The 143,217-nt window shown below is 47.0% G+C and overlaps 3 protein-coding genes, 4 non-coding genes and 3 pseudogenes across 8 annotated transcripts in view; 2 read left to right on the top strand and 8 right to left on the bottom strand.

Moving 5' to 3' along the window:
* Nucleotides 1-33,495: 33,495 nt before the first annotated feature.
* Nucleotides 33,496-40,234, bottom strand: LOC119622850 (large ribosomal subunit protein uL3-like; annotated as a pseudogene). Its single transcript, XR_012093210.1, has 10 exons — nucleotides 40,211-40,234; nucleotides 39,091-39,283; nucleotides 38,130-38,298; nucleotides 37,371-37,506; nucleotides 36,022-36,209; nucleotides 35,338-35,498; nucleotides 34,754-34,855; nucleotides 34,245-34,340; nucleotides 33,799-33,918; nucleotides 33,496-33,593 (listed from the first exon to the last, which is right to left on the bottom strand). The product of XR_012093210.1 is annotated as a large ribosomal subunit protein uL3-like (transcript).
* On the bottom strand, nucleotides 34,446-34,538 carry LOC119622853 (small nucleolar RNA U83B). The gene has a single exon (XR_005239410.1). It is a non-coding gene; the product is annotated as a small nucleolar RNA U83B (small nucleolar RNA).
* On the bottom strand, nucleotides 35,866-35,960 carry LOC119622854 (small nucleolar RNA U83B). Its single transcript, XR_005239411.1, has one exon. It is a non-coding gene; the product is annotated as a small nucleolar RNA U83B (small nucleolar RNA).
* LOC119623560 (small nucleolar RNA U82P) lies at nucleotides 37,507-37,561 on the bottom strand. The gene has a single exon (XR_005239730.2). It is a non-coding gene; the product is annotated as a small nucleolar RNA U82P (small nucleolar RNA).
* On the bottom strand, nucleotides 39,667-39,730 carry LOC119623559 (small nucleolar RNA SNORD43). Its single transcript, XR_005239729.1, has one exon. It is a non-coding gene; the product is annotated as a small nucleolar RNA SNORD43 (small nucleolar RNA).
* On the bottom strand, nucleotides 40,213-70,068 carry LOC119622851 (DNA-directed RNA polymerase II subunit RPB2-like). The gene is made up of 7 exons (XM_073015746.1): nucleotides 69,948-70,068; nucleotides 62,752-62,824; nucleotides 58,289-58,439; nucleotides 54,673-54,785; nucleotides 54,323-54,542; nucleotides 53,777-53,935; nucleotides 40,213-40,401 (listed from the first exon to the last, which is right to left on the bottom strand). Exons 1-7 carry the CDS (start codon nucleotides 69,964-69,966, stop codon nucleotides 40,213-40,215), a joined length of 924 nt encoding a protein of 307 aa, XP_072871847.1. The 5' UTR covers nucleotides 69,967-70,068.
* On the bottom strand, nucleotides 55,021-55,118 carry LOC119622856 (small nucleolar RNA U13; annotated as a pseudogene).
* A 1,322-nt stretch (nucleotides 70,069-71,390) lies between the features above and the next one.
* Nucleotides 71,391-85,612, top strand: LOC103247084 (nitric oxide-associated protein 1). Its single transcript, XM_037995518.2, is given in 7 exon segments — nucleotides 71,391-72,534; nucleotides 74,192-74,356; nucleotides 74,856-75,061; nucleotides 79,689-79,820; nucleotides 81,454-81,570; nucleotides 83,695-83,815; nucleotides 84,556-85,612. Coding segments are annotated over 7 exon segments (2,097 nt in total). The 3' UTR covers nucleotides 84,768-85,612.
* A 23,711-nt stretch (nucleotides 85,613-109,323) lies between these two features.
* On the bottom strand, nucleotides 109,324-109,952 carry LOC103247025 (small ribosomal subunit protein eS24-like; annotated as a pseudogene).
* A 28,172-nt stretch (nucleotides 109,953-138,124) lies between these two features.
* The window catches only part of LOC140711772 (metallophosphoesterase domain-containing protein 1-like), a 12,714-nt gene continuing 7,621 nt past the window's right edge, over nucleotides 138,125-143,217 (top strand). The window contains exon 1 of the mRNA XM_073015745.1: nucleotides 138,125-138,361. Within this exon, the coding sequence (XP_072871846.1) occupies nucleotides 138,138-138,361 (224 nt within the window). The 5' untranslated portion in view covers nucleotides 138,125-138,137. The remainder of the gene's footprint in view (nucleotides 138,362-143,217) is intronic.

The raw sequence follows: 143,217 nt of genomic DNA, 5'->3' as shown, positions 1-143,217 counted from the left end.
AAGAATCCCCCTCTGCGTTTGCAGCTGTGTGGCTTTGGGTAAGTTACTTCGCCTCTCTGTGCTTTTGTGTCCTTGTCTATAAAACAGGGATAATAATCATCCCACAGAACAGTGTCTGAAAATTAACTGAGTTAAGCTATGTAAAGTGCTTGGAGAACATGGCTGGGCCCTTCCTAAGCACTCAAAGTGCCCATCACTGTGGCCATCATCATTAGTATTGCCTCCTTGCCTTCGGCGAGCTTCTCATTGCTGCTGTAACTAGTTACCACTCACATGGTGACTTACAACAACACAAACTTTTTATCTCACAGATCTGGAGGCCAAGGTCTCAGCAGGGCTGAGTTCCTTTTTCAGGCTCCAGGGGAGAACTGTTTCCTTGCCTTCTCCAGCTTCTAGAGGCTGTCTGCATTCCTTGGCTTGTGGCCCCTTCCTCTGTCTTCAAAGCCAGCAGCGTAGCATCTGCAAACTGTCATCTGATCTCTCCTTCTGCCACACGTCCTCTCTGACTTTGACTCTCTCCCCTCCTTCTATTTTTTCTTGTTTTGAGATGAAGTCTCGCTCTGTCACCCAGGCTGGAGTACACTGGCACAATCTCAGCTCACTGCAACTTCCACTTCCCAGTTCAAGCAATCCTCCTGCCTCAGCCTCCTGAGTAGCTGGGATTACAGGCACTCACCACCATGCCCAACTAATTTTTGTATTTTTAGTAGAGATGGGGTTTTACCGTGTTGGTCAGGCTGGTCTCGAACTCCTGACCTCAGGTGATCCACCCACCTCGGCCTCCCAAAGTGCTGGGATTACAGGTGTGAGCCACTGCGCCCAGCTACCTTCTATTTTTTTTTTTAATTTTTCGTTTTGAAATCAACTTAGATTTATAGAAGAGTTATGACGATAATTCAGAAATTTCTCATGTACCTGCGTGCCAGTTTCCCCCAATGTTAACATCTTACATAATCATGGTGCCTTTATCAAAGTGAGGGAGTTAGCATTGAGACGATCCTGTAATCTAGAGACTGTATTCAGACATCACCAGCTTCCCCACCGATGTCCTGTGCCTGTTCCGGGATTGGCCAGGATCCCACATGGCATCAGGTCAAGTCTCCTTAGTCCCCTCCCAAGTTTGATGGCTCCTCAGTCTCTCCTGATCCTGACACTTTCAGGAGTAGTGGTTGGTGGCTGGGTATTTGGCAGAAGGTCCCTCCTTTTGGATTTTTTTTTTTTTTTTTTTTTTTTTAGACAGAGTCTCACTCTGTCGCCCAAACTAGAGTGTAGTGGCACTAGTTCAGCTCACTGAAACCTCCACCTCCCAGGTTCAAGCAATTCTCATGTCTCAGCCTCCTGAATAGCTGGACAGCTGGGACTACAAGCACACGCCACCATGCCCAGCTAATTTTTGTATTTTTAGTGGAGATGGGGTTCCGCCCTGTTGGCCAGGCTGGCCTCCAACTCTTGACCTCAGGTGATCTGCCCACCTCGGCCTCCCAAAGTGCTGGGACTACAGGCATGAGCCACTACATCCAGCCCCTTTTGGATTTTTAAAAAACAGCTTTATTGAGATATAACTCATATACCACATAATTTATTCATTTAAAGTGTACAGTTCAGTGGGTTTGGTTTATTACATTATTAACCTGTTAAATTATGGTAAAGTATATGTAATGTAAACCTTATTATTTTACCTTTTTTTTTTTTTTTTTTTTTTTTGAGATGGAGTTTCATTCTTGTTGCCCAGGCTGGAGTGCAATGGTGCAATCTCGGCTCACTGCAACCTCCTCCTCCCGGGTTCAAGTGATCCTCCCGCCTCCGCCTCCCAAGTTGCTGGGATTACAGGTGCCTGCCACTACGCCTGGCTAATTTTTGTATCTTTGGGAGAGATGGGTTTCACCATGTTAGCCAGGCTGGTCAGGAACTCCTGACCTCAAGTGGTCCACCCGCCTCAGCCTCCTAAAGCGCTGGGATTACAGGCGTGAGCTACCACACCCGGCCTATTTTACCATTTTTAAGTGTACAGTTCAGTTTGCTTTCCTCTTAGAAAGATCTTGTGATCACAGCAGGCCTACCTGGATGATCCCCATCTCCAGGCTCCGCGCCTGGGTCACATCTGCAGAATTGCTTTTGCCATGTGAGATCACAAAGTCACCCATTCTGGGAATTGGAACGTGGGTGTTTTTAGGGGGCTGTTATTCCGTCTACCTTCCTTCAAGCCATCAGCCACCTCACGCCCAGAGTCACCTGTGTCCCTGTTGGATGTGGGTTCCCCAAGGGCAGAGCTAGGCCAGCCTCCATCCCTGCTATGTCCCCAGTGCCTAGAACAAGCCCTGAGACACCCGAATTCCAACATGCATTAGCACTTACTCTAACCTGGGCATGGGAAAGAGCCATTCTTGTGAAAAATGGTCAAATCTCCATTTCATCGGGTCCACCCTAAGTTGCACGGGGCACACCACGCCGAGGCTTACCCAGAGGACCTCGCTCCCCCTGAACAACAGTCTGTGCAGAACAAGCCACCCTCAAACCCCCTTTACAGACAAGAAACTAAGGCCCGGAGAGGTGAATGAAGTCCCCACAGCCACACCCACATTTGCACATAGGTGTCCCTGTCCTTAGGTGGGAGTCATCAGGAAGCCATTTCAGGATTTGCTGTATACAGGCCAGGCGCAGTGGCTCACGCCTGTAATCCCAGCACTTTGGGAGGCTGAGGCGGGTGGATCACCTGAGGTCAGGAGTTTGAGACCAGCCTGGTCAACTGGCGAAACCCCTTCTCTACTAAAAATACAAAACTTAGCCAGGCATGGTGGCGGGTGCCTGTAGTCCCAGATACTCAGGAGGCTGAGGCACGAGAATCGCTTAAACCAGGGAAACCGAGGCTGCAGTGAGACAAGATGGCGCCACTGCACTCCAGCCTGGGCAACAGAGTGAGAACCTGTCTCAAAAAAGAAAAAAGAAATCCTCAAATACACCTGAACCAACAGTAACTAGTCTCTGCTTCAGGTTTCCAAATGCCCCTCACACTGTCTGGACCCTCCAGAGCCCCCAGGCTCTGAGCCTCACGAGCCAGTGACTAGTGGTCACTGTTTGTGGCAGCAGGGGCTCCCCAGACTTCCCAACTGGTCAGCATCAGCCCCGCTGGATGGGAAGTGCTGTCCCCTGTTCTGGCCCACAGCAGGCACTCAGTGGGCACAGCAGGCTGGAAAAGTGACTCCTCAGCCTCACTCCGTGCTCCCCACTGCAGCCCCCACGAGGGAATGGCACCTCAGCACTACAGGCTGTGCCCCCCTTCCTCTGGGGCCAGTGGATGTGAGGGGACTGTAGGGACAGAACAAGAGGGCTTTGAGGCAGCCCTATCTCCGGGGGGAAGTGAAGGAGATAGCACAGCTTCTCACTTTCCCAGTCTGTCCCAGAGCAGAGATAACCTGGAGGAGACGGGGTGCCCGGAGCCCTGTGAGCAACAGGGCCACCCACCTGCCCCCCAGGTCTCCCACAGTCCCTGCTATCGCAGACTCCAGGCTGAAACTGGAGGAGCCGCTCGGAAGAGTGGCCCAAGACAGGCAGGTGATAAGCCTGGCCACTCAGCGTCCCTTGGAAGAAAAAGGCCTGCAGGCTGCAACTGTCCCTTCCCCAAGCCTGGTGCCACCCAAACCTGCCCCAGGGAGCCCACCATCACCCGCTCCATGCTCCCCAGAGCCATCCTAAGACATGGCCTTTGCCTAGCTGCCTTCAAAAGTGCCCAGTCCAGCCCTCTCGCTGACCAATGAAGAAGCTGAAAACAGAGAGGTTGGAGGTCTTGCCCAAGTCACACAGCATTTTGATGGCTGAGGGAGAACTTGAACCCACATCTTCTGGCTGCTGCAGGGAGCACACCAGACTTCCGTTCTCGAATACAGGTCAAATATTAAGAGAAGGAGGCAGGGAGCTGGAAAGCACCAGGTCTAAACTCCAGAGGGTGGGTTGGGGAGTGGAGAGAAAGAGGTAGAATCATGTCGAGGAGTCTGGAGCTGGGAACCAGACACCAGGTTTCTGCCTCCAGCTCTGCAACTAACCCACTGGGACACCTTGACCCAGTCTCTTCTCCTCTCTGAGCCTCAGTTTTCCAATATATGAAAAGAAGATAAGAACGGTTTTATCACCGGGTGCAGTGGCTCACGCCTGTAATCCCAGCACTTTGGGAGGCCAAGGCAGGCAGATCACGAGGTCAGGAGTTTGAGACCAGCCTGGCCAATATGGTGAAACCCCGTCTCTACTAAAAATACAAAAATTAGCCGGGGTGGTGGTGCACGCCTGTAATCCCAGCTACTCGGGAGGCTGAGGCAGCAGAATCACCTGAACCCGGGAGGCAGATGTTGCAGTGAACCAAGGTCACACCACTGCACTCCAGTCTGAGCGACAGAGCGAGACTCTGTCTCAAAAACAAACAAACAAACAAACAAACAAAAAACAAGAATGGTTTTACCATAAGAGCTGCATAGTGGATTAAACGACTTAATTTGACCAAGGGACTTGGGAGAGCAGCTGGTCCCTAGCAGAGACTCTAAGGTGCTACCGTTGTTACTCCATCTGTCCCTCCTCCTCTGCCGAGAATGCCGTGAAGGCAGGGGCTGGAGGTATTCGGCTCTCAACACAGGTCCCACGCTCATGCTGTCCACTCCTTCAGCAAGTTTCCTGAGGAATGGCTGCATTGCAGTGAGCGCTTCCATCCGGAAAGTACGGGGAGCCATGAGAGGCCAGCACACACGGCTGGATGAATGAATGAGTGAGTGAGCGAATGAATGAGTGAATGAATCCATCTGCCCAGTTTCTCGCCAGTGGAGGGGCTCTCTCAGCCTAGCTTCCTCCCAGCCCGCCCCCGCCTCTGCTCCTTTGATAGCTCTATGCCCTGCACCCGCCCTGGCCCCAGGTAGAAGCAGCAGGTGGCCAGGGCTGCAGGTGGCCAGTGCAGAGGAGGCTCTTGCTCAGGGACAAATGTGCTGTTTCCCACAGACTAGCAGCCGAGACACTGCCTGAGTGCTCTCTGCCCAGCCCCAGCCTGAGCAAGCCTTCCTTGCAGGCCCAGAACTCTTAGTGCTTGGTGGCCAAGAGTGCAGGCTGGCCTGAGACCCAGAGCAGAGACCTTGCCCACAGCCAGCCCTGGAGGGCCAGCGACTGGAAGGTGAGTGATTCCCAGGTCTGGAACCACCAGGACCCTGCTCTGGCCTTCAGTACATTCATGTGTAGCACCAAATCTGATTCCCATGGCAGAATGAAGGCATTTTTAGGTGAGGAAACTGAGGCTCAGGGTAAGAAGTGTCTTGCCCAAGGTCCCAGAGTGAGACAGAGGCAGAGAGTAATAGGAATCAGGGTTCAGTTCTTCCAGCCTGCAGTGCTGAGGGGGTCCTCATACCTCCTTGTTTCCCCCATCACCCACACCCCCACGCCCTGGGCGCAGTGTCCCACCACGGGGCTCCTGTCCCCACTATCTCTAAAGAGTTCCTCAGAACCCCAGTTTCCTCGTCATCAGTGTGGCTGACCACAGTTCCAGTTTCCTCCAACTGTGTGGCTGTGAGGTTTTAATAGCAAGCTGTCATTTGCATAGATATTTCTCCAAAAGAGATCTATGAATGGCTAATAAGCCCATGAAAAGATACTCAACATGACTGCTGATTACATAAATGAAAATGGAAACCTGTGCCTTCAGTGGTGGGACCACGTCACACCCACTAGCATGGCTATCATCAAAAAGACAGGAACCAGCGATGGGGAGGATGTGGCGAAACTGGAGTCCTCCCAGGTTGCTGGTGGGAATGCAAAATGATTCAGCTGCTCTGGAAACCAGTTTGGCAGTTCCTCAAAATGTTCAACATGGAGCTGCCACATGACCCAGCAATTTTCCTCTGAGATATTTTACAAAGGAGAAATGAAAACATATGTCCACACAAAGATATGTACGAGAATGCTCACAGAAATATTATTTTTAATAGTCAAAAGGTGAAAACAGCCCAAATGTACATCAACAGATAGGTGGACAAACAAATTGTGGTATGTCCTTACAATGGAATATTACTTGGCTATGAAAAGGAATGTTCCTTCTAGCTGCTCTAGCGGAAGAAAGAACAACCAACAATAAGAAATGGAAGAGTGACACATGCCACAACATGATGCTCACTGAAAGAAGCCAGTCACAAAAGGCTACACATTGTATGATTCCATTTATATGAAATGTCCAGAGCAAAGGACTTTAGAGAGAAAACAGAGGAGCGTTCCAGGGGCTGGAGGAGGGGAACAGGGAGTGGCTGCTGATGAGTGTTGGGTTTCTTTGGGGGATGATGTAAATGTTCTAAAATTAGATTGTGGTCATGGTTGTACAACTCTGTAAATATACTCAAAACCATTGACTCATATACTTTAGGTGGGTAAATTTTAGGGTATGTAAATTATCTCCCAAGAAAGGGCTGTAAAAATGGTCTTGTCCAAGTCCAGGCTGGACAGCCTGCGGTTCAAGCCCAGGAGGCAGGAGCTACTGTTGTTCTTAATCTCGCTATCCGCACTCTCTCATCTCTTTGACTCCTCACAACCACCCTGTAAGGTGGGCACTTAGCAGAGGAGGCAATTCGAGTTTTAGAGGAGGAGGAGCCCCAATGCTTCCCTGGCCTTCTGGACAGACAAGAGCAGGGTGAGGGCAGCCTTCCAGGGAGGCTGGCTGGGGGCTCAGTGAGCTTCAATTTCACATGCCGGGGCTCTGTCATAGACTTGGGGAGGGGGGACTCTAAGGTCCCCAGGCCTCTGACCCTCCTACCCCTCCCCACTCCAGGCCTCTGTTTTCCCGCCTATGTTTTCCCATCTAGCAAAAGGGCTCCATCAGTGGTTTTCAAACTGTGCTCCAAGGCACCCTGGGGCCAAGAAGAGATTGCAACCACCCTGAAAAGAGGATGTCCCCAAGGTCCTCCTGGGACCCCACCCACCTCCCTGTCTCCCCTTCAGTCCTGGTCCACCCCTGAAAGGCAGGATGTGACTGCTAAAGGTAGGTAGGGAAGAGGAAGGCGTGGGGGGCTGTGCGCAGGAATCTACATCCTGGGGACCCGGAGATGGGAGCTCCAGGTGCCTGGAGCCCGGCTTCCGGCTCCAGCCTAGGGAAGAAGCCTCCGCCTCCGCCTCCCGGGATGAAACCGCCTGGCATGCAGCCCAGAGCCCTTCCTGGACATGGTGCCGGCATCTCAGCTTCCCTTCTGGTGGAGGAGACACTCTGGAGCCGCTTGCTTAGGGCTTGGGTTTCCAGGACAGGATCGTCCATGGCTCTGGCTACTGAGTCCCAGATACCCCAAGTATCCACCAGGAGAGTGAAGCTGGGCCTGTGCCGACCGCTGGGGACCCTGCCCATTCTGTTTGCATGAATTTCACCCCAGCACACCCTTCTGCGGAGGAGGACTACCAGGTTGGGGGATGTACATGAGCAATGGGGAGTGGTGAGGCCAGAGGCCAAATGGAGCACCCCTGGGCCTTCAAAAGCGGGCAGTGGCTACTAGGCTCCAGCCTGCAATGGCCAGACTTTTTATTTTTCAAGAGAAGCCAGAAATCTGGGTTGTAATTTGAAATCTCCAGAGTTTGGAAAAGTTTTATGAGCAAAACACATCCACAAATGGGGCATAGCCCACAGGCTGCCCATGGGCAACATTATCTCCTGGATGGGTACAACCACCGCCTTTTTTATATTTATCTTTTGTTTTTTTTTTTATTTTTGGTAGAGACAGGGTCTTGCTGTGTCACCCAGGCTGGAGTATGGTGGTGTGATCATAGCTAACTGCAGCCCCGACCCCCTGGGCTCAAGGGATCCTCCTGCCTCAGCTTCCCGAGTAGCTGGGACTACAGGCACACAGAACCATGGCCAGTTACATTCGGTTTTTTGAGTGTTGGGGGGGATGGTCAGGGGTAGAGATGGGGCCTCACTATGTCTTCCAGGCTGGTCTTTTTTTTTTTTTTTTTTTTTGAGATGGAGTCACGTTCTGTCACCCAGGCTGAAGCACAGTGGTGTGATCTTGGCTCACTGCTACCTCTGGGTTCAAGCGATTCTCCTGCCTCAGCCTCCCGAGTAGCTGGGCTTACAGGTGTGTGCCAACACACCGGCTAATTTTTGTGTTTTTAGTAGAGACAAGGTTTTACCATGTTGGCCAAGGCTGGTCCCGAACTCCTGACCTCAGGTGATCCTCCAGCCTCAGCCTCCCAAAGTGCTAGGATTACAGGCGTGAGCCACTGCGCCTGGCTCCAGGCTGGTCTTGAACTCCTGGCCTCAAGCGATCCTCGTGCATCGGCAGTTCAAAGTGCTGAAATTGCAGGCATAGGCCACCATGCCCAGCCACAAGCATTATCTTGCAGATGAGAACACAGGCTCAGGGGAAGCAACACATGGAGTCCCTGAGTGGTAAGTAGCTGAGCTCAGACTCAAGCCCAAGTCTCTGAATTCCAGATTGCAGAAAGGATGCTTCCATGAAGCTATTCCTTTGCTTAAAAAAAAAAAAAAAAAACCCTTCCCTTTACAGCCTCATCAAATGACAATGGAATACCCACCCATACACCGCAGCTCCAGGAAGCTGTTTCTGTGCTGATGCCTGCCATTCTCCAAGAAAAACTCCGCCATTCACAGGGTGTGTTTAAGGCGGAGAAGAGAATACAAATGCATCTCCCCGCGTACCCGCCTAGGGCATCTCTGGAAAAATATACTCAAGAAATGGCATGAGGACGGGGTGGGAGGAGGACTTCTGTCTCACTGCATATCCTTTGAGTATTTTGATTATCAGGCATGTGAACATATTCGCTCTTCAGCAAGTAAATGGCTGTTTTGTTTGTTTTTCATTGCTCCCTCAATTCATTCTGAGCCTGGGACAGGAAGGGGCATTTGCAGGTGTCCCTGGGGCCCGGGGCCAGCTCCCTGGGAGCTGGAGAGAATGGGGGAGGGGAGTGAAGCCTGGATGGGACCCCCTGTGTACCAGCCACCCTGCAAATCCACACCCATCTCTGTGTGCACCAATACACTTGGTCCTCACAACCACCCCAGAATGGGAGACAGTTACAGTCCCCGTCTACACATGAGGAAACTGAGTCACACAACCAGAAGTTATGGAAGCCGGTTTGGAGCTTGGGGGCCAGGTCCTAGGCCCACCCCTGCTCCTCCCTAGGCCCCCCCGTTTCTCAGCTGAGGATCCACAGCCTGGGATCTATCACAGCCCAACCCAGGCCCCAGGCCCCAGGCTCATTCTCCAGTTCCCTCTGGTGAGCTAGTGGGGCAGTTCCAGCCCCAGTGGCACCACCACACTCCTGCCTACCCAGCTGGGCTCGGAGCAGCTGGATTCCTTCCCAGAATGGCCACATCCCAGATCCAAAGACCATCTGGGCTCCATCCAGAGGCATTTCCAGCCCTTAGCTGCACCACCACCCCCCCCCCCCGCCCGCCCATGGAGCTTGTGCCTGGGAATCCCTCGGTACTTCCTGCCCAAGGTGAGATTGGCAGACAGGATATCCAGAGAACTCAAGGTGTCTCCTCAGGCATCTCACAGCATCGCCAGGAGGAGTTTGGCACCCCATTGACTCCTCCTGTGAAGAGACCAGAGAGATTAGATCATTATGTTAAAGTCACACAGCCAATGGGCAGGAAGATAAACTGTGCTGTTATTCAGAACCACTTAGACTTGCTTTGGGCTATAGAAGAAATATGCAAATGGGGCCGGGCAAGGTGGCTCACAGCTGAATCCCAGCACTTTGGGAGGCCAAGATGGGCAGATCACCTGAAGTCAGGAGTTTGAGACCAGTCTGGCCAACATGGTAAAACCCCATCTCTATTAAAATTACAAAAAATTAGCTGGGCATGGTGGCTGGTACCTGTAGTCCCAGCTACTTGAAAGGTTGAGACAGGAGAATCACTTGAACTTGGGAGGCAGAGGTTGCAGTGAGCCGAGATCGTGCCACTGCACTTCAGCCTGGGCGACAGAGCACGACTCCATCTTGGAAAAAAAAATTAAAATAAATAAATAAATAGAAAATAAAAGTACAGCCAGGCACGGTGGCTTACGCCTGTAATCCCAGCACTTTGGGAGGCCAAGGCAGGCAGATCACGAGGTCAGGAGATCGAGACCATCCTGGCTAACGTGGTGAAACCCCGTCTCTACTAAAAAATACAAAAAAATTAGCCGGGCGTGGTGCAGGCACCTGTAGTCCCAGCTACTCAGGAGGCTGAGGCAGAAGAATGGCATGAACCTGGGAGGCGGAGCTTGCAGTGAGCCGAGATTGCGCCACTGCACTCCAGCCTGGGCAACAGAGCGAGACTCCGTCTCAAAAAAAAAAAAAAAAAAAAAGGAAAGAAAAATACACAAAAATTAGCTGGGCGTGGTGGCGCAGGCCTATAATCCCAGCTACTCAGGAAGTTGAGGCAGGAGAATCGCTTGAACCCAGGAGGCGGAGGTTGAAGCGAACAGAGATCGCAACACTGCACTCCAGCCCAGGTGACAAAGCGAGATCAAAAAAAAAAAAAGAAGAAGAAGAAGAAGAAATATGCAAATACGGCAAATCCATTCTCGCTGGAAAGGAGTCATACTATGCAGATGAGGCTCCCCACTGCTCTCCATCCTCCTCCCCTGCTTCACTTTGCACCCCAGCATCTACCCCACCAGATGCGTCACAGGGCTACATGTGAATTACCGTCTGTCTCCCGTGAGACAAGGACGGTGTCTGTTGTGTTACCCACTGTGTTGTGTTCCCAGCACCTTGAACATAAAATAAGGAGATCATCCTGGATGTTTGGGTGGGCCCAGCATGATCACAAGAATCCCTGGATGTGCAAGAGGGAGGCAGAAGAGCAAGTGTCAGGGTCAGAGGGAGTGGGAGCCGCTGTGCGACTGGCTTTGAGGGGAGGAAGGAACCCCAGGCCAAGGAATGCGAGCGGCCTCTAGGAGCTGCAAAGGCAAAGGAGAGCCCGTGAAGGCACAGGCCCTGCCCACATCTTGACTTTAGCCCAGGAGACCCACTTCAGATTTCCGACCTCCAAAGCTGTAAGGGCTCACATCCGTGTTATTTTAAACTGCTACATTTGTGGTCATTCCTCACAGCAGCCATAGGAAACTGATAGGAAACTAACGCAGTTACAGTGTGGGCTCAAAAACACTTTCCTCTGAATTTACGTTTGTTTTGTTTTGTTTTGAACTGAGTCTCACTCTGTCACCTGGAGTGCAGTGGCACCATCATGGCTCATTGCAGCCTCGACCTCCTGGGCTCAAGCGATCCTTCCACCCCAGCTTCCTGAGTGCTGGGACCACAGGCATGCACCATCACGCCTGGCTAATTGCTTTTTTTTTTTTTTTTTTTGAGATGCAATTTTGCTCTTGTCACCCAGGCTGGAGTGCAATGGCGTGATCTCGGCTCACTGCAACCTCCACGTCCCAGGTCTAAGCCATTCTCCTTCCTCAGCCTCCCAAGTAGCTGGGACTACAGACATGCACCACCAAGCCCAGCTAATCGTTTGTATTTTTAGTAGAGAGGGGGTGTCACCATGTTGGCCAGACTGGTCTCAAACTCCTGACCTCAGGTGATCCACCCACCTCAGCCTCCCAAAGTGCTGGGATTACAGGCATGAGCCACCACACCCAGCCACCTGGCTAATTTTTTTTTATATATAGAGAGATGGGATCTTGTTATGTTACCCAGGCTGGTCTCCAACTCCTAGGCTCAAGCAATCCTCCCACTTCAGCCTCCCAAAATGCCAGGATTACAGGCATGAGCCACAGAATCCAGCTTGAATTTACACTTAAAACAAATTACTTCCTGAGTGTGAGTTGCTGTCCTAAACGCTTACACATCTCAACTCACTGACTCCTTGCACCCACTCCACAGGAGCTGCTGTAGTGAGCTCTGCTTTCCAGACGAGGAAACTGAGATACAGAGAGGTGAAGTCCTTCCTCCCGGGTCAACCAGCCAGGATCCACAAGACTGTGACTCAAACCCAGGCCATCGGTGGCAGAGGCCAGGCTCTTTGTCAGCCACGAAGCTGCCCTGCTTCTATGTATGGACACACGTGCCATTGCTCTGTCTGTGTTGAGGTGTTTTTTCGTTGTTGTTGTTACTGTTTTTGAGATGGAGTCTCGCTCTGTCACCCAGGCTGGAGTGCAGTGGTGTGATCTCGGGTCACTGCAACCTCCACCTCCCTGGTTCAAGCGATTCTCCTGCCTCAGCCTCCCAAGTAGCTGGGACTACAGGTGTGCACCACCACACCTGGCTACTTTTTGTATTTTTAGTAGAGACGGGCTTTCACTATGTTAGCCAGGCCGATCTCAAACTCCTGACCTTAGATGATCCACCTGCCTCATCCTCCCACAGTGCTGGGATGACAGGTGTGAGCCCCCGCGCCCGGCCGTGTTGAGGTGTTGGAAAGCATGCTTCTCCATTGGTCTGGAGCCCCACGTGGTCAGCACGGATCCAGCCCCTCTTGTGTGTCCCTCTGTGTGGAGGGTGCTCACAGAGGACTGGCAAGCATCCAGGACCATTTTTCCTCTTTCACTATGACACACAGTGCCACGAGTGTGTCCATGAGCACGAGGGAGGGTTTCCTAAGACCTGCCCAGGCCGTTCCTCACTGTAGGACCTCTGGGACATCACACCCCCTCTCTGAGCCTCAGTGTCCTCATCTGTTAAATGGAGCATCTGATGATCCCTCCCTCACAACGAGTTCTCCCTATGCCAAGTTGGTGCCCTCTCCTCTCCTCTTGGCAGGGCCCTGCAGGGGGGCAGAGGATACAGCGGGAGCCTCCACCCTGACACTCAGCTGTGATCAGCGTGTCCGGCCCTGCCTGGCTTGCCCTGTGGAGCTGAGCTCCAGGGAAGGCCCAGCCCAAGCTGCACACACACCAGGTTCACAGAATGAAAAACCAGTCATGGGTGCTTGGGCTGGGTCATCAGAGCCTCTGAAGTCAGGGGCTCCAGGAGGAAGGATCACAGTGGCACAGTGATGGGGACAGCAGGACATCCAGGAACAGCCTCCACTGGCCACCCCTTGGCTGGGGACTGTGAGCCAGTCACCATCCATGCCGGGCCTCAGAGTCCTCCCCTGTAAAGGAGAACAACAATGACCCCTCCTGGGCTGTGCTGGGGACCCAGCGAGGGAGCAAGATGTAAACAGAGATGGAAATGACACACTTCCTGGCCCTCAAGAAGCTCAGGTCTGGACACAAGTAAACAGGCTTTGACTTTGCAGAGAGGGGGGCTCCAAGAGGGAGCTGGGATCTCAGAGCCCCACCCCCTCCTCCATCCAGCCTGGGGAACCAGGGACAACTTCCCGAGGAAGGGGCATATGGAACCCTTGCGGCTGTGCAGCTAAGCCCGGAAATGCCCTTCTGCAGGGGTGGCCATCAGCCCTCCTGAGGTCCGGCAATGACCAGGCCAGGGCAGGAAGCCAGCCAGGGGACTCCAGAGGGGCTTTCTGGGCGGAAGTGGAGGTGGGGTTCCTCAAGGTGGAGAATGAGGTCAGGGCTTGGCCGACCCGGCAGGTGATTCCTCCTGGCCAGCCCCTGGCCTGCTCAGGGAGGCGGTCCCATCCCCAAGCCTGCCCCATCACCAGCCAGTGGTCAGGCCCGGGCTGCCTGATGCCCCCTGTGCTGACTCATGTCCGCCTGGCTGTCCCTGGCTGGAGGGAGGAGGCGGACCCTACTCCACACTTGACCTTATCAGGCCTTGCTGGTGTCCAGCCGCCTAGACGTGGGCAGGGCCTCGGCCTAGCAGGCACGACTCTGGACCTCCCCACCCACTCTCTGCCCTGGTTGGGCAGGGTGTGCATGAGCTCATGGGAGCCCCAGGGGGGGCAGGGCAGGGCAGGACAGGCAGGGCGGCGGCCCAAGAAGGGATGAGGCCAACAGCCTGGCTGGGGTGCCCCCGTGGAGCTTGCCCGGCGGCCCCCTGCCCGGCGGGACAGGGCTGGGCATGGGCTATTTTTAGTTTCCAAGTGGGCCCCAGATGTAGCAGCTGGTACCCTACATTCCTACCATACAGCCCGGCCTGGCACACAGGGCACGCACCCAGTACGAAGGCACACACATGTGGACACACCCATGCACAGGTACACTCCTGCAACTGCACGAGCACACACACGATCGTGAACGTGCAGTGGTGTGCACACGAGCATGTACCCACATCTGTGTACAGAGACGTGCTCACTCCACCTACCTTCACGCAGACACACCAACTGCTATTCACGTATGTACAAACATATGCACACCCACCTCCCACAGGCACGCCGACGCACACAGAGGCCTGCACATAAGGCCCACCCAGGTGTACACTTCGGGAGACACCAGCTGGCTGAGGGTCACTCAGTGACATAAGCAGCCCCGGGGCCCCCGCCTGTGTGGGCACACACCGAGTGCCAGCTTTAGAGACTTCCATTCCTTGCTGGCCGTGCTAATGATGCCCTCAGGGAGGTCCCAATCTGGCAGCTGTAAACAGGCAATGAGCACAAGGGAACTCTTGTTCTTTCAGACATAGCACAGAGGGCTGGAAGTGCCCAGAGGAGTGGCAGCCCAGTGCAGGGTGGTCAGGGAAGGCTTCCTGGAGGAGGGGGTCTTCGAAGGAACAAGCAGGGAAGGATCTGCCTGTTTGGATGAACCCAGCTTAGACTGAGTAATTTTCTCTGCTTAGGAAAATAACAACCATGGTGGTAAACCCTTGTCACAGCTCCCGTTTACCACACACTTCCTCAGCACCAGGCTCCATGTGCGTCGTCTCATTTCATCCTCATGGCAACCTTATGAGGCGAGTCCTACTACAGTCACCACATGCAGATGAAGCCCCTGAGGCAAAGATGGGCCTTGACACATGGCTGGTGAGTCTGACCCCAAAGCCCGTGTTCTTAACCCAGCCTGCAGGCACTGGTGGCGACTTTGTTACACAGCAAGTGAGGGGCGGATGCAGGAGAGGGGCCCAGGCCTCCTGCCTCCTAACAGTGTTCTGTCTACCCTCCAAGTTCTGTCTTACCCAGCCAAAGGCCACTCTGCTCCCACACTGCTAGACTCGGGTGGTGGAAGAGACGGAAGATGGAAGAAGGTAGGGGCTGTGTTCAGGAGGGGACCCTGAGGCTGTGAGGATGGTCCCTGCCCCCAGAGAGTCAGGCTGGTGGAGGACAGAGGGAGCACAACTCAGAACTCATCTTCCTCCCCAACATGCTCCTCCCACAGCTCTATCTTCTCACCAGGCCCGGGAGCTGGTGCCTCAGCAATTGCTGCATTTTTAGGAATTTTGCAAACTGACTTCGAAACATAGCCATGATTAGACATCAAAGTATTTAAACTTACAATTCAGGGCCAGGCGTGGTGGCTCACACCTGTAATCCCAGCACTTTGGGAGGCCGAGACAGGTGGATCACTTGAGGTGAGGAGTTCGAGACCAGCCTGGCCAACACAGTGAAACCCAGTCTCTACTAAAAATACAAAACAAAACAAAACCAAAAACTAGCCAGGCGTGGTGGTGCACACTTGTAATCCCAGCAACTCAGGAGGCTGAGGCAGGAGAATCACTTGAACCTGGGAGGCAGAGGTTGCAGTGAGCCAATATTACACCACTGCACTCCAGCCTGGGTGACAAGGTGAGACTGTCTCAAAAAAACAAAACAACAACAACAACAAAAAAAACTTACAGTTCAATAAACATTTAAAACTCATCACCCCCCAATTATTTGACCACATTCTCCTATGTATCTATGTTTTTGAGGTTATTTACATCTGTGGATCTGTGCTGGGAGATGTGCCCCTCTCCCCAACCCCCAGTGCAGGGACTTTAGGTTTCTGACTTGAACTTACCCGTGGTGGGTATGTTTACACCACAGAAATTGGCAAATGTGGCAAGTTAGGGATCTAAGCCAGCCCCCACCCTGCCCAGAGAGCCAGTTGTTAAACATTAACTGGACAGGCGCGGTGGCTCACACCTGTAATCCTAGCACTTTGGGAGCCCAAGACGGGCAGATCACCTGAGGTCAGGCGTTCGAGACCAGCCTGGCCAACATGGCGAAACCCCGTCTCTACAAAAAATACAAAAATTAGCCGGGCAAGGTGGTGGGCACCTGTAATCCCAGCTACATGAGCGGCTGAGGCAGGAGGATCACTTGAACCCCAGGAGGCAGAGATTACAGTGAGCCAAGATCGTGCCATTGCACTCCAACCTGGGCTACACATTGAGACTCTGTCTCAAAACAAAAAACAAACAAACAAACAAAAAAACACTAACCAACATGCCTCTGCCCTTGTCCTGTCCATCCACAAAGCTCTCCCTCTGGATTATCTCCATAATCTCCCCGCTTCTATCCTGTCCTCCATCCTTTGTCACTTGGACTGTTGCAGCTGCTCCTGGCTCACCTCTCTGCCTCCCCAAGGCCCTTTCTCCATCCAGTAGCCACAGGGTCTCACTCTGTTGCCCAAGCTGGAGTGCAGTGGCATGATCACAGCTCACTGCAGCCTCAATCTCCCAAGTTCAAGCTATTCTCCCATCTCAGCCTCCTGAGTAGCTGGGACTACAGGCGCATGCCACCTTGCTCAGCTAATTTTTTATTTGTTTGTAGAGAGGGGGAGTCTCACTATTTTTCTCAGGCTGGTCTTGAACTCCTAGGCTCAAGCGATCCTCCTGCCTTGGCCCCCCAGAGTGTTAGGATTACAAGTGTGAGCCACTGCTGCCAGCCAAGAAAGACCTTTCTAAACATAAAGAATAAATGACAAGGCCGGGCATAGTGGCTCATGCCTGTAATCCCAGCACTTTGGGAGGCCGAGGTGGGCGGATCACGAGGTCAGGAGATCGAGACCGTCCTGGCTAACACGGTGAAACCCTGTCTCTACTAAAAATACAAAAAATTAGCCGGGCGTGGTGACGGCCACCTGTAATCCCAGCTATTCGGGAGGCTGAGGCAAGAGAATGGCATGAACCCAGGAGGCGGAGCTTGCAGTGAGCCAAGATTGCACCACTGCACTCCAGCCTGGGTGACAGAGCGAGATTGCCTCAAAAAAAAAAAAAATAGTAATAATAAATGACACAAAACAATAAAACAAAGATGTTGCCCCTTGCTTCAAAGTCCTGCCCTCTCCCATCCCACAGCTACAGGGGGTCCTGGCTGATCTGTCTTCCTCCAGGCCAGTTCCAGCCTCTCCCCTTCTCCCTGGCCTCTCACTACACAAGCCTCCACCAAGATGGCTCCTCCAAGAGACCCTCCAGATCCCTGCCGCCCCACATCTCCCTGTGGAAGCAGCACCAGCCACTTGCTGACCCAGCACCCACCGGTTTGTGTCTTCGCACAAACCTCTCTGCACTTATCTCCCCAATTGTGTCTGTCCTCACGCTAGACTGGAAGCCCCGTGTGGTGTGGGCAGGGCTTCTCTCTGTCCCACTCACGATGTATCTCCAGCACTTAGTGCAGTGCCTGGCACATAGTAGGTGCTCAGTAAATACTTGAGTGAATGAGTCCTCTAGGAAGGCACAGGACTCTAAACCTTTATCATCTGTGCCTATGCAAGGAAAAGAAGGGTTGGGGGCATGGTCAGAACCCATCCCCCGTTCTCCCCCAGCCCACCCCAGCCTGCTCTGCCAGCCCCAGGCCGTGGCTCCCTCCCCAACTCTCCCTCAGTCCAGACTTCCAGCCTGTGCCTGGTCCTTCCCACAGCAACCCCTTCCCTTGGGGTTGGTGGGGAACAGGCGGGAGGAATTCCTGGCCCCGAGTCAGAGGAGGTGCCCCGGCAGGCAGGCGGGAGGCAGCGCGCACACGCCAGGGACTGCTCCGAATTCCAGCTCCCACGGGCCACTGGGAGCCCGCCAGGCAGGGCTGGGGAAGGGCAGGAGCCAGGAGGGCACGGGAAGCCTACGGCAGGACGAGGGACGAAGTTAGCATGGAGACAGGGCGGGAGGGCCGGCCTGATGGCCCACCACTCCTAGCACCCAGATGGCAAGACTGAGGCCTCCTGATGGCAAACTCTGAGCTCCTGACTCTTCCCAGGCCCAAGACCTGAGGCGGCCAGTAGTGCACGGGGAGAGGGTTGGCCGTGACCAGAGACCAAACTCTCAGGGATGAAGGGGGAGCGTTTGGGGGCCAATTAACAGGAGACCCATGGAAGGAGCCCCAGACTGGCCATGGGGAGTCCTGGGCTACCCCACCTCTCAGTGGGACCAGGAGGAGGCCCTGCCCTTGGCTGTGCCTTGACGCCCCACTTGCCCAAGGGGGCCCCAGCACGCTCAGCCACTGGGAGTTCAGTGGGCAACAGGAGAGGAGTCTCAGGGGAGGGCAGAGCTCCCGGGAGGCTCTCAGCCAGGCCTCTTCTGGGTCCCCTTCCTGTCTCTGCCCCCTCCCCTTCCTGGGTCAGGGCCAGGTGCGATGGGCTCAGGCAGCGGACCCTCCCCAGCTGTCAGCACTGGAGCTGCCGCCAACACCCACACCAGCACACCTGGCCTGCCCTGTGCCACCCTGCCACCCGGCTGCCACCCCTTTCCCAGCTCCTCCCTGGGCCCCACCAGCTCCTGTGGCGCCCTCAGCCCACAGTGTGGTATCTGAACTCTGGACAGCTGGATCCAGACTTCCAGAACCACAGTGCCTTTGAACTAGAGAATCCTAGAACAACACATTCTTACAACCAGAAAATTCCAGGACCATCGACTACTGGGATATTTTCCATTCTAGTCCCAAGAACTCTTAGAACTAAATAATTTCAGGAATGCATATCTTACAAACAAAGATCAGACCATGGAAACTAGGTAATTCCCGTTAATTACCTTCTTAATTCCCAAGTAACAATCCCGTTGTCCCAGTGGATAGGAGCCCCATGTTCTTCACACCACCCAGACTAACAGACACTCAGGAGCAGAGCAAGGCACCCTGGTTGGGGGCCATTCACAAGGCCTGCACCTTGTGAGCCTGGCGCCTGGAACAGAGAAGGCGGGAAGGGGCAGGGGAAGAGAGAGGGCGCTTCTGAGCAAACTGTAGGTGCTGAGGGCCTCTCCTCCAGGACCAGGGAGGCTCCCTCCACCTTGGCCAAGAGAGAGGAGCTGAAGAGAAAAACCGCAGTTGATGCCACAGGGTTTGGGCGGCGGGTGTGTGGTCACCGGGGGTGGCAGGAGCTCTCTCCTGCCTGGCGGGAGTTTGGAATTTTCTCCTGGCAGGAAGGGCCCACCCTCCCAGGAATGGAAAACAATCCTTGGCAGCTGGCCCCTGAGGCGTGCAAGGTCTTTGACAATCAAACGCAATTGTCCTCCCTGCCCCACCCCCAGCACAGTGCAGGGGAGAAACCGAGGCAGAATCTCCTCTAAATCAAGAATCTGAATCTTTCCCTGGCGGATTCCAATCTTCCCCATCTGTGATCGTGGAATGTCAGAGCCCGAGAGAGACACAGGGGTGGGGCCAGGTGAGTCCCTGCCAGGGCAGGTGGGAGCTGAGACCAGAGATGGCAGTGGTTTGCCTGAAGTCACTCAGCAGGCTGAGGAGGTCTCTTATTGGCTCCACTGAGGCTCACTTCCAGGGCCTCTTCCAGGAAACCTTCACAGGCCACCCTTCCTCAGGCCCCTTTGTCCCTTAAGCCTTTCTCAGCCGCCGACCCAGGTGCTCTGGCTTTTTTTTTTTGAGATGGAGTTTCACTCTTGTTGCCCAGGCTAGAGTGCAGTGGCACTATCTTGGCTTACTGCAACCTCCGCCTCCCAGGTTCAGGCGATTCTTCTGCCTCAGTCTCTGGGGTAGCTGGGACTACAGGTGTGCAGCCACCACAACTGGCTACTTTTTTGGATTTTTAGTAGAGATGGGGTTTCACCATGTTGGCCAGGCTGGTCTCGAACTCCTGACCTCAGGTGATCCACCCGCCTCGGCCTCCCAGAGTGCTGGGTTTAGAGGCGTGAGCCACCACACCCGGCTTCTGGTCCTGTTTTCTAAGTGTTTGGTGTGAGTGTCTCACCTTCCTGGCCTGGGCTGTGATGGTGCCTTTCCATCAGCCTGGAACCAGATGGAAACCATAAGCTGAGGCCTCCAAGCCCCTGCTCAACCACCTCCCATGGCTCTTCGCTGCTCCAGAACAAAGTCCAGTGCAGCCTGGCACCTGGGGGAGGTGGAACCTGTGGCTGCACTCCGGTCTCATCCCTTGGTCCCACTGGGCATGGGTCTCCCGGAGTTTCTGGCAACCCTCACCCCTCCATTTCTCCCCCTGCAGGCTCGGCCCTTACTGCCCCGTCCCTGCGGCCACTTTCTCTTCTTCCTCTTTCCTGGCCTGTTCAGCCTTCCCTGAGACCGCCTTCCTCTGGACTCCCTGCCTGGGGTGGGACCCCTCCCCAGCCTGCCTCCCCAGCCCTCACACCACTGCACGGCACTGGCGGCCTCTCCCTCTGCCTGGCGCCCCCTCCCTGAGGCTGGCCTGGGTCTCACTAACACTGGATCTTAGACTGACGCCCCTGGGGAATGTGAGCTGAGGGCCGACTGTGGGTCTCAGCCGCTCAGACGCCTTCATTCATCAAATCCTGGCAACAACAGGAGGTGGCCTCTCGTCTTAGCATCTCCGTTTTTCAGATGATGAGACTGAGGCACAGTGTGTTTAAATCACTTCCTCAAGGTCACTAAGGAAGCCGTGGAGCTGGGAATGGAACCCTGAAAATCCGCTCCAGAGTTTACACGCATCCTGTCCCATTAGGTCACCCTGCCCCAGGGGAAAAGGACAGAAGCACCCAGCCCCACAGCTCTGGGGAACCCACATCCGGAACCCCTGGGCCAGACACCACCTAGCTCTGCCCCCCCGAGGCTCGGAGAGGTCCCTGGTTCCAGAATCCACTGTCCCCCACCCCACAACATCCGTGCACACAGACAGACATACAGACACACGAGTCACACACAGACCCAGACACATGCCCTGGGCCCCGGACTGGCTGCAGGAAGCATGCAGCTGCCTGAGTCTTTTTCACTTCAGCTTTTCCTAAATTTGCTTTGAGGAAGTTGCTGCCGCCTTGGAGTTCTCCCTGGTCTCTCACGTGCTCCAGACCACATCTCCCCCACCCTCCCTTTTCTGGAAGCCTGGAGAACAGAGACCCAAATAAAGGGCCCTGCCCTAGTGGGAGTGGGGGAGACACGCAGTGACCATGACACAGAAATGCATCCTGCTGCTGGTGTCAGACAACAGTGCCTGGAACAGAGCAGGCAGAGCAGGGTGCGGGGTCAGGAGCCTGGGGCAGCAATGTTGCAGCTGAGAAAGTGGCCTCTGCAAATTTCTAGGGACGAGCATTCCAAGAATCGGGGAGAGCCAGTGCAAAGGTGCCCGAGGCGGCAGCCAGCCTGCGGCGCAGGAACAGAGAGGAGACCAGTGTGGCCGTGAGGCCTGGGAGGAGCGGGTCCTGGGCACTGCGGTGGCCTGAGCTCTCACTCTGCATCCAGCCGAGCTATGGAGGGTGTGCAGCAGAGGCAGGGTGCAATCGAAGGGGGAGGATAGATGTGAGCTGCCAGGGGGAGATAGATAGATCTGGCTGCCGGGGGGAGGATAGATGTGAGCGTCAAGAACAGAAGCAGGGCTGGGCGCGGTGGTTCACACCTGTAATCCCAGCACTTTGGAAGGCCAAGGCAGGTGGATCACTTGAGGTCAGTAGTTTGAGACCAGCCTGGCCAACATGGTGAAACCCTGTCTCTACTAAAAATACTAAAAAAAAAGTAGCCAAGTGTGGTGGCAGGAGCCTATAATCCCAGCTACTCTGGAGGCTGAGGCAGGAGAATCACTTGAACCCGGGAGACTGAGGTTGCAGTGAGCCAAGATTGCACCACTGCACTCCAGCCTGGGCAACAGAGGAAGACACCATCTCAAAAAAAAAAAAAAAAAAAGAAAGAAAACAGAGGCGGGAAACCAGGCAGAACGCCAGAGGGGCTGGGGCACTGCTGTTCCACCAGGACCATGCGGCCCTGACCATCTGGGTGACCCTGGGCAAGTCACCTCATTCATTCTTAGTTTACGTGTGCCTTCAGGGAATAGATCTTTCAACAAACGTTCATTGAACTCCTACGATGTGCTCAGCACCATGCTAGGCGCAGAGGGCACAACAATAGCAAGACAGACACAACCCGGGACCCAAGGTGGTCATCGCCTGGCTGAGAAGATGGACATGGAGCACAAAGTGGGGAGGGAGAAGCAGAGAGTGCAAAAGAGCAAACCTCAGGCAACCCTGATGCAGGTGGGGGTCAGGGAAGGCTTCCAGGAGGAGGTGACATTGGAGCCAAGCCCAGAAAGGCAAGTTGGGGTGGAGGGAATGGCATTCCAGGTAGGGAGAATGGCCACACAGGAGCTCTGAGCATTGGCCTTCCGCTTCCCCAAGGGGCTTCCTCTCCTCTCCCTCCCCAGGTAGACAAGCCCAGAGGAGCCTGGCTCTGGAGCCCAGTTTCTTCTGTGAAATGGGGGTGACCTTTGTGCCTGCCGTCCCCTTCCCCAGGTGTGAGGAGCAAATGGACCATGCGTGACAAGGGCAGGTGCAATGCCTGGCTCATAGGGCACGACAAGCTATGAGATCCACTTCCCACGCCCACCCACCCATCTAGGATGGAGAAGTGAGCCCCCTGGGATGATGTCCGATGGAGAATCTCGGGGAAGGCCTCCCACAGCCCACCCACAAATCTCTCCCTAACTCACTGCCTGCTGTGCCTGAAGTCTCTCTCACAAACTCATTCCGAGGTAGGAGGTTGGACTTGACTCCAGAGGCACAGCTCAGACACTGGACCAAATTGAGGACTAGCTAAAACAGGTCGGGGGAAGCACCTCCCCCTAAGACACGCCCACCAGTGTGCCATATCAGTTTACCATTGTCATGGCAACACCCAGAAATTGCCAACCTCTTCCATAGCATTGACCTAACAACCCAGAAGTTGCCCCCTTGTCCTGTAAATTTCTGCATAACCCACCCCATCATTTGCATATCATTAAAGTCGGTATAAATATGAGGCCAACCCTGCTTCTGAGCTGCTGCTGTGGGCCCACTGCCTATGGGGTAGCCCTGCTCCAGGAGGAGTGAAACCTCTGTGGCTACTGTACCTCTGCTGCTTCAGTAAAAGGTGCTGTTTATCACCACCTGCCCGCCCTTGAATTCTTTCCTGGGAGAGGCCAAGAACCCTCCCAGGCTAAGCCCTAATTTGGCTAACCCTTTCTTGTCCTGCATCAGTCAATTCCTTGGCATCATGAATGTCCACCCTTCCTATTCGGGTTAGCCCTGGCAGGGCATTGCTCAGCCTTCACAGCTCAGCTCAAGTCCCCCTCTTTCAGGAAGCCTTCCCTGATTGCTAGAGCCCACAGCATCTCTCTGTCAGTCTTTTTGCTCTGCACTGACCTTTGGCCTTTGGAGTCCCAGCCTCAGAGCTGAAAGGGCTCTGAGAAATTGTGCAACCCTGCCCTCCCTGAGCCTGAACCCTTATGCCACAGACAAGGAAACTGAGGCCCAGACAGGCCTCACCAAGCCTGCACCATGAGTTCTCAGGGGAGCTGGGACAGGAGGCCACCCAGTACCCAGCCCGGTCACTGTCCACTATGCCACAAAGCCAGTGCAGGCTGGGTTTGCCATTTCTTTGTTTCATTTTTTATTTATTTTATTATTACTATTGTTGTTATTATTTTGAGACAGAGTCTCACTCTGTCACCCAGGCTGGAGTACAGTGACACGATCCCAGCTCACTGCACCCTCCACCTCCCGGGTTCAAGCGATTCTCCTGCCTCAGCCTCTTGAGTAGCTGGGATTATAGGCACCCGCCACCATGCCCGGCTAATTTTTGTATTTTTAGTAGAAACGGGGTTTTGCCATGTTGGCCAGGCTGGTCTCGAACTCCTGACCTCAGGTGATCACCCGCCTCGGCCTCCCAAAGTGCTGGGATTACAGGCATGAGCCACCTGGCCCTATTTGCATGTTTTTAATGAATTATAATATCCTTCACACATGCTGAAAGAAGGGAACACCTATCTCGCTGCAATGTGGGACTTTCTGCAACTTGCCCTTTTTGCTCTGCACTGAGAGGTCCCTCAGTGAGGGGCACCTGCAACTCCAGCTCCACCTGCACTGCCGCATGACGCTCCCACTTTGAGGAGACAACGCTTGCATGATGGCCTCAGGGCCAGTGGACTTTTGGATGGTTTCCAGGCTCGTGCTATTGATCAGGTTTTTAAAGATCAAAGTGTGACGTCCATCTGTAATCCCAGCATTTTGGAAGGCTGAGGCTGCAGAATTGCTTGAGCCCAGGAGTTCAAAACCAGCCTGGGTGACGTAGTGAGGCCCTGTCTCTATAAAATAATTTTTAAAAAATCAGCCAGGCATAGGGCTGGGCACAGTGGCTTATGCCTGTAATCCCAGCACTTTGGGAGGCTGAGGCGGGCCAATCACGAGGTCAGGAGTTGGAGACCAGCCTGGCCAATATAGTCAAACCCATCTCCACTAAAAATACAAAAATGTGCTGAGTGTGGTGGTGCATGCCTGTAGTCCTAGCTACTTGAGAAGCTGAGGCAGAAGAATTGCTTGAACCCAGGAGGCGGAGCTTGCAGTGAGCTGAGATTGCACCACTGCACTCCAGCCTGGGCAAGAGAGCAAGACTCTGTCTTAAAAAAAAAAAAAAAAAAAAAAATTAGCCAGGCATGGTGGTGTGTGCCTATAGTCCCAGCTACTTGGAAGGCTGGGGCAGGAGGATCACTTGTGCCAGAAGGTCGAGGCTGTGATGAGCTAGGATTGCATCACTGCACTCCAGCCTGGGCAACAGAATGAGACTCCATCTCAAAAAAAATAAAAATAAAAGAAGGTCAAAGTCTGCCAACTCCTGAATTCAAGGCCTCATGTAAGACAAGCTCACCCGAACAGGGGTTTCATAGGAGCGGCCAGTAGGTGCTTCATTCGTCCCTCTGTCCCAGTCTCTTCCACCTCCCAGTTCTTCACTGAGCACCTACTGTGTGCTGGACCCTGCTGGCTGGCAGGCCTGCCGAGGTAACCCTGAGACAGAGGAGGGGCTATGGCGGGAGGGCAGCAGCTTTGCAGCTCCAGGCTGTTGCAGATCACCCTACTGCCCAAAGAAGCTGGAAATCTGAGTTCTGTGTGAAAGCTCCTGACTTGTAAAAGTCAGCTCCCTTTAATTGTCTTTTGCAGCTCTCAGGACCAAAGCATAACTGCAAGCTGGGCTGGCCCTTGAGCTACCAATTGCCAGCCCAGACAGCTCTTTTCCATGCACCACACCAGGACTGCAGACAGGGACACCGAGGCACAGCCAGGAGGAAGGACGACTCTGTTGGTCCCGCACCGCTGTGGCACAGCAGCCTGGGATGAGCTGGCAGGCTGCAGCCGCCTAGTGAGCAGCCTTGAATGCCTGTTGGTGCTTAATAAAGGTTGCTAACGGTGACATATGAATACAATGGACCCTCGAGGCCAGGCACAGTGGCTCCCTCCTGCCATCCCAGCACTTTGGGAGGCAGAGGCGGGTGGATCACCTGAGGTCAGGAGTTCAAGACCAGCCTGGCCAACATGGCGAAACAGCAACTCTATTAAAAATACAAAAATTAGCTGGGCATGGTGGTCTGTGCCTGTAACTCCAGCTACTTGGGAGGCTAAGGCAGGAGAATCTCTTGAACCTGGGAGGCAGAGGTTGTAGTGAGCCAAGATCTCGCCACTGCACTGCAACCTGGGCAACAGAGCAAGAACCTGGATCAAGAAAAAAAATATATACAATTGACCCTCAAACAACACGGGTTTGGAATTGGAGTTTCCACTTCTTTTTTTTTTTTTTTTTTTTGAGACAGAGTCTTGCTCTGTCGCCCAGGCTGGAGTGCAGTGGCATGATCTCAGCTCACTGCAAGCTCCGCCTCCCGGGTTCACACCATTCTCCTGCCTCAGCCTCCCCAGTAGCTGGGACTACAGGTGCCCGCCACCACACCCGGCTAATTTTTTGTGTTTTTAGTAGAGACGGGGTTTCATTGTGTTAGCTGAAATGGTCTCGATCTCTTGACCTGGTGATTCGCCCTTCTCAGCCTCCCAAAGTGCTGGGATTACAGGCGTGAGCCACCACGCCTGGCCTTCTTTTTTTTTTTTTTTGAGATGGAGTCTTGCTCTTGTTCCCTAGGCTGGAGTGCAATGGTGCGATCTCAGCTCACTGCAACCTCCACCTCTTGGGTTCAAGCGATTCTCATGCCTCAGCCTCCCAAGAAGCTGGGATTACAGGTGCGCACCACCACGCCTGGCTAATTTTTATATTTTTAGTAGAGATGGGGCTTCACCATGTTGACCAGGTTGGTCTCGAACTCCTGACCTCAGGCGATCTGCCTGCCTTGGCCTCCCAAACTGTTGGGATTACAGGCGTGAGCCACTGCGCCCGGCAATTTTTTTTTTTTTTTTGGGTAGAGATAGGGTCTGTCTATGTTGCCCAGGCTTATCTTCAACTGCTGGGTTCAAGTGATCCACCTGCCTTGGCCTCCCAACGTGCTAAGATTACAGGCATAAGCCACTATGCCCAGATTATTTTAATAACGTTTTCTTTTCTCTAACTTACTTTATTGTAAGACTATAGTATATAATACACGTAACACACAAAATATGTGTTAATCAACTGTTTTCACAGTCAACAGTAAGTTATTGGTAGTTAAGGCCAGGTGCAGTGGCTCACACCTGTAATCCCAGCACTTTGGGAGGCTGAGGCAGGCGAATCACTTGGGGTGAGTTTGAGACCAGCCTGGCCAACATGGTGAAACCCCATCTCTACTAAAAATACAAAATTAGCCAGGTGTGGTGGTGGGCTTCTGTGATCCCAGCTACTCGGGAGGCTGAGGAAGGAGGATCTCTTGAACCCAGGAGGCAGAGGTTGCAGTGAGCCGAGATTGCGCCACTACACTCCAGCCTGGGTGACAGAGCAAGACTCAGTCTCAAAAAAAAAAAAAGTTATTGGTAGTTAAGTTTTAGGGGAGTCAAAAGTTATACATGGATTTTTTACTGCATGGGGGGTCACTGTCTCAATTCCCGCATTGTTCACGGGTCAGCTGTAAACAAATGTGCAATGTGGAACCAGGGAAGCTGCTGAGGCGGGAGGTCCTGCCTCTGATTAAATGTTATGTGAAATGCTGGGAATAGTGGTTCTCAGGAAGCAAGAGTGAAGCACTGGGCATTGGGCTGGATCTTGTGTCTGTCACTCCAGACCCTCTGTCACTCCAGACCCTCAAGCTGCCCTTTCACCCACTGCTCTGTGCCCCAGGATGCTGACCTCTGGGGACTATATCAACCCAACTCCCTTGCCACTTCCAGCTGGGTTCAGCCATCAGCATTAACAGCAGAACAGAAGATTGGGGTTAGTGCTGTGTTGGTAAATGTCTAACAAGCAACTCCCTGGAGGAACGGCCCTGATCTCTAGTGTCTGCCTATTTCCCTGGTGTAAATACTCCCGCTGCAGGTGGAGATGGTGTCACAGATGGACAGGGGATGACATGGTATCTTTATGGGTCCTAGTGTTGCCATGCCAGTGTGTCCATAGGCCCTGGGCCATGGGGGAAGATGGCATGGCGTGTCAATGTCCAGGTATGTTCCCAGGTGCTGGCATGGGGATGAGCTGGGGCTTTCATGCCAGCTGGTCCTCCTCTGTGCTTCGATCCCCATCTATCAAGTGGGGGTGACAGGCAGCTCCTTGCTGCCTCCTGTTGAGGGGTTTCTGTGCAATAAGGCACACAGTCCTGCCTGGCCCAGTGCCTGGGGCCAGTGAGTCTTCAGTAACAGCGGCCATGGTGGTGACCATTGCCTGGGTCCCTGCTCATGCCCCAGGCTGGCTGACCAGGCTCAAGGACGGCCTGGGGTGGAGGCCTGCTGGAGAAGCCCACTGGGGAGGAGACGGTGGTCAGTAGAATGGGGAAGTTGGCGAGGCAGCTATCTTTAGTGCCTTCCCTCACAGCCGTTTTCCTCTGCCGGGCTAAGAAGGACTCTGGTGGGGACTGGGTGGGGAGGGGTCACTTCTCCATAGTCACATGAAGCCTAGTGACCTGGAGGCCAGCTGTGCAGGCTCAGGGCCCAGCGAGGGTGGGGCTGGCTGTGGTACTGGGCTCCAGGAGACGTCATCTGTAAAGAAGCAGGAGCCCATTGTATGAGCCTGGGAGAGGGTAGGGGGCCAAGGAGCATTGGGGGCCGCAGTGGCTGCTGGGAAACATTGTCCCTCCAGTCCTTACCCAGAGCCTTCTGAGCCCTCCTCCACGAGGTGTCCCTCCAGTCCTCAGCCAGAGCCTTCTGAGCCCTCCTCCTCGAGGTGTCCCTCCAGTCCTCAGCCAGAGCCTTCGCAGCCCTCCTCCACCAGGGCAGCGTGGTGTGATGGTTGTGCACTCGTGTCTGGAGCTGGATTTTATATCCCTGCCTCGCCACTCCTGAGAATCTGACCTCAGAGACTGTGACTTAACCTTGCTGAGCCTCAATTTCCTCCCTGTGAAAACAGATGTGATACCGGGTGCCATGGCTCACACCTGTAATCCCAGGACTTTGGGAGGCCGAGGCGGGTGGATCACCTGAGGTCAGGAGTTCAAGACCAGCCTGGCCAACACGGTGAAACCCCGTCTCTACTAAAAATACAAAAATCAGCCAGGCCTAGTGGCATGCATCTGTAATCCCAGCTACTCAGGAGGCCAAGGCACAAGAATCGCTTAAACCCAAGAGGTGGAGGTTGCAGTGAGCTGAGATTGCGCCACTGTACTCTAGCCTGGGTAACAGAGTGAGACGCTGTCTCAAACATAAATAAACACATAAATAAACAAATAAGGTAACTCTGGGCTGGGCAAGGTAGCTGAAAGCCTTTAATCCCAGCACTTTCCAAGGCTGAGTGGGGAGGATTGTTTAAGCCTAGGCATTTGAGACCAACCTGGGCAACATGACAAGACCCAGTCTCTACAAAAAAATACAAATATCAGGACAGGCGCAGTGGCTCACACCTGTAATCCCAGCACTTTGGGAGGCCAAGACGGGTGGATCACAAGGTCAGGAGATCCAGACCATCCTGGCTAACACAGTGAAACCCCATCTCTACTAAAAAATACAAAAAAATTAGCCGGGCGTGGTGGCGGGTGCCTGTAGTCCCAGCTACTCAGGAGGCTGAGGCAGGAGAATGGCATGAACCCCGGAGGCGGAGCTTGCAGTGAGCTGAGATCGCGCCACCGCTCTCCAGCCTGGGCCACAGTGCGAGATTCCGTCTAAAAAAATAAAAAAACAAAAACCAAATATCAGTCAGGTATGGTGGCACACACCTGTAGTCCCAGCTACTCGGGAGGTTGAGGTGGGAGGATTGCTTGAGCCTGGGAAGTCAAGGCTGCAGTGAGCTGTGATCGCACCACTGCACTCCAGCCCTAGACGACACAGTGAGACCCTGTCTCAAAAAATAAAAATAAGGCAGCTCTTAAAGAGTTGAGTACAAACCTTGGCATACCGTAGATGCTCAACAAATTAGCCCTCTCCTTCTCCCTTGAGCCAGCATTCATTGGCTTTACCGACCCCTAGTAGCCTAGAGTGAGGGTGGAGAGATGCCTGGGCTCACGTCCCAACCCCACCAATCATACAGTGTCCCTGCGCAAGTTATTCATCCACAAGCCCCAGTTTCTTACTGTAAAATGGGATCATAACAGAACCTGCCTCAAGGAGTGAGCCGGATGACTTTTCTCTGTGTGAAATGTTCAGTGCCTAATACAGAGCAAGATGCTCACAATTATTGCCGCCTGCCGTCCTGGGCACTGCCTTGACCTGTAAGTGCTGCTGATTGTGGGTGAGCGGCTGGTGAGGTTGGGCTCTGGATGGTTCCTGGATGCTCCCTTCCTTCCTCACTCTCAGGCCTGCGGAGTTACCGCAGTGCCCCCGTATCTGTGGTTTCACTTTCCTTGGTTACAGTTTCCAGCAGCCAGCCACGGCCTGAAAATATTAAACAGAAAATTTCAGAAATAATTCATAATTTGACATTGCATGCCATTCTGAGTAGGGTGATTAAATCATGCAGCGATGAGAGTGACTCATTCCTCTGTCCAGTATTTCCACACCGCAGGCATTCCCACCCGTGAGTCACTTTGTAGCCCTCTTGGTGATGAGAGAGAAAAAGCCTAATCCACAGAGGGTTTGGTACTATCCGCGGTACCACTGCGGGTGTTGGAGGGTAGGCTCATGGATAAGGAGGGCTACTGTAATCTCCTGCCTCCTGTGAGGTTTGCATCAGGTCTGGCGTGGGCTCCTGAGACTGCTCCTGAAAGGGAAGGGGACTTTGGGCTTCTGGGAACTACCCAGGAGACAGGGCAGAGGGACCCCCAGAAGCTGCAAGTAGCTGCATTCTCAGCTACAGGGCTGAGAACGAAGGGGAGGAGGATGAGCTGCCAGTTGCATGGGGCTGCATCTGGGCAGGGGGACAGAGGCAGGGCAGCACAGCCCCCGCCAGCAAGGCTGTCAACGAGGATCTAGGCAGAGAGCAATTTGCAGTGAGCCCACAAGGTGGTGGCCAGCTGCCCACCCCTCCGCACCCTGTGATCATCCCCAGGTGAGCTGAGCGAAGTCCCTGGCTCCGTTACACCTTTTAAGGCAAAGGCAGCTCCTGCCACCACCTCCCTGTTCCCACTTGCTCAGAAATTCCCAGCAGGTATTTTTTTTTTTTCAGGAGGAATGGAATGAGACTTCTTGTTCTGTCACCACAGGATTCCGGCAAGGCCTGTCTAGGGGTTCTGGTGAGAGAAAAGCGTGACAGGAAGCGGATGCCAGCAGGCACTTGGAGATGTACCCTCGGTGACATGCACAGGCACGGCAGCCACGCCACCTACCGCAGGCCTCCGCTCGGGACAGCCAGGCACACGCACAACACAGACGAGGCCCAGAGATGTGGGGACCCAAAACAAACTGACTCCATGCTGGGGAGACAGGAGATCCAGCTGGGAATGAGCCCACATCATGAAGCGCCCCCCTCAGGAGCTCATACCCGAGCCCAGGAGCCTTGTCCCACCCCAGGGCCTTCGCACTCGCTGTTCCCTGCCGGGAGTGAGTGTTCCAGCACAGGGCTCTGCAGGCAGGATCCTCGATACTCTTCAGATCTCAGAGAGGCCTCCCTGCCCCCGCCCACATGACTCCATCCCAGTGACCTGTTTTATTTCCTCACAGCCGTCTTCACTTCTAAACTGCCTTGCTTTTTTCTTGACAGGATCTTGCTCTGTGGAGCACTCCAGGCTGGAGTGCAGTGGCACAATCATGCATGGCTCACTGCAGTCTTGACCTCCCAGGCTCAAGCAGATCCTCCCACCTCAGCCTCCCAAGTAGCTGGGAATACAGGCATGCGCCGCCACACCCAGCTAACTTTTAAATCCTTTGTAGAGACTATGGTCTCACTATGTTGTCTCAAACTCCTACGCTCAAGCAATCCTCCCAAAGTGTCCTAAAGTGCTGGGATTACAGATGTGAGCCACCACACGTGGCAGGCAAGGATGGGCTGTGTGGCTGTGTACAGCAAAGGCTCAGCCCCTAGTCAAGCCAGGCTGCCCGTGAGAAAGGCTTTCTGTGCACTTGAACACATGTGGACAGGTACAGGTGTGACGCCAGCCTCCAGTTGCAGCCTGCAGGTGTGTGTGTCCTGAGCCTGGGGGCAGACAGACTACCCCCAGGGCTCTTTGTTCTTTGCATCCCCACAACTGAGTACGGAGCCCTGCAGAGGCAGCAAGGCTCAGCCAGGACATCTCAGACCAGCAAACCCTTTCCTATCTGGGCTGGGTGGGCATCGGGGCTCCAGGCCCAGCCTAAGGGATGGGGAAGGGAAGGGACAGGCTGGGACCCCTGCCCACTCATCATCCCCACCGGGACGAGATCGAACCGGGGAGACTGACAAGAGGCAGCACCCAGGAGACCAGGCAACCAGGTCTCACACCTGGCCCTGCCACTAAGGTGCCTGGTGGCCTTGGGACAACAGGTCCTGACCCATGCGGGGCATCCGGAGACTCTGATACAGAAAGGAACCCTGCCCAATCCAAAACCCCTAGCAGGGCCCTCTTGCAAGGCACGTGCCGCACTCACCCCCTGGTGGCTCCAACCTGAAGTGCAGCTCCAGTCATCCAGGCCCAGGCTGCAGAGCCAAGGATGGGAGGGGCTGCAGGAAGGAGGGTTCTGCCTTCAGACCAACTGCCCCAAGCCAAGCTCAGAATGGGCTGGAGACATGCGGGCTGGACACACACGTGGGGAAGGTTCCTGCTGCACACAACTCAACTCTGGCCTGCCCCTGCCTCAGGACCCACATGGCACTTAACCGCTCTGCACCTGGATGACTTCAAGACATTTTAGTGCCCCACCCCGTACCCTCATGTCCACAGGGAAGCGACAACTTGGGCATCTTCCCAGCTGTTCTCCCACAGTCCCACACACACGCCTACAGGTGCACGCCGATCCTCAAATCCCAGCTATTGCCAATCCATCCAAATAAACAGACTCAGACATGCAGTTAGGGCCCGGGTGACTGGCAGGCCTGCCACTCTGCTGGGTGGACAGTCAGCTGCCACAGCTGGGGACTCTAGCCACAAATAACCCAGGGAGGGCTGGAGTACAGCAGTGCCTGCACACAGCCACAGCATCTGAAGCTGAGGGACCAGCTTTGATGGCATCAGGGCACCTGTATTCCATGCCCCATCCTGGTAGAGCCTAGGTGCAGCTTGAGCAAAGATTGGAGGTCAGCAAGTGGGTCCAATCGCCAGGGTCTGTGCTGGGCTTCACCCAGCTCACCGGGCTCCAGGCCAGGTCACAGGGGTCAGTCCAGAGCCTGGAGGCTTCCTTCAGCTTACAGCAGCAGCCACACCCCAGCATCCTGGGGTCCAGAGGCTGAGGGCAGCAGGCACTCAACATGCAAGTCAAGAAAGCAACTAAGTCCCGTGCCCGGGGGCTGGGGTAGAGGGACCATCTCCAGCGAGGACAGAGACTGAACCAGCCAAGTCCCAGAGGGCAGATCCCAGCCCAGAGGGGACACAGCCCTCTACCACACGTTCCAACTAGGCTTCCAGCTGCCAAGCCCCAGCAAGTTCCTTAACCTCTGTGCCTGTGTTCATGCTCTCCCAGTACCAGACTTGGGGTGCAGATGACAAAAGAACCTCAACAAGCCTTAACTGGAAGACACCCTTCCCTGGATTAATTTAAAACCAAATCAACTTTTTAGACAAGTAACAGACCCAGGGTCTGCCTGCACATCAGCATCAAAGGCGCCGGGGAACTTCCAGGCCTCCTGGTCTCCTTCCCCCTCTCCACAGCACTGGCATCACCCAAGCTGTGCAAACAGCAGAGACCCAGCTGCCTCGCCCCGGTGACAAACATTTGCACAATGCCCACTGCTCCAGGCTGGCTTTCCACAGCTCAGCAGCAGAACCAGGTCCAGCTTTTACCTCCCTCCAGGGACTGAGGGTGGGGTACACAGTAGGAGGCCAGAGGGCAAACCCAGTGTAGCTACAGAAAGGAGGGCAGTGGCCTTGGGGAGCACAAAGCACCTTGGGGGTCCCCATCTGCCTCCCCAGTCCCGGCCGCTCTCCTGGAGAAAGAGGCAAGATGTCAGTGGAAAATAACTTTTATTGAGACCCCACCAGCTGCAAAATCTGCTCCTGGCATTAAGCTCCTTCTTCCTTTGCAATTCGATCTTTCTTGAGTGGTCCCTGTGGGGAGAGAGGCAGTGGTCAGAGGGAGAAGATGGCAGGCGACAGCAGATGCCCACTCTAGAGGGGACCAAGACTCCAGGCCAGTCTCCACAGCCACAAGAGAGGCCCAAGGCATCAAGACCACCCCTACCCCGGGTGGAGCCAAAGGCTGGCGGGGGCCAAGTCACAGCACCCAGCGAGGGGGGCAGGCAGAGGCGCTCACCATGAATGCTTTCTTCTCTTCCATGGTCTGGAAGCGGCCATGGCCAAACTTGGAGGTGGTGTCAATGAACTTAAGGTCAATCTTCTCCAGAGCCCGCCGCTTCGTCTGCACCAGCAAGGACTGTGGGCCAAGAGGGGAAGGGATTTAGGATTACAAGGAGACAGGCTTTCCTCAGAACTTGGTTCACAGCGCCCCTGCATCTGGGAAGACACACCATCAATTTGGCGCCACCCCCCACCGGCCCATCACCCAGAAGATGAGGACACACTCAAAGAAACAAACAGCCCAGCAAGGCCAGACTGGGAATTTCCTCATTCCAGGACTTCAAAGCCAGTGTGAAAGGACTGCCAACACCCTCTCCTTCCTTTCCTCTGCCACCAGCGTCTGCGGCCTTGGATCCTCCCTCTACAGAAGCCCCCCCCATGACCAGGCAGGGCCCGCCTCACCTTGCGGAGGGTGAGCACCCGCTTCTTGGTTCCCACCACACAGCCTTTCAGCATGACAAAGTCATTGGTCACTTCACCATAGTGGACAAAGCCACCCTGGAAAACAAGACCATCGGATCAGCACAGGCCCAGCACCAGGCACAAGAGGGGACTGTTGTGCACAGATGACCCCTCCAGATTCAGGCCCTCTCTGACCACAGGGCTGTTCTCAGAAGGAAGGCAACAAGGAACGGTTCCGCAGTCTGTCTTGGGCGCTGTGCCCAGCGCACATTCCAGGCCTCATCACTGAACAGCTGAGCCTGAGACCCCACTTCTCTCCAGCCAACTCCAACGAGTGGACTAGAATGACAACATGCCACTTACAAGGAACACAGCTAGGTGCTGTGCTGGCTTCAGTTAACGATCCTGCTGACAGCCCCTAGGAAGTAGCCTATCCCCAAAGACACGAGGACCTCACCCCACAGAAGAGGCCTGGGGTGGCCTCATAGAGCAGAACACCCATTACTTACCAGAGGATTGATGCTCTTATCAGACAGGTCATAGTCAGTGGAAGCATTGTTCTTGATCAGCTTGCCATCCTTGATAAGGTAGCCCTGGCCAATCTTATAGATCTGAATGAATAAGAAGGGCATAAGGCTGGGGCATTAGGGACAAATAAGCCAGACATGCCAGTGTGCTGACCTGCAAAGCACTCTAGGAAGGCCGCTGAGGCCTCAGTCCCAGTCACAGCGTATCCCAACTTCAGAGCAAAAAGGTGGCTGGCTCTCCAGGTTCCTTTCTGTTAAGTGGCTGGGCGAAAACCAAAGATCCTGCTGTACAACATAGGAGGCCTGTCACACCACTGGTGGTGGGATCAGGGACCAATAAGGCTAGTATCCCCAGTCACACCAAGTCAGCCTCACCACAGCCACTTTACAGGCTGGCACCTTACAAACCATCAAGATGGGCCAGAACTGACCCATGAGAAGCGAGCCACTGATGTCCACAAGATGCATAAGCTACAGCCCATGAAGCAGCGCTGACAGGCACAGAAACTCCAGCCTCCATCACAAGGTCATCTTCCCACCCCCAGGGACCACTCTCAGAACCTCACCTTCTTATTGATCTCAGTGCGGTGATGGTAGCCTTTCTGCCCAGCACGTGCCACAGAGAAGGCCACACGAGCAGGATGCCATGTCCCAATACAGGCCACCTTGCGCAGACCTCGGTGGGTCTTGCGGGGCAGCTTCTTGGTGTGCCAACGACTGGTGACCCCTGGAATGGATACACATTACTGCACCTCAGTGCCAGCACCTCCCACTCACCCCCCTTCCTCCTACTCAACAATTACCAACCATGGTTGGGTCATCTGAGGGGTGATGAGATTATTTCATGTGCATTACCCACAGATCTCCCCTGTCAAGGTGGATAGGTTCTGGGGGTGTAACCCTGAACTCAACTGTGAATGGGCGCTTTTTAAGGCATCCATTAGTTTAAGCTCCCCCATCCGCAGGGACTGACAGACATAATTCCAAGCTCCCCTTTGCAGTTATCTACTGAGCTACAAAGAGCAAAGGGTCCAGGAACATGGTAAGAAGTTGTCCCCTGGCCCTCCGCTATCCCAGCCACTTTTGACCACAAGGCTGTTCTCAGAAGGAAGGCAGTAGAGAATGGTTCCACAGTGTCTGATTCAGGCGCTGTGCCCAGCGCTCACTCTTAGCCTCATCACTGAACAGCTGGGCCTAAAATCACTTCTCCCCCAGGTTTGCACAGCAACGCAAGCTGCTGCAAAGCTCACCTTTGTAGCCTTTGCCCTTGGTCACCCCGATGACGTCGATCATCTCATCCTGCCCAAACACCTGGTTCACAGGTACCTGCTGCTCGAGCCTCTCGCAGGCCCAAGTCCAGCTTCTCGGCCACGGTGCCTCCGTTCACCTGGATCTCCATCAGGTGGGCCTTCTTCTGGCGCAGAGGAAGCAGGCGCATCTAGGAGGAGGTAGACACAACTCAGCTCCAGCTGCCAGTGCTCCTCCCACAGTAGAGGAACTGCGGCTCCATGCGGCCTGATTGATGTCAAGCACACAGCAAAAAGCCAATTAACTCTGAACAAATCACTGAACCTCACGAAGAGGAAGGAACTTTCATTTTTGCCAACAGCAACAACTTAACTTTGGATTCTGGTGCCTGAGTTACTGTCAGGATGAGCGGACAGGGCCCACACCACAGGCAAACAACCAGATCCCAGCACCTACCAGCCCAGTGTTCCTGTAGCTGTCCTTTGGGTCAGTTCCCCTGGGGTACTGCAGTAGTTTTACCTCAGCTACCTACACTTCCCCTAGTGACAAACCTGCTTTTGAGACAGCACAAGCTCTAAATAAGAAAATGCATCACCGGACGCGGTGGCTCACGCCTGTAATCCCAGCACTTTGGGAGGCCGAGGCAGGTGGATCATCTGAGGTGAGGAGTTCAAGACCAGCCTGACCAACATGGAGAAATCCCGTCTCTACTAAAAATACAAAATTAGTGGGGTGTGGTGGCGCATGCCTGTAATCCCAGCTACTCGGGAGGCTGAGGCAGGAGAATCGCTTGAACCTAGGAAGCAGAGGTTGTGGTGAGCTGAGGTAGGGCTATTGCACGCTAGCCTGGGCAACGACAGCAAAACTCTGTCTTAAAAAAAAAAAAAAAAAAATGCATTTAAGCATAAAGCGTTCACTCAGGAACAGCCCAGCAATGTCCTGACAAAATTTCAATGGTGGACATGCACTCTAATCTGTGGTGGCCCTCACCACATGGGGTTGTGCTCAGCACTTGAAAGGATAACCCGTAACAGGACAGCAAGAGACACCCACTCTAACCAAGTCAATAAAGGGCCTGCTCAGCTCACAAACTAGGTTTCCAGGAAAGCAGCCAGTACCTCACAACCGACTTTCAGGCAGGCATTTCAGTGTCACTGGTGAGTCACCAGTTGGGTCAGCCAGTTGAATTTTAAAGGGGCATGGTTCCCTTGCTAAGGGCCAGTAAGGACACAGTGCCCTCTGCTGGCAAGGGAGGAGCCTACTCACAAACATGGGGGCACGGTACCCCTATGATCACTTAGGTCACTTTTACTAAGTGGCAGGCCAAGCCACCTTGGGGAACTGCACTCACCTGGGTGTGGGCAATGACACGGATGACTTGGCAGTACTTTTTCATGCTGCTGAAGTCCTTCTCCAGCTGCTTCTTGCCATCCTCATCCTGCCATTTCTTGCAGTACTTGGTAAAGGCCTTCTTCTTAGATTTATGCCTTCAGGAGCAGAGCAGAGTTGGGGAGGGGGCCGGGTACAGGCCTTCATCACCCCTCCGAGGGGTGAGCGGAAGACACACTGGCACCGTGTGGGGATGGGGCTCATTGCTGGCTTCTAAGGAGCCTTTTCCACCGGCAAGCGGAGCCTGGATGGAGCTCATCGGGCAGAGCCGAGCGGAGCTGAGCAGAGGTCCACAAGGTTAACTTAAGTTACAAACATTCAAACAAAATTCTTGCTCCGGGGTGCTAGAAAGCAAGCGCTCTGCCTTGGGGGAGCACCCATTCAGTGATGGAGGAAATGGGACATTCCAGCCAGGGCCAGAGGCCCTTGCCAGCCCTATAGGGGTTGAATTATCCTGCTACCTCTCATGGTTTCTAGTTGGACTCCTTAACCAACTGGGTCCTCAGCCACCACCCACTAGCCTGGACTCAGAATGAGGGTGTCAGCTCCCAGCTGAAGCCCAATGGCTGGCCAAAGTCTGATCGCAGGTATTTTTCTGTTCAAGAGACAAACTAAACCTGAAACAGCAGCTCCCTGCCTGCTACAGAGCTGAGAAACCATGCACACACTGTTCCCTGCTCTCCAGCTCCCAAGCTAGGGACTGCAGGGCCTCCTCCCTCACCAGTTCTTATAGAAACGCCTCTTGCATTCATCACTGATGTGCTCAGCGAAGACAGTCTTGAAGGTCCGGAGGCCTCGAGGGGTTTCCACGTAGCCCACAATGCCCACAACCACCATGGGTGGCGTCTCCACAATGGTTACAGCCTCCACCACCTCCTTCTTGTTCACCTCTGCAAAGAAAGCAGTAGTCAGACTTGGCAGGAGCCCAAGCAAGGGGTGTTTAATGTTTTCTAGGAAAATGCAAAATGCCCATTTAGGCCGGAAGGGCAACTGGGCCCCACACCTGCAGTCTGGACACTCAGGGCTGTCCTTACTACCTATTTCTCATTCAAAGTGCATTTATGTTGTTTAACTTAAAAAATATCAGGACCCTAGATAACCAAATACCTGCCCAGCTTCAATTCTCTTCTACAGAAACCTCTGGAGGCAGACAAGATTTGCTATTTATCTGGAAAATTCAAGTGTCCTAAATATAACTGGGACACAGAAATAGCTCTGAGCTCAGTTTAGAGTCAATATCAACTGTCTAACGTTAATGTCTCCATGGCTCAGCACCCAGTGCTGTTAGACATCTCTAAGTAGAAAACACACAGGTAAGTGGCCGTTATTCAAGCTTTTAGATGAAATGCATGTGAACAAGTAAAACATGAATGAGGCACTTCTTATTCCAGCCTCAGCAGCTCCAACCCCACATACTAGTGTTACTTCTCTTTGCTAAGGCTCCTGGCAAATTTACTATGCTCTGAAAGCAATACCCCACCCCGCACCTAAAGCCAACAGTGCCGGCCATCTGTAGCCTTGGAATATTAGTCTTGAAGTTGTCCGCTGTCACAGCAGTTCTGACAACCTGTAACTCCAGCTTAAAAAAAAAAGTCTGCCCTCTGCTAACAGCTTGACTCCATCTCTCCAGTTTCCCTCCCCCTCCACTCCTATCCCCCAACTTTTAGGAGGCCTGTACATACTAGATCCTGGCCTGTCGACTTCCCGCACGATGTGGGTCATGCCAGCCTTGTATCCCAGGAAGGCTGTGAGGTGGACCGGCTTAGACGGATCATCTTTAGGGAAGCTCTTAACCTTCCCGCGATGCCTGCTGCTGCGCTTCCGAGGCAGGAAGCCGAGGGACCCATGTCTGGGAGCGGAGAACTTTCTGTGAGACTAGGGGAAAAAAAAAAATCACCGTCAGCACCAGACACCCAGGAAACCAAGTAAAAAGGTAATTATCTTTTCCAGGCTCGCACACGTCAAGAATATTTTTGTATTCGACAAAATTTAAGCTGAATCTTATTTCAAATCCTCTCAACCTGTAAGAAAACGAGCCGTTTTTTTCTCTACCACCACACAAAAATACACTAAGTAGTGACACTAAAAACTGCTTAACAGGCAGCTTTATGTGCCAATTAGCAAGGTTTTGACCACTAAAGAAAGGCACTCCAGGGACAAATGCTGGGTAGCAGCTAGCCAATACTACGCTATGGGCTGCCTCTAGCGCCCGGACACTAATTACACCGACACACGTAGGCCGGAGAACTCGGCAGAGCCAAATCAGAACATGACAATCAGCACACAGTTTCTGTCCGCCCGTCAATAAGTTCATCATCTGTGGCTTCTGGGAGCTCCAGAGGCCTTCGGAGTGCACAAGCGGTCCCAGATATTTCAGGAGGACTCCACAACATTCTCCTCCCGCAAGCTTACCTCCCAATGAGAACAGTGCCGAGAACCCCCACCCAAGGTCCTCCTATCCAGACAAGCTGCTTAAAGGCCCTAATCCCAACTAATGATGGAGTTGGTGAGATCGAAACTCAGCAATGACTCATGGCTTTAAAAATGCCGGGCCTCCAAGCCTGCTCCCACCCTTAAGGCCTGTCTCTGGCCGACCTGCAGGCCCAAAGCCAGTCCTCCAAGCGCTCTTCTACACAAGCCTCTCGACTTTCCAGAAAATAGGCCTGACTGAGGCCCCCGCTGGGTCGCCTTTCCCCTAGAGCAAGCCCCCGGCGCCGGCCAAGCTGGGATGGCGGCGATGCGTCCCGGATTCAGCCGTGCCGACGCCGGTGACAATGAATCGGACGCCATTACAATACATACCATCACGCCATCAAATCCCGCCGGTAGACGTCGACTTCTTGTCGGTGTCCGCTATAATTGTCAAATCTGGCTCCGCCCCTTCCGGCGTGCGAGCGCACCCCCGCGGCAGACGTCGGGTCGGGGGGCACGTACCGAGCGCCATTTCTACGCATGCTCTTCCGCGCCTTTCGTTCTGAGGTGGACGTCAGCTTCTGAGACCGAAATTAGACACTCTAAGGCGAGGGGTCGGGTTCAAACTTAATGAAAAGCCACGGAGGCGCGGGCTGAGGGTTTGGTGTGCCACAAGTCTACAGCGTCCGGCAGCAGCCAAACTTGATAATAATGAAGAAAAATGGCTGCGTCGCTTTTCTTCCTGTGATATGCAGCTATCTCTGGAATTGGCGAGGAAAGACTGAAACCCTTGTTTCCTGGCTCCCACGCTGGTTTTGCCGCGACACCAACTTGCCTTTAATACCTTTAATCGCGGGCATCCTTCCCTCAAGCCCTGTCTCTACCATTTCTCCCATGCTAATGCAGTGGCCTGCACTTGATTCTGAGAGTCTCAGGAGCGTCCCAAGCCTGTGGAACGGCCTCACGACCTCGGGTCATGCCGAGTCCAGCTGCCCAGCCTCCCTGAGCCCCACGCCTTCCAGACCTCTGCATCAACGAGGACTTTCGCTGATCTCCGCTTGGGCTCCAGGGTAACTCGGGTCCTGACCGATTCCCTGCCTACAGGCTCCTCCCTTACGAATCTTTTTTTTTTTTTTTTTTTTGAAACGGTGTCTCGCTCTGTCGCGCAGGCTGGAGTGCAGTGGCGCGATCTCGGTTCACTGCAACCTCCGCTTCCGGGGTCACGGTTCAAGCAGTTCTCTTGCCTCAGCCTCCCGAGTAGCTGGGATTACAGGAATGCGTCCGGCTAATTTTTTTTTTTTTTGTATTTTTAGTAGAGACGGGATTTCACCATGTTGGCCAGGCTGGTCTTGAACTCCTGACCTCGTGATCCGCCCGCCTCGGCCTCCCAAAGTGCTGGGATTACAGGCGTGAGCCACCGCGCCCGGCTTCCTACAAATCTTTCTAAGAATCAAGTATCTCGTTACTTTACAAGGACCCCTCGTCGTTTCCTCGGAATTAAGCATCAACTTCAGCGGCCGCGGAAGACGCTCTCCTAACAGTCTACTTCAGCCTCATGGCTGAACCCTAGCACATGCTCTCATATCACCTTCTGCTTCCTCCTTCCCACCCTGTCATCTTTTATTCTGGGCCTGACCTTCGCTCCCGCCGTGGTTTAAAAAACATTCGGCCATAATCCCAACAATTTGGGAGGCTGAGGTAGGCGGATCACCTGAGGTCAGGAGTTCTAAACCAGCCTGGCCAACCTGGCGAAACCCCGTCTCTATCAAAAATACAAAAATTAGCCTGGCACGATGGTATGCGTCTTTAATCCCAGCTACTTGGGAGGCTGAGGCGGGAGAATCGCTTGAACCCAGGAGGCGGAGGTTGCAGTGAGCTGAGATTGCCAGTGCATTCCAGCCTGGGCTACAGAGCGAGACTCCATCTTAAAAAAAAAAAAAAAAAAAAAAAAAAAAAATTATCTCAATCCTCACACCATCCCCAAAGGACATAACTGATAGATCTTCAATCCATTATTAGAAATCCTGGGGGCCACATATGTTTCAAAATTCAGCATTTTTTTAGTTTTAGAAAGGTACTATGGTGCACATACTGTATATTATGTAATCCAGTACTCTTTAAAGAAAAACAATATTCCGTAAGGAAACATGAATATTCACATTGAGTGGGATAAATATAAATAGACTCACATCAGTTCAAGGCTGACTTTGCTGCCCAAAAAATGCATCAGTTTACTTTTTGCTGCCAAATAATTTAAGAAGCGTTTTAAAATTTCGGGAGACAGGCCGGGCACGGTGGCTTATGCCTGTAATCCCATCACTTCAGAAGGCCGATAGGGGTGGATCACCTGAGGTCAGGAGTTTGAGACCAGCCTGACCAACACAGTGAAACTTCGTCTCTACTAAAATACAAAAATTAGCCGGTTGTGGTGGCTGCACGCCTGTAGTCCCAGCTACCCCGGAGGCTGAGGCAGGAGAATTGCTTGAATCTGGAGGCAGAGGTTGCAGTGAGCCGAGATTGCACCACTGTGCTCCAGCTTAGGTGACCAATCAGGATTCTCAAAAAATAAAAAGATAAGGTAGGCCGGGCGCGGTGGCTCACGCCTGTAATCCCAGCTCTCAGGGAGGCAGAGGCGGGAGGATAGCTTGAGCCCAGGAGTTCGAGACCTGCCTGGGTAATATAGCGAGACCCCGTTCTCCACAAAAAGGAAAAAAAAAAAAAGACAAAAAAAAAAAATAAGGCCAAGTGTAGTGGCTCATGCCTGTAATCCCCAGCACTTTGGGAGGCCAAGGTGGGTGGATCACCTGAGGTCAGGAGTTTGAGACCAGCCTGGCCAACATGGTGAAACCCCGTCTGTAGTAAAAATACAAAAATTAGCCAGGGGTGGTGGCGGGCACCTGTAATCCCAGCTATTTGGGAGGCTGAGGCAGGAGAATTGCTTGAACCTGGGAGGTGGAGGTTGCAGTGAGCCAAGATCATGCCATTGCACTCCAACCTGGGTGACAAGAGCAAAACTCAGTCTCAAAAAAAAAAAAAAAAATTCAGGATGCAAAGGATTATAACCTACCTATATGCCCCCTTTTTACGTAGAAAATTAACTTCCATCCAAGAGGTTAATAACTTGACAAAGTCACATAATTAGTGAAGGACAGAGCTCAAGTCTATCTGACTCCAGGTTGGTTTTTCATGGCATCAGACTCAGGGATCAATAACCTCATCGGAAAAGGGGCTTTGGAATCCTGAGCAAGAAGATATTCTTACTGCAGGCCTGCTCTGTGCCGGGTCCTGCACCAGGCTGCGGGAATATAGATGAGAATAAGATGGCTGCTGTCACAGACCAAATAAGACAATTTAAAATTGTAATGAAGGTTCCAAAAGAAGCAACGCCACTAAGGGTCCTGGGCAAACTATTCTCCCTCAGGAATTCCCCTTCCAGTCAAGAGAGAAGAGAGCATCAGTAGACCTGAATTGCCTTGCCAGCGTACAAGTAGCTCACTAGGTGTAGGGTAAACGCACCTAATAGCAATAACTTAAGCATACCCTTAGAATGTCTTTGTATGGCAGATGCACCTGAATGTGTGTTCCAAGCTAAGGAATCTGGGAGTGGCCAACCCGAAGACTGGTTCCTTGTCTGTGAGGAACACCTGAGCCCCCAGCCAGTAGTGTGGAATACAGACTGTACAAGGGATTGAGGCCCTGAGTTCCGGGTTAAATGAAGGCTACCAGATAGAGGTAAGGGGAAGGTGTTAAGAGAAAATGCTGTATAAACTGCATGCTGTTTGTAACCAGCTAAATTGCTGAACCAGGAGAATTGCTTGAACCAGGAGAATTGCTTGAACCCAGGAGGCGGAGGTTGCAGTGAGCCAAGATCACGTCATTGCACTCCAGCCTTGGCAACAAGAGTGAAACTCCGTCTCATAAAAAAAAAAAAAAAAAGTAGGGATTCAGTACAACACTGGGTTAGGCCTCAGTTTCCTTATCTGTCAAATGAGGAATTCATTCATTCATTCAACAAATATGTATTGAGCTTACTTTGCCTAGCCCCATACAGGGCTCTGCAACATGCAATAAAACAGAGGTGGGGTTGGGGCCCCTGCCCTGGAAGAGATCAGTCTACCTACATCATAGCTATGAAACAGAGGCCTGTGCAAAAAGGACTGATGAATTCCCCAATTTATGGGGAGGGTCATCGGGGAAGCCTCTACCAAAGAGATGTCATTTGAACTCGGCCTCAAAGGATTTTTATTTGTCAAGCAAAAAGGGTAGCTCTCCAGGCAGTAGGAACAATGTGTGCAAAGGCAGAGAGGATAAAAGACAGTGGCCTGCAGAACTAGCTGTGATTTGGCACAGCCAGACTAGAAGACAGTGGCAGGAGGCCAGTTTAGGAAGATATGTAGGGTTCAGACCTAAAGTCTCCAGCTGGAAAACATCATCCTGAGGCCAGTGGAATGCATTGAAAGCCTGTGAACACCTGTGCACTTTTTATTTTTATAATGAGACAGGCTCTTGCTATGTTGTCCAGGCTGGTCTCCAACTCCTGGACTCAAATGATCCTCCTGCCTCGGCCTCCCAAAGTGCTAGGATTACAAGCGTGAGCCACCATGCCAGGTCAGCACCTGTGTATTTTAGAAGAGTGAATTTAAGGAGCCGGATAGATTAGGAGAGGATGGAAGGAGTTTTCACTGTTCCGTGTAAGCCACCAAGATAGGTACCTGGCAGAGGGCACTGAAGGTGAATATATGTGGGGAAAAGAAAGAGATCAGCCTGTTACTGTGTCTATATAGAAAGAAGTAGACATAAGAGACTCCATTTTGTTCTGTATTTGAGATGCTGTTAATCTGTGACCCTACTCCCAACCTTGTCCTTGCAAGAGACATGTGCTGTGGTAACTCAAGGTTTAATGGATTTTGGGCGTGCAGGGTGTGTCTTTGTTCCTAGAAAAGCTAGGTATTGTCCAAGGTTTATCTCCATGTGATAGGAAGAAACAATGCCGCTAAAAGGTTTATCTCAAGGCACAGGATTTTCCTTTAAACTTATTCATGTCACAGAGATCCTTGTTCTTATGTCTTACTGCTGATTTCCTCCCTAAAAACGATCCTATTTTCCTGCCACTCCCTTATCTTTAAGACGGTAAAGAGAATTATCTATAAATACTAAGGGAACTCAGAGACCGGTGCCGGCGTGGGTCCTCTGTAAGCTGAGCACCGGTCCCCTGGGCCCCCGCTTTTCTTTCTCTATACTTTGTCTCTGTGTCTTATTTCTTTTCTCAAGTCTCTCGTTCTACCTTACGAGAAACACCCACAGGTGTGGAGGGGCAGGCCACCCCTTCAAATATACAGAAGAAAGGGGTGAGTGACCAGGCATGGTGGCTCATGCCTGTAATCCCAGCACTTTGGGAGGCTGAGGTGGGCAGATCACAGAGCCCAGGAGTTCCAGACCAACCTGGCCAACATGGAGAAACCCTGTCTCTACTAAAAATACAAAAATTAGCCAGGCATGGTGGTGCAGGCATATAATCACAGCTATTTGGAAGGCTGAGGCTCAAGAATCACTTGAACCTGGGAGATGGAGGTTGCAGTGACCCAAGATCACACCACTGCACTCCAGCCTGGGCAACAGAGCAAGACTCTGTCTCAAAAAAAAAAAAAAAAAAAAAAAAGGAGGGAAGAAGAAGAAAGTAGAAGAAGAAGAAAGAAGAGGAAGACAGAGAGAGAGAGAAGGGAGGGGAGGGAGGGAGGAAGGGAGGAAGGAAGGAAAAGGATGGAAGGGAGGGAGGGAAAGGAAGAAAGGGAGGGAGGGAGGGAGGGAAGGACAGAAAGAGAGAAAAAGAGAGAGAGAGAAAGACCGGGCGCGGTGGCTCACACCTATAATCCCAGAACTTTGGGAGGCCGAGGCAGGCGGATCACCTGAGGTTGGGAGTTCGAGACCAGCCTGACCAACATGGAGAAACCCATCTCTACTAAAAATACAAAATTAGCCAGGCGTGGTGGCACATGCCTGTAATCCCAGTTACTAGGGAGGGTAAGGCAGGAGAATCGCTTGAACCTGGGAGGCAGAGCTCGCAGTGAGCCGAGATCACAGCATTGCACTCCAGCCTGGGCAACAAGAGCAAAACTCTGTCTCAAAAAAAAGAAAGAAGGAAGGGAAGGGGAGAGGAGGGGAGGGGAGGGAGAGAAAGAAAAGGGAATGAATCAGATGTTGAGACTGGACAGACTCTGGAGACTATTTTTATGAGTCAGGTTGGGTGGGACAGGAAGCAGCGAGTATGGCAGTCAGGATGTCCACTTGGAATATTGGGCATGTGGTGTTATTTTAGAAGGAAGAGTTTGATTTCTATGTGTAGGGATGGATTCATTTATGGGGTTAACTATATCCTTTCTCCTTCCAAGTACAGATGTAAGGCTACATACCAAAACATATGCAATTCACCAAGGTAAAAGTAAGGACATGGCCGGGCATGGTGGCTCACGCCTGTAATCCCAACACTTTGGGAGGCCAAGGCGTGTGGATCATGAGGTCAGGAGTTAAAGACTAGCCTGACCAACATGGTGAAACCCGGTCTCTACTAAAAATACAAAAATTAGCCGGGCGTGGTGGTGGGTACCTGTAATCCCAGCTACTCTGGAGCCTGAGGCAGAGAATTGCTTGAACCCAGGAGGTGGAGGTTGCAGTGAGCTGAGATCTCACCACTGCACTCCAGCCTGTTGGCCAGGCTGGTCTTGAACTCCTGACCTCAGGTGATCCTCCCGCCTTAGCCTCCCAAAATGCTGAGATTAGAGGTGTGAGCCACCATGCTCGGTCTAGTCTTTGGTTTAAGGGAATGTTGTGGCTGGTTTGATCTTCTATCCAGACCACTCAAACTTTCTCCGTATCAGCAATAAGCCAGTTTCACTTTCTTATCTCTCATGTACTCATTGGAGTGGCGCTTTTAATTTCCTTCAAAAGTTTTTCCTTTGCATTCACAACTTGACTGACTGCTTAGTGCAAGAGGCCTAGCTTTCGGCCTATCTCAGTTTTTGACATGCCTTCCTCATTAAGCCTAATCATTTCCAGCTTTTGATTTAAAGCAAGAGACATGTGACACTTCTTTCGCTTGAACACTGAGAGGCCATTGTAGGGTTATTAACTGGCCTAAATCCAGCCTGTCTCGGCTGTTGGCATGCCTTCCTCACTATGCTTAATCATTGTTAGCTTTTGATTGAAACTGAGAGACAGGACTCTTCCTTTCACTTGAACACTTAGAGGCCATTGAGCAGTTGTCAGCTGGCCTAATTTCAGTACTGTTGTGTCTCAGAGAATAGGGCTGCCCTCAAGAGGGAAAGAGACAGAGAAATGGTGAGTCAATGGAAGAGTCAGAACACACACATTTATCAATTAAATTCACCATCTCGGGCCCGGCGCAGTGGCTCACGCCTGTCATCCCAGCACTTTGGGAGGCTGGACAGATCCCTTGAGGCTAGGAGTTTGAGACCAGCCTGACCAATATGGAGAAACCCAGTCTCTACTAAAAACACAAAATTACCTGGGCGTGGTGGCACATGCCTGTAATCCCAGCTACTCGGGAGGCTGAGGCAGGACAATTGTTGAGGCAGAGGTTGCAGTGAGCCAAGATCGCACCATTGCACTCCAGCCTGGGCAACAAGAGCAGAACTCTGTCTCAAAAAGAAGGAAAAGGAGAAGAGGAGGAGGAGGAGGAGGAGGAGGAGGAAGGAGGAGGAGGAGGAGGAAGAAGAAGAAGAAGAAGAGGAGGAGGAAGAAGAAGAAGAAATACTGCAATTAATTTACACATGGCTGTACAATTGGCTTTTCCACAGCCAGGACGGTATCTTCCTACTGGACAGAATGTATTTGCATGGGCAGAGATGCAGAGAGATGGTTTCTTTGCAAGGCTGTCCTTTATCTGCAATGTCCAAGAGACAGGATCTCGCTGTCTTGCCCAGGCTGGTCTTGAATCCCTGGTCTCAAGTGATCCTTCTGCCTCAGCCTCTCAAAGTACTGGGATTGCAGGCATGAGCCACTGTACCCAGTCAAGAAGAGCCTTTAAGCAACACAGAACTAGATAATCCCTGAGGGCTCCAGCATGTCATTGAAAGGCTAGCCAGTAATCTCTTTTGCCTATCTCAAGTCTTCCACTTTTCCCTAAATTGTGCTCTTCAGATTTCATCTTCTATGTGATTCTTCAGGAGGCTTTCCCAGGCACGTGATCTCCTAAACCTTTATCCTCCCCTCATCAATCCTTAGCTATCTGTTTGTTCTCAGAGCACTTCTCTCCCGCTGTAGATTTTATTTATTTATTTATTTATTTTTATTTTTATTTTTTGAGACGAAGTCTCGCTCTGTCATCCAGGCTGTAGCTCAGTGGTATGATCTCAGCTCACTGCAACCTCTGCCTCTGGGGTTCAAGCGATTCTCCTGCCTCAACCTCCCGAGTAGCTAGGATTACAGGTGTCCACCACCACGCCTGGCTAATTTTTGTATTTTTTGTGCAGACAGGGTTTCACCACATTGGCCAGGCTGGTCTCAAACTACTGACTTCAAATGATCTGTCCACCTTGGCCTCCCAAAGTGCTGGGATTACAGGTGTGAGCCACCATGCCAGGCCCTCCCACTGTAGATTTTAAATTGTCATTGTCAGCGTCTCTAGAGATGGGGTCACCTCTCTTTTTCTTTCGCTCAGCACCAAGCACATAGCAGGGCTGCATAAGTCTTCGTGGATGAATGCAAGAGTGATTATGTTGATCTTTGTTTGTGTTTTAGATGGAGTCTCACTCTGTTGCCCAGGCTGGAGTGCAGTGGCGGGATCTCTGTTCAAGCGACTCTCCTGCCTCAGCCTCCTGAGTAGCTGGGATTACAGGCATGTGACACCACGCCCAGCTAGTTTTTGTATTTTTAGTAGAGACAGGATTTCACCATGTCGGCCAGGCTGGTCTTGAACTCCTCACCTCAGATGATCCACCCGCCTCAGCCTCCCAAAGTGTTGGGATTACAGGCGTGAGCCACCGCGCCTGGCTATGTTGGTCTTTTAGATGCATAAATATTGTCAGTGAGACCCCAGGGTTGGCACCCCCTTGGTCTCTCTAAACTGCATCTCTATTTAGATGGGGCACAGCCTTTTCTGCCAGAATATTTAATGGTACAGTTTTTTGTCCTGGCCCTAAAGTCTCTGGGAAGGAACCTCCTTTTTTTACTCTCCCCAAACACCATGCCCTATGCCCCCAGGATTTTACTAGTTTGACCAGTGCACCTAATATCCATCTGAGTCTTTCTTTCTTTCTTTCTTTCTTTTTTTTTGAGATGGAGTCTGGTTCTGTCTCCCAGGTTGGAGCACAGTGGAGTGATCTTGACTCACTGCAAGCTCCGCCTCCCGGGTTCACACCATTCTCCTGCCTCAGCCTCCCGAGTAGCTGGGACTACAGGTGCCCGCCACCACACCCGGCTATTTTTTATTTGTATTTTTAGTAGAAATGGGGTTTCACCATGTTAGCCAGGATCGTCTCAATCTCCTGACCTTGTGATCCGCCCACCTTGGCCTCCCAAAGTGCTGGAATTACAGGCGTGAGCCACTGCGCCCGGTCTTTTTTTTTTTTAGATGAAGTCTCGCTCTGTCGCCCAAGCTGGAGTGCAGTGGCGCGATCTCGGTGCACTGCAGTCTTTGCCTCCTGGGTTCAAGCTATTCTGCCTCAGCCTCCCGAGTAGCCGGGACTACAGGCGCCCACCTGCCAACATTGCTGGCTAATTTTTTTGTATTTTTAGTAGAGATGGAGTTTCACCATATTGGCCAGGCTGGTCTAGAACTTCTGACCTCAAGTAATCCACCTGCCTCAGCCTCCCAAAGTGGTGGGATCACAGGCGTGAGCCACCGCGCCTGGCCCATCTGAGACTTTTCCTCTGGTGTAAAGTGTAAACAAACACATTTAAATCAAGGGGTTACTCGTGCATTCATTCAACAAATATAGAAAGAGGTCCCATTACAGGCCAGATTCTGTTATATTCATTGTATAATTACATAATGAATATATTCACTATATAGTTATAATATTCACTATCTCAGTCAATCTTCAAAATCCCCTAAAACAGTGCTTCTTAAACTTTTAATTTTTATTTTATTTTGAGGCAGAGTCTCACTCTGTTGCCCAGGCTGCAGTGGTGCAATCTCCGCTCACTGCAACCTCTGCCTCCCGGGTTCAAGTGATTCTCCTGCCTCAGCCTTCCAAGTAGCTGGGATTACAGGCACCCATCACCACGCCCAGGTAAATTTTTTTTGTATTTTAGTAGAGACCGGGTTTCACCATGTTGGCCGGGCTGGTCTCAACTCCTGACCTCGAGTGATACACCCGCCTAAGCCTCCCAAAGTGCATGGATTACAGGCGTGAACCACCGTGCTTGGCCCATCCCTGCCTTTCTTTACCTACATCTGTCTTGGTAAATTATTTTACCACCAGAGACACCAGCCCCAGCCAGTTGCACAGGGGATGAAAGTTAATTTCTGTTCACCAATCCATTCATTCTCCCTGGTAATCCTTTATTGAGAGGCTCAGTAGAATTCCCCTTCTCCCCACTTCCATAACCTGTTTTGCCAGGATGGTAACAAGCTTCTGAACCCTGTTGGGCAAGGTAGAAATCACTCCGTGGTTCTCCCATGTACACATCAAGAACATGTGTATGCCTTTTATCCAATTAATCTGCCTTTTTTGGTTTCTTTGAGACAGCATGTTGCTCTGTCACTCAGGCTGGAGTGCAGTGGTGCTATCATGGTTCATTGTAACCACGAACTCCTGGGCTTAAGCAATCCTCCCACTTCAGCCTTCTGAGTAGCTGAGACCACGGTGCCCACCACCATGCCCAGCTAATTAAAAAAAAATTTTTTTTTTGGTAGAGCAAGGTCTCCCTCTGTTACCCAGGCTGGTTTTGCCCTGGCCTAAAAGGATCCTCCCTGTTGGCCTCCCAAAATTCTGGGATTACAAGTGTGAGCCACCGTACCCGGCATGATCTGCTTTCTGTGAGTTAATTCTTCAGGGAAACTTCATATGGGGAAGGGAGAGCTTTCCCTTGTCCCCTGCAATACACACTTAATCCACAGGGGGTGTGCACAGTCCTCCTTACATATGTTAAGTACAGCCTAAAGGTTTTCCTTTTTTTTGAGACAGAGCCTCAGCCTCCCAAAGTGCTGGGATTACAGACGTGAGTCACGGTGCCCGCCCATGAAAAGATATTCAAGACACATCATTAACTTAAAAAAGCAAGTTAGGGAATAATACAAATGCTATGATCCCATTTATTTAAAAATTAGAGACATAGCTGTTTAGGAAAAAAAGGTGTTTCTTTCCCTACATTAGCTAAAGGAAAATACTTGCGTTTCCCCCCCCCCCCCCCGCCCATGCTATGCTGCACAAATACCTCTGGCCACTTCACTTCTTACACCAGATGGGGGAGCTAGTGGGGCCATTCTTCCTACATCAAGCGATTCTCCGGTCCTCTGCAGACACCAGCTGGGTGTACACTACAATTCAATTCCGTTCTATTAGCTGGGGCCGGACGCGGTGGATAATACCTGTAATCCCAGTGCTTTGGGAGGTGGAGGTAGGAGGATTGCTTCAGGCTAGGAGCTCGAGACCTTGCCTCTAAAAAAAAAACATAAAAAACCTGTCTCTAAAAAAAAAATAAAAATTTATGGGCCGGGCGCAGGGGCTCACGCCTGTAATCCCAACACTTTGGGAGGCTGAGGTGGGCGGATGACGAGGTTAGGAGTTCGAGACCAGCCTGGCCAACATGGAGGAAGCCTGTCTCTACTAAAACTACAAAATATATATATATATATATATATATATATATATATATATATATATATATAAATAAAAACCAGGCGTGATGGTGGGTGTCTGTAATCCCAGCTACTCGGGAGGCTGAAGCGGGAGAATCACTTGAACGCCGGAGGCAGAGGTTGCACTGAGCCGAGATCGTGCCACTGCACTCCAGCCTAGGCAACAGAGTGAGACTCTGTCTCAAAAAAAAAAAAAAAATTTTGCATGGACCACACCATACTAGTATCTCATTCTCCTCCAAATTTCTATAAAACTAATATATGTAAAAGGTGTCATTTGGCCTCTGCACTGTGTTACTATCATTTAATGCCTAAAGCTTGTATTCCCAATAAAACCATTACTTTCTGTTTTTTCTTTCTTTCTTTTTTTTTTTTTTTGAGACAGGGTCTGGCTCTGTCACCCATGCTGGAGTGCAGTGGCGCCAATCTGGGCTCACTGCAACCTCGGCACTCAAGCTATCTTCCCACCTCAGCTTCTTGAATAACTGGGACTACAGGCGCCTGCCACCACATCCAGCTAATTTTGGGGTTTTTGTTGTTGTTTTGCTAGAGAAAGTGTTTTGCCATGTTGCCCAAGCTGGTCTCACATCCCGGGCTCAAGCAATCCACCCACCTCAGCCTCCCAAAGTGCTGGGATTACAGGCATGAGACACCACACCTGGCCACCTTCTCAATAAGGATTGTGTGTTTTGATGATCTCTTACAATACCCAGCAATGTTGTGCACAGGGGAAGAATGCTTACCTTACAAATTTTATTTTTTACAAATAAAATATTATTAAAAACATGTTAAGTACCCTAATTTCATTAAGTACCCTAGTATCATTATACATTGTATACATGTATCAAAACATCACACTGCATCCCACACATGCATAATTATTAAATTAAATTGAAAATAAAGCTTTTTAAAAAAATTACAAAAAACAAATGGAAACACCAGTTACCAAAAACCATTCACAAATAAAAACCATTTTAATTATTTAAAACTCCTGGCCAGGCACGGTAGCTCATGCTTGTAATCCCAGGACTTTGGGAGGCCAAGGAGGGCAGATCACAAGGTCAGGAGATCGAGACCATCCTGAACCAACATGGTAAAACCCTATCTCTTCTAAAAAACACGAAAAATTAGCCGGGTGTGGTGGTGTGCGCCTGTAGTCACAGCTACTCAGGAGGCTGAGGCAGGGGAATGACTTGAACTAGGGAGGCGGAGGTTGCAGTGAGCTAAGCTCATGTCACTGCACTGCAGCCTGGTGACAGGGCAAGACTGTCTCAAAAAAAAAAGAAAACAGATATGTATACACACACACATACACACACACACACACACATATAACTGAAATAGAGGTTTTCCAAGATAGCTGTAAAGATTAAATCAAGCAATCTGAGTAACAGAATTGGCATACAGCAAATATTTAAGAACTGCTAGCTACTACTAGATTCCATTATTATAAGCAACCTATGCTTATAACTATACCAGTGGTCTGCAACTTCTAAGCTGGTACCCAGTGATTCCTGCCTCCTACTATTGCCCTTGTAATATCCTCCTCACAGTGTGAGCTGGACATAGTGACTTGCAACTAACAAAAAGAACATGGCAAAAATGACAGAATGTTGCTACAACTTTTAAGTTATAAAAGACTGATTTCTACCTTGCTTGTACTCTCTCTCTATAGCTCTTTTTGCTTACTCTCTCTGAAGAAGCAAGCTGCTCTGCTGCTGTCAGCTGCTATACGCAGAGGTCCACATGGCAAAGAACTAAGAAAGGCTTCCAGCCGACAGCGCGCAAAGACCTGAGACTCAGTCCAATAGTCAATCAAGAACTAAATCCTGCAGACAACCATGTGAATGGCTCTTGAGATGACGGCAGCCCAGGGAAACATCTGATTGCAGCCTTGTGAGAGATGCTTGGCCAAAAGATTCAGCTAAGCAGCACCCAGATTCCTGACTCACAGAAGCCGTGAGATGATAAATGTTGCTGGAAGAGTAATTTGTCACACAGCGATAGGTAAACGATACAATATATAACAACAATATTGCTCCAGAAAAGCTTTTTTGGACCGAGAATGCAGTCTAGTGAATTTTAAAACAAGGCACAAAGGAATAAACCCAAATAACATCATATCCAGTCCATACCTGTCCTCCTCTTGCCAGCATGCTAACCCATATAGTACCGGTGGGTCGGGAAGAATTCTCCAGACATGATCTACACTCTCCTGTGTAGGCATATTTAGAGTCCTTTTTGGCAAACACATAAACTGTGTTTGTTGCCATTTTCTCTTGGGCAATCAGAACCTATTTGGACAATAAGAAGGTTATAGCCATAAAATCCAAAAGGTCACTGAAGAGAAAAGAGAGTAAAATCTGCGTCTTAATTTAATCTGATCATAAAGGCTCACTGAAATATTTAATTCTTCAACTTTAAAAACTCCATTTTGCATAAACACTTCATAGAAATACATAAGCTCCAAAACCAACTGAAACTGACCAAATTTCCAGTGCATATTATATACAACTAAATAAAGATTTGCTTTATATAAGTTTAGCTGTCATACCCTAAATAAGCCAACTGTCACTGCCAGGTTATCCTGCATGAAAATCTTTTTTTTTTTTTTTTTTATTTCAACTTTAAACTAAATTTTAACTACCATTTTGTCATTTTTTAAAATAATGTTACTATACCTTTTCTGATCCATTAATAATGAAATAGCCACCAGGATCCAAAGGGCATTCATTTAACTCACAAAGATCACGATCTGTCAAGCCATTCAAAAGACAGTAAGTTGACCGTAACATAATTGGAATTTTTCCTATAAAAGTTTTCTGATGCTGAGTCTGAAGTTGTTCTTCACCTTCTTTAATGACTGTTTTTGTTATATCAACATAAAGCGGAGCAGAATACCTTTGAAGATAAAAGTAGATCACAGTTAAGCAATAGGTTATCTGTTAAAACAAACCCTCAAGTGGTTAAAATTACATTTTCAGAATTCTAGTTCAGTATCTAATGCTGACAAGGAAAACTTTTTTCTTACGTGAGATTTCTTAATCTAGCTTCATTGGGCATCATTGGTGAAGGAGCACCATCTCTTTCCCAGTGGGTAGGCTTGGAAAGATAAATTTGTTCAAACTTCAGCAAATATCTTGGCTGAAATGAAACAAAAAAACATGAAAAGAGTAAATAATTTTTTCCATAAAAGTTTTAATGATTCCATTTTAATTGACATTAACATTTTAAGTAGAAGCAGCTCTACAAACTGGCAAAATTCATCCATTTTACTGAAATGGGGACTTCTCAAAGTCAGTATCCATACCGCACAGATGTCAAGTTTTAAACCATATCACTTTCTCTTTTTTCCTCTTTTCTTAAAAATTTATTTTCACATTAGACAGGTAATGTGCTAACAAGGTTTGTAACAAGGTTTAAGGAAGGCACATCTATCTCAAACCCAATCATCACACTTACCAACTACAAAAGGATCTGCTAATTGCTTTCTTAAAGCAGAAGACAAAAAGAGACTTAATATACTACAAGTAAACAAAGACTGTACACATCATGTGCTGAGTTTATATCAGTTAAAATGGATTTACATTAATGATCTACATAGTTTCTTGTGCCCTCTCCTTGGTAAGCGTCATCAAAACTACAAACTGACCAGAGAACAAAGATAGCAAATCCAGACAACTAGAACTGTGCTCTAATCTAATCAATAGAACATTTTAAAAAATAAACCTAACTCTTCAATTAAACATACAAATTAATCTGTCAAACGAGTAAACAAAAGAAAAAAATTTTATTTTAAAAAACACAAAAAATATCCTAAACATTCTATATAAAGGGCTGAGAACTTCCATCCCCGGCTGGAATATAGCTTAGTCCATAGCAAAAAAAGAAATTTTTCAATTAAACATTCACTTGCTGCCTAATAAAACAAGATCCATGAGGACAACTTTCTACAGATAAATGGATAGTGTACTTTTCTCTAAATCAAGTCTCAGAGAAGAAAATAGAACTGAGCAGATGTTTTACTAATGATTAATTATTGATACTCAAGTCTCCCAAGCTGGGGTAGACAAAGGGCAAAGAGAGCGGTGGTGATAATGAACCAAAGGGAGGCCAACCCTCTACTCCTTATCTGTGCCATCATCTAGTCTAGGTCATTACTATCTTAATCATAGGCTATTCTGATTTTTATCTCCTCCAGCCTCTTTTGTTTTGTTTTGTTTGAGATAGGGTCTCACTCTGCCACCCAGGCTGGAGTGCAGTGGTGTGATCTAGGGTCACTGCAGCCTCCGCCTCCTGGGTTCAAGTGATTCCCCTGCCTCAGCCTCCCGAGTAGCTGGGACTACAGGCGCGCGCCACCAGACCCGGTTAATTTTTGTATTTTTTTGGTAAAGATGGGGTTTCACCATGCTGGCCAGGATGGTCTCGAACTCCTGGCCTCAAGAGATCTGCCTGCCTAGGCCTCCCAAACTGCTGGGATTACAGGCGTGAGCCACTGCACCAGGCCTCCTCTAGCCTCTTTCTATTCCAAGTAAGCATCGCTTTCGAAAGTAACTTTTCTAAAATAATGCTTTATGTATATTCTTTGACAATCTCTCAGTAATTCCTCATAACATCCAATGACATTCAAAGCTTTCAACAATCGGGTTCCATCTTATCTTCCTAATGCCTAGTAAAAATGGGTAAGCCCTGTAATTCCAGCACTTTGGGAGGCGGAGGCAGGCACATCATGAGGTCGGGAGATCGAGACCATCCTGGCTAACACCGCGAAACCCTGTCTCTACTAAAAATACAAAAAAATTAGCCGGGCATGGTGGCAGGCGCTTGTAGTCCCAGCTACTCAGAAAGTTGAGGCAGGAGAATGGCATGAACCCGGAAGGCGGAGCTTGCAGTGAGCCAAGATCGCGCCACTGCACTCTAGTCTGGGCAATACGGCCAGACTCCGCCTCAAAAAAAAAAAAAATTAGGTAAGCCAAAATCACATACTGATCATTCTGGTCCCCATCCCATCCCCAGCCTAAATATACCAGGTATTTTCTTTTTTTTTTTTCTTTTTTTTCTTTTTTTTTGAGACAGCATCTCATCCTGTCACCCAGGCTGGAGTGCAGTGGCTGCGATCTCAGCTCGCTGCAACCTCCGTCTCCCACGTTCAAGCAATTCTCCTGTCTCAGCCTCCCGAGTAGCTGGGACTACAGGTGCCGACCACCACGCCTGGCTAATTTTTGTACTTTATTAGTAGAAAGCGGGTTTCACCATATTGGCCAGCCTGGTCTCAAACTCCTGACCTCGGGTGATCTGCCCGCCTCGGCCTCCCAAAGAGCTGAAATTCTAGGTATGAGCCACCACGCGGCGACGCCAAATATTTCCTTGCTGAAATGACTAAGCACCTTTTCTCTTCTAAGAGAACTCCTATCTGTTATTCACAGTAAATTTAAGTCTCTTCCATCTTTTCTACTAAGCTCTGATAACTAAGCCTCAGAGATCTCCTCCTCCTTTAGTACTTCCATTACTGGCACATTGAATTTGCTACGTTCTATTGTTATTTCGCTTGTTATACAAAAATCATGAAGAAAAAATGACCCAACAAGCCAAGTGCAGTGGCTCATGCCTGTAATCCCAGCACTCTGGGAGGCTGAAGGGGGTGGATCACTTGAGGTCAGGAGTTGGAGATCAGCCTGGCCAACATGTGAAACCCTGTCTCTACTAAAAATACAAAAAAATTAGCCAAGCGTGGTGGTGGACGCTTGTCATCCCTGTAAAAAAGAAAATATGACCCAAGAATAAAAAAGAAACTTAATGACCCCCTTTCCAGCAGAGCCCTAGAAGAGCCAATCGCTTTCGTTCTTAATAGCAAAATTCCGTACAGCATGTCTAACTAAAATGGAAATAACAGACCAGCCCTTAGGAGATCAGCTACACCGAAGAGAAACTGATCAGGCTAGAAACAATGAACTCTCTCTGTGTCTCTTTTTGGGGGGCTTTCCCTACCTCACTTTGTTTTTCAGTTTTCCCTGTCTCTCAAAGCCCAATATGTTCCAACAACTGCCTCTCAACTTCTCTAAAACTAGGACAGTCATTATTTTGGACTACATATTTATTTATAATCACTCATATAAAACCAAATTATAAAATTATACCCTTGGTATGATTTTAACAATGCTAAAAAACATGCATATATGTGAGCAAAAGCTATAAGAAGCTTAATAAAGATAGCTGATATGTTTGGGTGATTTACCTTTCTTACCTCATATGGTTATAATAATGTACTTCATGCAATACATAAAATCAGACGAAAATTCCTTCAAACATTTTTTTATCATTTTTATAATGTGAGAGAAAAAAGTGGGGTTATCTATCTAAAGCAACGTGACTATCTCTGGCTCACTTCTCTTATTTGTTCATATTTCAGAGTCCTCTCTTCCCAACTATTCAATACCTACTATGTGAACAAGGATGGGATTACTTGAAAAAAAAATACACCTCCTCATTAGAGAGAATAAATCAGAAAGTGACTGACAGTGCTGTAAGTACTTTGCTAAAAGCTCCAACTGACTTTTTTTAACCTTTAAGTCAGTTAACAGAAGGGTTGAAATTTCAAACCAATACTCTTCTTGTACCGGTGTAACTATTAGAACTAACCATCTTACCGGTTCTTCAACTTCTCCACTAGCATGCTGAGCTTCAGTTTGTAGATCTATAGGAGGAGCATCTTCCACAATTCTTTGAACAGACATCTGAATAAACTCATCAAAAGAATCCAGCTGTTGTCTGACCAAGCCTTTCTCGTCAAAATAGGAACTGGGAAAATATTTGAGTTCAGTCAGTTGCAACTCAGTGATAATTTCTAGCATAATTCCCCATTTTCATTATAATCAATTCAACAGTCATTAAATACCAACCATTATATGTCAACCACTAAACAAGATACTGTGATCTATCTTAAAAAGGATGAAACCAGGCACATTTTCTTTGTAGAACTTATTATTTGGGGAAAAGCAGCTTATATTTGTGGGTAAAATACTTAAAGCACGATATAAGAACTATAAGGATCCCAGCTCCTGGAAGGCCAATGCAGGAGCATTGCTTGAGTTCAGCCTGGGCAACGTAATGAGACCTCATTTCTACAAATAAAAAAATTAGCCAGGTATGGTGGATGTGCCTATAGGCCCACATACTCAAGAGGCTGAGGTAGGGGGATCATGTGAGCCCAGAGTTTGAGGCTGCATTGAGTCATGATGGCATCATTGCACTCTAGCCTGGGAGACAGCGAGACCCCATCTCAAAGAAAAAAAAAAATGTATGTCCTCTATGGACAAATTTTATTCTACCTCTTTGAAATATTTCTTGAAAAATGAGTCAGGAGATAAAACTAAAGAAAAATCAATAGCCAAAGATAATAAGAACTTTGATTTGAATAGGAGGGGGGATAGTGATATCAATGACTAAAATAATGCGTGAGAATACCAACTTTAGGTTACCAATCATTAGTTCTATTTTGAATTGTTAAAGGTGGGATAAGAAGAGTAAGTCTTTACATAAAAATACTCAGCAAAAGACTGGTGATAAAAATGTAGCATGGCTGAGAGATCTATAATCTAAAGAGTAGACATTATTTTTATAAGGAACAGATACTTTTCAGGTGAGGGGTATGGAAAGACATAAAGATACAAGTAGATACAAGTGCAAGAGGATCTCAACAGATCACTCCCTATTACCATCCAGGAATAGCCGCAAAGCTGGGCTTCAGAGAGGCTGGAGGATCTAGCACAACCCTCAAGATTATCCCATCACCCCTCAGCAGTAGGAAGTGCCCCACCACACCTCCACATCTCCACTCCTGTATCTTGTGACCTCTGTCATCTTGTATCTGTGAGACTACTTAGCTTCTGCTCCCCAACTACTGACTCCCCCATCTTCACATCAATTTTCTGAGACAATATGCAGAGTCCAACTAATCATCAGCCTCCCATTTTGGCTTCATCACCTCACACATCAGTGACAGGCCAACAAATCGGCCCCACCCTGATCCAGTCAAGTACGGCCACCACTATGAGAAGTTAGATTCTATGGTAGAAAGCACAGCAGACAACCATACATGTGTAAGGTATGAACTAAATAGTAGTTGAGGCAATTTATTTCAGTAGAGACTGTCACATATTAGGAAAGAAATTTCTCATAATCATGTGGATTAGTTATTGATGTGTAAGAAAAACATGGCATTGCCTGTAATATAAATAGCAATGGTTTTTTATAGGCAATTTAAGAGGAAATAGCTTCTAAACTATAGATAAGTTTCATTACCCCAGGAAGCTGAACTATACCTACTTTCCCCAAAATCATTAGAATGGTGCTTAAACACCTAAACTATATAAATATTTCATATTTATATCTACTCTAGTGCTTATTTTACCTGAAGTCATCGTATGCAGTTACTTGTGATATTAACTAATATCACATTCACATTGCTAGGTAAAGATCACTTGGTATTGAAAAGTAAAAAAAAAATCAAAATTCATTTCTCAATAACCAAAGTATCTACAGTCAATTTAAACTTAAAAATCAAATAACTTATTTTGTAACAAATGATAAATGCTATGACAGTTCACAATAGAGTACTTTATCCTTGAGCAATCTACCACATATGTTGAAAACTTCTTCTTCTTCTAAGATAAAATATTTTTTCTACTAGAAGAATGTAGAATATAGGCACACTCCACAGAACATCTACCTGATTATTGTTTCCTAATAAAATACCTCTTGGTGTTTAACACCCAAACATCACAGAAGATGTAACTGTCTCAATAAAGTTTTGTCTTCTACAGTCAATTTGTTTTATTTTTTGTATTTCTAAAAGGCTCCAAGACAATGCTTCATTCTAGCTATAGGTGGCAAAAGATAGTACGGCAGAGAATACAGATGTTTAAATACAAATGGAATCAAAGGTTACCATCACCTCAGGCACAAAGAAAAGCTGACTTTTTGCCAGATTTCTTTTATACTTTGTTTAAAAAAAAAGAGAGAGAGAGAGGGTCTGGCTATGTTGCACAGGCTGGTCTCAAACTCCTGAGCTCAAGTGATCCACCCACCTCAGCCTCCCAAAGTGTTGGGATTACGGGCAGGCGTGAGCCACCTCATCAAGCCTTTTTGCCAAATGTCTTAATTCCACCTGTGGCCAGGGGCCCTTTCCCCACAGCCTTCAATTTTAAAGCTTTTTCTGCTCCTCTTTTTGCTTCTGCTGGAAAGCTGTGTCTTCCTCATCCATCTCCTTGGCCTGCTTCTTCGGCTGTTTCACGGGCTTCTTGCCACCTCTGCAACCAAACGTGGCAACTGCTGCCCCTGCCCCTTCTCCAAACCCTGCCACCAGAAACAGAGCTCCCATTCTCACCCCCACTCCTTATGGAAAAATATATACTTATATCCCAAAAACTCAATTTTTAAAATTATTATTTATTTTTAGAGACAAGGTCTCACTATGTTACCCAGGCAACACTCAAACTCGTGAGCTCAAGTGATCCTTCTGCCTCAGCCTCCCAGGTAGCTGGGACTATACAGGCACACACCACAGCACCTAGCTTTCAATACTTTCTTTTGTAAGATTCTGGACAAACACACTGAATCATATCTTTTTTATTTTTTGAGACGGAGTCTCGCTCTGCCGCCCAGGCTGGAGTGTAGTGACGTCATGTCACCTAACTGCAAACTCTGCCTCCCAGGTTCAGGTGATTCTCCTGCCTCAGCCTCCCAAGTAGTTGGGATTACAGGCGTGCACCACTACACTCAACTAATTTTTTTATTTTTTAGTAAAGACAGAGCTTCACCATGTTGGCTAGGCTGGTTCCAACTCCTGACCTTAAGTGATCTGCCTGCCTCAGCATCCCAAAGTGCTGGGATTACAGGCAAAACAATCTTTCTAACAAAACAACATTCAAGAAAGGTATTCAGTTAGACTCCAAATACAACTGGCAGAATGTCGGAAGCATGTGTTCTTTGAAAAGAGAGAATGTTGACCAAGAGGTCATGCACCTTGGAGCTGAGGGGGCTCAGAGAGGCATCCATCGTCGTGTTGTTGTATATGAAGCAGGGGATGAGAGAAGAGTTATAAGCCTTTAACATCCTAACATAACAGGATGTTACTTTATCACTTATAAGTTACTTTTCTTACCTATACAAGGCTTCTCAGAATTTTACCACATTTAGTTACACTTAGAATTGGATGGGAATTTGCAGTGAATTTTAACAAATTTGTTTTTAACAAAGTTAAAAACCAATTTTAACTTTGTCTATTTAAAATAATGAGAAAACCAAGCAATCAAATTAACATTACTAGTAATGAAACAAACGTGCCTCCTGATATGATGCACTGAGACTATGTCACTTCTGCCAAAAGTAATCATCTGAATCTAATTATGAGAACTATTAGACAAACCTAACTGAAAGGCATCTTAAAAAGTAACTGGCATGTATTCTTCAAAAATGTCAAGGTACAAAAAAAAGAACAGACACACTGAGGAACTGTTCCAGATTAAAGGAAATAGAAGAATATGCCATGACAACTAAATCCAGTATGTGATCCTAGGCTGGATCCAGGGTCAGAAAAATTTTTATTTTGCTATAAACATGAGTGGAACAACTGGCAAAATGTGGGTAGAGTCTACAGATTAAATAAGATCACCATAATTGTGATGATGTAAAAGAATGTCCTTATGTCTGCAAGTTACTCTTTTTTTTTTTTTTTTTTTTTTTTTGGAAACAGGGTCTCACTCTGTCATTAAGGCTGGAGTACGGCAGTGCAATCTTGGCTCACTGTAGCCTTAACCTCCCAGGATCAAGTGATCTGCAAGTTATTCTCACATGTTTCAGAAAAAAATATGTACCAAAAGAAGAAAAGACAAAGAAATGTAGTATGGGGTAACATTTTCGGAATCTGGGTGAAGTGATTAAATGAATTCTTTGTCTTAATTTTTAGGTCTGAATTACTTAAAATGTTAAATATATAAATAAAATAACTACTGTCATGTAGCATATTTATATAGAGCAGCTATTTATCAAGAAGAATAAGCAGGAAATCTACATTGCCTTTTCAAGCTAATTCAGTTTGGTCCAAAGTTACCTAATTACAATCCAGCATGCTTCTTGCCACAAATCCGGGGTGATTTCATCATCATCCTCATCATATTGCATATCTGTAAAAACAAAATATTGTACTCATTTGCAATGAGATGCCACTTAGTTAACATCTTGCTCCTATAACTTTAAGTAGCAGAAACATATTTACTTTCTGCTGAATAAGTAATGCTTTCACCCCAGGTTCTCTAAAATTTCAATTACATTAATAAAATAATTTATGTCTATGTCACACAGGTATTCTTCCAATATACGAAGAGGTTTATTAGAGAGTTTTAATGTAAGTTGTATGAATTTTAAGTTTTCCATTTTATTGATCAGTAAGATTTTCAGAGACTACAGTAAGAGACAGAATGAGGGGGCAGAGCCATGGAAGAATTCCAACAGCTGGGCAATAATACCCTGAGGTGGGGCGATCTATTACAGCAACATTTCATACATGTACAGGTATGAAAGATTACATTTTCCAAAGATGGCCACTAGCCTATCTCCCATCCCACATGGCCTTCTATAATGTGATCTTGACACTCCCATCATAAGATATAGTGGTCTATGCACCCTCTCCTTGAATCAGGTAGATTCTGACTCTCCTGTGACTTAAGAGAATGCCGCTGAAGCAATGCTGCATGACTTCAGAAGCCAGGTCAGAAAAGGCGATGAAGTTTCTGTCATGTTTGCTAAAACACTTTCTGGAGCCCTAAGCTGTCATTAAAAAGTAGTGGTGGCTCAGGCCTATAATAATCCTAGCACTTTGGGAGGCCAAGGTGGGTGGATCACCTGAGGTCAGGAGTTCGAGACCAGCCAGGCCAATATGGCAAAACTCCGTTTCTACTAAAAAATACAAAAATTAGCCGGGCATGGTGGCGCATGCCTGTAATCCCAGCTACTCATCAGGCTGAGGCAAGAGAATTGCTTGAACCCAGGAGATAGAGGTTGCAGTGAGCTGACACTGCACCACTGCACTCCAGTCTGGGCAACAGAGAGAGTCTCTGTCTCAAAAATTTAAATTAAAAAAAAAAAATTTTTTTTTAAAGTCATACACTATTCTGAGGCTGCTACATTCTGAGAAAGCCCAAACCATAAGGAGAGGTCACTTACAGATGCTCCATTAGCAATTTTAGTCCTTGAGTCCTCCCAAGCTATGTCTCATGTCAGACATGAGAGTCAACACTACAGATCATCTCTCACCCAGCTGTCAACACTCGGCCTTAATGTCTTCTCAAATGAACCAGAGTCACGGTGGAAGGCAGGCAAGTCCTGTCCAAATTCCTGACCCACAGTATCCATGAACATAACAAAATAATTTTTTAAGTAGCTAAATTTTCGGGTAGTTATGCAACAGTAATTTAAATATGCATTCAAAAAAATCAGTATGCACTGGTCCTCTAATATTAATCCCATCGTCTCATGTGAAAGAATAAGTGTGCTGTATTTTTGGTTTTTATTCTAATGTACACATACATAGCCTGTAAAACTTTGGGTTCAAAATTTGATACATATACAAAATAAATTTTTAATAAACCCTTCTTAAATGGACTGGAATTATTAATCCCTATACCTGGGGGAAGGGTAAGAAAGACAAAGTTATCTATAATAGCTCAGAGATTTCCAGCTTTGATGAGAGATTAAAAGTTAGTATCACTGCCATACCAGAGATGCAAGTAAGATGGTGGAAAAAGGAGAGGTACTGAGATCGGCTTTAGAGATATCTATAGATCACATATCCCTTCAAATACTTCTAGTAGGCACATATATACGAATATAAACTCAAATGAAGAGTCTAAATTATAGACAACATGTGACACACAATAGATACACCTTGGCATATAACACGTGTATCTGTGTCAATAAAATAAACATTTAAAAATTTTTTTAAAAAAGTACAGAATTGGAATCATTAACAAATGTGTGGGAGAAAAATGAGATTGTACGTAGAGAAGGAAGACTGAAGGCAGGATATCTGGGAACAACTTTAAGAGTCATATGAAGGAAAATGAACCCATGAAAGAGACTCATTTATTCATCCGTTCATCAAATTTTTTTTGAGGCTGGGTGCACTGGCTCATGCCTATAATCCCAACACTGTGGGAGGCCAAGGCAGGCAGATCACTTGAGACCAGGAGTTCAAGACCAGCCTGGCTAATATGGAGAAAACCCATGTCTACTAAAAATACAAAAATTAGCCAGGCATGGTGGCACCCACCTATAGTCCCAGCTACTAGGGAGGCTGAGGCAGGAGAATCGCTTGAACCCAGAAGGTAGAGGTTGCAGTGAGCCAAGATCATGCCACCGCATTCCAGCCTGGGTGACAGAGTGTGACTCTGTCTCAAAAAAAAAAAGAAAAAAAAGTGATATGAATATTCCTGACAAAGACCTGAAGAGGTTAGGGAAGACTTCCCAAAAGCTGGGCAGAGGCCAGGTACAGTAGCTCATGTCAGTAATCCCACCACTGGAAGGCCAAGGTGGCAGGCACACTTGAAACCAGGAGTTCGAGACCAGCCTGAGTCACAAAGCGAGACCCCCGTCTCTAAAATTGCCTTTAAAAAGCTGGTCAGGCACAGTGACTCACGCCTGTAATCCCAGCACTTTGGGAATCCGAGGCAGATGGATCACAAGGTCAAGAGTTTGAGACCAGCCTGGCCAGCACGGTGAAACCCGTCTCTACTAAAAATACAAAAATTAGATAGGCATGGTGGAGCATGCCTGTAATCCCTGCTACTCAGCAGGCTGAAGCAAAGAATCACTTGAACCTGGGAGGCAGAGGTTGCAGTGAGCCAAGATCGCACCACTGCACTTCAGCCTGGGCCGACAAAGGGAAACTCCATCTCAAAAAAAAAAAAAAAAAAAAAAAAAAAAGCTGAGCAGAGACCTCACGTTATAAACAGGAGTAATCAGGCAAAAGGAAGGGAAAAAGGTAGGAGGAGTCAAGAAAGAACCCTACCGAATAGAAAAAACCAAATTATGCAAAAGACCCCATAATGCAAGATAGGATGGCATATTCAAAGAATGACAGAAGGTCAATGTAGCGGAAGCACAGAGTGTGAAGTTGGAAGTGGAATAAGAAGAGTTTGGCCTTTATCAAGAGATTTCAGTTTAGCAGGGTTGTGGCTAGGTCACATTTTCGTTTCTGAAAGATCCCTATGGCCAGTGTGGAGAATGGATTGGAAGTACACAAATCAGTTAGGAGTCATCTAGGCAAGGGATGGCAGCAACATGAACTAGAATGATGGTGAAGGGGATAGAGAAGTGACCAGATTTGACGTATTTAGGAGACAGAACCAATAGGGCTTGGTGACTGATTAGATATAGAGGTGAAAGAGAAGAGTCAAAAATGATGGCCAGGTTTTTGATTTCAACAACAGAGGGTACAACAGTTGTACCTCAGTGTCCATTGGAGACTGGTTTCAGGACCTCCCATAGATACCAAAACACGGATGCTTAAGTCCCTGACATGAAATGGCACTGTTATATACCCTAGGCACATCCTCCTGTATCCTTTAAATTATCTCTAGATTACTTATAATACCTAATACAATGTAAATGCTATGTAAAGAGTTGTTTACTTGTAATGTTTATGGAATAATGACAAGAAAAAAAGTCTCTACATTTTTACAAGGACACAATTTTTTTCTAATATTCTCTTTTTTGTTGAGACAGGGCCTTACTGTTACCCAGGCTGAAGTGCAGTGGTGTGATCACAGCTCACTGTAGCCTCAAACTCTTAGGGCTCAAGCAATCCTCCCACCTCAGTATCCCAAGTAACTGGGATCACAGGTACACGCCACCATGCCCAGCTAATTTTTAAATTTTTTTGTAGAGATGAGGTCTCCCTATGTTGCCCAGGCTGGTCTCAAACTCCTGGCCTCAAGCTTTTTAATATTTTAAATCCAAGATTAATTGAATATACAGATGTGAAACCTACAGATACAGAGGGCCAATAGTGCACAGGAGGCAGTGACTTTGGGAGGGGAATAGCTAAATAATTAGCTCAGTTTGGGCAGCGACAAGGTTAAGCAGCCTGGGAGATATCCTAGTTGGCCAGCAGCAGTCAGATACCAGGGCTTTTAAACTAGAAGTATACATTCAGAAGTCATCCATATACAAATGGTAACTAAACAATGGTAAATGGATGAGATCACCCAAAGAGAATGTAAACAGGAAAGAAAATGAGAACAAAAGTCAGATAAGAAGAATCAAGTGGAAGTGATGTGGCTAGAAAGCTGAGTGAGTTGCCAGGAGGATGTCATCAACAGTTTTGAAGACCACAGGGTTTAGATAAGATTTTTTAAATATCCATCTCATTTATCAATTGAGAAGTACTGTCAATCTTAGAGCTATCTTAATGCAGTAGCATGAGTAGAAACATATGTAATCAGTTGAAAAGGACATGAAAGATGAAAATTAGAAACAAGGACAGCTTATTATTTTTATGTTTGGCTGTGAATGAAAGGAGAAAGGTAAAATACTAGAAGAAAAAGGAAAAAATGAAAAGTTTAACTTGTTTCCATGTGGATGACAGAAATCTGACATTTTCACATAGTGGCTGAAAACTGATGAGGACATTATCTAATAAACATTTCAGAGGACATGGGCAAGAATAAAATGTAGGTTCACTGCTAAAGCAACTATGATAAACTCTTTTTTCCACGAGATCATTATACATTGCAAAACTAGTACAAATCACCACTATGGTGGTCACTTGGCATCATCTAGCAAAATGTTAAAGGTGTATATCATTTGACGTGACAATTTTATATGTAGAAATGCATACTTGGGCAAATTATATGTACAAGATTATTCATTTACAGCACTGAACCCGAAAATGACTAGAAATAAATCAAATATCCATCAAGAGACTACTTAAGTTATGGCACATCCACACAAACTAAGTAACTGGAGGAGTGGGCGAAGGGGCGGGGGCGATGCTTTCTGTGTACTGATACGAAAATCTAGATACATTAAGCAAAATCTACAAGTGGAGAAAAGTGTGAATATTACTTTCTGTCTTTAAAAAAGGAGAAAATCCCATTTATATTTGCTCAAATATGCATAAAGAAACTGTGGAGGCTGGGCGCAGTAGCTCACACCTGCAGTCCCAGCACTTTGGGAGGCTGAGGCAGGTGAATCACCTGAGGTCAGGAGCTTGAGATCAGCCTGGCCAACGTGGAGAAACCCTGTCTCTACTAAAAATACTAGTATTAGCTGGGCATATTGGTGCATGCCTGTAATCCCAGCTACTAGGGAGGCTGAGGCAGGAGAACTGCTTGAACCTGGGAGACGGAGGTTACAGTGAGCCAAGATTGCACCACTGCACTCAAGCCTGGGCAACAGAGCAAGACTGTCAAAAAAAGAAGAAAATAAGAAACTGCGGAGTGATTAAAATCTATTGTAACAGTAGTTACCCACTGTGGAGAGTTCAAACTGGGCAGATGGTGGGTAAGAAGGAGACCTGACACTTTAATTTTTTTTTTTTTTTGAGACAGGGTCTCACTTTGTTCTTGGCTCACAGCAGTGTCAACTTCCCAGGCTCAAGCGATCCTCCTGCCTCAGCTCCCCAAGTAGCTGGGACTATAGGTGAGCACCAGCACACCCAGCTAATGTTTCTATTTCTTATAGAGAGGGGGTCTCCCCTGTTGCCCAGGCTGGTCTTGAACTGCTGAGCTCAAGCGATCCACCCACCTCAAGCTCCCAAAATGCAGGGATAACAGGCGTGAGACACTGTACCAGCCACCCCACTTTAACATTTTTAAACTTTCTGGCTTGTGAGCTGAGAATATATTACCTAGCCAAAAATTATGCTTTAAAAAATCTTTTTTTCGAATTTTTCTTCTACTGAGATAATAGTTAAAAAGAACAAGTACTATAATGATGCTAATAAATTTCTAGAACACAAGATATAAATGAGACAGAAGTTTAAACAGCTTTAAAAGTTTAAGTTTTTGGCTGGGCACAGTGGCTTACGCCTTTAATCCCGGCACTTTGGGAGGCTGAGACAGGCAGATGGCTTGAGCTCAGGAGTTTGAGAACAGCCTGGGCAACATGGGCAGACCCTATCTCTCAAAAAAACTTTTTTTTAAAGTTTAAGCTTTTGCTTCAATTTTTTCCATATCATTTATCAGAAGTAGCTGAGGGAATAAAGAGAGGAGATGTAAGAGGTGGCCAAGGAATTGAGAGCTAGAAGAAAATAAGATTTGCATTAGTAGATATGGAGAATGGAAAAGGCAGCTACGAAAATACACTAGATTCAACTAAGAATTCTTTTTTTTTTTTCCCAAGACAAGTGTTACTCTGTCATTCAGGCTGTGGTGCAGAGGCGCAATCTCAGCTCACTGCAACCTCCGCCTCCTGGGCTCAAGCGATGTGGCCTCAGCCTCCCGAATAACTGGGATTACAGGCGCGCGCCATCACACTCGGCTAATTTTTGTATTTTTAGTGGATGCGGGATTTCCCCCCTGTTGGTCAGGCTGGCCTGAAACGATCTGCACGCCTCGGCCTCCCAAAGTGCTGGTGGGAGCCATCGCGCTCGGCCACTACTAAGAATTCTATATGCGCGAAGAAACAGATATTATACATTGGTCCAGTGTAGCAAAATACATATCATCTAAGAACTGTGACATTGTGAGAACTGTGACATTGTGAGAACTGTGACACTGTGAGAAGAGGAAATTTAAACGCCATCCTTTAATACAATTTACTTCGACTTACAAACAGCAGGAAGAAATGTCAGACTAAACCGAGTCCCCCCACCCTCCCTCCGATATTCTCTGTCCCGATATATTTCCAGGGCCTTCCACACTGCCTGATACAGGCTGACACTCAACACTTCAGCTATTCAGTAAGTCGACTGTGACTTTAAGGAAAAATTTTAAAGGGCGCTCTTTGCTTCAAATTCAAAACCACGGAATTTATCTTACGGTTCTGCACGCTACTTCACTACGGAAAGCGAGGATCAGATCTAAAGGAACGAGAAAGTGCAGAGAGCAGCAGTGAACCTAACCGGGAACATTAACGCTGTGTTCCCTGCACCCTCCGCCTCTCCCTACCCCAGTTTCGTTCCCGGCCTGAAAGGTGTGGGAACAAGGATAGGGACTGTGCGGCCGGCGCGAGGGAAGGCCCCAATCCTCAATCCAATCAGTTCCCCAAGCTTCCCTGCTGGACCGCCGTGGCATGTGTTTCACCTACCCTCATCCGCGTCGTACATATTGCCATAACGGTTCCCGAGCTCCTAACTCGAAATCAAAGACAAAAAGCGCGCAGAAGCCACCAGCCCCGGGAGCTAAAGACCAAGTAACTTCCGTCTCCGACGTTCCCAGAATACTGTGCGACTCACTCAAGAGGCCGCCCACAGGGACGCCAAAGTTAGGATCTGCGCCTGCGCAAATTGTAAGGTAAGCTTGGGCGGGAGTTGAGTTGCACACGCGCAAATTGTGGGCCGCCGCTGCCGGTGGCTGATTGAGAGGACAGCTCCCGCAATCTGCTGTCGCATCCGTCCCGTTAATGTTTTATTTCTGCTTGTTTTTCAATGTCGTTGCACAAATAACGACACCTGAAAACAAAGCCAAGTATACTTATTAATAAAAAGTGCTCGTTCTGTGAATCCGCGACATTGGGATGCTCAATTGATTTGCCTTTATAAAGACCAAAACACGAAGCAATTTTTATTTTTATTTATTTATTATTTTTTGAAATGGAGTCTCGTTCTGTTGCCTAGGCTGGAGTGCAGTGGAGCGATCTCGGCTCACTGCAACCTCCGTCTCCCGGGTTCAAGCGATTCTCCTACCTCGGCCTCCCAAATAGCTGGGATTACAGGCGCGCGCCACCACGCCCGTCTAATTTTTGTATTTTTAGTAGAGACGGGGTTTCACCACGTTTGCCAGGCTGGTCTCGATCTCAGGTGATCCGCCCGCCTCGGCCTCCCAAGGTGCTGGGATTAGAGGCGAGCTGCCCGCTCGCCTACCGTTCCAGCCACGCGCCCGGCCGGAAGCTCCGTTTTGTTTTGTTTTGTTTTTTTGAGACGGAGTTTCGCTCTGTCGCCCAGGCTTGAGTGCAGTGGCGCGATCTCGGCTCACTGCAAGCTCCGCCTCCCGGGTTCACGCCATTCTCCTGCCTCAGCCTCCTGAGTAGCTGGGACTACAGGCGCCCGCCACCACGCCTGGTTTATTTTTTGTATTTTTAGTAGAGACAGGGTTTCACCGTCTTAGCCAGGATGGTTTCGATCTCCTGACCTCATGATCCGCCCGCCTCGGCCTCCCAAAGTGCTGGGATCACAGGCGTGAGCCACCACGCCCGGCCCGGAAGCTCCTTTTTAAATGTGATTTATTACGGGCGGCTTGGGCGAGCAGTGAGGCGTTAAGCCTGAAAATGAAAAAACCCAAAACGCTCATCGCTCTCTTCTGCCCATCTAGCTCAATCCTCCAGTGCCTCCAGTGCCTTTGCCATAGCTTTAGGTAGGTTCTCAGTCTCGGCGCTTAAATAGCGAGAACTCACGAGATTAGACGCAAAACTAAACAGGACAGCTCCCAAGTACCCACTCGCTTTCGTCTCGGGTCTAACACGCGCGTCGCCTCGGGCCCTAGTACGCGTGCGCGCTTGTGACTCCGCCCCTTTGCCTGGAGCTACTTCCTCATGCTGCCAGCTCGCCTGCAGTTCAGGCTGCTGAGCCTTTTCTTTCGTGGATTCACTCCCACGGCAGCGCGCCATGGCCTCCGGGAGCCGCTCTTGGGGAGGAGGCGCGCTGCCGCCGCCTCCTTCCAGCACTCATCGAGTCTGGGACGCGAGCTTCCTTATGACCCCGTGGACACGGAGGGCTTTGGAGAAGGCGCTGACATGCAGGAGCGTTTTCTGTTCCCGGAGTACATCCCGGAGCCGGAACCGGAGCCCACCCGCGAAGAGCAGCTGCAGGAGCTCCAGCAACAGCAGGAGGAGGAGGAGCGACAGAGGCAGCAGCGGCGGGAGGAGCGGCGACAGCAAAACCTACGGACCAGGCCCCGGGAGCACCCGGTCGTGGGGCACCCGGACGCGGCAGTGCCGCCCAGCGGCGTGAACTGCTCGGGCTGCGGGGCAGAGCTGCACTGCCAGGACCCCGGCGTGCACGGCTACCTGCCCTGCGACAAGTTCCTCCACACGGCGGAGGCAGACGGCGGGCTGGCGCGGACCGTGTGCCAGCGATGCTGGCTGCTGGTGCACCACCGGCGCGCTCTACGCCTGCAGGTGAGCCGCGAGCAGTACCTGGAGCTGGTGAGCGCCGCGTTGCGGCGGCCCGGGCCTTCCCTGGTGCTCTACATGGTGGACCTGCTCGACCTGCCCGACGCCCTGCTGCCCGACTTGCCCGCGCTGGTGGGCCCCAAGCAGCTGATCGTGCTGGGAAACAAAGTGGACCTCCTGCCCCAGGATGCTCCTGGCTACCGGCAGAGGCTGCGGGAGCGACTGTGGGACGACTGTGCCCGGGCCGGGCTCCTGCTGGCCCCTGGCCACCAAGGGCCACAGATCCCCGTCAAGAACGAGCCACAGGACGGGGAGAATTCGAATCCGCCGAACTGGTCCCGCACCGTGGTCAGAGACGTACGACTGATCCGCGCCAAGACCGGCTATGGAGTGGAAGAGTTGATCTCTGCCCTTCAGCGCTCCTGGCGCTACCGTGGGGACGTCTACTTAGTGGGCGCCACCAACGCCAGCAAATCCACTCTCTTTAACACGCTCCTGGAGTCCGATTACTGCACCGCCAAGGGCTCCGAGGCCATCGACAGAGCCACCATCTCCCCTTGGCCAGGTGAGTTTTAGGAGGCTCTCCCTCTTCGTTTTCTGACAAGGTGGACGTCTGGTCCTAGCTGAGGCACCGACTACATCCTCCCTTAATGTCCACTACAGGCTGCCTGTACCCTTCCCTTTACAAATTCTCTCCCCACTCTGGTCACACCTGTCTTCTGTGTCAGCTTACTGCTAGGAAACATTCAGGATGTGTTGTAGTAATTTTCTAATTACAGTGTTTATGGAGCACTTCTCTGTTCCCAGTCACTAGGCACTGGAGATAGACCAGGGAACAAAACAAAGTTCCTGTTCTGGAGATCTGCTTTGTAACTTCTTTGTATATTGTTTCAGAAAGTGTGCGCCCTTTTTACTGTCTGAACCTAATGAAATTTGTGTTTTTTTGTTTGTTTTGTTTTTGAGACAGAGCCTCACTCTGTCGCCTAGGCTGGAGTTCAGTGGCGTGAGATCTCAGCTCACTGCAACCTCCTCCTCCCGAGTTCAAGAGATTCTCCTCCCTCAGCCTCCTGAGTAACCGGGATTACAGGCACACGCCACTATGCCCAGCTAATTTTTGTAATTTTAGTAGAGAGGGGGTTTCACCATGTTGGTTAGGCTGGTCTTGAACTCCTGACCTCGTGATCCGCCCGCCTCAGCATCCCACAGTGCTGGGATTACAGGCGTGAGCCGCCGCACTCGGCCTAATTTTTGTATTTTTAGTAGAGATGGGGTTTCACCATGTCGGTCAGGCTGGTTTCGAACTCCTGGCCTCACGTGATCTGCCCACCTTGGCCTCCCAAAGCGCCGAGATTATGGGTAAGCACCACCATGCCCAGCTAATTTTTGTATCTTTGGTAAAAACAGGGTTTCACCACGTTGGCCAGGCAGGTCTCCAACTCCTGACCTCAAGTGATCTACCCACCTCATCCTCCCAAAGTGCTGGGATTACAGGTGTGAGCCACCACTCCCGGCTCATTAGTGCAATTTGATGTGTGGCTTCGCTGGGCCTAGTGGCTCACATCTGTAATTCTAGCTTTTTTTTTTTTTTTTTTTTTTGAGACAGAGTCTCACTCTGTCGCCCAGGTTGGAGTGCAGTGGTGCGATCTCACCTCACCACAACCCTTGCCTCCCGGGTTCAAGCGATTCTCCTGCCTCAACCTCCCGAGTAGCTGGACTACAGGCGCACACCACCACACCCAGCTAATTTTTTGTATTTTTAGTAGAGAGGGGGGTTTCACCATGTTGGCCAGGCTGGTCTGGAACTCCTGACCTCAAGTGATCCACCCGCTTGGGACTCCCAAAGTGCTGGGATTACAGATGTGAGCCACCACGCCCAGCCAGGTTTAAATTTAAGTTTACAAAACTGCCCTATTTGTTCCCTTGAAACCAGAGTTTCATTTAGTAAGCTGCTCTTCTCTGTCTTGCACTTTGAATTTTACACAAATATTACTTTTATACTGAATGGTAATGTGATGAAAATTGAAAGAAATCGGCCCTACAGATTTTGGATTCAAATTCTGGTTTCCCCTGTGAGCTAATCTCTTAACCTATTTCCTCATTTGTAAAGTGTCAGTCATTTTATATTTTATTATAGTAACCGACACAGTGTAGATCCTCAAAAATGTTCATTTTCTTCCCCCTTATTCCCTTTTCTAAAGATGTATTTATTCTGTATATTTCAGGTACTACATTAAACCTTCTAAAGTTTCCCATTTGCAACCCAACTCCTTACAGAAGGTTTAAAAGACATCAAAGACTTTAAAAAGATTCAACTCAAGCTGAAGAAGATCTTAGTGAGCAAGAACAAAATCAGCTTAATGTCCTGAAAAAGCATGGTTATGTCGTAGGTAAGCATCCTCTATGGGAAAACCCTAGTTGGTATTATGCTAAAATTCTTTGTTAAGCAACGTGAAATATGGTTGTCCAAGGCTAGCCAGTTTTTGTGAGGAGAGACTGCCTTCCTCATTCTGCAACAAAGAGGCCTTTTAGCACTAAGGCTACTATTTGGAAACCCAGAGCGGTACAGGTAGTAAAAGTTTTTACTCCATGCAGCAGCTTTAGATTACATTGTCTGTCTTTCCTTGGTATATCTTTTCAGGCTTTCTTTAAAACAGTTTTATTTCCACACACACTCACCCCTGCCACTCCACGTACACCGCCAGCCACACACTTGATTATTGCAAGAGTTTGACTCCCATTGCTTTTTGGAAGAAAAAAAAAGTATCATTGTTGTCTCACTTCCCTACACTGTAATCTTAGTAACTTGTTTGAGGGAAACATAAAAATTATGTCTGGAGTCAAAAGTATTAAAGGAGTGACTGATAACCTTACTATAACTTGTTCTAGGAAGGGTTGGAAGGACATTCTTGTATTCCGAAGAACGGAAGGATACAGTTCCCTTTGAGTTTGATGCTGATTCACTTGCCTTTGACATGGAAAATGAACCTGTTATGGGTACGCACAAATCCACCAAACAAGTAGAACTGACTGCACAAGATGTGAAAGATGCCCACTGGTTTTATGACACCCCTGGAATTACAAAAGAAAACTGTGTATGTATTTGGTTTCCTTTAGAAACATTTACTTTCTTTTTCTTTTTTAATGGGTTTATATTGCTTGCTGCTCATATATAGCCAATTTATCAAGACAGGGGAATTGCAATAGAGAAAGAGTGTAATGCATGCAGAGCCAGCTAAATGGGAAACTGGAGTTTTATTACTAGTCATATCAGCCTCTGAAACATTTACTCTCAATTGTACAAGTATCGCTGTCTTAATTGGCAGAAAACAGGAAAAGAAGTATACTTCCATTTTAGACTCAGTTCTGATTCATTCATAAAAGCTGTTTAAGGGTGAATCTGTACACCCTGAAGTTCTCTGTTCCATTTGATAGACTTCATTGCTGACAACCAACTTATTTCTTATCATTGTGATTGTTACCTTAGTTAGGGAAACATTTACAGAAGCCTAGGTTTTGAGATTGGGGAAAAAAACATAAATATCACTGAAGTCCACCTCCCTAGTTCCTGCTTGAATTACCCCTATAACATATCCATCAAGGGGCCCTCCATCTTGAACTGAAAGGAGTGACTCACCATTAACTGAAACTGTGCCCCGTCACCTTCCAAGGTAACTCATTTGGGTCTTTGACCTTCTCTTTGTATTGAGTGTACTGAGCTGAACAGTCTCCCTGTAACATGCACCCATTGTTCCCTAAAGCCATATGGGACTAACGTAATACCTATTTCCCTTGCCAGACTTTGAAATATTTTAAAGTGTAACATCCCATCTCTTCTTCACCTATCTCTCCCTTTTCTTCTCTTTCATTAGTTCATCCAGCAAACATTGAGCATTTACTGTGCTAACAATCTGGATTATTTGTCTTCATTTCCTACAGCTGTGCTCCCTGAGAAACAGGCTATTCATTAACCCAGGCCTCTTCAGAATGTTTTCTATGTTTGTTCTTAAAGTTTGACACTGAGAACGCAGTGCTCTCAGGTGAGCATGATTTCGAATAGCATTAACTCCAGCTGGGCACAGTGGCTCACGCCTGTAATCCCAGCACTTTGGGAGGCACAGGCAGGCAGATCACAAGGTCAGGAGATCAAGACCATCCTGGCTAACACGGCGAAACCCCGTCTCTACTAAAAATACAAAAATAGCCACGCATGGTGGCAGGCGCCTGTAATCCCATCTACTGGGGAGGCTGAGGCAGGAGAATGGCATGAACCCAGGAGGCGGAGCTTGCAGTGAGCTGAGATTGCGCCACTGCACTCCAGTCTGGGTGACATAGCGAGGCTCAGTCTCAAAAAAAAAAAAAAAGAATAGCATTAACTCTTACCTGTCTTGTTCCTATGCCTCTCTTTAATCCAACTGCTCATGGACAACTTTGGGCCTCATAGGTAACTTTGACTTTGTCTTGTTAAATTCAGCCTATATCTTACTCTGTTAAATATTCATTAAATCTCATTACTTTTTATATTTGCAGTTTGGATCTTCATTCAGATCATTGATTGACTCAAATGTGCATCCAGGATACAGCCTCACAAGAGATTCATTAATCACTTCCTTTGAATCTGGTTACTGACCAGTTTCTGATTATTCTAATTATCTCTGTGTCTCCCTACAAAACCACATTGGTTTCTTAGGTACTTTTCTTGGCCTTATCAGTAACACCTACAGTTACATTCTCAGAATTGTATTCTATTTGGTGTCCCCTGTCATTGAATCATACAGACCTTTTAACTTTTATTGCCCTCCTAGAATAATTTCTAATGCCATCTTTTCTTCCTTAGTAGTCCAAAAGTTCAGAACTGCTTTCTAATAATATTCTATCACTTTAGCTTAATGAACTAATTCTTCCTCCCCACAACTTTTTTTTGAGACGGAGTCTGACTGTCTCCCCCAGGCTAGAGTGCAGTGGCGCAATGATCTTGGCTTACTGCAACTTCTGCCTCCTGGGTTCAAGCGATTCTCCTGCCTCAGCCTCCCAAGTAGCTGGTTTTAGAGGCATGTGCCACCACACCCGGCTACTTTTTGTATTTTTACTAGAGACGGTTTCACCAGGCTGGTCTTGAACCCCTCACCTCAGGTAATCCACCCACCTCGGCCTCCCAAAGTGCTAGGATTACAGATGTGAGCCACCAAGCCCAGACTAATTCTTCCCTCTCAGATGCTGTTAGATCAGGCATAGCAGTTACTTAAGTCATATACCCTCTATGAAACAGTTGTGTCAGAAAGGCAAGAATTTGCAAAATATTCTAGACAGCAGAATGAGAACCCCAAATTTTTAGATATAAATGTCTGTCAGCACTGGTAGTTTTCTTCTCTGTTAGTTTACAGATACACTTATTTGCTGTCTTAAACCAGGGTTTCCCAAACTGAACCAAGTATCTCTGTTGTGAAATGGAAGTATTAAGACTCAGGCTGCGCACTGTGCCTTACGCCTGTAGTCCCAGCACTTTGGGAGGCGGAGGTGGGAGGATTGCTTGAACCCAGGAGTTTGAGACCAGCCTGGGCAACATGCCAAAACTGTATCTCTACTACAAATACAAAAAATTAGCTGGGCATGGTGGTGCATGCCTGTAATCCCAGCTACTCAGGAGGCTGAGGCATAAGAATCACTTGATACACTTATTGGGAGGCAGAGGTTGCAATGAGCTGAGATCTTGCCACCGCAGCCCAGCCTGGGCAACAGAGGGAAACCCTGTCTCAACAACAACAACAAAAAAACAGAGAGACAAGGTTTTCCCTGTTGCCCAGGCTGGAATGCAGTGGCATGATCAAGTAACTACAAAGTCCTGGGCTCAACCAATCCTCCCACTTCAGCCTCTCAAGTAGCTAGGGCCACAAGTACACACCACCATGTCCAACTAATTGTTTAGTTTTTGTAGCGACAGGACCTTGCTATGTTGCCCAGTCTGGTCTAGGCTGGAGTGCAGTGGTGGAATCTTGGCCCACTGTAACTTCTGCCTTCCTGGCTTAAGCGATCCTCCGCCTCAGCCTCTAGGGTAGCTAGAAACTACAGACACACACCACCCCGGCTAATTTTTGTATTTTTCATAGAGGTGGGGTTTTGCCATGTTACCCAGGCTGGTCTCAAATTCCTGAGCTCAGCTGGGCGTGATGGCGCATACCTCTTATCACAGCTCTTCAGGAGACCAAGGCAGGTGGATCACTTGAGGTCAGGAGTTCGAGACCAGCCTGGCCAATGTGACAAAACCCCGTGTTTACTAAAAATACCAAAAAAAATTAGCCAAGCATGGTGGCGCATGTCTGTAGTCTCAGCTACTTGGGAGACTGAGAAAGGAGAATTGCTTGAACCTGGGAGGCAGAGGTTGCAGTGAGCCAAGATCGTACCACTACACTCCAGCCTGGGTGACACAGTGAGACTCCATCTCAAAAAAAGGAAAAAACTCCTGAGCTCAAGCGATCTGCCTGTTGCTGCCTCTGGAAGTCCTGGGATTACAGGCATGAGCCACCATCGACTGACCTGCAAATGGCTTTTAATGTGCCTTTTCAAACACAAATAATGAAGAAAACTGTTTGTAGCTCCCTTATTATTTTCTTGTGATGTATCGTTTCTATTTTTTATTTTCTTGTTATTCTTTTTTTTTTCTTTGAGACGGCGTCTTGCTCTGTCGCCCAGACTAGAGGGCAATGGTGCGATCTCGGCTCACCACAACCTCCGCCTCCCGGATTCAAGCGATTCTCCTGCCTCAGCCTCCCGAGTAGCTGGGATTACAGGTGTGCACCACCATGCCCGGCTAATTTTGTATTTTTAGTAGAGACGGGCTTTCTCCATGTTGGTCAGGCTGGTCTCTTGAACTCCCGACCTCAGGTGGTCCACCCGCCTCAGCCTCCCAAAGTGCTGGGATTACAGGCATGAGCCACTGTGCCCAGCCTCTTGTTATTCTTAAACAGGAAGTTTACAAGTTTTGTGTCCAATTTGTACCTTCTTTATTCTTTTTTAACCAGAATTTGATTCCTTAAATCTTTCCAGAATCTTGTACTTCTGTCTTTCCTTTTCTATTTTTCTCTAGTCTCTCTAGGAACTTGTCATCCTTAGAAGGGATTTATGATAAATTATAGGGATAAATTATAAATCCTCTATGTTATAAGCATAGGGGATTTATAACTTTTTCTCATTCTCTGCTGAATATTTGGGATAAATAAGGAAATTGAAGACCAGAATTTAGAAAAAGGTTCTTCAGCCAATTTACTTGCTCCTAGAATGGGGTGACCATTTTGCATTTAATGCATGCATACTGACCACTAGGACATGAGGTCACATATACCATTACTTTAAGCTGGCATTGCTACTCCCCACAAGCCTTGATAAGGAGAACATATATTTTCTATCTTGGTATTGAATCAACATGTTTTCAGGTTCACATTAATTTTGACATTTAGGGAATGCTGCTGACATAGGAAAATCTCATACACCTATAAAGTTATTTTGCCATTACTGTAGATTAAGTTGTAAAACAAAGGTAGAGCCATCAGATTGAGATTAATTTAGACAGGAAGAATCTATATAAATTTGATGTGTAGCAAACTGACATAATTTAGTTTATTTTGAAGTCTGGCATATTTTTCTTCACTTTTTATTTTACAGGTAAATCATAATATATTTTCAATGAAAGTATTTTTCTAAAACAATCTGCCATTTGCTTCACAGATTTCAAATCTTCTAACAGAAAAAGAAGTAAATATTGTTTTGCCAACACAGTCCATTGTTCCAAGAACTTTTGTGCTTAAACCAGGAATGGTTCTGTTTTTGGGTGCTATAGGCCGCATAGATTTCCTGCAGGTAAGTAAAGTCGGTACCATTAAAAACTGATTTTAAAATACTGGGATTCACTTTAAGGAAGCAGATATATGAACAAAACTGACAAAATGTTGATAACTAAGCCATGATCGTATAGGGTTTAATTTGTTTTTATGTTTAAAAATTTCTGTAATAAAAACTTGGGGATGGCTGGGCATGGTGGCTCACGCCTGTAATTCCAGCACTGTGGGAGACTGAGGCAGGCTGATCACTTGAGGCCAGGAGATCAAGACCAGCTTGGTCAACGTGGTGAAAACCCATCTCTACTAAAAATACAAAAATCAGCTGGGCATGGTGGCGCACTTTAATCCCAGCTACTAGAGAGGCTGAGGCAGGAAGATCACTTGAACCTGGGAGGCGGAGGCTGCAGTGAACTGAAATCGCACCACTGCACTCTAGCCTGGGTAATGGGGTGAGACTCCATCTCAAAAAAAAAAAAAAAAAAAAACTTGGAGAAAATAAATGCCCTACTCCCTCATCCCCCCAAAAAAGTGCTAGGTCTTAAAAACTATGTTTTCAATTGAGTACCCCACACAGCTTGGCATTTAAAACAAGATACCATCCCTATTCTGTGGGACAGAGTCAAATCTATGGGATAAAGTCAAACCTTTAGGTACAGGGTTACAGGCATTACATTAATTCCACACTTTGTTTCCCATGATATGTGTGTTTTTATGCATATACTTTTTTGTTTGGTATTTATTTATCAAGCATCTAGAGATTTTGGAGTGTCTATAGAATTGTTTTCCCTTTGCTAAAGTGAAGAGAAAAAAGAAAAATGAAACATGGATATGTCCAACAACACAATACAACTTACAGGCCATCACTATAGCACATTTCTTGGGTTTTGTGTTTGCTCATACTTTGTTAGAAATTTTGCTTTACACACTTAGAACCCTTATATATTTCGTTTTGGGAGGTTGTTGGTTTTTTGTTTTTGGGGGAGTTGTTTGTTTTTTTTTGTTTGTTTGTTTTTGAAACTCTGTTGCCCAGACTGGAGTGCAGTGATAGTTATGGCTCACTGCAGCGTCAATCTCCTGGGCTCCAGTGATCCTCCCACCCCAGCCCCGCAAGTAGCTGGGACTACAGGCACACATCACCACACCCAGCTAATTTTTGTATTTTTTATAGAGATGGGGTGTTGCCATGTTGCCCAGGCTGGTCTCAAACTTGAGCTCAAGGGATTCACCCACCTCGGTCTTCCAAAGTGCTGGGATTACAGGCGTGAGCCACTACACCAGGCTTGCACCCTTATATATTTCATTAGAGCACATAAAATGTTAATATTTTAAACCTAACTTTACACAGAGACAGTTGAAGCAGATAGTATTTCCTTTTAATTTTTAATAATAGACACGTTTTTTCAAAAATAGTATTGAGGCTGTCAAAGAAGTCATAGTTTCACATGAATTGCTGAAATGCACTGCTTCAGTATTGTGCCCCTGTTCTTAGTATAATTTGATTTACAGCTACTGCCATACCAATACTTATAAAGGGAGTCTGATTGGGTTTTTGGTTTTTGTTTTTTGGGTTTTTTTTTGATAGTTGATTGTACCTTGAATATGCAGGTTTTCCAAGTTTTTCACCAGGTCAAATGACTTCTTCCTTTCTTAAGGGAAATCAGTCAGCTTGGTTTACAGTCGTGGCTTCCAACACCCTCCCTGTGCATATCACCTCCTTGGACAGGGCAGACACTCTGTATCAGAAGCATGCAGGTCATACGTTACTCCAGGTAAGGCAACACGCCTTAATGATTGCATGGTTATGGTTAGTATACACTGGAATGGTCCAATAGCTCTGTTAGGAAGGCCTTTGTTGGACAGAACTGTTATACAGTATCTTGAGCTAGCTTTCCCTCACCTCATTCTCTTTGAGAATTCTGGCTATAAAGCACATTTGCGCTATATAGACTGATCCTAGAATAGCCACACAGCTGTTGTTTCTCTAGACTACACTGTCCAATTTGGTAGCCATTAGCCACATGTGGGTATCTACATTTAAATATATTAATGACAATTAAAATTTGCTCACGTTGGGCCAGGCGCGGTGGCTCACCCCTGTAATCCCAGCACTTTGGGAGGCCAAGGCAGATGGACGACAAGGTCAGGAGTTCAAGACCAGCCTGGCCAAGATGGTGAAACCCCATCTCTACTAAAAATACAAAAATTAGCCAGGTGTGGTGGTGGGTGCATATAATCCCAGCCACTCAGGAGGCTGAGGCAGGAGAATCACTTGAACCGGGGCGGCGGAGGTTGCAGTGAGCCGAGATCACGCCACTACACGCCAGCCTGGGTGACAGAGAGAGACTCCATCTCAAAAAAAATTTTTGCTCAAGTTAGCCAGGTATGGTGGCATGCACCTGTAGTCCATGTAGTCCCAGCTCCTCGAGAGGTTGAGGCAGGAGCACCACCGGAGCCCAGGAGTAGGAGGCTGTGGTGAGCCATGATTATGCCACTGCACTGTAGCCTGGGTGACAGGGTGAAACCCTGTCTGTAAAAAAAAAAAAAAGAAAAGAAAATTTAAAATATGGCTGCTTAGTGTCACCAGCCACATTTTGAGTGCCCAATAGTGACATTGTTGCAAAAAGTTGTATAAACTGATATCCTCATCACTAATACACACACATACACACACACACATACACGCACACACATACACACACACACATACACACACACACCATACTTTGGACAATGAAGCTACAGTTCCCTGAACTCATCATCCTTTTTCCAGTTTTTATCTATACCTGTGCTGACCGAGAATATCTTTCCACCGAATAACTTTGACTCATTTCTCAAAATATTGCTCATAATTGCTTATTTGTTTTTGTTGTTGTTTGTTTTATATATATATTGCTTCTTTGCTAATGTTTTCCTTGACTGAACACATTCATTACTCCTTCCTTCACAACCATAGTACTTACAGATGCCTCACATTACATTTCTGACCTTGTATTTGCTTACATATTATTTACCCCTTTGATCTCCTTGGGGGCAGAAACCATACTGCAAAATCTATCTTTGTGTCCTTAGTGCTAAACACAGGAGAGATTTGCTAATGAATAGATAAATAAATTATCAGTTACGGCCAGGCACAGTGGCCCACTCCTGTAATCCCAGCACTTTGGGCGGCCGAGGCAGGCAGATCACCTGAGGTCAGGAGTTCAAGACCAGCCTGGCTAACATAGTGAAACCCTGTTTCTACTAAAAATACAAAAAATTAGCCTGGCATGGTGGCGCACACCTGTAATCCCAGTTACTCGGGAGGGTGAGGCAAGAGAATCACTTGAGCCCTGGAGGCGGAGGTTGCAGTGAGCTGATATCGTGCCATTGCACTCCAGCTTGGGCAGCAAGAGCAAAACTCCATCTCAAAAAAAAAAAAAACTCAATTACTTCTCATCATGGAAACACCTGTAAACATAAAACTAAATCTTATCCATTATATATGGACCCTTAACTCATAAAGACCAGGCATTAATCTTGATGGCTACACTTGTAAGAACTGAGGTACTTGGAAGGACCGTGCCTTAATTGCCCAACATGAATCTATGTGAAGCCCTGTGGAGGATTCTAAAAACAGTGTCAGTGAAGCACAATTCTCCTGTCCGGAGGCTGCTGCCAGGTGCTTGCCCAATGTGTGGCCCAGGGCCCTGAGATTTGTAGGCTTCATCCCATCACAGAGTTCCCTTCCTTTTCCTTTGACCCCAGAAGTGATTGTACGTTCTTTTCAACAGTTGAATATTTGAAAGGATTTTATTATTGATCCCTGTACAGAATTACCTTATCAGTGATTTACTTAATGTTAGAGTTCCAAGAAATTTAATTTGAACTTGTAAATGTCTTTATTTCATTGGAAGGTTCCAATGGGTGGAAAAGAACGAATGGCAGGATTTCCTCCTCTTGTTGCTGAAGATATTATGTTAAAAGAAGGCCGGGGGGGATCTGAAGCAGTGGCAGACATCAAGTTTTCCTCTGCAGGTAATTTTATGCCAAGCACTTTTTAAAAAGTGAATAAAAGGACGGGTGCAGTGGCTCACACCTGTAATCCCAGCACTTGGGAGGCCAAGGCAGGCGGATCACCTGAGGTCGGGAGTTTGAGACCAGCCTGACCAACATGGAGAAACTCAGTCTCCACTAAAAATACAAAATTAGCCGGGCGTGGTGGCGCATGCCTGTAATCCCAGCTACTCGGGAGACTGAGGCAGGAGAATCGCTTGAACCCGGCAGGTGGAGGTTGCGTTGAGCCGAGATCACGCCATCGCACTCCAGCCTGGACAACGAGAGCCAAACTCCATCTCAGAAAAAAAAACAAAAAGTGAATAAAGCAGCCTTACTGACAATTTTTTTAATAGAAAAGTGCCTTAACTGATGAAAGCTGATTATTTTAAGGTATACATACTAGTTTATTCATAAAATACAGCCTATTCTGAAAATAAGTTTGTACTCTTCACAAACGCATTGTATGCTTTTTTTAAAATAAGGTGTGCCTACCTGTTCCCCTGGCTTCTCAGGAGGCTGAGGCAGGAGGATCGATTGAGCCCAGGAACTTGAGTTCAGCCTGGGTAACATAGCAAGATAGTTTCTTTAAAAATAATAAAATAATAAGAGAGTGAAAGAGAGTGACAGCCTTCTCTGATATTCCATTTTCAGCTTTGGTTTGGTATTTTTAATAAGATGACTGCTAACAGCCTTTTGTGTTGTGTCACGTGCCTGCATAGGTTGGGTTTCAGTAACACCTAATGTTAAGGACAGACTGCATCTCCGAGGCTATACACCTGAAGGAACAGTTTTGACCGTCCGGCCCCCTCTCTTGCCATATATTGTTAACATCAAAGGACAGCGCCTCAAGAAAAGTGTGGCCTATAAAACCAAGAAGCCTGTTTCCCTTGTATTCAACGTGCGGAAGAAGAAAGGACAGATAGATGTATGAGACCGACCTTGTTCACTCCAGATATTAACTGTATTGAACACAAGAATATACATTGAAATTGTGTTAAACATATTAAACATAAATAAAGCTCCCACTCTCACCCTTTTTTTTCCTCATTTTTTTTCTTTTTTGAGACTGAGTCTCGCTCTGTTTCCCAGGCTGGAGTGCAGTGGCACGATCTCAGCTCACTGCAACCTCTGCCTCCCAGGTTCAAGCAGTCCTCCTGCCTCAGCCCCCCCTAGTAGCTGGGATTACAGGCATGCACCACCATGCCCAGCTAAGTTTTGTATTTTTAGTAGAGATGGGGTTTCACCATGTTGGCCAGGCTGGTCTTAAACTCCTGATGTCAGGTGATCCACCCGCCTCAGCCTCCCAAAGTGCTGGGAATACAGGCGTGAGCCACTGCGGCCAGCCTCACCCTTTTCAAAGCTCTTAACAGTTAACTCTTTTTTTTTTTTTTTAGTAGAGATGGGGTTTCACTGTGTTAGCCAGGATGGTCTCGATCTGACCTCGTGATCCGCCCATCTCGGCCTCCCAAAGTGCTGGGATTACAGGTGTGAGCCACCGCGCCCGGCCACAGTTAACTTTTTTAAACTGTTCAAGATTGTGCCTGTTCATAATGTATTCAGCTTATAAAAACAAGTTTATTTTTTTGTACAGTATGTATACGGTATGAATCTGTGACCCACATATATATAAAATTGGAGGCCTGCTACATTCAAGTTTCTCCCACTACTGTTGTTTCTTTTTTTTTGAGACAGGGTCTTGCTCTGTCACCCAGCCTGAAGTACAGTGGTGCAATCTCGGCTCACTGCAACCTCCACCTCCTGGATTCAAGCGACTCTCATGCCTCAGCTTCCTGAGTAGCTGGGATAACAGGTATGTGTCACCACCCCTGGCTAATTTTTGTATTAGTAGAGACAAGGTCTCACCAGGTTGTCCAGGCTGGTCTTTAACTCCTAGCCTGAAGTGATCCACCCACCGGCCTCCCAAAGTGCTGAGATTACAGGCATGAGCCACCGTGCCCCACCTCATTACTGTTTTTTATGTTGAGACCAGATGTCATTTCTCTTATTTGGAGTTAGCAGCCAGCATATGAAAAAAATGGCAGGAAAATTAATTTCTCCAAAATACGTTGGCTTAAATAAGATAAAAGTGAGTAGGTGGCTCTGCTCCAAGGATCCGGCTGGTGGAACATTCCATGGCCATCTGTAGGTCTAAGGTGGCTGCCCAAGTTGTCATCCTTTCCCAGTAAGGGTGAAAACGGAGAAAGCATGGAGAGGAAGCAGCTTCTCAATTTAAAAGAAGGGAGGAAAAGCTGGATGTTGCACACATCAGTTTACACAGTCCATAGGTCAAGTCACGTGGCCATACCCACCCATAAGGAAGCTGGGAAATGGAGGAGGAAATGGGAACCATTTGGGGTTTTTATTAAGGAAAAATGGGGAGAATGGATTCTAGAGAACAAGTAGAAATTTACCTTACACAATTTGACAATGTCGGAAAATCTTAGATAAAAAAGGATTCAAGGCCGGATGTAGTTGCTCACACCTGTAATCCCAGCACTTTGGGAAGCCAAGGCAGGAGAATCGTTTGAGGCCAGGAGTTCAAGATCAGCCTGGGCAACATAGTGAGACCCCCATCTTTATTATTATTATTATTATTTTAATAAAAATGAACTGTAGGCCAGGCACAGTGGCTCACGCCTGTAATCCCAGCACTCTGGGAGGCCAAGGCAAGTGGATCACCTGAGGTCAGGAGTTAGAGAGTAGCCTGGACAACATGGTGAAACCTCGTCTCTACTAAAAATACAAAAATTAGCTGGGTGTGGTGGTGGGTGCCTATAATCCCAGCTACTTGGGAGGCTGAGGCAGGAGAATTGCATGAACCCAGGAGGTGGAAGTTGCAGTGAGCTGAGATCACACCACTGCACTCCAGCCTGGGCAACAAGAGCAAAACTTCATCCCAAAAAACTAAATAAGATTTTTAAAAAGCTATGTCTTTCTAGCAACTGAGGTCTATTCTGCAACTGAGAGGACCCTTTAACCATTTTATTTACATTTTGTCTTTATATGACTGAATAATATTACATCAGTCCAAAGTCTTTATTGGCCAGGCACAGTGGCTCACGCCTGTAATCCCAACATTTTGGGATGCCAAGGTGAGAAGATTGCTTGAGCTCACAAGTTCAAGACCAGCCTGGACAACACAGCAAGACCTCATCTCTACTAAAACCCAAAAAAATTAGCCAGTCATGGTGCTGTGTGCCTGTAGTCTCAGCTACTGGGGAGGCTGAGTCAGGAGGATCACTTGAGCCTGGGAGATGGAGGCTGCAGTGAGCTGTGATCACATTACTGCGCTCCAGCCTGGGCAATAGAGTGAGACCTTGTCTAAAAACAGGAAAAAAGAGAAAGTCTACACCTTTTGTTATTCCTAGCTGAGTGAGTAGTACTACAACTGTGTCACGAACAACTGCCAAGTCAAGTCCCAGATCCTAATGTTGAAATAAGTGCTGGTAAGATAAGCTAGGCTGAAACGCAGTTAGAGCCATGAAATTCCTGAGAGGGCCATGTTCTCTGCCAACATATGGGAGTCCCCATATATTTCACACTCTCCTGCCTTCTCCCCACTCTTTAGGCCGTCTTCTAAGTCCTCTTAAACTAAATATAATGGAGAATTTTTTTAAGATGCAACTTGTAATGTTGTAGACCTTTTATAGTGTTTCAAAGTGAGTACTATTGGTATCTTGGGCAAGGTGGTTCTTTATGTATAAAACTACATTTCAGCCGGGTGTGGTGGCTCACGCCTGTAATCCCTACACTTTGGAAGGCTGAGGCGGGTGGATCACGAGATCAGGAGATTTGAGACCATCCTGGCTAATATGGTGAAACCCCATCTCTACTAAAAATACAAAAATTAGCTGACTGCGGTGGCGTGTACCTGTAGTCCCAGCTATTCGGGAAGCTGAGGCACGAGAATCGCGTAAACCTGGGAGTCAGGTTGCAGTGAGCCGAGATGGCACCATCGCACTCCAGCCTGGCGACAGAGAGAGACTCCGCCTCAAAAAAAAATCAGCCGGACATGGTGGCAGGCGCCTGTAATCCCAGCTACTCCAGAGACTGGGGCAGGAAAATCGCTTGAACCTGGGAGGCGGAAGCTGCAGTGAGCCAAGATCTCACCACTGCACTCCAGCCTGGGCAACAGAGCAAGATTCTGTCTCAAAAAAAAAAAAAAAAAGAAAGAAAAGAAGGAAAGAAAGAAAGAGGGAGGGAGGGAGGGAAGGAAAAGAAAAGACAGGAAAAGAAAAGAAAAAAGAAAAACTGCATTTCGGTATGTCTGGTATCTGTCATCTCAGACACTGAATGCAGTAGCAACTCCCTCTGCCATCAGTCCTGGTGACAACTGGAAAGAGCCACCAACATCATATTACCTCTAGAGGGCGACAGCTTCCCAAATGGAGAAAATTGATTGGCAGTTGATTTCTAGTTTTTATTTTGGAGGGAATGAAATACCATTTATTTGTAAGTTAAAATTGTGGCTGGCCGCGGTGGCTCACGCCTGTAATCTCAACACTTTGGGAGGCCAAGGTGGGTGGATCACCCGAGGTCGGGAGTTCGAGACCAGCCTGACCAACATGGTGAAACCACACGTCTACTAAAAAAATACAAAATTAGCCAGGTGTGGTGGCACATGCCTGTGATCCCAGCTACCCGGGAGGCTGAGGCAGGAGAATGGCGTGAACCCGGGAGGCAGAGGTTGCAGTGAGCTGAGATCGTGCCATTGCACTCCAGCCTGGGCAACAAGAGCGAAACTCCATCTCAAAAAAAAAAAAAAAATTGTGGTCATTATATTTCTACCTACAGTTGAAAACAGGAGTTCACAGTTCAGAACTTAGGCCAGGATATTTAGGTAGAATTATAATGAAAAACAGGCAGGAAAAAAGTCAGCAAAGGGTGAACTGAGCCTTTGTGGAGAGACATTCTAAAAACTGACTACTAATACCCTGACAACTTAGGAAAATGTACTTCAGAAAACAGGGCCAGGCACAGGGCTCACACCCATAATCCAAACACTTTGGGAGGCCAAGGCGGGAGGATCCCTTGAAGCCAGGCATTCAAGACCAGCCCTGGCAACATAGTTAAGACCCTGTCTCTACAAAAAAAAAAAATTTTAATTTAGTTGCGCATGGTGACGCATACCTGTACTCTCAGCTATTCAGGGGACTTAGGTGGGAAGATCCCCTGATTGAGCCTGGGAGGTTAAGGCTGCAGTAAGCCATGATTGCACCACTGCACTCCAGCCTGGGCGACACAGCAAGACTCCATCTCAAGGAAAAAAAAGCAGGAAAGAAAGCCAGCAAATGGTGAGAAAGATGCTCTATGCCTAGAATTAGTTGAGGACTTCTATTGGGATCTGGTATTAATTTGTTCCATATTATACCTCCAGTCCAATGCAGCCTAGGATCACTGCTAGGCTCAAGTGCGTCCTAGTAGATTTTGCTTTAAGAAAGTTCCATTACTTATTAGTCTCTGAGCTCTAGTCTTTACATACACAGTAGTGCATTGCTTAGCAATAGGGATGTATTCTAAGAAATGCATCATTAGGCGATTTCGTCTTTGTGCAAACATCATAAAGTGTATTTACACAAACCTAGATGGTATAGCCTACTCCACACCTAGGCTGTATGGTATAGCCTGTGGCTCCTAGGCTAGAAACCTGTACAACATGTTGCTGTACTGAATTCTGTAGGCAACTGTAACACAAATCATTAGGCAATAGGTATTTTCTGACTCCATTATAATTTTACCAGACTACAGCTGTATATGTGGCCCATTGCTGACCAAGAAGTCATTATGCGATACATGACTGTACTTCTTTATCCGTTAATCTGAGTATAAAGACATCTCTTGAATCAGCAGTCGCTTACACTACGACAGGGTACAAGAATTAGTAGGCACTTCTGGCCAGGAATGGGAGGAGAAATTAATGGCAAAGTACCAACTCCTGACTTCCGCAGATCAAAGAGGTGGTTAGGGGTTGCTAGAAAACAATGAAGCAAGTTTATTCTAGATTGTTTACCTGGCTCTGCAGCCTTGTGGTGTTGAGCATGTCACCTCTTTGGTATTCATGAAGTAAAATAAATTCCATCAAAGTACTTTTTGACTTTTATGTAATATTAGGTTCAAAGTTTTATTTTAAAAAGTTACACGTAATCTCTCTGCTTTTACCCCCTCTAATTAAACTAAAATAACAGCATCTTCTTCCAAGTTACTGAGACAAAATGAAGTTGTAATATGTTTGTATCTTTAATCACCATAAATGCCAAGCTGTGCCGATCACTAAGTCTTTACTGTATAGTTCCCCAGAGTCTCGTTTATTTAACTTGAGACACTCACTTCCCATAACAACCAAGGAGAAGTGGAGTAGACACACAGTCTTGTATGCCTGTGTCTCTAGTGTTCAGACCCTTCTTGCACAATGGACATAGGCTGGTTTCCTGCAGCTGACTGACGTGGAGGAGCTCCAGCTGTGTCAGCCACGACAGAGTTGTTATTGCTTCACTGAGTAAGCACCCAGCGCGCAAGCTGAGGCGGGCTGTTTCGTAGACGGGCTCGGATCACTTACCCTGGCTTCCCTCCCACTTGGCTGTGTGTCGTGGAGCGTTAGAATCATTTCCGTTCTTTCTCAGCTGTTCCATTTTCTCTTGGCCGCTTTCCTCCTCCCGGGGGATTGTTTTCTCTCAACTGTCAAAGAGTAATGCTTAAACATTAAAAACAAGATTTCAGACCCATGTGAATCAAATAGATGACACCTCTGCCTGCTCTGAATGTCTCTCTGTCATATTATCTGCCCCCATGAAGACCTTGTAGTGAGAGGGCAATGGTTCAAGATTGCTTTTCTCTTTTTTTTGGTTTTGTTTGTTTGTTTGTTTGTTTGAGAGGGTCTCACTCTGTCACCCAGGCTGGAGTGTAGTGGTATAATCACAGCTCAATGCAGCCTCGACCTCCTGGGCTCAAGCAATGCTCCCGCCTCAGTCACCCGAGTAGCTGGAACTATAGGCAAGTGCCACCACACCCAGCTAATTTTTTAATTTTTGTAGAGACAGGGTCTCACTTTGTTGCCCGGGCTGGTCTCAAACTCCTAGTTTCACCAGTCCTCCCACCTCAGCCTCCCAAAGTGCTGGGATTACAAGTGCGAGCCACCACACCAGGCCAAGATTACTATTTTAACATCATATTGCAATGATGCCTCACCTTTTCCCTTCATGTCATGGAGTTTCAGGATCTGAATACTCCTACGTGTATCTGGATCATCCTCAAAACACCCACTGCTTGGATTCCCAGGTTCCTGTTTTCAAAAGCTTCTTTTTGCTTCGCAAATAATTCTCAGAATTTACCTCCTGTGTAATCAATCTAGTGGGAGAATTCATTTGGTCTTAATACTCTCATTGGTAGATGCTGTAATAGGTATGATGCTTAATCACAGACACCGTCAGTACCTCTACCCGGCAGCTGTGGTAAATCGGAAAAAACTGAGGTCACACATACACACAAAAAAAGCAGACGCATTAGAGAATACATCATCACGTGCCAGGTGATATTGGAAGTGAAATATATGGAAGTGAAAGACTGCCAAGATCCTTTCTAACCTTTCAGTAAGCCCTAGAAAATAGCAGGCATAGCTGGGGACAGTGGCTCACCCCTGCAATTCCAGCACTTTGGGCGGATGGATCATGAGATCAAGAGTTTGAGACCAGCCTGGCCAACATAGTGAAACCCCGTCTCAACTAAAAATACAAAGGTGGCACATGCCTGTAATCCTAGCTACTTGGGAGGCTGAGGCAGGAGAATCGCTTGAACCTGGGAGGTGGAGGTTGCAGCAAGCCGAGATCATGCCACTACTGCACACCAACCCCAGGTGACAGTGTGAGACTCTGTCTAAAAAAAAAAAAAAAAAAAAAAAAAAAAGAACAAAAGAAAAGAAAATAGCAGACGTTCAACACATGAATCAATAGAGTGAAAGGATTTTTTTGTTTGGTTGATTTTTGCCTTCCTTGGGAAACAGGGAAAGAGCAAACTTAAATTTGCTTAGTAGCATTTACACTAACCTCTTACAGAGTTTCTTCTTTTCCTGCATAAAGCCAGTACCTCATGGTAGTTGTATTTCAGACTTCAGATTACTCATAGTTACTATAATCATATGATAGCCCATATATCTTTTTACTCCTTTATACTCATATAATAATAATAATAGTAGCTATCACTTATATAGTACATAAAATGAGCCAGGCACTCTTTCAAGTGCTTTACATATATTAACTGAATCTTTACAGCAACCCCATGCAGAAGATACTATTATTACCCACATTTACAGATGAGGAAACTGAGGCACAAATAACTTACCCAGGATCTAAATAATAAGTGATGAAGCTGTGATTCAAACAAACCCAGGCACTCTATCTCTAGAACTCATGTGGGGCTTTGTTGTTTTGTTTTATTGGAAAAAGTTTCTCACTGTGTCACCCAGGCTGGAGTGCAGTGACACAGTCGCAGCTCACTGTGGCCCCCACCTCCTAGGCTCAAGCGATCCTCCCATGTCAGCCTCCCGAGTAACTGAGACTACAGGCACGTGCCACCACACTCAACTAATTTTTTAATTTTTTTGTAGAAACAAGGTCTCACTATATTTCCCAGGCTGGTCTCAAACCCCTGTCCTCAAGCAATCTTCCTGCGTCAGTCTCCCAAAGTGCTAGGATTGCAGGTGTGAGCCACCATGCGCCCAGCCTGGGGTTTTTTATTATAAACAGACTTTGTTTTCATGTACAGTTCTATGGATTTTATCACACATATATGTTTGTTTAATGACCACCATAATCACAATATAGAACAGTTCTGGCCAGGCACGGTGGCCTGAAATCCCAGCAGTTTGGGAGGCCGAGGCAGGTAGATCACTAGGTCAGGAGTTCAAGACCAGCCTGGCCAAGATGGTGAAACCACATCTCTACTAAATATACAAAAATTAACCAGGCATACTGGCGGGGGCCTGTAATCCCAGCTACTTGTGGGGCTGAGGCAGGGAGAATCCCTTGAACCCAGGAGGTGGAGGTTGCAGTGAGCTGAGATCCCCACACTGCACTCCAGCATGGGCAACAGAGTGAGACTCTGTCTCAAAAAAAAAAAAAAAAAAAAAAAGAAAGAAAAAGAAAAATTGAGCCGGGCACAATGGCTCACGCCTGTAATCCCAGCACTTTGAGAGGCCAAGGCGGGTGGATCACAAGGTCAGCAGTTTGAGACCAGCCTGACCAACATGGTGAAACCCCATCTCTACTAAAAATACAAAAAAATTAGCTGGGCATGGTGGGCGCCTGTAATCCCAGCGACTTGGGAGGCTGAGGCAGGAGAATTGCTTGAAACTGGAAGGCAGAGGTTGCAGTGAGCCGAGATTGTGCCACTGCACTCTAGTCTGGGCAATAAGAGCAAAACTCCATCTCAAAAAAAAAAAAAACAAAAAAACACAGTTCCATCAGTATCCATGTCTTCATGTCTTCAACCACTGCACAATAATTCCTCTATATACTAAAACCCATCAGTAAATCTAAAGGTGAGAATTTTTCAACCTTAGGAAGGAAACCTACTTTGAAGACCTTCATAGATAATAGCACAGTTCTCTTGGGAATTCTGGACAACTACCACTTAATCTCCTTCTGGCTTCCCTTGAATTCTACCGTATACAATTTCTCCCTGAGCATCTGTCTCAGAGCGGGGTGTGTGTGTGTGTGGGTGTGTGTGTGTGTGTGTGTGTGTGTGTGTGTGTGTAATGTGCTGTGCCCCTGCTGTCTTACTTCAGCACTGCTGCCCAAACCAAAACAGGTATGCCAGTGTGATTTCCATGCTCTCTCACCACCTCAGATGGCTTTAAATGGACTGTGCTTCGCTGGCTGGCTGGGAATCTTTCACATTGCTGGTGAGCTTGCCAAGTACCACGGACAGATCACAGCATGCATGGAGATCCTTACCCACAATTCTGATTAAGAAAATAGTAAATCAGATATACAGGAAATTTGGAAAGCAAACATCCAAAAATTACACTAAACTATCATAGAAAAGAGACTGTAATTTTTCATCCTAGTCCTACCCATGAGATTAGAATCGGTGATCCCTGTTTATTTGCAAAACAAAAAGCCTCAAAAACCAATTTGTTAATTTGACCCTGAACTTGTTTAAGTGCCCCCTGCTTTTCCTACTTGTGTAGCACTCAATCCGGTTGCCTGTTTCTTGCTACATCTTACTGACTTTCCCTAAACAGGAGTTACTGTGTTGTCCAATTAAAAGCTTTCTATTGTTGCAAGTTTTTCTTGGCATTTAGCATTTGACCTAAATAGATTTATGTTTTTTTTCTCTGTCTTTGACTTTAAATTCTATGGTGAGGCGGGGCACGGTGGCTCATACCTATAATCCCAGCACTTTGGGAGGCTGAGGCAGACAGATCACCTGAGGTTGGAAGTTTGAGACCAGCCTTAGCAACATGGTAAAACCCCATCTCTACTAAAAATACAAAATTCATCGGGCATAGTGGCGGGCGCCTGTAATCCCAGCTTACTCAGGAGGCTGAGGCAGGAGAATCGCTTGAACCCAGGAGGCAGAGGTTGCAGTGAGCCGAGATCGTGCCATTGCACTCCAGCCTGGGCAACAGGAGCAAATATCTGTCTTAAAAAAAAACAAAACAAAAAAAGGACTATGATGAAATACTCAACAGGAAGGCAAATGGGGCTGCTTTCCTTTAAAATACCAGATAAAAGATGTATTTTACTGAAACACTAGCTTTTTCATTAGATAAATAAAGCTTTATGTAAAGCTAATTCTGAGAAATGTGTTAAAATTTTTCAGCATGGGAACTTGGACAAGAGACTGTTCAACAAAGGAGAACAATGTGTAACTGTCCCATGTACCCACTAACTCCCCCGTTGGGCATGGAGTACGTCACTTCTAGGTACAGTTGCTCACTTGTTCATTGAAAATGCTTCTTTTTTATTAACTAGGTTTGAGGACATGATTAGGTTGGTATCCACATCTATTGCTGAATAACAAACCACCCTGAAACTTGGTGACTTGAACCAAGCGATTATTTGCTCCCATTCTTTAGTTTGGCAACTTAATCTAGGCTCTGCTCAGTGGTACTTCTGCTCTGTGGCGACATGCATTTGCACACAACACACAGCCAGGCTGACCTCACGCACAGGAGTTTCAGCTGAGATGGTTGTAACAGCTGAGCAAGTGAGACATTTTCCATTGATCACTCTGTCTTCCAAGGGTCTCATCCTCAAGTAGGCTAGTTCAAGCTTGTTCACAAGGTGACAGCGTTCACAAAACGCCTGAGAGTAGAGCCTGCAAAGCCTCTGGAGGCCGAAGCTCAAAGTCACACAGTGCCACTTCTGTTGCATTTATTGGTCAAAGCAAGTCACAATGGCAGCACAGATTCAAACATGTACTGGAATTTGTGGCCATTTTAATCCATCATTAGCTTTTGGTGTTGATCACCCTGAAGAAAATACAAATATAATGTGCTATCTAATTGACCTATAGAAAGTGAATCCAGGCTGGGCGCGGTGGCTCATGCCTTTAATCCCAGCACTTTGGGAGGCCAAGGTGGGCAGATCACGAGGTCAGGAGTTCGAGACCAGCCTGGCCAATATGGTGAAACCCATCTCTACTAAAAATACAAAAATTAGCTGGGTGTGGTGTCACATGCCTGTAGTCCCAGCTACTCAGGAGGCTGAGGCAGAAGAATCGCTTGAACCTGGGAGGTGGAGGTTGTAGTGAGCCGGGATCGCACCACTGCACCACAGCCTGGGCGACAGAGTGAGACTCCATCTCAAAAAAAAAAAAAAGTGAATCCAATATAAATCTATCAAATAAGAAATACTGAGGCCAGGGCATGGTGGCTCACACCTGTAATCCTAGCACTTCGGGAGGCAGAGGCAGGTGGATCACCTAAGGTCAGGAGTTCGAGACCAGCCTGACCAACATGGTGAAACCCCATCTCCACTAAAAATATAAACATTAGCTGGGCATGGTAGTGCATGCCTGTAATCCCACCTACTCAGGAGGATGAGGCAGGACAATCGCTTGAACCCCAGAGGTGGAGGTTGCAGTGAGGTAAGATTATGCTATTGCACTCCAGCCTGGGCAACAAGACTGAAACTCCGTCTTAAAAAAAAAAAAAAGAAAAGAAAGAAATATTATCCTAATTTAAATTTACCTCAGAAGTCTGATACATAGAGCTGCTATATGACTGAGGAAAGAAGAGGGGAGAGATTTTGGGCTTTTGATTTCATCATAAATCCTTTAGAAATATTTTGCTTTTACTTATGTGTACATATTACTTTGGTAAATTTCAATGAAAAAAAAAATCCATGCAGACTCAATTCTAGGCTATCTCTCCCTCTAGCTCCAGTACTTATACTAGAAGAAAGCTATCCCAGGAAGTCCTCTACCTGGGAAGTCTCTGTAATGGGGAAGGTAATGAGAACACAGAAATGAAGGGCCTTCATGTCTCAAAATAGTATCTTACTGCTCTCCAAGAAAGAAAAATGGACAAGGGTTTGAGGCAGAGTCCAAGCTGAGGGTCCTGAGGCCATACAAACTTCTTTCTTTTCCTGGCTCCATGACCAGGGAGAGAGGGGCGGAGGACATGTGGCTGGAAGTAATTTCAGAACCCCTTTTAGCACTGGCCATGTGCCAGCATTTCTGCATCTCTATCCCTCCCCTCCCCACACCCGCCTGTCCTGCCAGAGCACACTGGACCCATACTGAGACAGAAGGGGAGGCAGGGGGCAAGGAGAACCATAGAGGAGGTCCCTTTGTTCCTAAATCCATCTTTGACTCCATGTTTTACTAGAATCTTATATTGGGGTATCTAGAGATGTGATAGTGTTGTAACCCAAAAAGAAACTCCTTGAACTGTCCCCACCAGTTAGTGTAAAAACTATCAAGATGAAAAAACCACTGGGCAAAAGGTGTAAAGTCAATTTTTTTTTAGATGGAGTCTTACTCTATCGCCCAGGCTAGCGTGCAATGGCGCAATCTCAGCTCACTGCAACCTCCACCTCATTCAAGCAGTTTTTCTGCCTCAGCCTCCCGAGTAACTGGGACTACAGGCATGTACCACCATGCCTGGCTAATTTTTGTATTTTTAGTAGAGACAGGGTTTCAGTATGTTGGCCAGGCTTGTCTCTAACTTCTGACCTCAAGTGATCTGCCCGCCTGGGACTCCCAGAGTGCTAGCATTACAGGCATAAGCCACCATGCCTGGCCCAAAGGTGATTTTTAAATGCTTTATGAATTAATTTCATCAGATGTTTACAAGGTTATTAAGTTTGAAGAGGCCACTTACTCTAATGAAAGTGATCAAGTATTCTGGCAGGACTTGAAATCTGGGGATCTGCATAGGTCTCAGGAAATATCTTGAGGTTTTCCAGGTTCTGCTATAAGGCACATTTCCCACATATGTATGAGTGTCAGAGGTGTGTGAACCAGAGCAACTCCATCTTAAATAGGAGCTGGGTAAAATGAGGCTGCAACCTACAGTGCTGCATTCCCAGATGGTTAAGACATTCTAAGTCACAGGATGAGACAGGAGGTCAGTACAAACTACAGGTCATAAAGACCTTGCTGATAAAACAGCTTGCAGTAAAGGAGCCAGCCATAATCAACCAAAACCAAAATGGTGACGAGAGTAACCTCTGGTCATCCTCACTGCTACACTCCCACCAGTGCCATGACAGTTTACAAATGCCACAACAACATCAGGAAGTTACCCTATATGGTCCAAAAAGGGGAGGGATAAATAATCCACCCCTTGTTTAGCATAGAAATAACCATAATAATGGGGAACCAGCAGCCCTCGGGGCTGCTCTATGGAGTAGCCATTCTTTTATTCCTTTACCTTTTTTTTTTTTTTTTTTTTGAGATGGAGTCTTGGTTCGTCACCCAGGCTGGAATGCAGTGGCACGATCTCAGCTCACTGCAACCTCCACCTCCTGAGTTCATGCAATTGTCCTGCCTCAACCTCCTGAGTAGCTGGGATTACAGGCATGCACCACCATACCAGGCTAATTTTTGTATTTTTAGTAGAGACGGGATTTCACCACGTTGACCAGGCTGGTCTCGAACTCCTGACCTCAAGTGATCCACCCATCTCAGCCTCCCAAAGTGCTGGGATTACAGGTGTGAGCCACCGTGCCCAGCTCCTTTACTTTCTTAATAAATTTGCTTTCACTTTGTATTGTGGACTCCCCCTGAATTATTTCTTGTGTGAGATCCAAGAACCCTCTCTTGGGGCCTGGATTGGGACCCCCTTTCCTGAAACATATTTCTGGTGACCACAGAAGAGACTATAGTGCAGAAACCCTGACCCAACAGCTACCTTTGGGTGAGTGCTGGGGTCCGGTAACATCTTTCTGGTGACCAGGGAAGTGACTATACTGCAGAAACTCCCGACCCAAAGGCTAACATTGGGTAAGTGGTGGGGTCTGGTAACATCTATCTTGCAAACCACAAAAGGGACAATACTGAGGAGACCCCCCTCACCCACAGGAAATAGACTCCAGCAGTGACTGGACAACTTTGGTAAGTGGTGGGGTAAAGAGTCAGATTGGGTTAGAGACCCAACTTAGGGGAGTTAGAGTCTCCTCTAAGACAGAGTAGGTTAGAGGCCCCTCTTAATAAAAGGCAAGGATGCTTGACTAACCTCGGGTTAGAGGCCTGACTTAGAAAGGTTAGAGTCCCTTCTAAGAGTTAGGGGGTTAGAGGCCCCTCTCAGTAAAGTCTCCCACTCAGCTAAAAAGGGGTTTGGCACTGCAGACTATGCTCTTTGTATTAATCTGCCTTGCACTCTTTGCTGATGGCTGTGGGTGACAGGATTAGGCATGTACAGGATCGTGGGACATGGGGAGCTTTTTCCTCCCTCAGAGGGGAAACTTGAGAACTGATGGGACTGCCGGAAAAGATACCTTCATGACAGCAGCTGCAGCCACTGAACTTTCAGTGTTGCTGCAATGGGTGGCTCTTTCTCTGGCCTCCCTGAGCATTTTGCCTTCCCCGCCCCGCCATAGGCAATGCTTTTTTCTCTCTCCTTTTCCTTTTTTTAATCTTTTCTGCTACTCAGGGCAACCATACTGCCCAGAGTCTAAATCGGAGGCTGGATTAAAGATGACAGGGTTGCCAGCCTCAGTGGCTCACACCTGTAATCCCAGCACTTTGGGAGGCGAAGGCGGGCGGATCACGAGGTCAGGCGTTCAAGACCAGCCTGACCAACATGGTAAAATCCCGTCTCTACTGAAAATACAAAAATTAGCTAGGCATGGTGGTGTGCAACTGTAATCCCAGCTACTCAAGAGGCTGAGGCAGGAGAATCGCTTGATCCCAGCAGGCAGAGGTTGCAGTGAGCTGAGATCACGCCACTGCACTCCAGCCTGGGTGACAGAGCAAGACTCTATCTCAAAAAAAAAAAAAAAAAAAAAAGAAGAAGAAAGAAAGAAAGAAAGAAAAGAAAAGAAAAAGAAAAAAAGATGATAGGGTCCATCTGGGGGCAAATTTAAGCCTTGCCAGTTTGATATTGGGTGCTAAGCAGAGTAGCTAATGTCTATGTTTTATCACACATACTTTGCTCTAGCCAGAACAAAAATATATTTTTCCTTTATGATGCTGCTTGGCCTCCAGGGTGATGGTGCCACAAGCTGCATCACTAGGGCCACTCATGGAAAGGGAACCCAGAAGCCTGGCATCCCGGGAAAAGGTTAAGAATTTCTTACCAGTGAGATTTCTGGCTTCTCTCTGCGCAAACAGTTGAGTGAATGGTAATAATAATAACAATAATAATAATTGCAAAAAGAAAAAAAAAGTCTTATCTGAAATTCCTTCTATGGAATAGGGTTCCATCAAAGCCAATTTAAAAAGAGCTTATGTGAAAAATAATTATTCTTGCTGCACTTTATACATATAATCAGGCCAAGTATAATAAAACAAATCAGTCTTACGATTTATCTTTAGTAAAAATAGGAAATTGGAGAAAAATATTATGTTTCAAGAACTATGGTACACTTGTTATTAAATTCTAGTCTCATTAGTTATTTTTAAATTTGTTTCTGCAATTTAGGCTAACGTTGCTCATTCCTGTGAACCAAGCAGTAATCTCTGACTGCTGTTCAGAAGAAACAAGAGGAAGGGTAATGTAAAATCTGGATCAGTATTCTTATTCTGGGCACATTATAATCAACTAACAACCCCATATCAGCTTAGTTCCAACAGTTGCCCAGTTCATGAAAAGCCTTCTAATTTAGTTTACTTGGAATAACTTTACTTATCTTGCTTTACTCTTGTGGAATATATTGCTGTTGTACTCTTTGTGTAAGAATACAGGACAAGTTTACTAAATGTTTTCTTAAACACTAATCTTCCAGATATTACCTTTTGTTAAAACTCAAGAGTTATGAATGGACCTTACCATACTGATGCTGTCTGACTGAGCTCCTCTGTACCCTAATTAGCCAGAGACCCTCATAGTTAGGCAGAAATATCTTTGCCCCATATTCAGCCTGAAGAAGTTACAGAAGATAGAACTTAATCCCTCTGCAACCTTTAGGATTAAGGGTTCTCCTATAAAAGGGAGGGGGAAATGTCAGAGGCGCGTGAACCAAAGCAACTCCATCTTAAATAGGAGCTGGGTAAAATGAGGCTAAAACTTACCGTGCTGCATTCCCAGATGGTTAAGGCATCTGGATGAGACACAGGATGAGAGAGGAAGGTCAGCACAAACTACAGGTCATAAATACCTTGCTGATAAAATAGGTCGCAGTAAAGGAGCCGGCTAAAACCCACCAAAACCAAACTGGCGACAAGAGTGACCTCTGGTCGTCCTCACTGCTACACTCCAGCCAGCGCCATGACAGTTTACAAACGTCAGTAAGTTACCTTACACGGTCTAAAAAGGGGAGGCATGAATAATTCACGCCTTGTTTAGCATGTCATCAAGAAATAACCACAAAAATAGGCAACCAACAGCTCTCGGGGCTGCTCCGTCTATGGAGTACCCATTTTTTTATTCCTCTACTTTTTTTTTTTTTTTTTTTTTGAGTCAGCTCACTGCAAGCTCCGCCTCCCAGGTTCACGCCATTCTCCTGCCTCAGCCTTCCCAGTAGCTGGGACTACAGGTGCCCACCACCACGCCCGGCTAATTTTTTTTGTATTTTTAGTAAAGACGGAGTTTCACCGTGTTAGCCAGGATGGTCTCAATCTCCCGACCTCGGGATCCGCCCGCCTCGGCCTGCCAAAGTGCTGGAATTACAGGCGTGAGCCACTGCGCCCGGCCATTATTCCTCTATTTTCTTACTAAACTTGGTTTTTACTGCGGACTTGCCCTGAATTCTTTTTTGCGCGAGATCCAAGAACCCTTGGGGTTCTTGGGGTCTGGATCCTGACCCCTTTCTTGTAACATGAGTACAGCCCAGAAGAGTCTGGGCTTTGCTCACACCAGAGTCTTCTGGTATCTCCAGAAGATTCCTTTCCTCTGGAGTTCATTGACTTGAGGGACCAAGGCCCTGAAATCCCTGACTTCATCTGAATGGGGTGGACTGATCTTGCGCTGCCTGCTGTAAACCATCTACCGACCACAGACAGGACTCCAACAAGCCAAAGTGAAGAATTTAAAGGCGTGTGTATGTGTGTGTGTGTGTGTGTGTGTGTGTGTGTGTGTATGCCCTGCAGATGAGGAAAACATCCAAAAGGTGCAGAATTAAGAGAGAAAATGCAGCTGGGCGCGGTGGCTCAGGCCTGTAATCCCAGCATTTTAGGAGGCCGAGGCGGGCGGATCACCTGAGGTCGGGAGTTTGAGGGCAGCCTGGCCAACATGGAGAAACCCCCTCTCTACAAAAAAAAAAAAAAAAAAAAAAAAAAAAAAAAAAAAAAAAAAAAAATTAGCCGGGTGTGGTGATGCATACTTGTAGTCCCAGCTACTCAGGAGGCTGAGGCAGAAGAATCGCTTGAACCCAGGAGGCGGAGAGTGCAGTGAGCCAAGATTGTGCCAATGCACTCCAGCCTGGGCAACAAGAGGGAAACTCCCTCTCAAAAAAAAAAAAAAAGAGAAAATTCCTATGCCTATTATTGCTATCAGTGCTATTACTGCTGTGGCTGGTCAAGGAGAAATGAAACAGGGCAGGACAGCACAAAAAGCAGCTTACATTTTTACAAGATTTAAAATTAAGCAAAATACAACACAAGTGTCCAGTGGACACCAAGCAAGCAGATAGAAAGCCATTTGGGGGACATTTGTTGCTCTCACAGCTTCCTGCTTTCTAGAGTCGGTTATTGGTTCTGGGACACCGAGAGACACTGGCCAACTATAAGTGTCTTCAACTCAAGTGATACTCTAATAAGTGAATCAGATGAGACAAATAGCAAGGCTGTAATACAGCAGGCTCACAGGCCCAAGAATGAAGAACTTTTTCAAACAAATCCAAAACTTTGTGACATATTCTTTTGAGATGGGGTCTTGCTTTGGCGCCCAGGGTGGAGTGCAGTGGCGTGATCTCAACTCACTGCAACGTCTGCCTCCCAGGTTCAAGCAATTCTCTCGCCTCAGCCTCCCAGGTAGCTGGGACTACAGGCGTGCATCACCATGCCCAGCTAATTTTTGCATTTTTTGGTAAAGACGCGGTTTTGCCATGTTGGCCAGGCTGGTCACAAACTCCTGAGCTCAAGTAATCCGCCCACCTTGGTTACGGCTGTAAAGAACTGCACACACAATGAATACAGTGGCTTATCTAAAAATGCCGGCTTATGCTATCTCAGATCTCTCTGTACAAGTAGAATCAGGGCCGGGCATGGTGGCTCACACCTGTAATCATTGCACTTTGGTAGGCTGAGGAGGGCAGATTGCTTGAGCCCAGGAGTTTGAGACCAGCCAGGGCAACATAAGTGAGATCTTGTCTGTAGAAATAATAAAGAAAATTAGCCGGCATGGTGGCATATGCCTGTAGTCCCAGCTTCTTGGGAAGTGGAGGTGGGAGGATCACTTAAGCCGGGGGCTGTCAAGGCTGCCATGAGCTGAGATCATGCCACTGAACTCCAGACTGGGCAACAGAGTGAGATGCTCTCAAATAAAAAAATAAAAATAAAGCAGAATCAGGGTATGACTGTTTTATACATTTACTTTTATGTCAAAAGGATGAAATTAATCTGCCAAGTGTTGGTAGATTATGGTCTTTAGTAAATTTATTTATTTTTTGAGGAGCCTCACACCGTTACCCAGGCTGGAGGGCAGTGGTGCAATCTCTGCTCACTGCAACCTCCACCTCCCAGGTTCAAGCAATTATCCCGCCTCAGTCTCCTGAGTAGCTGGGACTACAGGCGCTCACCACAACACCTGGCTAATTTTTGCATTTTTAGTAGAGATGGGGTTTCGCCATGTTGACCAGGCTAGTCTTGAACTCCTGACCTCAGGTGATCCACCTGCCTTGGCCTCCCAAAGTGCTGGGATTACAGACCTGAGTCACTGTGCCCAGCCAGTCTTTAGTAAATTTAAACTGGTGGTTAGATGTCATAATAAAGGGAAGCCAGTAAGATGTTACTCATTATTGTTTGTTGTTTTAATAAACACTGAATTAAACATTCCAAATACACCTTCTGTATAAAAAGAAACTTTTAATATAATGCCTCTAAAACTTAGGTACTATTGGAAAATATGAAAGTGTTTGTTTGTTTTGAGACGGAGTCTTGCTCTATTGCCAGGCTGGAGTGCAGTGGCACAATCTCGGCTCACTACAACCTTGGCCTCCTGGGTTCAAGCTATTCTCCTGCCTCAGCCTCCCAAGTAGCTGGGACTACAGGTGCATGCCACCACGCCCAGCTAATTTTTGCATTTTCAGTAGAGACGGGGTTTCACCATGTTGGCCAGAATGGTCTCAATCTCTTGACCTCGTGATCCACCCGCCTCAGCCTCCCAAAGTGTTGGGATTACAGGCGTGAGCCACCACGCCCGGCTAAGTAGTTCTATCTTAAGAACACAAGGATAGGCTGGGTGCGGTGATGCATGCCTGTAATCCCAGCACTTTGGGAAAGGAAACAAAGGAAGGAAAGGAAGAAAAGAAGGAAGGAAGAAATTCGACTTTAGGCCGTGGCTCACACCTGTAATCCCAGCACTTTGGGAGGCTGAGGGGGGAGTGGATCACCTGAGGTCGGGAATTCAAGACCATCCTGACCAACATGGTGAAACCCCATCTCTACTAAAAATACAAAAATTAGCTGGGCATGGTGCAGGCACCTGTAATCCTAACTACTTAGGAGGTTGAGGCCGGAGAATCGCTTGAACCTGGGAGGCAGAGGTTGCAGTGAGCCTAGATCGCACCACTGCCCTCCAGCCTTGGCGACAGAGCGAAGACTCTGTGTCAGGAAAAGAAAAAAAAAAAGAAATTCAACTTTATAAGATATTAAGGGACATCATGCTGATTTTGGAAATGTTAAGAAGTAGAAAACAGAATATTTAAGAGACCATAACAAATTATGATATTTATGGATATTCCTTTAGACTTATACTAACTTACTAGATTTCAAAGATATAGGGGTCCGATTTTTTTTTTTTTTTTTCCCTTGAGAAGGAGTATCACTCTGTTGCCCAGGCTGGAGTGTAGTGGAGCAATCCCAGCTCATTGCAACCTCCACCTCCCGGGTTCAAGCAATTCTCCTGCCTCAGCTTCCTGAGTAGCTGGGATTACAGGCGTGTGCCATCACACCTGGCTAATTTTGGTATTTTTAGTAGAGATGGGGTTTCACTGTGTTGGCTAGGCTGGTCTTGAACTCCCAACATTAAGTGATCTGCCCACGTCAGCCTCCCAAAGTGCTAGGATTACAGCGTGCGCAACCACGCCCAGTCAGATCTGATTTTGTAATAACCTATAACATTTAGGATTTAGTAATACAATAGTAGATAACTTACATCTACAAAATGAACGTGGATCAGCATGAAGTTGTGAGAGGTGTGGTATTAATAAAAATAAGCGCATTAGGTTGTAAATGCTGATTCCATGTTGAGAAATCATGCATTTCAATCCGCATATACAAGTAAGTAACAAGTTAACAGTAAGCAGTTAACAGTGGTTAATTCTGGAGAAGAAACAAATTAAAGAGAGTTAGTAGGAAGAGAGCTAATCAAGATGAATTCGAGAATGTAATTGTGTGAGTTGTGACCTAAACATTATCTAATTAGAGCACATAAAGGAAGACATGAAAATTGTGGTATTTCAAAGTTAATAAAAGTTAGGATATTGTTCTCTAAGATTGCCTCTTCTGGTAGAATCTTCAGTACTGGTAAATTTCCATTTGCAGTTTATCCCTTAAGATCTTCCATCAAGCTTTCATAAATTTTAAATCTTATAGTACTGTTATGACTTATACAGACGTTTGATGTAGCTGAGTTTGAACGTCTTTGGTCACAAATTGGAACCCTTCAGTGTATTAACAGACTGTATAAAGTCTCATTCAAGGAGCTGAGCACCCCAGCCCCCAACAGCTGAATGAGGTAAAGTGAATGACTGTCATAGGTCACAACACATTAATCAAATTAAAAATTAAGTCTACACCAACACTGGTGTAGAAATTAGCAATGATATAAAAGAAATGAGAAGGGAAAGTTCTTCTTGACTGGAGAAATTTATCAGCTAATATATAAGGTATGATAGTAGTAACTGATTCAAGCAAGAATCAATAGATGTTAAAATCAGTGGGTTTGTTGAGGAAGGAGACTCAATGTATCCTCCCACAGAATTATGAGAAGAAACCTTACAGTAGAGAAATCTGGCAGACAACCACCTAACACAACAAATATTGGAATAAGCTGACATCATGTGCCTTCTGATGTAATTTAACAGAGTTAAGTATCCTTGCCAAAATGCATAACCTGAACTGAAGCTGGAAGAAACAGAAAAAAACAAATTAAGGGACATTCTTTAAACATCTGGGATTTGTATTTTTAGTAGAGATGGAGTTTCACCGTGTTAGCCAGGATGGTCTCAATATCCTGACCTCGTGATCTGCCCGCATCAGCCTCCCAAAGTGCTGGAATTACAGGCCTAAACCACCGTGCCTGGCCTCAGTTAATTTCAATAGAGGTGCATCCTACACAATAATTGACCAGTACCCTTCAAAACTTTCAAGGAAAAATGAGGAAAGTCTGAAAAACTGTCCCAGGCAAGAAGAGCCTAAAAAAAACATAACATTGGCCGGGCACAGTGGCTCACGCCTGTAATCCCAGCACTTTGGGAGGCCGAGGTGGGCGGATCACGAGGTCAGGAGATTGAGACCAGCCTGACCAACATGGTGAAACCCCATTTCTATTAAAAATACAAAAATCAGCCAGGTATGGTGGTGGGTACCTGTAATCCCAGCCACTCAGGAGCCGGCCGTGGTGGTGGGTGCCTGTAATCACAGCTACTCAGGAGCCTGAGGCAGGAGAATCAGTTGAACTGGGGAGATGGAGGTTGCAGTGAGCTGAGATCATGCCATTGCACTACAGCCTGGGCAACAGAGTGAGACTCTGTCTCAAAAAAATAAATAAATAAAAATTAAAATTAAAAATAATGTAATGTAACCTAATAGATTATTAGATACCTAATGTTCCAGGGATGGGATACTGAAACAGAGAAAGACATTAGATAAAAACAAAGGATATCTGAATAAACTGTGAACTTTAGTTATTAATAATATATCAGTATTGGTTCATTAATTGTGGCAAAGGTACCATGCTAATCTAAGATGTAAATAATAGGGGAAATTATGGTTGTGGGGGTGGGGTCTATGAGAACTTTCAGTGTTATGCTCTCAATTCTTCTGTATATTTAAAACTATCCTAAAATATTGAAGCCATCCAGACGCGGTGTCTAACACCTGTAATCCTAGCACTTTGGGAGGCCGAGGCAGGTGGATCACCTGAGGTCAGGAGTTCAAGACCAGTCTGGCCAATGTGGTGAAATCCTATCTCTACTAAAAATACAAAAAAAGTAGCTAAATGTGGTGGTGTGCACCTGTAATCCCAGCTACTTAGGAGGCTGAGGCAGGAGAATTGCTTGAACCTGGGAGGCAGAGGTTGCAGTGAGCCAAGATCACGCCACTGCACTCCAGCCTGGGCAACAAGCACGAAATTCTATCTTAAAAAAAAAAAAAAAAACAAGTTTATTTTAAAAAATGCAATTAGAAACTGTAGGTAAAATAGACATAAAGTTTTTTTTGTTTTTAAAGACGAATTGTTGCTTTATTGCCCAGGCTGGAGTGCAGTTGCACAATATCAGCTCACTGCAACCTCTGCCTCCCAGGTTCAAGCAATTCTCCTGCCTAAGCCTCCTAAGTAGCTGGGATTAAAGGCACACACCACCACACCTAGCTAATTTCTGTATTTTTAATAGAGATGGGTTTTCACCATGTTGGCCAGGCTAGTCTCAAACTCCTGACCTAGTGATCCACCCACCTTGGCCTCCCAAAGTGCTGGGATTACAGGCGTGAGCCACCACACTTGGCCAGATGTAAAGTCTTTTTTTTTTTTTTTTGAGACAGAGTCTTGCTCTGTCGCCCAGGCTGGAGTGCAGTGGCCCACTCACTGCAATTTCTGCCTCCCAGGTTCAAGCGATTCTTCTGCCTCATTCTCTTGAGTAGCTGGGATTACAGGTGCCCGCCACTGTGGCCAGCTAATTTTTGTATTTTTAGTAGAGACAGGGTTTCACCATCTTGGCCAGGCTGGTCTCAAACTCCTGACCTATTGATCCAACCACCTTGGCCTCCCAAAGTGCTAGGATTACAGGCATGAGCCACCGCGCCCAGCCCAGATGTAAAGTCTAAGCACAGTGTCTGTTATTTATCATGGATACTGTAATGTAGGTCATCTACTCTTAGAGATCATTTGTAGTAAAATTATTATTATTTTATGGGCCTTTAAGAAAGAAAAACTGCTGCCAATTAAACTATGACAAAATGCCTTAATACTGGTCCTGTGAGATGTATAAATCAGTCATGCCAGCCTCCCATTGCTTTGAAACAACTTCATCACTTATGACTGTCTTACTTTCTTCCATCTCATAAAGAATTTAGTCATTCCTTTGTAGAAAAAAATCATGAAATTAGTTACTCCCTGAATGACAAATATTTGCTTCACTAAATATCAAATGTATGTCCCACTGCTCTGTGTCTGTCCTTTCCTCATAAACAACAAATTTGTGTTTCAACAAAAAGTTGCAATACCACTTTTTCTTTTTCCTTTTTTTTTTGAGATAGGGTTTCACTCTGTCACCCACACTGGAGTGCAGGAGCACAATCATAGCTCCTCACCGCAGTCTCAACCTCAAAGGCTCACGGGATCCTACTGCCTCAGCCTCCTGAGCAGTTGGGACTACAGGTGTGTGATAATTTTGGTAGTTTTGGTAGAGACCAGGATTTCGCCATGTTGCCTAGGCTGGTCTTGAACTCCTGGGCTCAAAGTGATCATGCCCACCTTGGCCACCCAAAGTGCTGGGATTACAGGCATGAGCCACAGTGCCAAGTCACCATCTTCATCTGAACATTTTAAACAGCAATTAAACCCAACACCTGTAGTACCAACAATGCACATAACTGAATTAAAGTGACATAAATTTGAACAATTATGATCAAGTTCACCTGTGCAAGTCAAAGACAATTAGGTCACAAATGCTGCCTGGCAGATAGTAATTTTAACCTGTCATGCATGATAAAATATAAGTGACATCCTAATTTCAGAAATGTTGGCACCGTGGTGGCTCATGCCTGTATCCCAGCACTTCGGGAGGCTGAGGCGGGTGGATCACCAGAGGTCAGGAGTTCAAGACCAGCCTGCCAACATGGTGAAACCCTGTCTCTACTAAAAATACGGAAATTAGCTGGGCATGGTGCCATGCACCTGTAATCCCAGCTACTTGGGAGGCTGAGGCAGGAGAATCACTTGAACCCGGGAGGCAGAGGTTGCAGTGGGCCAAGATCACACCATTGCACTTCAGCCTAGGCAATAAGAGGGAAACTCTGTCTCAAACAACAACAACAACAAAAGCTGCTGGCTGTGATGGTGTGCACCTGTAGTCCCAGCTACTCAGGAGGCTGAAGTGGGAGGATCACTTGAGCTGGAGAGGTGGAGGTTGCAGTGAGCTGAGATCCGGCCACTGTACTCAAGCCTGGGTGACAGAAGGAGACCCTGTCTCAAAATAAATAAATAAAATAACTAAAAAGTAATTTCAGAAATGTTAAAATGTGGAAATGAAAAGTGTAACTGGCCAGGCACGGTGGCTCACGCCTGTACTCCCAGAGCTTTGGGAGGCTGAGGCAGGCGGATCATTTAAGGTCAGGAGTTCGAGACCAGCCCGGCCAACATGGTGAAACCCTGTCTGTACTAGAAATACAAGAATTAGCCCGGTGTGGTGGCACACGCCTATAATCCCAGCTACTCAGGAGGCTGAGGCACGATAATCACTTGAACCCGGGAGGCAAAGTTTGCAGTGAGCCAAGATTGCACCACTGCACTCCAGCCTGGGTTACAGAGTGAGACTCCGTATCAAAAAAAAAAAGAAATGTGTACCTTAGAGGGTTTAGATAAGTGACTATGGTACAGCCATAAAATGGAATAATACATTGTAGCATTAAAATGAATAAGATAGAGCTTTTTTTTTTTAAAGCTTTTAGTTTATTAATCTTCTTGTGAAAAATCCACAACAACCACAGATAACATCATTGCAGCACCTTTACTCCTTCGGCTTTTTGCCAGCACCAACATTGGCTTTTGCAGTCCCCTGACTGTCTTCATTCTATTCTTGCGTTCCTTTCATTGGTTTCTTGAGGTCTTTTTCTTCTCATACAGGCCATGTCTTCCAAGTCGATGTTTGGGTTCATTTTTCTTTGCATAACCCAGGGAATCATAAATCATGCCAAAGCCAGTTGTCTTGCCACCACCAAAATGAGCTCTGAATCCAAATACAAAGATGTCATCCGGTATGGTCTTGTACATTTTGGCTCATTTTCCCTGAATTTCTGTGTTAGGCACTGTTGTCTTCCCGGGGTGAAGGACATCAATGACCATTTGTTTCCTCTGAAGTAGTCGGTTGGACGTGAACTTTCTAGTGCGGATAGTTACCGTGTCACTCATGATGACAGTCTATCCTCAGAAAGCCAGGGAGAAAAAGAATAGATAGACCTACTTTTATTTACATAAAAAGATATCTAAGACATGTTTAAAAATGTAAGTCACATATGACCAATTTCTGTAAAATAAAGACTAATAAATACACTAATGTTGATATACGCACAAAAAGATATATGAATTTGTGAAAATAATGTTTTGCTTACATAATCAGTAAAGAATATAAGCAATCAGTAAATCTTTGAATAAATTTAATAATATTCACTGGTAAAATTTCTTCATTTTAAAAATGGTTTTAAGCAAAACAAGTTAACTGTACCAGGACCGCTTCTAGGTGTTTTCCGATGTATTCTCTTAGCTAACAATGATGACAAAAGCTGACTAACCACTTAACACAAGGAGTGGTTAAGGGAAATTCCTGCATAGCATAAAATTTTGAGCTAGATCTCTAGGCCAAATTTATTTAGTACAGTTATGATATAAAGGATAATAAGCGATTATGATCTAGGCCAGGCTCAGTGGCTCATGCCTTTAATCCCAGCACTTTAGGAGGCTAAGGCGGGTGGATCACCTGAGGATAAGAGTTCGAGACCAGCCTGGCCAATATGGTGAAACCCTGTCTCTACTACAAATACAAAAATTAGCTGGGCTTGCTGGCATGTGCCCATAATCCCAGCTACTCAGGAGGCTGAGGCACAAGAATTGCTTAAACCCCGGAGGCAGAGGTTGCAGTGAACTGGAATTGCACCACTGCACTCCAGCCCGGGTGACAGAGACTCCATCTCAAAAAAAAAAAAAAAAGTATCTGAAAGACTGTACTAATTTGTAACCCATCTTAGGCCGGGCACGATGGCTCATCCTTATAATCCCAGCACTTTGGGAGGCTGAGGTGGGTGGATCATCTGAAGTCAGGAGTTCAAGACCAGCCTGGCCAACATGGTGAAACCTCCATCTCTACTAAAAATACAAAAATTTGCCAGGCATGGTTGTGCACGCCTGTAGTTCCAGCTACCTGGGAGGCTGAGGCAGGAGAATCGCTTGAACCCAGCAGGTGGAGGTTGCAGTGAAGTGTGATCATACCACTGCACTCCAGCCTGGGCAATAGAGTGAGACTCTGTCTCAAAAATAAATGAATAAATAATGTGTAACCCATCTTAAAACACCATTTTGTGAAATACTATGCCGCTATAAAAATACACTAATTTGTTTTCGTTTTTGAGACAGAGTCTTGCTCTGTTGCCCAGCCTGGAGTGTAGTGGCACAACTTCGGCTCACCGCAGCCTCCACTCCCAGGTTCTAGCAATTCTTGGGCCTCAGCCTCCCAACTAGCTGGGATTACAGGCACACATCACCACACATGGCTAATTTTTTGTATTGTTTTGTTTTGTTTTGTTTTGTTTTGCTTTTTTGAGACAGTCTCACTCTGTCACCCAGGCTGGAGTACAGTGGCCCAATTTCGGCTCACTGAAACCTCTGTCTCCTGGGTTCAAGCGATTCTCCTGCCTCAGCCTCCCGAGTAGCTGGGATTACAGGTGTGCACCACCATGCCTGGCTATTTTGTATTTTTAGTAGAGGTGGTGTTTCACCATGTTGGCCAGGCTGGTCTCAAACTCCTGACCTCAAGAGATCCATCCCCGTTAGCCTCCCAAAGTGCTGGGATTACAGGCATGAGCCACCGCACTCAGCCAATTTTTTGTATTTTTAGTAGAGACAGGGTTTCACCATGTTGCCCAGCCTGGTCTCGAACTCCTAAACTCAAGCAATCTGCCCTCCTTGGCCTCCCAAAGTGCTAGGATTACAGGCATGAGCCACCATGCCTGGCCAAAAATACACTAATCTAACTCAAGAATTTAGACAAATATGTGCTATCCTTAAAGAATAGACAAAAAGGTTCTATCCTATTTCCACTTAAGAGAAATGAGTCAATCAATGGCCAAAGGACAGAAAATGTGCTTAGCAGAACCAGTTTTGTTCACTTTAGTTCAGTCTCTCTGTTGGTCCTGAATATTTAAAGAATGAATGGACTTTCATACTGATTCTCTACTAGAACCTCATCATATTACTTATACACAGACACACATAGGCATCTATGTGCATGCGCACACATCCAATTGCTTATTCCCACTATTACACCAGTACTCACTCATCTAGAGCTGATAAAACACCAAATTATATGGGCACCCATCTAAGCAAATTAGGAAGTGTTGCTTTTCCTGCATTTGCAAAACAAATCCAACATTTTAAAAACACAGCCTAACACTGTTTGAGCTTTTGAAATGAGGAAACAGATGACTAGCTTAAGGAAATCCTAGACCAGATATTTATAAGTTCCAAAGATATCACAGTTGTTGTGCTTCTTTTTAAAACAAGCCTTTTCTAAAGAAGAATTATGACTAATTAAATATGACTGCATGAGCATATGCAGGAAATTTGATAAAAATCCAACAAATTAGGGCACAGTCCAGGAAAATCTCTTGGGGGTTATGTTCCTTGCAAGTAGATAAACATCTTTCTTTCTAAAGGTTAATGTTCTTTAAAGAGTTCAAAACTGGCATCATAGGAAGATGGTGCCACTTTGTACGTGACATTTTTGCTATTCCTTTCTTGTCAAAATAGAAAAATATTCAGAAAAGTGAAGGAAATTAATTTGTAAACACTGAGGGTAGAGGAGAGTTTAAATTTTTTTTTTTTTTTTTTGAGACAGAGTTTCGCTCATGTGGCCCAAGCTGGAGTGCAATGACTGCAACCTCCACCTCCCAGGTTCAAGTGATTCTCCTGCCTCAGCCTCCCAAGCAGCTGGAATTACAGGCATGCGCCACCACACCCGGCTAATTTTGTATTTTTAGTAGAGACAGGGTTTCTCCATGTTGGTCAGGCTGGCGTCGAACTCCTGACCTCAGGTGATCCGCCCACCTCGGCCTCCCAAAGTGCTGGGGTTACAGGCGTGAGCCATACCCCCTACCCCGGCCTAATTTTTTTTTTTTTTTTTTAAGAGAAGGTCTCACTGTGTCACTCAGGCTGCAGTGTAGTGGCACGATCACAGCTCATTGCAGCCTTGATCTCCCAGGCTCAAGCAATTCTTCCACCTCAACTATCTAAGCACCTAGGATCACCTGTATGCTCTGTCACGCCCCATTCCACTAATTAAAAAAAAAATTTTTTTTTTTGTAGATACGAGGGTCTTGCTATGCTACTCCAACTCCTGGGCTCAAACTATCCTCCCACCTCAGTCTCCCAAAATGCTGGGATTTTAAGTGTGAGCCATGTACTCAGGCCTTAAATTTTTTTTTTTTAATCCTGAATCACAGGATCAAAAATAAACTAATTCTCTGGATATTATTTTGCTTGCTACAACAAAAGTTTGCTTAAAGATTTTGCAGGCCGGGCATGGTGGGTCATGTCTATAATCCCAGCTACTTGGGAGGCTGAGGCAGGAGGATGACTTGAGAGACCCTGTCTTAAAAAACAAACAAACAACAACAACAAAAAATGCAGATCACAACTGCTGTAATGCAAACAAAAGTATCTATAGCTCAGTAAGGTTTAACTTCTTATCAAATGTTATAGAATAGTTCTATTTGCTCCTGAATACTGGGTTCCATTACTGCTTTGCATCTGCCTCTGGGAATTATGTTACAAAAGGCCCAGCTTTGCTTATGTATTACTTTGTTTCACTATTTTCCAGTTCTTAATATAATATGCTGTTAAGGCCCACATTCAGGAAAAAGACAAATCACTGAAAATGACAAAGTATCAGGTAGAAGGGTCATGTAGTGAACAAATTAAAAGGATTATTTTATTTCATAGCACCATCACAATAAAAACCATAATATACCCTTTTTTCCTTCATTTCTCCAAGAAAAAAACTATATCCTTATAAATAATGATGTACTCTATTATAAAAGAAGATATCGTATTAAATAAACTTCAAATGATAATCTTTACCTTAGAGCTACACAATTCCCACTTTCCCTTACACTATAAACATTCATAATAAGAAATTGAAATTATCATATAGACAGGTTTTAACTCACTTTTAATATGAATTTTTAAAGGTTAGAGACAGGCCAGGCACGGTGGTTCATGCCTGTAATCCTAGAACTTTGGGAATCTGAGGTGGGTAGATCATTTGAAGTCAGAAGTTTGAGACCAGCCTGGTCAACATGGTGAAACTCTATCTTTATCAAAAATACAAAAAATTGGCTGGGTGTGGTGGTGTGTGCCTGTAATCCCAGCTACTGGGGAGGGTGAGGCAGAAGAATCACTTCAACCCAGGAGGCAAAAGTTGCAGTGAACTAAGATTGTGCCATTGCACTCCAGCCTGGACAACAGAGCAAATAAATAAATAAATAAATAAAAATAAAGATCAGGGACTCATACATAAAAGGCTAATTTCCTTCATATAAATATGTGCCTCCCACAAATCATTAAGAGACTGCCTTCATTCAAAAATGGACAAAAGTATTAATATTTATACTGCAGACCTGCTCATACATTTGTGAAATAATGTATATATAAGTAGTTCTTTGTACCATTGTTTATAACAGCAAAAGATTATAAGTAACCCAGAAATAAATTATGGCATATCCATACAATGGAATACTGTGCAGCCGTAAAATAAAAATGAAGCAGCTTTCTATGTAGTAATATGGAACAACTACCAAGCTACATACTGAAGAAAGCAAGGTCTAAATGATGTGCATAATATGCTGCCATTAGTGTGGAAGGTAAAGATTTATGGATAATTATAAACATAATCTGAAAATATAATATCTCTGAAAGAATATTTAAGTAACTAGTAACTGTACTCTCTTCAGGAAATGTACTGGCTAAGAAAGCACCAGGGGAAGAAGGGATATTTACTTTTCACTGTGCTGTATATTCTTTTTCATCCTTTGAAGATATCACCAGGAGGATGTGACTTTAATTTCCCAAAGGATTGGTGGCACTGATCTGAGGATTGTGGAAGAGACTGTCAGCTACTATTCCTACTCAGCCCTACTGAGTTATAAAGATGGGCTGTAGCAGCAGCCAAAGGCTTGAAGATCAACAGGCAGGTCTTCAAGAAGCTGTTCTCCATTTCACCTTCGTAGAGCCCTTTGCAGAGCCTTTATATATATATATATATATATATATATATATATATATATATATATATATGTATATATATGTGTGTGTGTGTGTGTGTGTATATATATATATGTATATATAGATATATTTAGTGCTTTTTATTTCCTCAAAAAACTCCTAGTCTAGCCAGGCACAGTGGCTCACACCTATAATCCCATCACTTTGGGAAGCTGAGGCAGGTGGATCACCTGAGGTCAGGAGCTGGAGGCCAGCCTAGCTAACATGGGAAAACTCTGTCTCTATTAAAAATACAAAAATTAGCCAAGTGCGGTGGCGCACACCTGTAGTCCCAGCTACTCAGGAGGCTGAGACAGGAGAATCTCTTGAATCCAGGAGGCAGAGGTTGCACTGAGCCAAGATTGCACCACTGCACTCCAGCCTGTGTGACAGAGCGAGGCTCAGTCTCAAAAACAAACTGAAAAACTCCTAGTCTATCCTACCCCAAGAAATGCATCCTTCATCTTTAGTGAAAAGAGGATTGTCCAAATTTTAAAGTTTTAAAACACATTTTAAGTCAACATTTTTTGCAGAATGTATTTTTCTGTATTATTTTATTTTATTTATTTATTTATTTTGAGGCAGGTTCTTGCTCTGTCACCCAGGCAGAATATAGTAGTGCCATCACGGCTCATTGCAGCCTTGACCTCCTGGGATCAAGCAATCCTCCTGCCTCATTTTTTATTTTTTATTTTTTTCAGATGGAGTCTCACTCTGTTTTTCAGGAGTGTAGTGGTGTGATCTCGGTTCAGTGCAACCTCCACCTCCCGGGTTCAAGCGATTCTCCTGCCTTTGCCTCCCAAGTAGCTGAGATTACAGGTGGTACGTGCCACCATGCCCAGATAATTGTTTGTATTTTCAGTAGAGATGGGGTTTTACCATGTTGGCCAGGCTGGTCTTGAACTCCTGACCTCAAGTGATCCATTCACCTCAGCCTCTGAAAGTGATGGGATTACAGGCATGAGCCACCACACCCGGCCTTTTCAAAATGTTTTGTAGAGACAAGGTCTCACTATGTTGCCCAGGCCGGTCTCCAACTTCTGGGCCGAAGTGGTTCCTCCTACCTCAGCCTTCCAAAGTGCTGGGATTAGAGGCGTGAGCCACCACATCTGCCTATCTAGTTTTTAATTTGTATATATTCATGGGGCACAAGTGCAATATTGCTACATTGGTATAGTGTATTGTGGTAAAGTCAGGGCCTTCAATACGTCTATCACTGGAGCAACACACATTGTACCTACCAAGCAACCACCCATCATCCATCCCCCTCCCACCCCTCCATCCTTCTGAGTCTCCACTGTCCATCTACATACATTGATTTTATAAGTTCATTTACATTTATAGTATTTACTCTTATCAAGTCAATCATGGAGAACAATAAAGTCTAAAGTCATAGAAATCGGGAATTATGTGTAATCATTTGTCTTACATCTGCCTCTGCTTCAAATTTTTTTGTTGTGTGTTTTTTTGTTTGTTTGTTTTTTTTGTATTGTTTTTTAAGACAGGGTCTCACTCTGTCGCCCAGGCTGGAGTGCAGTGGCACGATCTCAGCTCACTGCAACCTCTGCTTCCCAGGCTCAAGGGATCCTCCCACCTTAGCCTCCCTCGAGTAGCTGGGACTATAGGCACCTGCCTCCATGCCCAGATAATTTTTTTTGTTGTTGAGACGGGGATTTCGCCAGTATATATTGCCCAGGCTGCTCTGGAATTCCTGAGCAGCCTGGGCAATATATCCTCAAGCAATTTTCCTGCCTCAGTCTCTCAAAGTGCTGGGATTACAGGCATGAGCCACCTTGCCCAGCCCAATTGACTTTTATACTTTGTTTTGATTGTATAGTATCACGATACTCATTGTACAAGCATGGAGTCACAAGAAGTAATAGATATTGGTGTTTTATGTTGTTGTTGTTGTTTTTAACAAGACGCCTTGGAACTTCAAGTTGCTCTTTAATTAAACTCATTTAAAAATACAGATCTGTAATAAGAAGTCTGTTTCAAAATTGCATCACTAATAACATCTAATAATGATCTTATAGACGTCAGATGAGAAACACCCAAAACTTACCGTAAGCATGAGATCTATCTATAAGAAAGCATTAGATGGCATATGTTGCTCTGTATTACAAATTATTATTATTATTATTACTGAGATGGAATCTCACTCTGTCGTCCAGGCTGGAGTGCAGTGGAGCGATCTCGGCTCACTGCAAGCTCCACCTACTGGTTTCACGCCATTCTCCCGCCTCAGCCTCCCAAGTAGCTGGGACTACAGGCGCCCGCCACCACACCCGGCTAATTTTGTTTTTGTATCTTTAGTAGAGACGGGGTTTCACCGTCTTAGCCAGGATGGTCTCCATCTCCTGACTTCATGATCCGCCCGCCTCGGCCTCCCAAAGTGCTAGGATTACAGGAGTGAGCCACTGCGCCCGGCCCTTTTTTTTTTTTTTTTTTTTTTTTTGAGATGGAGATTCACTCTTGTTGCCCAGGTTGGAGTGCAGTAGCTCAATCTCAGGTCACTGCAACCTCTGCCTCCCGGGTTCAAGCGATTCTCCTGCCTCAGCCTCCCGAGTAGCTGGGATTACAAGCACGCACCACCATGCCCCGCTAATTTTGCATTTTTAGTAGGGATGAGGTTTCTCCATGTTGGTTAGGCTGGTCTCGAACTCCCTACCTCAGGTGATTCGTCCGCCTCGGCCTCCCAAAGTGCTGGGATTATAGGTGTGCGCAACCATGCCTGGCCACCACAAATTAATTTTTATCCAAAGCAAATGAAAATTCAGAACCAGAGTTATGACGCATGAAGCAAGTCATCTGAATCAAAGTGTAGCACACTGGCTTACAAGCCACACATCTTTTGGCAAAGAAAAATTACAAATTTGGCCAAATAATATTGGCATTTTATTAGACATCATGTCTAACATGTTAAAAGAAAAACTTCAGCTGAATTAAATTTAAAGGAGCTTGAGCAATGAAGGATTTGCAAATTGGGCAGCCCCCAGAATCACAGCAGATTCAGAGAGACTCCAGGGGTGCCTCGTGGCCAGAACGAATTTATAAACAAAAAAGGGAAGTGATATACAGAAATCAGAAGTGAAGTAAATAAACAACTGGATTGGTTACAGCTCAGCGTTTGTCTTATTTGAACCCAGCTTGAACACTTACCAGTCTATGAGTGGTTGAAGCATGGCTGCTGGGATTGGCCAAGACTCAGTGATTGTTACAGGTGCATACTCCTAAGTTAGGTTTTTAATCTTTTTATCTATTAAGTTAGGTTGCAGTTCATCCACAAGGACTCAAATATAGAAGTATGGAGTCCTTCTCAGGCCATATTTAGTTTGCTTTAGCAGACTTAATGCACGTTGTGTCACCCCTGGAGTTGTACTGCTCAGAGATCCATTACGGAGAGAATTTGCTGAAGAATACAATCAGCTGATGCTCACCAGTTGTAGCACCTTTGGGATCTGTCACAGCATTTCAACTCAGGGCACACTCATTCTAGGCAGCTCTCAGTCAATGACTGAGCATGACTTGGAGCTTGGGGCCTGGCCATTTTTGCCCAACACAGAAGTCCTCTATAGGCAATCTTTGCATTACAGCTGTCTATTGGATAGGTCAAGACTTTCTCAGGGCTGCCCCAGAGCTCAAAGCGCTGCCTTTCCAATTTTCAGTCCTTCCCTCACTCCTCTCACAAGTGTCAGATGTTTATCACAGACTAATGACTTTTCCTGACTTCCCTCTCTCTGCCCTCTATCTTTCAAAGGTCTTATCCCCAATACATTTCTTGTCCTTCTAATTCTATCTTGGTGTCTGCTTCCCAGAGGACATGAACTGGCATACGCATATGAAAATATATTCACTTAAAATAATTTTAAATTTAGTGATATCAAACACATAATCTTCAATTTTTTTTTTTTTTTTTAGACAGAGTCTTGCTCTTGTTGCTCAGGTTGGAGTACAATGACACCATCTCGGCTCACTGTAACCTCTGCCTCCAGGGTTCAAGCGATTCTCCTGCCTCAGCCCCAAGTAGCTGGGATTACAGGCGTGTGCCACCACACCCAGCTAATTTTGTACTTTTAGTAGAGACAGGGTTTCACCATGTTGGTCAGGCTGGTCTCGAACTCCTGACCTCAAGTGATCCACCCACCTTGGCCTCCCAAAGTGCTGAGATTACAGGCATGTGCTACCACACCCAGCTCTATTCCTCCATTTTTTATTTTCTTGTGTGGCCCTTGCAAATAATGCAATTTATACTGCCAAAGTGATAACATTTGTTCCCTTTTCGCCACATAATTTATTAAAAGGATGCTACTTGTAAGCATTTGCAATTTAAAAGATCATTTCCCAAACAGTTCATTCCCTCTTAGCATTACTTGGTAGTCCTTTTCTTCACAAAGGTGCCTAAAGCATCATTTTTTGTCATAACAGCGATAAAGCCAAGACATCTAATTAGCAAAAAGCTTCTTCTTATTTTAGACAACAGCCCAATTTGTTGAAATAAGTGCTTACTGTAAATTCAAAATGTTTATTTTTTTTTAATATTCAAGACATTTACAAAGATGTCTTTTTTATTTGTTGGTCTTGAATTCCACATTCAGTCAAATATTGAAGATTCAACTCAAAAGCAGAATATGAAAATTAGCAGCAATTAAACTGATTTGGCCGACATTTAGCAGGACTGCTTACCAAAGCCACCACTTAAAATAGAAATTTCCAGCTCTTATCAGAAACTAAAAACTTTCAGGCATCGAGGCATCCCTGCGAGGCCTCTCTGCCCGCCGTGTTTATTATAACGAAAGCACACATCCGCCAGAAAATGGCTTTGTGGACCTTTAAAAGTATGAGAAAGGAAAAGTGACATCATCCTTTGAGTCTTACCCTACCAAAAACTCAGGGTTAGGTTGTACTTTTTTTTTCTGGCTGTTGAAAATAGGCTGGTTGCAACATAGGTGTCAGATTGCTTCTCCCTATGTCAACTTCAAGTTCAAATTTAGGAAGTTATTCTCCCATCAGAACATGTTGTACAAATTAACAATAGGTTTCTAAGCCATGAACATATTTTAATAGATCTAAAATTTTCCTAGGTTATTCTTTTTCCCATCTCATTATAAGTGCTTTGTAAAAAGTGATTGCTACTCCTATGATGCACTGAGGGTAAAATAACTTACCAGAATTGAGATTTGAAAGAGAATTTCCCAAGAACAACATAGTGTTCTTGGATTTCAATGTTTTGAATACTCCTAGCAATAGATGGGTCTTTTCAGTAAAATACTGAAGGGAAGCAACTGTTGATTTCCTACTATGATTATTGTATTCAATTAAGCAAGAACTAGGAAGGCCTAGCAAGACCTAGCAAGGCCCAGCAAGACCCTAAAGGAATTGGAGAAGGGACAGATGAGTTTTTACAAGTGGAAAAGTATGAAGCATGAAACATTGCTTAGAGAACGGACAAGACAGAAGAGTGAGTAGGTGTCACAGTGATAGGAAGGCTTAGGGGTAAAGGATGGTTTTCGAAGCATCAGGGAATTCACTGGGGAACTTACACAGGGCAAAGTGGTTTTTTTTTGTTTTTTTTTTTGAGACAGTTTCACCCTTGTTGCCCTGGTGAGATCTTGGCTCACTGCAAGCTCTGCTCCCTGGGTTCAAACGATTCCTCTCCCTCAGCCTCCTGAGTAGCTGGGATTACAGGTGCCCACTACCATGCCCAGCTAATTTTTTGTATTTTTAATAGAGATGGGGTTTCACCGTGTTGGCCAGGCTGGTTTCAAACTCCTGACCTCAGGTAATCTACCGGCCTTGGCCTTCCAAAGTGCAGGGATTACAGGCATGAGCCGCCACACACAGCCCAAAGTGTGCTTTTTAAAATCTGGGTTTTTGGGCCGGGCGCGGTGGCTCCAGCCTGTAATCCCAGCACTTTGGGAGGCCGAGACGGGCGGATCACGAGGTCAGGAGATCGAGACCATTCTGGCTAACACTGTGAAACCCCGTCTCTACTAAAAAAATACAAAAAACTAGCTGGGTGTGATGGCGGGCGCCTGTAGTCCCAGCTACTCGGGAGGCTGAGGCAGGAGAATGGCGTGAACCCAGGAGGCGGAGCTTGCAGTGAGCTGAGATCCGGCCACTGCACTCCAGCCTGGGCAACAGAGCGAGACTCCGTCTCAAAAAAAAAAAAAAAAAAGCTGGGCTTTTGGACAGATATGCTTTCTTAATTTCTTGACTTGTGTAGGCGTGATCCTAGGAATCACATTTGAGAGACATGTCTCTAGTAAGCATTGCATGTTATTTTCCCACTTTGTAGGCAATTTGATGACTAAGAAAGCAACAACATCAAATGGTGCTCCAGGAAGGCCTGGAAGAATGAATGTATCTCCCTGGGTTACATAAGCCCTTGGGAGAATCTGACTTAATTTCCTAATTTAAACACAAAAAAGGCAGAAGTCAGCCTAAATCATTGTAAGAAGTCTTTTTCAGCTTTGGGTTGCCATGCCTCTATTTGAAATTACAATGTATTACGATGTGTGCTACTGCCTACTGAACACTAAACAGAACTGTCTTCAATATAGTCATTGATTTTGCTCACCTGTAATTCTCATGCAAAACCTGGTACTAACAGATCAATTATACTTGCATCAGGTGTGTAATAGACACAAGTTGTTAAAATTTATCCTGTTCTGCCAAATACAAGTTTTTTAAAAAGATGAAAGAAGAAAGGCATATCCATGCTGAGGAGTCATTAATAGCTAGCAAATTAGTTTGTTCTTCAGATCTGAAAGAGCTTTAATTAAATACTTTCCATTTATTGGATTTTCTCTAGATTATAAGCATTATTATTTATACAGAAATTAATAATTTGAAATAGAAATATTTCATATAAACAAAATAATCAAAATAATTGTATATGAATGACTCCCAAAACATCTTCAAATACAAAACGTGTGGTCAAAGCTGCTTCTCTTTTACAAAATGTCCTAAATTATTATCATGACTCATTCTTCAAAGCACAGTGCGAGTTCTACCCTCCCAAAAAAAATCCCCTCCAAGGACTTCAATTCAAAGTTTTCCCCCTACTCTTTGGAAACTGAAACCGCTTCTCCTTGTACCTAAGCTAAAGTTTAATACAATGTTAGGCACTTTTTTTTTCCTTTTTTTTTTTTTTTTTTTTTTTTTTGAATTGGAGTCTCTCTCTGTTGCCTAGGCTAGAGTGCAATGGAGCGATCTTGGATCACTGCAACCTCCTCCTCCTGGGTTCAAGTGATTCTCCTGCCTCAGCCTCCCAAGTAGCTAGGATTACAGGTGCCTGCCACCATGCCCAGCTAATTTTTAAATTTTTAGCAGAGATGGGGCTTCACCAGGTTGAGCAGGCTGGTCTTTAACTCCTGACCTCAGGTGATCCACCCGCCTCACCCTCCCAAAGTGCTGGGATTACAGGTGTGAGCCACCGCCCCCAGCCCATTAGGCACATTTTAACTGGATTTACTTTATGTCAGGGACACTGTGCTAAGAATTATGTAAGATGATCATTGGCCTGAGCCAGTGGCTCACACCCATAATCCCAGCACTTTGGGAGGCCGAGGCAGGCAGATCACCTGAGGTCAGGAGTTTGAGACCAGCCTGGCCAACCTGGTGAAACCCTGTCTCTACTAAAAATACCGAAAATTAGCCGGGCATAGTGGTGGACACCTGTAATCCCAGTTACTGGGGAGGCTGAGACAGGAGAATCGCTTGAACCCGGGAGGTGGAGGCTGCAGTGAGCCGAGATCGGGCCATTGCGCTCCAACCTGGACAACAAGAGCAAAACTCTGTCTCAAAAAAAAAACAAACAGAAAAACAAAAAAATCATCATAGCTACTTCATAAGGATGGATTTAATGATCTATCCCTTTTTAGAAGGGAACTGAAGAACAGGGAATTGAATTAACCACACAGTGAGAGCCAATAGTGAAGTCAGAGCTTGAAACAAAGCAGTGTGAAGTCTAAGTCTAATTGCTTAACCACGATGCTATAGAAATATTAACACCAATGGGCTAAAAGAAAAAATAAATGATGCTTTGCTCTATTCTGAATAAAAATGAGGTTACTCCAACTAGAAACGTTTCAAGAATCACATCTTTTAATAATGGATACAGATGCAAATAAAATGTTCTGTAAATCAGTGTGCAATTATTTTATAGAATTTTATCAGAGAGAATACACAAAACTAGGCCTAAATAAGTCTTTTGAAAGCTTGTATGTGTTAATATTAGTGTAGGCTAAAAGTCAAATCCTGAACTGTATAGTTTTTTTTGTAAGAGAGCACTTGTGAGAGAAAAAGAACTTATTTTCAAACACTGTAAAATTAAATGCCTAAACTGATTGTTTCCAGAATATTAGTGCAAATAAGTGAGTAGAAGGTGAAATTGCAATTCTATTTATGTAGTTATACTGTGGTTACTGGTAGAAAGGCTAAAAGAGCATGACCTATTATTTCATATTTCCAGATGTTTGTTTCTGCAACACATTTTAATCATGGTCTATTTTTATAGGAGCCCCAGGGAATCAGGACTGGGAAATGTGTCTCTAAGGACGCATATCAGAGTAAGTTTTTTAAGTCAACAAGTACTTACTGAATCTTTTATGAGCCAATCACTGTACTAGGTGCTTTGGGCATTGCAAAAGAGCCTAAAATCTTATTTTGTATGTTTTTTTTAAAAATGCAGGCCAGGCCTGGTGTGGTGGTTCACGCCTGTAATTCCAGCACTTTGGGAGGCCGAGGCGGGTGGATCATGAGGTCAGGAGATCGAGACCATCCTGGCTAACATGGTGAAACCCCGTCTGTATTAAAAATACAAAAAATTAGCCAGGTGTGGTGGCAGTCGCCTGTAGTCCCAGCTACTTGAGAGGCTGAGGCAGGAGAATCGTTTGAACCCGGAAGGCGGAGGTTGCAGCGAGCCAAGACTGCGTCACTGTACTGCAGCCTGGGTGACAGAGTGAGACGCCGTCTCAAAAAAAAAAAAAAAAAAAAAAAAAAAAAATGCAGGCCAGGGCCAGAGGCAAGGTGGCTTACACCTAGAATCCCAGTACTTTGGGAGGCCAAGGTGGGAGGATTGCTATAGTTGGAAACCAGTCTGACCCCATCTCTACAAAGCCAGACCCCATCTCTACAAAAAGTTTTTAAAATTAACCAAGCTTGATGGCACATTCCTATAGTTCTAGCTACTTAGGAGACTGAGTCAGGAGGATGGCTTGAGCCCAGGAATTCAAGGCTGCAGTGGACTATGACTGTGCCACTGTACTCCAGCCTGGACAAGACCCTGTCTCTAAAAAAGTAAATAAAAAATAAAAATACAACAAAACTAACATTTTAAAATGCAGAAGCTTAATCATTCTACAAATTCAAGTTCCTCTTTCCATCCGGTGCCTACCATGTTTTGCATGTTTTCCCTAGATGTACATTTTGTTACTGTGTTTATTAATGTTGACTCTTATGTATCCTTATGTGATGGTCACTATAGGCCAGTGAAAAAAAAAAAGGGGGGGCCAGAAATCAGGTCCTGTGATGGCTCAGAGTGCTATGATTCTAACTAGTATGAAGGGTCACCTAAAATTTAAATATTTACAAAAGCATATGACTTTAAAACACATCAGATAACAAATCCCACTAAATATATTATTCAAAAAACTTAAATGGCCTTGCCTACATACTATCTTTTCTTTCTTTTTTTTTTTTTTTGAGACGGAGTCTCGCTGTGTCGCCCAGGCTGAAGTGCAGTGGCACGATCTTGGCTCACTGTGACTGCCTCCTGGGTTCAAGTGATTCTCCTGCCTCAGCCTCCCGAGATCTGGGACTACAGGCGCCTGCCATCACACTCGACTAATTTCTGTATTTTTAGTGGAGACAGGGTTTCACCATGTTCGCCAGGATGGTCTTGGTCTCCTGACCTCGTGATCCACCCACTTCCACCTCCCAAAGTGCTGGGATTACAGGCATAAGCCACCGCGCCTGGCCCCTACATACTATCTTTAAGTCCTCAAAACTACTTAAAAACACACACACACACACACACACACGAAAGTTAATTGCACAACCTTGTGTTTGATAGTGTACATTTTTAAAATTCTTTCTTCCTCTTTTCTTCCTTTTCCCCTTTCTTTACATTTATAATGTCTAGTCAGTAAATCGAAGGTCACTTAAATTCTAATGTGACATTAATGCGAAGTTTAGCATGAGACTTTTCTCCCAAACAATTATTAAACTCTTGCAGACTCATCAAGAATAATGAGAAAAGTTCAGGCTTTTATTTAATCTTAGTATTTATAATAGAAACCTTTCCCTATGCTGTACTTATTCATTTCTGTTTCTTTGTTAAATATTTACCCATTGCTTTACGCCTCTGATTATATGAACACAATACAAAAAAGTTAGTTCTATCGAATCATGACCTTAAAATTCCCAAACACCTATGAATGAAAGATTAGAGAAAGTAAACAAATAAAAGAAAAAACAAATTGGTAGCTAAACTTAGCTGTAAAATGGCATGCTGACTCTTTTAAATGACAGAAATAATATTGCAATAGGTAGGTGTACAGTAGGAGTTAACATATAAAATGACTCTTAAAAGTCTTTTAAGGCCATAGTGGCTCATGCCTGTGATTCCAGCAGTTTGAGAGGCCGAGGCGGGAGGATCACTTGAGCACAGGAATTCAAGACCAGCCTAGGCAACATAGTGAGACCCTGTCTCTATTTTTTTTTTTAATTTTTTTTAAATTTTAAAACCAAGAATCTGGTTGTCTCAGGGTGTCAGAAGTATTGTTTATGACTAGCAGCTCTTTAAAGTTTAGTTATTTCAAGTTAGCTCCTTTCTCTTTAGAGATACAGTTTGACTTTATTTTTCCCCAAAAGTTTCAAACAGTATAAAAGTTTTCTTTTTTTAAGATGGAGTCTTGCTCTTGTCACCCAGGTTGGAGTGCAATGGTGTGATTTTGACTTACTGCAACCTCCACCTCCTGGGTTCAAGTGATTCTCCTGCCTCAGCCTCCCAAGTAGCTGGGATTACAGGTGCCTACCACCACGCCCAGCTAATTTTTATATTTTTAGTAGAGTCGGGGTTTCACCATGTTGGCCAGGCTGGTCTCGAACTCCTGACCTCAGATGATCCACCCGCTTCAGCCTCCCAAAGTGCTGGGATTACAGGCGTGAACCACTGTGCCCAGCTGGTACAGAAGTTTATAATCTCTTAAGGTCACTCCTCACTCCTACTCCAGTTCCTAATTCTCTCCTCCTCAAAATTACCCACAAGATTTATTCTAGTTTTCTTCCTTCCTATATTTTTTCCTCTCCTTGATTTATTTTCTTTTTTATGTCTGTTTTAGAGACAGGGTCTGTTGCCTAGGCTGGAGTGCAGTGGTGTGATCATGTTTTACTGCAGCCTCAAGCTCCTTCTGCTTCAACCTCTAAAGTAGCTGGGACTACAGGTGCATGCCACCACATCTAGCTAATTTTTCTATTTTTGTAGAGACAGAGAGTCTCACTATGTTGTCCAGGCTGGTCTTGAACTCCTGGGCTCAAATGATCCTCCCGCCTCAGCCTCCTAAATTGCTGGGATTGTAGCCATGAGCCACTGCAGCCAGCCTTCTTAAATATCTTTGAATGGCTAACCTAGGCCAGGGCAGTGGAGGCAGGGTCAGATTAAATTATTGATTAGCCCCCATTGATTACTCCCTAGTGCAATAAAAGGGCTGTACTCAGACGTAAAACTAAAACATTTGAATAAGAGGAATGATGTAAAAAGGAAAACATGGGTTTTTAAAACATGGTTTTTCAAATCAATTTTCAGTACAAGTAACAAAAAGATTATTTAAGAGCATTCACCATACCGAGCAGCAAGCAAGTCTGTGGTGCTCACGGTGGCTCACGCCTGTAATCCCAGCACTTTGGGAGGCTGAGGCGGGTGGATCAGGAGTTTGAGACCATCCTGGCCAATATGGTGAAACCTCGTCTCTACTAAAAATACAAAAACTAGCCGGGCGTGGTGGCGCTTGCCTGTAGTCCCAGCTACTAGGGAGGCTGAGGCAGAAGAATTGCTTGAACCTGGGAGGCGGAAGTTGCAGTGAGCCTAGATGGTGCCACTGCACTCCAGCCTGGGTGACAGAGCGACACTGCATCCAAAAAAAAAAAAAAAAAAAAAGGGAAAGAAACTTAAGGACCAAGTAGGCTATGAAAATTAGCTGAGGCTGTGTAGCCTAGCTAAGAACATAAGAACATCTATGGGTACAGTTTCATTAAAACGGACGTAGGAAATGTATTTTGTCAGTGACTCCAGTTTGATGTATTTGATTTTACTCACTATTGTCTTTTTTCCTATGAAAAGATCCAATCCTTGGCATTGTAAATTGGTGCAAACTTTTCCACAAGTTGGCATTATGTATTGAGAATTCCGAAAATATTTATGCCCTTTGACCCAGTAATTCTGCTCTTGACAGTATATCTTTGGAGGAAAAAACTTGTTAAATGTGTGAGATTGCAGCCTTAGCTGTAACAGTGATAGGTTACAAAACAGTCTAAATGAGCAACAATAGCAAAAGGGACAAGTAAATATAGATTATTTTGCAATTAGTAAAAATTAAAATTATGGAAACTCTGCAGTAACTTGGAAAATCGCTTCTGGGATAATGTCACTTGAAGTAACTGGGACGCACATGTATACATACTTCATGATTCAACTATTTTAAATTGTGTTTTCAAAATGAGGAGACAAAAGGGGGATATATGGAAAAATAAAAAGTATGGTTAGGTGGTAAGATTACGAGGCTTTTATTTATTTCTAAAATTCACTCTAATGTTCTACCATTTTTGCTGTAAGTAAAAATGTAGGTAGAGTAGTGGAAAATCCAACTTTGTTTCTGCTGAATTAAGAGGATAGGAAGATTTATTCATTCCTAGAACAGGTTAAATTGTGAGTCAGAGTGCCCTCAGAGGTGTGTGATATAAATTATCATCATTGCCGGGCGCAATGGCTCACACCTGTAATCTCAACACTTTGGAAGGCTGAGGCAGGCGGATCTCTTGAGGTCAGGAGTCCGAGACCAGCCTGGCCAAAATGGTGAAACCCCGTCTCTACTAAAAATGCAAAAATTAGCCGGGCATGGTGGCGGGTGCCTGTAATCCCAGCTACTCGGGAGGCTGAGTCAGGAGAATCACTTGAACCTGGGAGGTGGAGGTTGCAGTGAGTGGAGATCATGCCATTGAACTCCAGCTTGGGTGACAGAGTGAGCCTCCGTCTCAAAAAAAAAAAAAAAGCATCATCATCATCACCATAATTATCTTCATCATCATCATCAAAATCACCATCATCATCACTGCAGTTCACATTATTGAGCATTTACCATTTTCAATGTATTGCATGAAGTGCTTTTTCATGAAATTTATTTTATTTATTTATTTTTTAGATGAAATCTCGTTCTGTCACCCAGGCTGGAGTGCAATGGCATGATCTCGACTCACTGCAACCTCCACCTCCCGGGCTCAAGCAATTCTCCCACCTCAGCCTCCCGAGTAGCTGGGACTACAGGCATGCACCACCACATCTGGCTAATTTTTTGTATTTTTAGTAGAGATGGGTTTCACCATATTGGCCAGGCTGGTCTCAAACTCCTGACCTCTGGTGATCTGCCTGCCTCGGCCTCCCAAACTGCTGGGATTACAAGCATGAGCCACAGCTCCCGGCCTTTTTCATGAAATTTATGTTCTTAGTTAGGACCTATTATAAAACTATAGAATCATATAGCCAACCACCTAATTGACATCTCTTCTTGAACAGGCATCTCAAACTTAGCATGTCCAAAGTGGAACTTCTGATATTCCTTCCAAAACTTCCTTTGTCCACAGTCTTGTTCTTCTTAATGCCAACTCCATCCTTTCAATTGCTCAGGCCAGCCAAAAACAAAAAATAAAAAATAATCAATTGCTCAGGCCAGAAACCCTTAGAGTCGTACGATGGAGACCATCAGGACATTTCTCCAATTCTACTTCAAAATATGTCCAAATTTTGAACACTTTCACCACCTTCATTTCTAGCACCCTTGTCCAAACCATCTTGTGTTGCTCAGATGACTCCAGTAGCTGCCTAACTAATCTCGCTGCTTCCATTCTTTCCCCTCCTTCTGTTTATCCTCAACACATGGAAAACATCCAGAGGGGTCCTTTTATTTTATTTTTATTTTATTTTATTGAGATGGAGCCTCCTTCTGTCGCCCAGGCTGGAAAGCAGTGTCACGATCTCGGCTCAGTGCAACTTCTGCCTCCCAGGTTCAAGTGATTCTTCCACCTCAGCTTTCTGAGTAGCTGGGATTACAGGCCCCTGCCACCACACCTGGCTAATTTTTGTATTTTTAGTAGGGACTGGGTTTCAGTATGTTGGCCAGGCTGGTCTGAAACTCTTGACTTCAAGTGATCCACCCACCTCGGCCTCCCGAAGTGCTAGGATTACAGGCATGAGCCAGCACACCTGGCCAGAGGAGTCCTTTTTTTTTTTAATTTTTATTTTATTATTATTTTTTTGAGACGGAGTGTCGCTCATCGCCCAGGCTGGAGTGCAGTGACGTGATCTCAGCTCACTGCAAGCTCTGCCTCCCAAGTTCACGCCATTCTCCTGCCTCAGCCTTCCGAGTAGCTGGGACTACAGGCGCCCGCCACCAGGCTTGTCTAATTTTTTGTATTTTTAGTAGAGACGGGGTTTCACCGTGTTAGCCAGAATGGTCTCGATCTCCTGACCTCGTGATCCACCCGCCTCGGCCTTTCAAAGTGCTGGGATTACAGGCGTGAGCCACCGGACCCAGCCCAGAGGGGTCCTTTTAAAAGCTACATCAGGGCCAGGCATGGGTCACTTGAGGTCAGGAGCTCGAGCCCAGCCTGGCCAACCTGGTGAAACCCTGTGTCTACTAAAAATAAAAAAATAGCTGGGCATGATGGTGTGCACCTGTAATTCCAGCTGCTCAGGAGGCTGAGGCAAGAGAATCGCTTGAACCCAGGAAGCGGAGGTTGCAGTGAGCCAAGATTGCGCCACTGCACTCCAGCCTGGGTGGCAGAGTGAGACTCCGTTTCACAAAAAACAAAACAAACAAACAAACAAAAACGCTAAGTCAGATCATGTCTCCTCTGCTCAAAACCCTCCAGAGACTCCCCATCATACTCAGAATAAAAGCCAAAGTCCTAACAATGGCCAAAAAATCACTACCTCACCTGTGCCCCCTTTACTTCTCCGACTTCGCCTCCTGCTATTCTCCCTTTCAATCACTTCACCCAACCACATTAACTTCTTTACTGCTCCATAAAAAATGTCAGTCATTCTCCTGCCTCAGGACCATTTTTCACCCGTATGTCCACACCGTTCACTCCCTTACATGCTTCAAGTCTTTGTTCATATATCACCCTCTCAATAATGCTCCCTGACCATCTGGTAATACTGCAGCTGCCCTCACCCTCCCAATACATCAGATCTCTCTTACTCTACTTTTTCCATGACAATCATCTTCTGTCATGTTGCCTAACTTATTAAGTCTGTTGTAGATTGTTTACATCCCTCTGTTAAAATGTAAGCTCCATGAGGGCAGAGATATTTGGATTTTTTTTTTTTTCAGTGCCTGCTGAAGAAACCTAACTACATTGTTACCATTTGGCAAAGCTAGGACTGTTCCGGAAGGCATATTCCAGAGCCATCATGCTGTACGACTATAACTGCTCCAAACCAGGCCACTGGGGGGAAGAGTAAAGCTAGGGTAGATACAATAAGCATGAACTATAGACATTAATCCTCCCTGCCCAGAATGTGGCCTCCTGGAGCCCCAGTCATTTACCCGCAATGCTGTGTTCTTCAGAAGTCCAAACCCAGTTGATCTTAAAAAATGGAAATAGCATGTGATGAAGTAAGAGAACATGAAACAGTAAATCACTGGAACTTTGGTTGTTTCCAGACCACAGACTTCTTTGACTGGGACTACAGTTCTGTCTTTCTCTTCAGTCAGGAGGTCTGAAGACATTGGAATACAACAGCAATTCATTATGACTAATTCCATGATTTCAAAATAATTTGTCCTCACCAAAACTCATGTAGGAATGTGATTCCCAAAGTGACAGTGTTAGGAAGTAGAGCCTAGTGGGAGGTGTTTGGATCACGGGAGCAGATTTCTTATTAAAATTTCAGGTATTGTTATAGCAACATAGAAGAAATTAAGACAATTACTGAGCCTATGTTCCTTTACAGAGGTTGCAAATGCCAGATATCATTTACCCCACCTCAGCATAGGCAAATACCAATTCCCTTTTTTTTATAGAAACAGAGTCTCACTATGTTGACCAGGCTGGTCTCCGATTCCTCAAATGGATGACCACACACAGTCATCCATTCCTGGTTACGGGACTAGCTGAGAAGTCTGTTGAGGGACCACCGAAAAAGATTTATCTTCCTGATAAAAAGGGACTCATAAAGAGAAATTGACCTTTTTTTGCCTTTGGATACAATTATTTGGAGACATCAGTCCTGGGCTGAGGCAGTCGTCTTGTTACCATGAGAGGCTAAGCTGAAGGTGAAAGCCAACATACTGTAGACAGTAGAGCTCAAAAGGAGCGAAAAAAATTCTAGATTCTCCTAGGCATCATTGAGTTACTATATCAACTTTGGAACCACGCTAGGCACAATGGCTCATGCCTATAATCCCAGCACTTTGGGAGGCCAAGGTGGGAGGATCACTTGAGGCCAGGAGTTCAAGATTAGCCCAAGCAACAAAGCAAGACTCTATCTCTACAAAAAATTTAAAAATTAGCTGAGTGTGGTGGCATGTGCCTATAATCCTAGCTACTTGGGAGGCTGAGGTGGGAGGATCACTGGAGCTCAGGAGTTCGATTCTGCAGTGATTCTGTGATTGCACCACTGTGCTCCAACATAGGCAACAGAGCAAGGCCCTATCTCCAAAATAACAACAACGACAACAACAACAAAATCCAAAACCTTGGAACCACCTTGTCTCAAGCTTCTTGTTATATGATAATAATAAATATCTTCACTATTTAAGCTAGCAGCCCCCAACCAGGGATTGTACTGTAAAACTTAGGGCATTTGGAAATGTGTGGGGGATACTTTGATTTATTCAATGACTGGGTGGAGTTATTAGCATTTGGTACCTGAGGCCAAGGATGCTAAACATTCTCTCATGGGTGAAACAGCCTGCTAAAATGCCAATAGGGCATTTAGAAATGCTGTTCTAAGCAAACTTTAGCTGGGTGTTCTGTTATCTGCAGCTGAAAGTACCATAACTGATATCATTCCATACCATTAAAACTTTATCACATTTTTACAGAACAGTGTGTACCTTGATTACTAAATATTAAGTGACAAGTATTTAATATTAGCTTCATGATCACTAAAAACTTCATTTGTTGAAATGACTGAGAAAATACTATAGACTGATGAGAATTATAAGAAGTCGATAGACTCAAAAATAAACATGTATACACTTAAATGTATTTCATGGACAGATCCAAATGTGCATTATAAAAATATTCATTTTTTAGAAGTCATTAAAGAAAATAAAAAAGATGTTTTGTCTCTAGCACTGCAAAAACATACATTTTTGTCTTCAGAACACTGCCTTTAGAAAAGTTATTGCTGGCTAGGTGCAGTGGTTCATGCTTGTAATCCCAGCACTTTGGGAGGCCGAGGCGGGTGGATCACCTGAGGTCAGGAGTTTGAAACCAGCCTGGCCAAAATGGCGAAACCATGTATCTATTGAAAATACAAAAATTAGCCAGGCATGGTGGTGTGCACTTGCAGTTCCAGCTACTTGGGAGGCTGAGGTAAGAGAATCGCCTGAATTGCTTTACCTTCCATGTGTGTTCTTCAGAAGCCCAAACCCAGTTGATCTTAAAAAATGGAAACAGCATGTGATGAAGTAAGAGAACATGAAACTGTAAGTCACTGGAACTTTGGTTGTTTCCAGACCACAGACTTTCTTGACTGGGACTACAGTTCTGTCTTTCTCTTTAGTCAGAAGGTCTGAAGACACTGGAATACCAACAGCAATTCGTTATGACTAATTCCATGATTTCAATATAATTTGTCCTCACCAAAACTCATGTAGGAATGTGATTCCCAAAGTGACAGTGTTAGGAGGGGGATGAGACAAAGGTTGCAGTGAACTGAGATTGCACCATTGCACTCCAGCCTGGGCAACAAAGCAAGACTCTGTCTCAAAAAAAAAAAAAAAAAGACTCTGTCTCTAAAAAAAAAAAAAAAAAAAAAAAAAGAAGAAGAAGAAAAGTTATTGCTTAAAAAAAAAAATTGATCTCCCTTCCTAAAGCCATTCAATTGATTTCTTCAGTTTAAAAACATATCTTTATTGTCTAAAATGTTTTCATCTTGATTTATTTATAAAACTATATTTTGCTGGGAGTAGTGGCTCACGCCTGTAATCACAACACTTTTGGGTGGCTGGGGTGGGTGGATCGCTTGAGCCTGGGAGTTCAGGACCAGCCTGGGCAACATGGTGAGACCTCATCTCTACAAAAAATACAAGAAAATTAGCCAGGCGTGGTGGCACATGCCTGTAGTCCCAGCTACCCGGGAGGCTGAGGTGGGAGGATCACTTGAGCCTGGGAGGTCAAAGCTGCAGTGAGCTGTGATCACGCCATCACACACCAGTCTGGGTAACGGAGCGAGACCCTGTCTCAAATAAATAAATAAATAAATAAATAAATAATATCTTTTGACAACTATTACATACACACATTCTTGTTGTAAAAATGCAAGTGCAAACAACAGAAAAAAAATATAGCAAAATATAAACATTCCTCTTTATCTAGCTTCAGATCCCTCTTTCCTTTCCAGAGAATAACCTTTCTCAAGGGTTTGTGTGAATTCTATATATATGTACAAAACTGGGATTTTTAAAAAATAATTGGACATCCTCGCCCAGAACAGGGAGAGGATGTAGGGCCGTGGCTAATGGTTGTTGAATAACTCGTGCGTTTATTCATTCATTCATTCATTCTATCCATCCTCCCCCCTTGTTCCATTTGGGGGAGGCACCTGCAGCCCCATCAGGATGCATGACTTGCTTAAGGTCACTCCGCTGGACGGAGAGCCAGGCTGGGAGCCCAGGCGGTCTCCCTGCGGCGGGTCCCGGGGCACCACTGCGTCGCTCGCGTGCTGTGCTGTTTTGTGGACCAGGTGTAAACGCTTCCTAGCTCAAAGCTGTTTGTTTGGGAGACGCTGCGCCTCCTCTGTGGATCGGCTGCGCGGCGGAGAATGCTCGCCTCCTCGCACGGTGGCTAATGTGCTGCTGCGGCTCCATAAATATTAAATGGGCATTAAAAGAAGGCGCTGCGTTTCCAGTTTCCCGGATTTCTCTGAGCAGGGCCCGTTGCGAACCCCCTTTATGTGAAATGCAGCATTTCACCGCGGAGCGCCTCCGGGAGCCTTGCCGCCCGCCTTCCCCGGCTGAGTCCCTTTGGTGCAGAGCGGTTCTTCCTCGACTGCAGGCTATCTGCATGCTGGCGCCTGCTCCTCTGGGGCAAAGACGGGTGGGGGCCCCTGGAACCCCTTTTCACAAGGGCTGTGCCAGCCTGGCAGCCTCCTTGCTGGGTATGCAAGGAGGGTAAGATGGAGACGGGGCAGTGACTCTTCAGTCTTCAGCTGTACTCTCCTGACACCCAGCCTCTCCCAGGCCTCTGCTGGGCACCAGGCAAAGTCTCCAGACACTCTGTATGTCCTTCTGTCCCCTCATGGTCTCTGCATCCATCCCTCCATCCATCTGTTTCTCCCTCCCTGCCTCCATCTATCGACTAATACTATTGATGAAGTATTTGTGATAGGCCATGGGGTGATCATGTTATAAAAATATTAGCTAACATTTATTGACCACTCACTGTGTGCTGGGCTCTGTGATCAGCAGCTTACATGTGTCACCTCATTGAATATTCATGACTCTACAAGATAGGGACTGTTTTTCTTTCCATTTTGTAGAAGAGGAAACAGAGCTTCTGGAGGTTCAGCCGCTTGCTCAGGGTTACAGAGCTGCTGGGGGCCGGAGCTGACACATGGGGTACACAAATGGGGGGCCCAGCCCTGCCCTCAGGGAACATCCGGGCTCTTCCTGGCACCCTGAAAAGAAGGCCCCAGATCCAGGCTTCTCCGAGGAGACAGCAGCATTGCTGAGAGGAAGGGTGTCAGCTTTAACCAGCAGGAGAGGAGGGCAGAGCCGGAAGCCAGGCAGCTAGGTCTGGGGGCTCAGCCCTGCCACCTACTCTCTGTGCAACGAGACATCACTTCTGTGGGATGTACCCTTCATCATTTGTCAAACGTGAGACATGAGCATCAATATCTGTCTCTTAGTGGTGAGCACTGCAGAGGAAGACTCTCGAAAAGTGCTTGAATTGTGTGGCTCTGAACAAGAGCATGGCCCTTGTGAGCTGTAGGCCTCCAGGTGCAAGAGCCCACCAGGGCTGGCCTGTGTGGCTCAAATAGAGGCCAGACCAGTCATAGGGCCAGACCATGCAGGGTCTTATGGTCAAGGGATTTTATCAGAGAAGCCACCACAAGGATTTCAAGTAGGGATGTGATGCAGTCAGCTTGCATTTGAGAAATATTTGAGTTCTTCAGGGCCCGTCTGGCACCCCTAGCTCCTGGAACTGGCCCCTTGGTTCGCACTTGACATCCTGGTACCAAGGGTGCCCAGTACTCAGGCAGCACCCACTGACAGCAGCTCCTCAATATGCAGGGATCGAATTGAACAGAACAGTGACTTTGACCATCACAGCCGAGGTGAGCTGGGCCTCTGGGCCCCACCAGGCTTTGTACTCAGGATTCCTGCTTACCTCTTCATTTAACCTGCACAATCCCCGGGAGATGGCATTACTACTATCAAATCCATTGTCTTTTCTTTTTCTTTTTTTTTTTTGAAACAGAGTCTTACTCTGTCATCCAGGCTGGAGTACAGTGGTGCTATCTTGGCTCACTGCAACCTCCGCCTTCTGGGTTCAAGTGATTCTCCTGCCTCAGTCTCCCAAGTAGCTGGGATTACAGGTGTGCACCACAGTGCCCGGCTAATTTTTGTATTTTTAGTGGAGAGGGGGTTTCACCATGTTGGCCAGGCTGGTCTTGAACTCTTGACCTCAGATGATCCGCCCGCCTCAGCCTCCCGAAGTGCTGGGATTACAGGTGTGAGCCACTGCACCAGGCCTCAAATCCATCTTCTAGAAGAGGACGCTGGTGGCTCAGAGAAGTTAGGAAGTTGACTTAAGGTCACACAGCAAGTCAGCCATGCTGGGACTTGACCCCTGTCCAGATCTGGGCAGGCCTGGTTCAGAGTATGCAGAGTCCTGGAACTTGGCATCTGGTGCTCTGAGGCCTTTCCCGGGGCTTCTGGGTGCCGGGTAGCAGTTACAGACAAGAGGGGTGCAGGTCCCTGCTCCCCCACCTACAGTTCTGTTGCGTAGCACCCGCAGGGAGAGCCAATCACTTAGAAACAACCCACAGGACCAAGCAATGGCACAAGTGTGTCCCCAGGAAAAGGGAGACTTTTCCCCCCTTGTCTTTGCAGGTGGAGAAGAGGGATATGTGTTGGGAATCAGGAAGTGTCTTTAGGGGTCGGTGGGAGAAGGAGGATATTGCTATTTATTTCACCTTCTAGGGAGATGATCAAGATTTAAAAAAAATTAATAACCCATTTCTCCTTTGCACATAATTACAATGTTCTCCATTCTCTAATTTTTGTCATTTTCCTAATCTAATTTGTTTTCTGACCATGTCGATTCTTCTTCCAAGCACAAAGCAAACAGGATTTTTCTTCATTTAGCGTGTTTGCGATATGCCTATCCAGGAATAGTTTCAATGATGTTATTTTCTCCTTGGTTAAATACAGTGCAAAAGGAATCGTCGGAGGGTCTTAATGACCCAAACTGAAAACAACGACAAAAAGTCTTCAAGGCATTTCCCATTGACACAGTTTAGAAAATAATTATGAAAAGGAACGAGACAACTCGATGGTCTAAGTAACGAGGCATTGGCCGTAGTGCTGTGTGTTGGGGTAGGATGGGGTCTCACCCGGGGCCTGCATTTCCAAGTTTCTACAGAGTTCTACACTGACCCCGAGGCGGGGTCGGTTGGAGGGATGTTTAAGCCCAGTAAATATAAGTGCAAACTGCACTTCCCGGTGAAAAAGATTTGAAAAATATTGCATATTCTCAAGCTGCAATTCAAAGCTTGACGGGGTACCTCAGGGTTCCTGAGATCCTCATGAGAGAGAAGGTAGTGAGGCACTGGAGGAGGTTTTTGCAAAAGGTTCCTCCTCCCTCACCATCTCTGCCCCTACCTGCACCACCACCCCTGAGCCGGTGGGTATGTGACCATCTATGTCTGGGAAAATCCCTTCTCGGGGCACCACTAAAAGATATCTTTAGATGAAATTGATGTTGAGGGAGGAATTTTCGCCCGTGCTGTCTCCACCTGCTCGGGCTTGCAGGGGTGTGGGCGTGGGGCCGTGTGGGTGTGTTTGGGGGTCTGTGGGGGATGGGGGAGGGTTGTAGGAGAATCCTTCTTATTTCCCAATTCTGAAAAGTAAAACTTAACTCACCTGTTTACAAAATACCAGCCATTGTCTTACCCCAGCTCCCTGTCACCCTGTAGGCTCTGGAGGATTTTGTTGAAGGAAAAAAAAAAAAAGCCTGAAGTATTTAAACACGTTGGGCCATGCATGCATCCGTCCACAGTGCTGTGGGTTGTGTTTGTTTTTTTTCTTTTTTTTCTTGTCCCCTCCCTCCCTTCCCTTTTCTTTTTACCAAAGTATATTCATCAAACTGCTGAGTTGGAAAGATTTGTAATGAGTTTTTGAGCTGTACGACTGTGTTTTTTTTCCTCTCCCCCCCGCCCTCTCCCTCTTTCTAAATCTTCATCTGACATTAAATAAAGCAAATCCCAAACAGATTAACTGTCGCACGGTTCTGCTCCGTCTCCTCAGTCTGTTTCCAGGTCTGGCGGGGGGGCCGGGCTGCGGTGGCGGCAGCGGTGGGAGATGCCAGGGCGGCCAGCGGAGGTCCATGTGGCGCTCTAGGTGGGATGCCGGCGTCCTGAAGGCGGAGGCCCTGGCCCTCCTCCCCTGCGTCCTGGGCATGGCATTCTCCCAGTCCCACGTGATGGCCGCTCAGCGGCACCAGCACAGCTGGCTCATCATCGAGGTGGACGAGTACAGCTCCAACCCCACCCAGGCCTTCACCTTCTACAACATCAACCAGGGCCACTTCCAGCCACCGCATGTGCAGATGTAAGTGGGACCTGTGGGGTGGGGGTGGGGGTGGTGACAGCCCCCTGGGGTAGGTGCATGGTCTCGGGTGCCTCCTGGTTCTGGGTGCACTGTTAACAAGCATTGAATGTTTGTTGACTGCAGCAATTCTGGAATCCTGGGATCATCGGGGCTCTGAGTTGGGAGGGACCGGCAAGAAGTTGCAGATGGATGGCCTGTGGGCCGATTCTGGCCGTGGTCCTGTTTCACTTGGCCAGGAGCATGTTTTACAAATATTTAAAGATGAGGTGGATGCACAGAAAACTCCAGACTTCTGGCTTCACTTTATAAAACCCAAAGGCCTGGCAACCTCAGGCCCACATGTCCTCCTGGCAGCGTCTGGCGGGGGCCACATTCCAGATCCCTTTCTTGGAATTTGGGTGGCGACCCCTTGTCTGATTTACTCTCCTCATTGTACACACAGGGAGACCGAGGCCCAGAAAGGGGAAGGGGCTCGCCACAAGCCCCATGGCAGATTAGGACCCAGTCTTGGGCTCCGTGTTTCCTCTCCCTGCCCTTCCTTTTGTCCAGACCCTGTGCTTCTCTTGTGAAAGCAGAGATGCTTTTCCAAAAGGACTGGGGGATTCTGTTGTCTACCCCTTGGGGCACTAGGGGTAGACAGTGCCCCTAGTGCTCAAGCAGTGAGGCCCTGGGGAGCACACAGACTCAAGACCCCCGTAGGCAGCAGAAGGGCTTGTCCTGAGGCCTGTGTGCAGGGCCAGCCTTTCCCATCTGGATTTCTTGAGGTCCTGGAAAGCTGTGGGTGGCTGGGGGTGGCTCCAGAGATGGTCAAGCTCCTGACCCTGCTCTGGGTGGTTCCCTGAGTCCCTAGAACTCCCCTCCTCCTTTATACCTGTTGCTTCTCCCATGAGCCCTGCACGACAGAGCTTGCCTGGTGAGGAACCAGGGGCCCAGGCCCATGAGGTGCCCCACCCTGCTGGCAGGTGCCAGAGCTGGACTCGAACCCAGGCTTCCTGAGTCCAGCCCGGGGCTCTCCATGCTGGGCCTCCCACATCCTCGGGTTGTAATGTGTGTGGATGTTCACGCTTCTGCCCGAGAGTGGAGGCTGTTGTCCCCTCGGCTGTTGTACCTTCACCCGACTCTGGGTGCCCGCGCCCAAGCTGGGTCTGGATCAGGGATGACCCCTGCAGAGCAGGGAGGTGACAGCACAGGGAGGGGGAGCTGTGACGGGGGCTGATCCAGTGCTGTAGGGCCTACGGGAAGTCCTCCTGATCATCCAGGGGTCTGGTTCCCCAACAAGGGTCTAGGCTCTGGGCCGCCTCTGGGGCTGTGATCACCATCTTGGGGCAGCGGTGCTTGTGGAGTCCCAGCCACTGTCCCTCGGACCACTTGGAGAAGGAATTAAGGGGGTTTCCAAACCCTGGCCTGGTGGGATGTATGTGAGGTTGCAGCTTCCCGTCCCTGTGTGGCCTCCCTCAGGCCTGGCCTCCGTTGTGGGCAGAGGGGGGTATAGGGAAGGGCTCTGCAGGGCACCAGGCTCCAGGCAGGGATTGCGGTCTTCTAGTGGCACTTGCCCAGGAAAATGCTTGTCTCCGTATGGGGCCGCAGGACTGGTGTTGCCTGTGGCTGCCTACTTTATTTTTTGGTAGATTTCTATTTGGGCTGCTGCCTCTGGGTTTCAGGTCTGTGGGACTTGAGGCCTGGGAGGGGCTGCAGGGACGGGGACCTTCCCTGGCCTGTGTTTTATCTTTTGTTGGTGAGGGTCATCCTCCAACTGGGTGGGTCAGAGGTGACTGAGCCTGAGGTCCCCGTAGGCCAGGCTGAACTCCTGCCTAGTGGGCAGGCAGAGAGCAGCAAGGCCTCCCAGGGCAGGTGGGGTTTGTGAGGGTCCCGGCACCACACACAGTGGGACCATGGACAGCTGTCAGTCACAGCGCCCCTGCTTGGGCCAGGCACACACTCAGGGAGCTCCTAGTCTGAGAACAGAGCCAGGGAAACAGGAAGACAGGGAGTGGGGGCCGAGGAGGCGCTTCCCAGTTTCAAGGGATCCAGGAAGGACCTCCTGGACCTCCTGGACCTCCTGGAGAACTAGATAATTTCTAGGTTGAGACCAGAGCAGGAGGAATAGACATAGCAAGTTGGGAGGGGGTGTGAGGAGGAAGTGGACCAGGCAGAAGCAGTGGCAGGGTCGGAGCCTGCAGGTGGCTAGAAGACGGGGGTCTCTGAGAACTGCAGGGAGGCCCAGCTGGTCAGGCAGTGGGAATGGGGGATGAGCAGGAGACACCACAGGTCCCTGTAGGCTGGGCTGCGTCCTGCAGGAGGGTGATGAATGACAGAATGAGAAGGGGTGATCTATCCCATTTAACTGAGCCACCCGGGGCCATTCATTCTTTTGTCGAGTCATTCATTTATTCACGCATTTGGGATGTCTGTGAGCTGCTGAGTTTCTCAGTGTTTAGGACCTTGGGCACTGAGCTTGCCTGCTTGGATGGGGGTCATGCTGCTTGGTGCCTCAGTTTCCCCAATCTGGAGCTGGCTACTCCAGGTGGAGGCACCACATGCTTCCCTGAAATTCCCCTTGCCGTGCCGTCCTCCTCAGTTGGCACATGTGCTCTGCACAGCTCGGAAAGCTGGTCCTCACCCCCCGTGACGCTAGTCCACACATTCTCAGTGGAGGAAACAGCACCTCCAAGGGGTGAAAACTGGTTCTTAGGGGGTGAAAAAAATGCTGCACACAGTAATACTGGGGATGAAAGAGTTAAATCCTGGTAGAGAAGGCCCAGTGGGCAGCAAGCATTCAGCATTGGTAGCACATGCCAGGCCTGGTGAGAGGCTTGGGACCCAGCAGTGATCGAAGGCACCCCTGCCTGTGCTGAGCTTACATCCAGTGGATAGCAGGCAGTTAGCAGATGGTCATGAAAGCGTGTGATGCTGGTGATGGTAAGCGCTGTGGAGAAGGAATTAGCTGGGGAGCTGGAGCAGGCCCAGTGAGGATTTACACCTGGCCTGCCCCACCCCATCCTGGACTGCTCTGCACCACCACCTCCGGCAGTGGGGAGAGTTCCCGGCTCCTGCTGGCTCTGGGGCTCCGAGGCAGCTGGGGTTTGGGTGGGGCCCTGGAGAGAGCGTGCTCTGAGCTCCAGCTTTGAAACACAACTTTGCACACAGCTGGGTAAAGCCAGGGTGGGCACAGAGATGGGGGGCTTCTGCCTCCCACTGCCCCTTCATTCAGCCTCCACACCCCAAGCTCGGAAGCATGCAGGCTGCTGGAGGTGGCTGAATGGATTTCCGTGGCGAGTTGGCTGCTCCCTCCCAGGAGCGGTGGGGGGATGGCTGCCACCTTCTGACATGTGATTTGTCACCACCCTGGGCTTTGTCTCCGGGGTGAGGGAGTGAGGGGGCCTTATTTAATAAATCCACAATTTATATTTAATAACAACAGTGACAGTCCAAACATGGCCTGTGATTGAGTCCTGTGATTTATGCCGTTGCCCCCAGAGACCCTGCTGGTGACGAGGCCGCCTCTGCTTGGGTAATGAATCTCTGGAGCTGGGCCTCTGGATTGTGAGCAAGGCTGAAGACTCCTTGCCCTGGCGACTGAGCAACCCTGTGGGGGTCTCAGGAGGCCCCTCTAGGCCCGGCCCTTCTGCCCTGGGTGGGCAGGCGGACCACTGACCTGGTGGTCAGTGGGAAGGCAAGAGTGAGTGTTGGGGGACAGGGTTAGCCTGGAGCTCTCATGTAGGTCCCCAGGACCATGGCATCAGGCACAGCAACCCCTCTCTGACCTTTACAAGGCGTTATGGTAGAGGCTTGAGTCATCGCTTAAAGACCCTTCGAGCCCCTCAGGCGTGCACCGGGTCCTTGAAGCTATGGCAGAGTGGGATGGGAGGCCACAGCTGCATGCCAGGCCTGGAGCAGCCCCTTTGTGCCTGTTCCTGGCCTTTCCTGCTGTCCCAGGATGGTGTGGACCCCCTCTCTACAGATGAGGATGCTGAGGCTTTGGAAGGTGAGCGTGGGGAGCTGGGACTCCCACCCGGTGCCTTGTGGCTCCTTGGCCTATCCACACCCTGAGAGGCTCCTGGAGACATGGAGCTCAGCCTGGAGTGCAGGGATGGGGGACAAGGAGCAAAGCAAGTGGGGAGGACTCACCCTGGCACCGCCTGGCTCTCAAGCCTCATTCTCCGTCCGTGTCGTGCTGGGCAACAGATACAGTGGCTGCTTCCGGTTTCTTAAACATTCCAGTCTTCCTCCTGCCTCAGGTCTTTGCACATGCTGTTCCCTCTGATCCCAACTCTTTGCCCTATGAGCACTGACTCCTCCTTCAGATCTCACCCAGGTGTCACCACCTCAGGGAAGTCTTCCCTGCTCCAGCTCTAGGTGCTCAGTGCTGGGCCTGGTGGCGCACGCTTAGTGGAACCTGATTCAGTCTGTGCTGATACATTCCTTTGTGGGAGGATTTCCCAAGCATCTCTCCCCTGCACGAGCATGGGGCCACATGTCTGGTGCCTAGCACAGGGAACAGGAAGCAGGAAAGAGAAGAGAGTGAGAACGGGACAGGTGGCAAGACTCAGGAGGAGTGTCAGGGATCACGGAGGGCTTTCTGTGGGGGTGGGGTTGGCATAATCCCTGGGCACGGAGGACCAGCTGCCCTGTGGCCTCTGTGGAGTGGGCCACTTTAGGAAGAGGGACCAGCAAGAGCAGAGGCCAGGATGTGGGAAGGAAGGACAGGCGTGGGGACGCCGGAGGGTCCTGTGGCCAGGGTCCCCTTGGATCCATTGCTTTGTGGGAAGACCACTGGGCAAGGAGTCGGGGCAGTTGTTGTGTGATGCTGATCCAGCCAGTCATTGCTCCTCCCCAGGCCTCAGTTTCCCCATTTG

This window comes from Chlorocebus sabaeus, chromosome 6 (genome assembly GCF_047675955.1).
Source record: "Chlorocebus sabaeus isolate Y175 chromosome 6, mChlSab1.0.hap1, whole genome shotgun sequence".
Classification (NCBI taxonomy): Eukaryota; Metazoa; Chordata; class Mammalia; order Primates; family Cercopithecidae; genus Chlorocebus; species Chlorocebus sabaeus.
This window is presented reverse-complemented; position numbering and strand designations above follow the sequence as displayed.

Bases quoted from the DNA above. Each gene is read 5' to 3' on its own strand.
- LOC119622851 (XM_073015746.1), bottom strand. The intron at 54,543-54,672 runs GTAAGAAAAAAG...TTATCTTCAAAG, and splicing joins GCTAGATTAAGAAATCTCAC to GTATTCTGCTCCGCTTTATG. The intron at 40,402-53,776 runs GTATGGACTGGA...TTTCGGTCTCAG, and splicing joins TGCTGGCAAGAGGAGGACAG to AAGCTGACGTCCACCTCAGA.